Here is a 144,179-nt window from a genome sequence, read left to right on the forward strand (position 1 = left end):
TCTGGGGCCTGGAAGACAAATCTGGATTCTTCATCATCAAATAACAGGCAAAGCATAAATTAGCTTACAAAGGCGGGCATTTGTTATGGAGACAGTCTATCTGAAACTCATATTTCGAAGAGATGCAGAAGCTTTGAATGCTTTGTTTCTTCACATGCAGCAGTCATTCATTCACCCCAGAACACCACCTCCACCTTTCCTTTGCCTTGCCTTGGGTCCCAAACCATCATCCCTGCCCCGATCCTGCCTGGATCCCAGGTGTTCTATGTCAATACCTGTGTGGCCATCAAGGTTATCACTTGGTGGAGAGGTACCTGTGGGTGGTGCCCCTTGGTCTGCTGGAGATGAGGTGTGTGGGACACAGGTGTGTGTCCAGCAGCTGCAGATGGTCCTCAGGTCCTTCCCTGACAACTTCTTTTCTCCACAGCAGCAAGATGTTGGAGGTAGAAAATGCTTTCCGTAAATTTGCCTTATACGGTGACAGATCTGCCAGTGGCAACAACATGACGGGCAAAAACTTCTCCAAGATGTGCAGAGAGTGTGGGGTGATGGATGGGCAAGCCGTGACCAGCACGGACATTGATATCATATCCCACAAAGTCAAGTGAATGCTGCAGGGAGGCAGGGCGGGAGGCATGGCAGGAGGCAGGCTGGCTCTCCTGCCAGGGGCAGCCCTGAGGGCTTCTCATCCTGCTGCCACCCCGCAGCGAGGTGACTTTTGTCTTGGTCTTCCCACACCACAGGACCAAGGGTGCCTGCACCATCGCCTTCGCTGAGTTCCAGCAGGCCATGAAGGAGCTCTGCGGCAAGCGCTTCAAGGGCAAATCTCCGGAGGAAGCGCTGCAGGCTGCCTATGGCCTCATCGAGGGGAAGGGGCCCGGCAGTGTGGGTGCCTCGGTAAGTATAAGTTTCCTCACCCCCTGTGCACCTTGAGCTGCCATGGGGTCTGTTCATCCCTGATGTAGGGACGCATGATGTCCCCACACGTAGGGAAGAGCTTGTTTGCGAGCTGCCTCCTAACGCTACCTGCCTCTTGCTGGCCTCTTTTCTTGCAGAAAGCCACCAAGGTTGGTGGGGTCAAGAGGCTGACAGACACTAGTAAATACACCGGCAGCCACAAAGCGCGCTTTGATGAGAGTGGCAAAGGGAAGGGTCTTGCTGGCCGCCCGGACTGGACGGACAACAGTGGCTATGTCGGAGCCTACAAGGGAGCTGGCACGTACGACCAGACGCACTAGGACTGAAAGAGCTTAAGGAAACAAGGACTTTCCCCTATAACATGGCAGGAGAGGCAAATAAATTACCTCATGCAAACCAGCCTTCTGTGTCTGTGCACCCTAAATTTGACAGGGTGGGAATGCATGGGGCGGGCACTGGATGACTCCAAAGTGTCGTGCAGGTTCCCCATCTGACTGTGCTTTGATTGCTGTGCAGTGGGGTTGAATCCAAGCACAAGCTATCCTTCTGGGGGAGATTCTGTGGGCCAGCTAGTCCACTGCCATCACACAGCTTTGCATTTCCAATCACGCAAACAGCAGGTTAGTCTCTGAACGGTTACGCATTGCTTTTATTCTCCCCTCCCAACACGTGAGACTTTTTGTTGTGATTTTTGGGATGGGGAGCATTGTGTGCGTGTTTTTGTATAGCTATGCTGGGTTACATTTGAGTTGATGGTTTCTGGTGGGACACAGCCCAGTGCCTGGCCACACCTTGAAGAACACTCTTCCAGGGCATAGGATGAAACATGTACCACATGGTGGAGAGGGATGGGCTAACAATAACACCACTTCCCACTCTTTGCGTTCCCTTTTGCCCAGGTTAAACCCTCTCACCCACTCCTAGCACTTAGCATGGCCGCTTGTTACTGTTTCCCCAGGTTTCGGGGCACTGACAGCTGGGGAAGAATTGGTGAGCCTGAGGAAAGCAAATAAAGAGCTGTGATGTGGGGGATCGGGTGGGAAGGGAGGTCTGTGTGGAGCATAGCAGGCCCTCCATACTTGGGAGGATGGTTTGCAAGCTCTGCCTGCACCAAAATCCTTTCCCCACCTGTCTCCTTCCCCCCCTGCCTCCCAGCCCCACCGCTGTGGCTGCTGAAGAGATCTCCAGGGCTGACAAGGCCTAAAATCACACATGCATTCGTTAATTCACCCTAGCATTTTGGCAGGCTGGTAGGACTAGCACATCCCTTGTCCCTGCTGATGGATCTGTGGCTGTGCGGCCAGTTTTGGGCAGCAGAGGGATGGGAGGTGGGGTGGAGAGGGACTTCGTGTGTGTGTGACCGGCTCTCAGGGCACCGGGGCTGCCTTCCCTGCCGAGCGCTTTCAGTCTCCTGGATTTAGCATAACTGAGCTGTCAGGGATAACTGAAACAGCACCTCTGGGACAGTGTCCCCTGTCATTATGGAGAAATACTCAGCTGTGCTACTTAGCAAGTGCTGGAGCAACGCAGCCCCCTGAGCAGGGACCAGGAACACAGAAGACACTGGAGGAGGTGCAACTCTAGAGGGAGTGTGGCTGGTGGAGAACGCCACGCCAGAGCAGTGCAGTGAGAAACAAGGACCAGCAAAAGAGGACCCACAGCAGCTGATCCCAATCTCCTGTGCCGTCCATGGCCTCCTCAAAGGCACTGAAGGGATGGGAGACCGCAAGGGGTCAGGAGAGGTGTCTCGGGGAAAGCTGATGTATTTCCCTTAAGTGTTTGTTTAATTGTTCATCTTTATTTCTCCATACCAGAATTGATAATTTAAAGTTTATGTTAGTTGGCAATAAAATAAACTGTGAAATTCAGATTCCTGACTGCTTCTTTGCCCAAGACAGTAGGAACAGGATATAGTAATATGGAAAGAATAGCACAGGAGCATATGTAAAAAAAAATGGACCCTATGCCTGCTTTTTAATTTTTTGTATTACTCAGATCTTTAAAACACATAGTGAAGGTGGCTGTCCTCAGCAATGCTGTCTTGGTACATCATGTCCTGTACAACAGTTAAGCAAAGTATCTGTAAATTAAGAGATAACAGGATGTTGTACAAAAAAGAAAAGCTAAATCATTCAATAAAACTATCAGAGAACATTCTCACGTATCTCTGCTTTTGGTGGGATAGCATTCCTTATGTAAATACTGTCAGTAGGTAATTGCAACAAATATTCATATTTCAGAGCTATTATTGCTATTCCTGATGCTTTCTGTTATTAGTTCCTGAAGTAGCTCTACTCATCCTGTTGCTCTCGAGACGCTCCTGCAGAAACATGGCTGAGAGGCTGCAGGAGTGTATGACGGTGCCCCAGACCCAGACACAGCTCTTTTAAACTGTTTTCTGTGCTTTTGTGTGTAAGTCACAGTCGCCTGGTTTTTCCAGGATGAAGGGCTGGTTTATTCCTTCCCCACAACACAGCACTATGTGGGGAGTACAGCTGGTGCATATTAGTGTAATCAAAGATACCCGTTTGAGCTTCTCTCAGTATTTTCCACAGCCCCTCACCCCCAAATGCTTACTAACGCAGGATGGGTAGTAATCAGCAGGGTGCTGCTGCTGCTTGGTGGCCAAGCAGGAAGGTGTACCGGCTTCATGGGCCCCGTAGTGTTCTACCACCAAATAATGCAGTTTTTGAAGCAAAAGATGTAGGTACCAACAGTCTCACAGCTGTACCAGTGTCCAGGTTTGGTGTGCTATCCGATGTCTCCATTCCTTCTAGCTGCATTTCACACACCTTGGAACCTTTTCATTTTGGGGGAAAGGAAGACAAGGACTGCCCTCAATAACCAAGCAAACTTGGAGTATATTTCTTTGCTCAGGCCTCAGCTTCCTTGTAATTAAATGACTCAAGAAATTGCCTGCATGCAGTTCCGCAAACGAACACAGGAATGTGTTGTATTATTAGCTTCTTTTTATATATATACATATATATATATATAGCTGGCATGGAAAAAGCTGTGGGAGCTTTGGGAGCTGACTGAGAGCTTTGTACTTGTGCTTGTGTAGTGTGAGTTCTGGTTTGCATTAACTCGGGTACAATGTGACACTGGAGGGTGAATTTCTTAGACATGATTCAATCCGTGCTTCATCCTGTAATCTAACTGGTGTAGTACTCCAGCACCAACAAGAATCACTGCTCGTTCTGCCTATTCCTTATAAGTAGAAACCACAAAAAGATGAGGAATGCCGTGCTCTCTCCCCACAGCAGCTACAGCGTGGACAGATAAAAAGGCAGTCATGGCTGACTGAAGGGTTTAAAAATAGCAGCCGATTACTGCGTGCTGCTGGGGAAGCAGTAATACCAGCGGGTATAAGGTTTTAAAATAGCCACAGGCATGCATGTATGAATGACAGAGGCGGTTCCTCAGTACAAGGTATGTGGGTGGGATCCTGTTACACCACTGTCATCTGATACCAAATATTGGTGCCATTTTGTATTTGCTCCCTTAAAGAGGTCGTATCATCTAGAAAACCAGCCGCACTGGGAGAAAGACCATAGGAGCCTTCCTCTCGGCAGTGGCTGAAGTTTATTGTGCACGACTTCTCTGTGCTGTCCTTTGACTGCCTGAGGGAGCGTGAGGGCTTTGGGGGAGGGCTGTCTGCTGGTGCTCCTGTTGACATTTAAGCACGTGTTTGTGTAGTAGTCAGAAGGATGAGGCCCCTGGGAGCTGCTAGCAGAGCAATGTAGCTGTGCATGTATAAAGGGCTGAGTTTGAGGGTTTTACTGGCAACAGTGGAAATCTTGCTGAAACAAAATGACATTGATATTCCAGGTGTTTATACCCAGCTATGGCTAAGATGTGTCATTACCGTGGAAAAATAGGGAAGCATTTGCTCAAAATTATGCATGTGTTGGGAAAAGAAACATCAAACCAAGCCAAACAGTCAATTTACAACTGCAGCAAAGCAGAGTGGGAAAAATACCCCTAAAACCTGCTCCTTGGCAAGCGCTGGTGTTTTGCTGGTGCGTCTCTTCGTGTATCCGTGCTCCCCACAGCTGTTCCCTTCCACGCTGTTTCCTGCTATCTTCTAGAAACAGAACTTTAAGAATTCAAAGAACTATAGAGATAGAGCTCTAGCAATTGACTCCACCCACACCAGCAATTCTTTGCCAGCTGGTCATTGCTTCAGAATGCCGGTGGTGGGACCTGACACACCAGTCAGACAGAAATCGCTTCATAACATTGGCAAAATCTGCACACAAACCAGCACAAGATCTGAAGCCACAGCTGCGGTGGCTGTGGAGTAAGAACTGAGGCAGTAGGGCAGGGCGCTACTGAACACAAGTAGGGAAGAATGACAAGAAGCTACACGCAGGTGTGTGCATGTGTGTGTAATGCTTTTAGGGCAAAGTCTTCAAACTGTGCAAGAGACAGCTGTAAAAGGCCTCTGCTGCCCGCTCTGCAGCTCAGGCACGCAGTTGCGTTCTTGGCACTCTTGTTGCTGAAACGGGCACAACTTCGACAAAGCAGGGAGCAGAAAGAAGAGATGCTGGTGCCGGTGCAGCCACTGGCTGGTGGCTGTGCGGCGGGACACACAGGTGAGTACCCATGCAAAGTAACGCCTCCGCTGCAGGGAGGGCTGATGGCTCACGCTGTTTTCTGCAGTGTTGAATCCCTCTTTGCAAAGTTATTCCTATTTTTTTTTTTTTTTTCTGTGGGTTGTATTTCTAACAAGACAGAGGCACATGGAGCCCAGCACTCAGCTTACCGACCCGCTGTCGCGCAAGATGTGCCAGGCAGGCAGCTGTAGCTGCATCCCTGTGGCACTGTGTCACAGTTAAGCAAGGCCTGGACCTAACAGGCTCTTACCCCGACAGTTGAAGGCATTTGCAGTGGTAGACAGATGTGGGAAGTTAATGATCTAGGCATGTTTATAATGGATTGGTCATCCAGCTGCTACTTACATTCAATGTTATGAATTTTAATGGACAGCAGTGTAATGCCTTCCTCAGCTGCCTCCTCTTCTCCAGCCACCAGGAAATCTGTGCATCTCCACCGCCTCAGGGAAGCTGTGGTTATACTTGGTGCAGAGTTAATTACATTCCAAAGAACCCGGTGGGCATTCACCTCAATTCACACATATATGACAGAAAATAAAAGAATACCCATTTGGAGGTTGACGCACAGTACTAGCCTGGCTTCAGAGAGCTCTGGGTAGCTGGAGGACTGTTGCTTTCCATCGCACTACGTCCCTCTGACCATTGTTTCACAATTGTGAAGGAAGATGTGCATGCCATAGCCTTGTCTCTTTTTTCCAGCACTGTTAATCAATCTCATAGGAGACAATTTCTTTCCCTACACACTTTGCCTTTCTGATAGTTGCTGCAGGCTCCACCCTCATTCCTCCCCTCCTTTTCTAGCTGCAAACCTTTGCAGGTTACCTGGCTGCCCCAGTACAGGTGTTTGTGTCTCAGCCCCCAGCTGCTCGGAGCTACAGCAGGAGGCCATTGGCTATTGAGCCTTGCCCATCCACCCTACAACCGCCCCCCGCTACCACCAGACCCGCAAGCCACCCCGGCAGGGAGAGCCTGGGCCCAGATGCAGCTGTGCCACTGTCTCGCCTCACACCACGGCGCATAGCACCAGGACATACTGCTCTTTCTGCCTGCAATCCCCCGCTGCCAGTCTCCCTTGAAACACAAGACGACACACAGTCTCCAAAGCCTTTGCTGGTCACCCACACCCAACCTATCCACGATAGAAGTCATCCACGACCTGTCCTTGCACGGAACTTGGCTTCACAGCACAACAAATCTCCACCGTGCTGGCATCACCACCACCTGGCAGGGACCACTGCACATCGGCCCCCAACCTGGCCCATGTCCCTGACCATGACGGCTTCAGGTCTGACCACCATGGGTCTTTTTCACTGTTGGAGTAAAAGTCCCCTTTCTGCACAGTGTTTGAAGCAGGTGGAGACTGTGCCAGGCTCTTTAAGAAGATTGGGGGGGTCTTTAAGGGAAAAGGTGCATGGCCTCCCGCCCTCCAAAAACTCTCCGTGGTTTCGTAGATTTGAGCCCTAACCAAAGCTTTAATTACACTGAAAAACCCATTTAGCATGTTCTCACCTGCTCTGTCTTCTCTGAGTTACTCACACCAGCCTCACCTCCTCCACGCTGCAGTTCGCTACCCCTTAACTCTGCTGTGACAATTCCTTGTGGGGCTACACTGCCAAATGGCATTTCTGGTACGGCCCAACCTAAAAATAAAGACAACCCAGACAGCCAAAAGACAAAAGCCCCTTCCTGTCAGTTGATGGTGCAGTCCCACAAGTGGGAACGTGGATCCATCAGGCCAGATTTGCTACGGAGGAGAACAACCACAGCAGTACAGCGTCAGTCAGTCGCTGACCGATCTCCGCCGAAGAGCCGTCTGCCTTTCGCCCTTTGACGCGTGCTGTTCAGATTCACAGCCAGCCCCACCCAGCCTCCGCCTTCCTGAGGACTGGAGCTTGCGGCAAAAGCTAAACGAAAGACTGAGATCTCTCTGTTGTTATTTCAGAATACCTAGAACAGTTGCCTGCACCTTTGAGGGTGGCTCCACGTGGTACAATGTGACTTCAATCCCACACAGCTGATACCTGTAACGCAGAAATCCTTGGACAGCCAATACGCTACACTGCCTCCTGACACCTCTAACCTTCCAGATCCAGCACGGTACTGTGGAAAAGCAGTACTGTGGAAAGGCGTAGGCGTAATAACAACATGCATATCTTGGGAGATTTTCCTGCTAGTCCTGAATAGCTCCAAAAGCAGCCCAGTCTTCAGTGGTCTTGTCTGTCGTGTCAGGTACCTTTCAGTGTCAACAGGGGAATCTCAATCTTCCACAACAATCACAGTAATTCAGTAAATCTACACACTCTGCACAGCATCAGAATTTTTTAGAAAGCACTTAAATATTAAACGATTCTTGTTAAAACAAGATATTCTGTAAAACTATGTCTTTAATTTCAATTTTAAAACCTAATCCATTTATTTCACAATACTTTATATTCTCATTGTAAACTTCTATTACATAATAGTAAAGTTAAAAATAATCAAGTAACACCAGAAAGTGACATTCACTCAGAAGAAAGGGAAAGAAACATTTCTCCAGTTTTGTTGTATCAGATAACACTTTTTAAGAGAGAGAAAGAGAGAGAGAGAGATCTGCCTCAGGGAAATCGAGCACTGTCACTTGCTGGCTAGTGGAAATCTGTGCAATTTATTTATAACTAATATCCCCATGAATGTACTAATTGCACATGTAGAGCTAACCATTTCTCTGCAACAGGATTAAACCGACAAAACACCTACATATAACTATGCTTAACTTTTACACAAGCTGCTCTTGTAGAAAAATGTTTCTTAAAAACAAACCAAAAAATAAATCATCTTCAATATAAGTCAGGTTTGGTCACATTTGAAACATGGTCTGTCGCACTTAGTATCTTTCAGTAGCATGTGCTTTCTGAAGTGTCTCGCGCCAGGACTGAATTACCAGAAATCACCATGTATTTTTTGAAAAATAGACCATAAACTTAGTAAAAAGAAGAAAAAATACAGTAAGCCCTACATTTGTTTGTAGTCATCCCTTATGAAAATTATTTCACACTTTCACACTGATTGCCCACACAGTTTCTTTGCTAGAGAAAAGAATATCACTGCATCTCTAATAATACCGTGTTCACACAACAAATAAACATCTATGTTCTAACCAGCCACATGCAATAAATACATCTAACTCTAAATCTTTTTCTTTATATTCTTCTAAAATCTCTTTATCTAGTAGATGCAATGTAGGTAGACTCTTGAGACATATGTAAATGCCAGTAAAGTAGCTGCTTGTGAGGAATAAGTGACAGAAATTTTGATATCTAACATATTTAAAATGAGATTGGACAAACAAAACGTAAGAGCAAAAACAGAATCAGAAGTTGATTACATTGTTTGTTATTGCCACTGCTGCACTTGCACATTAATGGACATACATGGTGCATTACAAAAGAGTGGTAAAACCAACACCGTTTCCTGAGATGATCACAGGGATTATTAATAACAGGGCAAATACTAACATTTTGGAGCAGATCAAAGTAAACTTGATGTCCATATGCCTGTTTTAAAATATTTGAGCTAGAGGTGAAATTCAGCTTTTGAGGTGATAAGCTGTGGTGAATTATCACAAATGCTTTTCAGGAAAGGTTTGAAAAAACTAGAAGTGATGGCTGCTCAAAACACAACACAGGGAGCTTTGGCATACCCAGAGGTACACGGGAAAGGTATCTCTGGAGAAGAGTGAAACAGCAGAGAGAAAGAAAGGTGCTGCTCCGTCATCTTTCACTGTAGAGCTGTCTTTTCAGGAAAGCAGTGATGGAGCTTATGTTAAAACCCAGAATCATTGTCTTAGGTGCTGATACATTTTGTTCCAAGATGAGAGCAAGCCCCTGAGTTACCAGGTTTCACCAGGAAAAAAGGAACTCCCTGAAGAACAGCTGTGCTTCCACATGAGATGAGGAACGAGAGAAGTAGGACACATTTAAAGGAGATGGTCAGAAATTCACATCTCCCAGTTTCCCCTTGCCTACAATACTACTGGGAAGAATACAAGTTGGTTCTAAAGGGCCTTGAGGTCATCAAACACGCTGTCAGGCAAAGCGACTGACACACTTTCACAGTGAATTTCCTTCACAGTGAGAAATGTTTATGCTGTTCTTCCTTGGGGCAGGGGAAGGCTGGAACAACTCTTAATGCATTTGAGGGCTAAGAATATTAATAACAAGAATCTAAATTCCAATCCGCATTCAAATAAAAGAGAGGAAGGAGGGCTGAAAGACATTAAATAGGTTTAACACGACGGCAAAATGTAATGCCAATAAAGCTGTAAATAAAAAGAAATGGAATGTAGCAAAAGTTTAAGCGTCTGCTCTGATGTTCTTGCTGCTCGCTTTGGGGCTTCTCCACTTTCAACTCTCTATTTCGGGGCTGGGTATTATACAGAAGGCAAGAAAACACAACCCCACAGACACAGGGCTTAGCTCTGAGCTTTGCAGGGTGAAAGGGGCAGCATAAAATTCAAAGTCACTTGGTTTTGGAAACTGAACTCCTTTTCCAAGGGTACTGGCTGGAGGCAAGGAAGCTGTTGCTCTTTGCGCTGTTAGTGGGAAATGTCGTAATAGTAATTGCGCAATCTCAGCTCGACCGCAACAAATCCTGGTCGGTCATCCACACTGTGGAAAGACGACAAGTATCACTGCATAGAAGGAGAAACCTGTAAAGCTGCATGGGCCTTGTAACACTTGGGACTTTACCTCAGTGACAGCTCATTTGAAGCTGCTCACAGCTACCAAAATGATGTTATAAAATGAATACCAAGAGGCAAATGTCACTACAGAGCATCCAGTCAGTGGATTTACTGTCGTGACTGTTACTGTGTGGTTGGTGAAGGTACTACAAGAAAGAAATGCTAAATCAGCTCCATTTAATTTTCTACTTCATTTACTTCAGTAATAATCTAGACAAAGGAGTATTTACAGTACAATATCTGCCTTATAATGGGTACTACAGTCATACAGAGTGGCTTAGCACCACTGAGAGGAGCCTACTATGTATGGCTGCACTATCTTTCTTTCCTATATGTCTGCAACTTTTTGTTGATTTGGGAGAACACAACGAAACTGACAACAAGCCCTTATAATAAAACATTACACACTGAGATAGTTACACTGCGTGACTTGAGCCTTCTTTTTACATTTTTTTCTTGTGCTTTCCAATATTAAAGATATATGAGTACAAACAAACAAACAGTAACATGTTTTATGATGTGCTTATTAATCACACCAAGAATGATCCCTTTCACTCTAGAACTGTTACAGTAGTCTTCTGAGTCAAACCAAAAAGCATAAATCATTTTATGGCTCCATATTCTTTCTACAGTACCAGGTGTAATAAAATTAACCAAGAAGCACAGTATGTAAAAGTAAAGCACAACAGCTCCTTAAATGGAATCTAGAGACCTTTGCTGGACACACGTATTCTCCAGATGATGAACTGGAAGAATAAGTGATGTTTCAGTAGACTTTGGGTGCTTTACGGAGAGCTTCCTACAGCTACACATAACTTCAACAAAATCATTTAAAATCATAAATCGCAGAACATTTTAAACAAATTTTTGCAATACATGAATTAGAAAAAAATATCAGGTAGGCTTTTCTTTTTCTTCTTTATATTTCATGATTCTAAATCCTAATTTGTTATCAATCAGAAAAAATGTTTCAGACATTAGATATTATCTGAAAAGATGTTTTGCCTCGCACTAATAGGAATTCAACATGAGATCCAATCTGAGTATATTCAGAAATCAGAGAAGAGAAAAATAGCTCAAAATAATTAATTATTGAGGAATGGAATGAATAATTTGGCAATATGACTTTGAAATTTCAGTAAAGAAGAAGTCTTGGAAATGAAAATTAAACAAAATCCAATCCAAAATGAAAAAGAAATATTTGCTTAATTTCAAACTTTCTTTTCAAAATACATCAGACTGACCTTCTTGTGGAATTACCTGCTTTTTATGATAACCTATTTTTATATATAACTGTGCCAGCAAAATCAGCTGTGCAAAATCAGCTTTTTTTAGTACACTCAATAACCCAAATAATTTTCACTTGAAAGTGCAACTGACTCCTTAGTTTGGAGGTTGTTTGTAAGCTAAACATCACCTGAAACGATGTATTTTGAAATACTCCCCCTGCCTTTCCGGCTATTAACTGAGTGTATTAAAATATGTTTATGTTAAAAGAGAGAGCATTACATCACACTTACTTGTATGTCCAGCACAGTTTCATTAGATCATAGACTTCTGTTGGACAGACTTCGGGACGTTCCATTCGTTCTCCTCTTTCAATCATCTGTGCAACTTCACCACCTTTCATTCCCTGGAACAGGGTGACCAGAAGAGTCAGAGTTGTAAACCATTACAGCACACATGCTAGGACAAAACAAATAGAGGCCTAGAGTTATTTTTAGGCTATCCTTTGACTCATTTGTTGCAACAGATGGGGTGGTAAGGCCTCCTTTGGTCTGCAACAACCCTTATTAGTTATGAAAAGGTATTGGTTCAAATTTGCTCCGAACTTTTATGGAAAAAAAATTGCCAGATAGAATTACTCACCTTATACGGTTTTTGCCCATAGGAGAAAGCTTCCCACATTAAAACCCCAAAACTCCAGACATCACTTTTGCTAGAAAATTTGTAGAAATTCATGCATTCTGGAGCATACCACTTGACTGGCCATTTTCCGTGACTTTGTGCCTAAAACAAGTCATAACAGAAAGGAGAAAAAGCAGGCTAGAAACAGTGGTCAGTAGTAAACAACATCAGAATTTACATAAGCCAAGTTAACTTAGATCTGCACACCTTTGCACTAAGTACCATAACACTTCTGATGCAGTTGGCGTTACAGGGAATGGATAGCAGCTTCTTCAAAAGCATTGTAAAATTGTTCTTAACCTTCCACTTTCAAAATAAGACATTGAAATGAAATCTATGGTGAAGCAACACTTAGCTAAATGACCTGGAGTCATGTTTTCCGTGGCATTTAATTGAAAGTTGATCTTCAAAAGTTAGATTTTTCATCTAGGCTCTCCACAGAGAGTAAGAGCTACATACCCAGTTACACTGAGTCTCATTATTACTTGATTTCACAGCAACTGCCTTGTGGCAAACTGCAGTTTGATTAAATGATGCCACAACACTGTGTTATGACAACGCAAGTGTCAAGGTATCCCAGCACAGTGCTGGATCTAGTGAAAGAACCCCACTGCATTTTGTGGAGTTGTAAAGTGAGTGTGGCCTTTGATACCAATTCTCAAACCTCTGACAAGCAGCTCCAGCTAGGCTAGTGGCAGTGATTTAAGATGTTACTGCCTTTTCTGGCAGCAGTTACTATTCCCATAGGCAGGTCATCAGACAGGAATAAGTGCTTGCTCCTCCTCTGCAGCATTTCATGGTCTGGCTTATTAGTTTTAAACAGCTGATGAAAGGGAATAGGCAGAAGGAAGAAATAATTTGAACTGCAAGAGCAATATATCAGAAAAAAAGATGCAGACATGATTAGAGCCTTCGTCTCCCATGGATGTTTTTACCTCATTAGATGTGGCAGTTATTTCAGTCCCTTTAGCCATAAAGAGATCCAAGGAATTTAAAACCAAGCTAAACAAATTCTGCTTAGATTAAACGACTACTTATCAATGGTATTCTTTCAAAAACCTCCCCAAATTCAGCTCTGTTAATTAACTGTAGCCTAAATTAACTAGAACACTGTTAATTTAGGCTACAGTGTGCTAGCCTAAATTTTCCTTGGAGATGGTGAAAATCCTAAGTGTCCAAAACTTCATATCTGCAACAAGGACATTTTTCCCCTTTTATATAAGGATGTTCTCACTTGCACTATAAATTTCCACCTTCTAATGACAAGTTTACCAAAAGTAAACAAAAAGAAGTAAGCAAATAAATGAAGAGACTAGATTTTTCCTCCCTACACATTGCTTAAGGTTGATCACATATTTTGAAAGTCAGTGACCTACTATCCAGCTGTAAAATAAAAGATGATATACATTCTCGCTAATTTTCAACTTTTAAAAACAAGTGCACTTCAACTGAAAATACCCTTATTAGGTTATGCTACTACACTGCTTACCTGTCTTGTGCAAACCTTACCTTATAATAACTTTCATCAGCACTAAGAGCTTTAGAAAGTCCGAAGTCACTAATTTTGGCATAATGTTGGGTGACTAATAGCACATTCCTTGCAGCCAGATCTCTATGAACAAAGTTATTCTCCTCCAGGTATTTCATCCCCATGGAAACCTGATGTACCAGCTCTGTTATATTCTTCTCCGTGACATGTCTAAAAATCATAATTGAATTTTTAAGAGGTCAGCAGTTCATTTTCATGACTTTTCATGAAGTTCAAAAATAAATCTTTACTATGAACTTCCGCACATCATACTAGGAACCTGATCCACCTGTGTTTAGCTAAGCTTTAATTAGAACGGGCAGCATAAGAATGTCCGGAGCAAGATAATGTGTGATCATATCAATAAATGAGCAATTGAAGGACATGTGAAAATACTATCATTTATTCAAAATGCACTATTTTACCAGAAATATTTGTCAGTTCAGAGACATGTACAGATAATCGTGTCCCAGTGAAGAGTAACTACAATCATTAATCATTACATAAATAACATGAAAATTTAAAATTGCCCTTAAAGAAAGAAAAAAAAGGACCTGTATCTTGTTTCCCCTTTGGATAAATCCTGTGAAATGGAATCCAAGCTTACCTACCTATTTTTTTGCAAAAATTTGTTCAATGGTCCAAGTTCAGCCATTTCCATTACTAGCATCCAGGCTTCAGCTTCACATATGCCTATCATTCGGACAATATACGGGTTATCCAGCTGCTGCATTACATTTGCTTCTCTCAGTAATTCATCCTTTACGGCTGGATCATTACTTTCATTCTTAAGAATTTTTACAGCTACTGGCTTGGCACCCCTACAAAAAAGAATCCAGTTCTCGGATTAGTCACTTAAAAGTCTGTGTGCAAATTCACACAATCTTAATCTGATGTTTCAGTGCACATAGTACAAACTGTGACAAAAGACAGCATTGACATTCAGAGGGGAAAAAAACCAATTGACTGTAACAGGAACATCTCTGTACCAAATGCTCAGAAGACAGCTAAGCAAAAGAGAGAGAAGAACCTGAGAAAATTACAAATAATAAAAACGACTTAAGCCTGAAAAGAAATGTACTGGGCAAGATTTTCTTCCCATTCTGGAAAGAACGCCATGAAGTTTTTCCAGCAAGAAAAGCTATAAAGCACTGAGGTGTTTTGGGAGTGAGACTAGAACATGCAGCATTGCAAGGCCTCAAGGCAGTGCTCTGAAATCCTGAGAAACTAAGCCCACTCCTGCAACCTTCAGCTCATACAAATGAGTGAAAGAGTGACCAATGAGATTGACAGAGCTCAAGTGTGAGACAAGACCAGCAAATACACCAGCTGTGACCAGAGCACTTCAAATCCGCTCACACTGTACTGGAAAAAGAAACATCCCTCCTGGCTCTGAAAACCTTGGTTAAAGAAATGCCTCCCCCTTCAAGTGGTGAAAATGTATACATAATCAGCCCACGCACTTTAAACAACATACCAATAACATTTTACTACAAAAATGCATGAACAGTCAGGTGGTCCTACTTCTGCCAGTATAAACAGGGTCTGTTCCTACTGCAATTACACGATAAAAGAGGTCACAACATGTTTTGTCTTCTTGAAAATCAACATTCCACCTTCATGAAACAGGTATTTATCATATTTGTTCTACATGAAAATCTCTTTGTTATAGGTAAGCTGTCTTTGATACTCTACACTATTTCTCAAAGAGAGGTTGTGGAGATGGGAAATACTGAGTACAATGACTGCCCATACAAACTATGGAGGAAGGCAGCAGACTTCCCACTCTGCCATCCCTGACAGGAGAGAAAATAGTCATAAGGGGCACTTCCCCACTGTACAGACAAAAATAATGGCTGGGAGGTGACTATGCTGCAGGCAAGTTGGTGTCTGCAAACAGAGGAAAATAAAATGAGCATATAGAAAATGTGTGTATGAGTATATGTACAAAGAGAGAGACCAGTGAATGTTAGCCCAAATTACTTAGGTACAGTTTGTCACCGCAAATGGCACGCAAACACTACCGCTGCTCCACAAAAATAAAGGCCAGAGCATTCACGTATTAGACTCCATGAAAACAGAAGGAAACACTTACTTTTTCATTTTATAGAATCCTTTTTTTACAGTGCCAAAGTTGCCAGAGCCAAGTTCTCCTTCCTCCAAGGTCAACAATTTTCTGTCAAGAGTGACATTTTTTGGTTTCATTTCATCTGGATCCGCATATGGACTTTCATAGACCTCAGTATCCATGGGTAAAGCCTCTCTCTGATCACCTGCAGTTCAATCAGTGAAAAAATTAGACATTACGTGAGACATTTTTGCTGCCACAGCTACTGTATTGGCCCTTTCTATGTTTAGGATCATCAGTGTGTTTGACTTCTGAGTGCGTTATAAAGAAACTACATGCAGTCCAGCTACAGACACTTTAGAACACCCCAAAAGAGAGTGACCTCCACCTGGTGACATGCTCTGACTATTGAGTATCTGCGTAATGTGAAACCAGGAGGTTCCTTGACAGAAGGATGATTAACACCTGGCCCTTCTCCTTAGTACATCCCATTAGTTACCTCAGACAATTCTTCACTCAGAATGTTGCCTTCTATGTAGTTCATCCTTAGGCATCCATCTTTAATTGCATTTTACAGAAAGCCTGAGCACCAGCTTGACACCGGGGGTGCAACAGGGCACAATTCTTTTTATGAAGTGCAAGGATGCAGCTTTTAGAGTCAAGGAAGTAACAAACTTTCACTTCAATATGGAAAAAGGGATTTCTGCTAAATGACTTTTATTACAGATGGTGGCATCTGACAGTTTCAGCTACCAGGCTTGAGCTATGATAGTGGCTATACCAATACACAACACGGTGTGAAATATATGCCAGAAAAAAAGAAATGTGGGTTGAGGAGAGATCTCTGGTATAAAAAAGAAAATTGTATTAATGACATAAATGACCCTGCCTACCTTTTTCTGCTCCTGTAAGGCCTCTATTCCTTTGCAGCACGTAAGGATTAAAAAGTGATTCATCAGGTGGGTGGCCAATAGTTGACTGAAGCTGTAGCACACAAACAGAGTTTTTATGATTAGCAATGAATAGCTGAGTTAAAAGCATTTCTTTTCCCCAAGGGCTATGGCATAATCATTGCAAGAGACATATAGGTAAGAACCAGAAAGTGAGAAAAGGATCCAACAAAGTTTATTTCATTCTGGAGGTTACTGCTTGAGTAAATATGCAGGCCAAATAAAACACACACTGCTAAAGCACATAAAAGTTATCGCAAATATTTCAGAGCATTTGATCTGAGAGGATTAACTGGAATGGATCATGCACAAATCTTATTCTGCAGATACTAAATTTACATGCTCTTTTCAAATCTGCCTTGTAACACAAGTAGTCATAAGGATTTCTCTTTAATCTGTCCTTTCTCCCTCTCCAAGCTATCTCCCTCCATATCTAGGCCATAGAGAAATTCCTAGCACAAATGAAAACGAAAACCACTTCCCTGTTTTTCTTGTGGACGTTATGGAGTGACTCCACTTGGAAGAAATTGGGGTAAAAAGTAATTAATTTAATAGGCTTGTGTAATGTCATGGACAAACATCATGGACCAGATACTAGCCCAGTCTGTCTGATCTGAGGAGGGAGAAAATGACCTAAGTTTTACTGTACTCGAACATCTGGTTCAAATACAATCCTTCTGCCTTTACTTTTTGTCAGAGGAATACTATGGAGCACACAAACAACCACAGCAGAAAGACACTGTATTTCTGGAGCTCCTTGGCTGAATGATGAGTCTGGTACAATGAAGTATAGATGAGAGAAACTTATAACCTCCTCTCTTCTGTCTGTGAACTGTCTGGAAAAGGGAATTACAGAACTTATTTCTGCAGTTTTATCCCTTTCCTTTCTCAGTGTAGAAATTTTACTCCACTCAAGAGTGACCTCACTCTCCGCTGAGAGTGTTTTAAAACTAGAAATTCAAATATCAACATGAGTTTGCTCAGCTTGAATAGGAAACAAAGGTGTATCGTACTTGCAAAACACTGGATAGGGCTATTTTGCAAATACTTGAGAATATAATTTTTGTTAATAACTGAAGCTTTCAGTGGCATACGTTCCCGCCTGAAACAGGTGTGGTTTTCAAGTAAAGAGAAACGAAGCTTGGGAAATGTCCAGGAGTGAATTATTGCGTGCTACAGACATTCTATCAATTGGAAACTGCATTTTGTAGGGAAAACACCTGACCCAGGTGGTACAGACCTTTAAACCATAATGAAGTGATCTGCCCAGCTGGATGAAGCAGAAAATGTTTCACTACATAGATTTCACATCAAACCTCCTGGCCAACGCTCAGCAAGATTCTGGCCTAGTGGGATGAGCATGATGGCATCAGGGATGGTAAGGGTAACACCTCCGACTTGAATTGTTCAGTCCCGTGGAACAGTGTTGAAAGGCCGTTTGCTGTCAGGGCAAGCCACAAAAGCCCTGAGATGGTTCTGAGATAGATCAGGGACCAAAATCACCTGCCAATCTCAAGAACAAGGAGGCACATGAATGGTATAAAACAAGATCCTCAGCTCTAGTTTTGTTTTTCTAGTCTGGTACACCTTGCCAGGTCTGCAAGTTAAGAACTGTATTTCCAAGACCTGTATTACTCCATTTCACACACAGGCCATTCACTAACCCCAAAAACCCCAGTAAGATTGGAACTCAAGTGATGGGCTAGCAGTTTCAGTCTGAACACTTAGGACAGTCTTTCCCTCCACTATGTCAGGATGTATAGGGAAATGCTTACATTCAGTCAAAAATACTAATCACCTTTTGCAAAGCAAAACCAAATCAGATGTATTTATACTTACTGAGATCACAGTAATTTTAGTTTGTGCATTTTGTATATCCCGTATTGCTTCAGAACACACCAAGAATATTTCGGGTTCCTTATCTTCCTGCTAGTTACTGTGACCCATTCAGTATTACTACTAAGAATTCATTATAGTTCCACTGGATAGCTTCCTGGATGTATTCTTGCTTCCTACGCTAACTATATTTATACCTGAAAAGGAGAACATTTTACATTCCAAAACATAATTGAAATCGATTAACTTAGTGGATACAAAGCAATATGGACTGAAATTAATATCTGTTGCTAGACAGACACAAGTAAAAAGGAAGCAGGTGCAAATTGCCACATTGCATAGATTCTGTGGAAGCCTCTAGTTAACACTTCTTGGCCATACGGTCCAAAAGTAGAGTGGCGAAATAAAGCATAAAAATATGGTGACTACCTAAGAAAGGAACTGAGATGCTGAGTCTTCAGTGGCAGCTTCCAGGATACTGGAAGGAAAGTTCTGAAATACTTAGGAATGACAGAATAACAGTTTCAAAGGATACATTTTGCATACTTTACCCTTAAAGTAATCTTTCTGATAGAAATGCAAAGTGTTCAGAAAATGACATCTAGAAGAGACTGCATTGCTCTGGGACACCTTTGCTTTTTGAAAACTTTGATAGGACTTTCCATTGTCCTCTGTTCACTGTGGGGAGTGCCTCAACTGTGCACCAAAAAAAGTGTGATAGGAATATCTGAACCCAAGCCTTGAAATGTCCCACAGCACACTCCTTAAAGCCACTGAAACCTTTTCTGTTGTCACAATGAGGTAAAGTCACACAGCTGTGGCCCCAAGCTAACCAATGAAGCATGGCAGCTCTGCTTGCTTTCTTTTCACAGTCAAGTGCCAGATAGATTTTGTGCAGTTGCTGTTACATAACAATGAATACAAATTCAGCTCACAGAAGGGTACAACTTCAGCAGACCTGCCTTGTTGTTAGATGAGTAAAAAGACTGTGTACCACTTTTCCTCATCGTAACCCAAGCTTATGAGAAATGAGATACAGCCACTTTAGGAAAGGCCTTTGAAAATTATAAGCTCAAGATTACAGATCTGAATTTATTGTTTGAAGGAGCGGTGCTTTTTTGATGGCAATATAACTCTGTAAGCTGAATTATAATGATGGAAATTACCAATTCCAATGTAACACCTTGTAGAGGTCTGTTTAGTAAGCTTCACCTGATTGCTGCTGAACAACAGGGCAGTAACACTTAAGAAGTACTCAGCCAGTAGTGGATAGCCCCACAGATCTAAAAAAAACTCGAAGGGCATAAGGTCTCATGTAATTAGTAATAGTTGCAGACTAGAGAGGTAGTTAAATATCCCTGATCCTAGGTCTCAGGGTATGAACTGGCATACTTTGGTCTGGCCAAACAGAATTCATGTATATCAAATTTACACATATCAAGAATCCATTCACCAGTGCAGAACAGCTGGTAAAAATATAGCTCTGCCCATGACATAGCTGACCTCTCAAACGGGATGTATAGAGACATTTCTGCTCTTTGCAATTCAAGGACAAAATAAAAGCATCAGAAAGGATTGGATGCTCTTGTTCAGGAACTGCATTAAAAAAAAAGAAAAAGAAAAGTGCATTACTCCTGTGCTTGTGAATAAAACTCTGCAGCTGTGAATTGGAAATGGCACTGTGACACCAAATCTAACAAAGCGGGTCCTCTTTCTTGGAGAGATGCTCATGTTTAAGATAAGCGATAATGTCTTACACATCTCAGTGTTAGCTTAGTTAACCAATATATATGTATGCATGGAAAAATATTCCTCGCTGCTGCAGTTCGGTTAAACAGCTTAACAATGCCTTTTTCATTCATATTTCTGGTTGAACCGCAATTTGGTGTTTCACAGGCACATTTTCAGCTCATATTAGTAACTTGGAAATATTGTGCAGCACTCAGAAAAACTCAAACACTTTTCTTTAGTTCTGCCAGTTATGTATTCGTGGCATGTAGCACCCTACATGCCTTTGAATAGGATTTTCTAGCAGAAAGGTTGGAATTTTTTTCCTGAAGTCAAGCAAGGCTGACTAGAAATGGTGCAGGAGGTATGTATCATTGCATGTACAGTGGCCTGGGTAACAGTACAATAAAATTTCTTTTTTATTTAACTGTCATTTAAATCCAGACTCCTTTCTGCCCTACACTTTAAAAGCAGCAAGTTTAATTCTGCAGATCTTTTTCTGACAAAGGGAACTTTGTATTAATATAACCAAGGTATAGGGTAGGAGATTGCTCCTTGTATTATCACAAGCAGCAGTGAATGGGCAAAATTACCATGGATTTGCTCATCCAGTAAGAAGGAATACAAGAAAAGAGTCCACTACAGACACCTGTTAGTAATGGCACATAGAGTGTGACACCTTGTGGTATGCACACTCGTAAACTATGGGGCAGGCTGTCATTTTATGCTCTTCTACTAGAAATCTGTTGTGAGCCTGTCCTATTTTCACATCAAGATTTTTTTTTTTGTTCCACTGGGTTTTAACTTTCATTTGTTAAATTTATCAGGTACCCACAGTTAAGCTAATCTAAATGTGCCATTTTCCCCCTTATTAGTGACTGGCTATACCAGTGTGGCACTTTTATAGTAATATAGCCACATCCACAAAGAGAGCAAAGCCGGAGGCAGAGAGTTTGCACTGACTCGAAGATACTGTTCTAGTAAAAGGAATACCACTTTCTACAAATGGATAAGGCCTTAGTAGGATAACCCCTAAGCAGCTTTGATAGGATTTAGTTGATGCAATGAGAACAGGACCCACTTACTGTTTGCTTTAAAATATCAATGAAACAGCTCTAACTACTCTAAGTCTGATTTTTACAGTAAAGATTATCATTTTATAGTAAAGAATATACTTATGAAGGCAATCTGTACAGGAGTTGCGACTTCAGGTTAATAATTCTAATTTGAAAAGATGCAAACGTATATGTAGGACTATAAAGTTGTCTTATTTCGGTAAGTCAAACTGAGCAACAAAATACTGCATGACAAAGACCGGATCCTCAAGGAGCTTTGGCTAAGACATCTTAGTCGCCACTAGGTGGCACGAGTTCATTTAAATTATCACCTAAAATAGCAATTTTACACTAGTGAGTAAAGCAGCTCGAAAAATTTTGATCTGAGTGTTAGAATTATATACAAATAACCAGTTTGCAAAATTTAAAAAACCCCATAATTTCCAAGATTGAGTAAATATAACGGTGTCAATTTTCCGTTCTGTTGTCTGAAAGTTTTTGACATAAGAGAAGTAACTGCCTACTTAACCAGGTCTAAAGTAAACTCTGCATGTTGGGCTTAACAGTGGATGCTAAATCTTCGAAATGTTCAGAGCAGACCTTCTGTTTAGAGTCTAAAATTTGGCAGTATGATGAAATCTGTGAGTTTGAGTATCCAGGGTTAAGTGCACGTAAACGGTGATAAAATCATATTTCTGAAATTATTTTCTTAAATGTTTGGTCTTTCTCTGCGAACATGCTTTAGTTTGTACTCTGTGTACATTCCCCAGAAGGCAGGAATAGCTATTTGACTGCAGAAAGCAACCAGAGAGAAGCACAGATATTACCAGGTGAACAGACACCAGAGCGACCAAAGCCATGCCTAGAGAATTCAGATCCCACACTCACTTTTCTGAACAAAACCCAAAATACTTCTCTAGTCTCATGTGTGATAGTATGGCAGGTTTTTTCAGATGGCTTTAGAACATGTCCTGACCTGTATATCTATTTGTACAAGATGACAGCACATTAAAAATGAGATGTGGGTCCTGTCAGGGTTTACAGATGACAACAGCTCTTGGTACTTCAGTATAAAAGTGAACTTCAGTTATAAAAAAAGAATAATTGTTATTTACTAAGATTATCAAATACAGTATATGTCGAACACAGTCTTTCACTCTGAACAGCAGTATACCTCTAGGGCTTTCTATGCCTGCTCATTTTTGTTGAGGAGCAACAAAATAAATAAATTAATGGAAATAAATGAATAAATAAACAAAAAGAGACTCATGGATGGAACAGGGACACATATGTTATTATCAGCATGCAAACAAAGCTCATAACTACTTGCTTCACCACTACATCACTTACTGGACAGCATAATTTCCTGGCCATGCATCAGCATTTTCATTAGTAGAGGACTGGGTTCCCCTTGACTCTCGGACACCTTACCAACATTCCCATTCTGCTTGGTCTTGTGACATCTTACACTTGCCCAAATGTAATTACCGTCAATGCATAACAAGATTTGTGCACATAGGTTCTGTAAGAATATACTTTGTGGTTGTTATTAACAAATTGTTCCCTAAATGTCCTCAGTAATAGCACTGTGTAAGCAAGCCAATTTTCTGATTAGGCATGATAGTTCACAGTAGAAATATAATTTTGTTCTGGTATGAGTGGCTGTTTTTTGAAAAACATTTTATCACTTACATTTTATTTCCAGACTTGTTAAGATCTGCACTAATATTTTGGGATGTGAGAAACTACTTAAAAATAGTCCCTCAATTTTTAAACTTCTTTAAAACCATTGCTTTAGTTATAAAATTAATGGCAATTATGCAGCTGATTAGGAAAGAAGCAGAAAGCTTATAAAAATCTTCACAATCTGATTGTTAGTAGCCAAGACACATTTAGTAACAGAAAGGCAAAAGAGGGGAGGGGAAAAAAAAAAAAAAAAAGAGTGAAATTAGTCACATGTAAGTCCTTTTAACTCAGTCAAAAACCTAAAAAGACTGTATGAGGCACCTTTTTGCTGCCAGCCTTTGGAAAGGTGTACGATTTGAGTCTTGAGATAATTCCACCTCCTGCCCAAGTCTAGAAACCACAATATCAAAGAGGAACAGTAAACGTGTCAGGAAAACAGCTAAACGTATTTTACAAAACAGATGTAGTATACAAGAACAAAACACTCCCAACCTTTCTCTTGTGTGTACCTGCAAGTACACACATGATGCATCAAGACAAATGTAGTACAGAAAATCTTCGCAGTAAATTTTATTTCACCTACATTACTTTCAGACCATCTTGAATTTGCAGATACAGGTTAAGGCAGTTTTTAAATTCAAGCATATTGCTCTTTCCCCAGAAATTTTACACAGCATGCTTCTCCTGCCTCTGTTGTTGAACATCCCCCAACATATTTAGTGATGTAAATCAGCTGATAACTTTAGTGTCTTGTAGTACGACTAACGCATCAAGCGAGATTTGAAGCACACCTTGGTCTTATGACAAACAATGTGGTTATTGAAGCAAACAGCGCACAAACATATTACTTTCAAACAAAAATGAACAGGCTTTAAATTTCACATGTGCACTTACATTCTGTATAAAGATACTTTTGAAAGAAATGCAAATATGTTTTACAGTAATACATTAATTAATTAAATGTGACTAGCATTTCTAGGGGTCACTGAGAGATCATACCTGCCTAATTAGAACTGTGATGCAGTAGTTACTGATCAAGCACTTAGACTGATGCTGAGGTTGAAATAACAACCTGAGCCACATTCTTGGCCACTTTAAATAGCCTTTGAACTGACTTACAGTTAGATACTCTAAACTTTTAAATAGCCCATTTGGACTTTATTTTTTTTTTGTGAAAAGATAGCTTTTCCAATGGATAGGACTGGCATTTTTCCTAGCTTTCTTCTAAAAAAAATGTTTGATTTCACGTGAAAAAGTTATCTTTTGTTTCAAAACACCAAGGATAGCCATGCAGTCCCTATTCCTGCTGGAAGAACAGAAAATTTTTCGATGCTTGACAGTCTTCATTGTTGTGATACATAAAAATTCAGTTACTGCATATTGAAAAAGCTTACTGAATCCACTATTGTTTTTTACCTCACAAAATTCTTTCCGTATTGTCAATAAATGAATCCTGCAGCACTTCTTAGCTATGGTTTTGCAACAGATAAATTCTCTAAGAGGTTAAGGGCTTTTTTTGCACACAATGAGCATGGATCATTACACTTTTCCAAGAGTATCTCCCAGCACTTGATCAAGCATCCACCCACACCGCCTTGATGGTAATACTGCTTAACTCCAATGTTTGTATTAGACATACAAATGCATGGTAAGAGGAATACTTTAATCAGGGACAGCAACATACTAGTTTAAAGTTAGGCTGTACTCATCAGGTTTAGGTCTTTTATTACTACCTGATGAACTGTGGCTAAACAAATAAATTACTGAAAAAGTTTACGCGGAGAATTTGAGAAGTGGCCAGGAGTTGGCAGCTTCACTGTAACGTCAACGAGTGATTTTAGACTCATATCAAAAGCTCTTCTGCAGGTTTAAATACATATTGGGAGGATGTGCAGGGAGAAAAAAGTAATTTACAAAGTCACAGCAGATCGAAATCACCTTAAATCTAGTTATGGAACTTGTGGTGAAAGGCAAGAAAAGTCCTCACCCATACATGTGCTGAGAGAAGTAAGAAGGAGCAAGCCTCTGTATTCTGCATGGAGAAATTCGCTGCAATACAGACTTTCAGCAGAAAGTCCTTCCTTTTGCAGAAGAAGCATATTAGTATCACTATAAAGGAGATGTCCAGAATACAGAAAAGGGGACAAGTAACAGTTACATTACTCTAAGTTTGTTCCTGGAGCATTAGCAAGTACTACACAAGTCTCTTCCCTGATGTTGTAAATATAACTCCTCACACACCAACAATTCGTGGCTAAATTAGTTGGACAGCCTGCCTAGCATATCATCCAGCCGGTCTTTCTACAGTGGCCATACACTCTCTTAGCTTCAAAGCAACTACATATATGGGCATGTTCTTTCCTAAGGCTTTGGAATCTCACCAGTGTATTTCAGGCACTAATAAATATAAAAATAAAAAATTACTGAAAAATTGGTTTGGATGGGAAGACCAGTATTAGATTGTCCCTCAGAACAGGCCACTCCCCTCTTTTCTTCAGCTGTTAATCATGTCCTGTTCCTCTACTCTCACTCTTTGGCTTCTTCATTCTAACCAATCTTTTCTCACAGGTCATCATCACTCCTATTGCCTTTCTCTGGATTATCTCCTATCAGACAACTTTCTTCGATGCAGTGCCAAAAACCGTTGAAATTATTCCAGCTGAGACCTTACGAGGTCCTGATGTCTCCCTTTCTTCTACTAGCATGATGCTTGCTGGTCCTTGTTCCTGTTCTGATACATTACAGGCATCACATCCTTTGAAAAACTCACTGCTCCCCATCCTAAGTTTTACAGCTGACTATTAGAAGTGCACTATCTTGCACTAGTTTCTACTGAATTTCACTCTGTTTTTTCCAGGAGGTTTCTCCAAGTCACCACAATTATTTTGAGTCCCAATTCAAACATTCACAATCCCATTTCACCTATTTTGGCAATCCATTTTGTAAAATAAAAAAGATGAGGTATTTAAGAAATGTCAGAAACTCTTAAACTTAAATCTTAATTATGATGGTGTAAATAACACAAAGATAGATAGCACATCTTCTACATAAGACTTGTGATTATATTTGTTCTTTTCAGGATGCATTGTTACTTCTGCAATCTGAATTCATCGTATTTCAGGCTCTGCATACATAAAAAGCTACATCAGTGGTCTTTAGTGAGGTACTGCTTTTGCACAAAGATATTAATGTATGAGAACCTGGCCAGATCAACTGAAGACTTTTAGGTCCATAAATAGTAATATTAATTTAGAATTTTCCACTTTCTATTTTTACGTTTGTACTACAGGGAAGTAACTTAGCAGGCTTGTTTTCTAAAACTCCTAAAGAGAAGACAATTTCAGTTTTAAGAAGTTCAGAATGTCAAACATAGAGTAACTTTAAACAACATTTTAGGAGAGTATTTGCAAAGTATGCACTCAACACATCCCACTCATTTCCATCCTGATGAGTCTTAAAATGTAACTACTACTCATCTCTCCTGAAAACGTTAATGGTTGTATGTAAAACGTGCAAGTGTCCAAGTATATTTCAGTCAGCTACTTGCCAGAGAAGTACATGTTCAAGGGTGGAATTAATCTCACCTAACTATGGCCACCTAAAAGCAAGGCATATAGTCTTCACTAATCACCTAGGCCCCTTCTGAGTGGAAACACATAGGCACATACTGGTGGAAAGTCATTCCACCACTTCTAGGCTGAAGAGACATGCAGATGGGTATGTGTCTCTCTCTCGCTTCAAAATTCCTCAAAAGTGAGCCTTTGTGATTTGCTGAATGACTGGCTCTTCATTCGAGTTCATTAATGTTAGGCAAGATTAATCATACTCCGTTAGCATGACCAAGTCTTTCACTTCTAAAGCATCATGAACAACTGGGGCACAATTACTGCAATGCACTGATGAAAAGAGCAGAGGTTGGCCCATTTCATTTCATTGTACAGTCCTAAACAGCAGACTACTCAGTCAGATACATGGGGGTTTTTGTTACTACTACTTTGATAAGTTAGATACCTACAGTAAGATTTCTTGAATTTACTTTCATTTACACTTAAAATGCAAATTTTCCTATGGATAACCTAAAACCTACGTAGTATTTCTGAATTGAATGTGCTTGCTCCATCATTATAACTACATGTATAACAGATGATATACACATGGTCTCATGTGCTTAAACTTCATGGTCATCCTTCCAAATGGCATAGACCCAAACATTCAAAAAACAATGGCACTGATTTTGGTTGCATATTTTCCAATGATTTAAAAAGGCACCTAATTTTCAGAAAGGGGTAGTATGAGAATGGTTGTTCATGGACCCACAGGGATTCAGCTGAACTGAAATAAATATTTGAACAAAAGTATTTTTTTCTATAGTGTGGGACTGCATCAAGATAATGACCTAGATGATTAGGCTCTCCAGGGAGTGGTAAAAGAACTAAATTAAACTCCCTCTTCCAGATGAGATCAACTACAGCTGAATGAGATGGTGTTATGTATCACACCTCAGGTGGCTCCTCTAATCAATGGACTCTAAGAACTTAGGCAATTATAATCACAGATGGGCTTGTTCCGTCTTCATGGAGTTGATGAAGGAACTTCCCCTAATTTCACTGCACAATAAATCAAACCCTTATGCAAAGTCTGATGTTAACCGCACACAGCAAATACGAAAATAATTTGAACCTCCATTTCTGCTTCAGTCAGCAGATTCTCAAAATGGACAATGTAAACAAAGTAGTATCTCTCCTTCTAGTGTTGACAGTTACCTTAGAGCACGACCATCAATGAGGCATTTTACATACGAAAAATACTGATATTCTTATACATTATATGTATAAAAGAAGTTCACAAAATTAAATGATGAGTAGCTCATGCAAAACACTGATGAAAGCAATAACCATGCTAGAATATGTTAAGCTTATTCTTTTCAACTTACTGCTTATATCCCTAGAGAAACAAATTCACTGCTGCAACAATACCCAAGCATTAGGATTCCCAGAGCAGTATATGACTGTAAGCCTTCTCAAATGAATGCTACTGCTATACCAACACCTTCTCTTACCTTAGAAGGGGTTCCAGGAAGAGAAGGACGAGTGTTAAAAACAACATTATCTGCAAAAGAATCAAATTTAGAAGGATACTAAGCAAGGTGAGAAATGTACTGTAAGAACACAAAATTTTACACAGGGGATGATTTTTCTAGCTTTTAAATGACATTACAGTGTTTCTCCTGGCCCACCCTCTTTGCTTTTGTCTCTAACGTGCAGCAGACTCTGGTACTTGCTGCCACTAAGACCAAACTATGTGCAATGCCTAAATGATTCAAAGGCATGGACAAAGTACAGGCATATCCTCTCACTATGGCACGGGTATTGAGTCAGAACAACAGAAGAACGCCTTAGAAAGAGAACACCACTTCTGGAACAGCACGAATTAGTAGAGGATCAGGCAGCAGCATCTTTTTCCCCTTGGCAGGCAGGGCAATAGGGAGGACAGGTCCTCATTAGTATTTAACAAGACATTAAATTAAACAGGCCAACGAGTGTACTAGACCTCAGGACACCCCTCTCCACCCCTTCCTCTCCCTTCCCCCAGGTTATCAGAGAATGCCTCTCTGATACCCATTTTCAGCATCAGGTGCAGACAATCCCTTGTTCTGCCCTCCTCTCCCTAACATGGGAAGTAGCTCCTCGTCTACCAGCAACTCACCTGTTGGGTACACCTCTCACTGCGCCCAAACTGAATGCCTATAGCAGTGCTGCTGACGTGCTGGCCTCTGCTTGGAAAAAGGAGCCTTGCAGGAGTGCTGGATCAACCACCTTGTTCGTGTGTGCAGGCCTAGTAACACACACTGCCATTTTGAGCAGCAAAGCACATTTTGGATCTGACATTAATTCAGAACCAGCAATACTTGGAGTTGGTAGCCTCCCTTAATCTAGAGGATCTGCCTCCAACCCGCATGGTCTGGCAGATCTTAACTCATCTGAAAAGCTGGAAATTTAACATTTGAATTTTTTTAATCCAACTTTAATCTACTGCAATCTGCACCCACCCACGTGGCAAGTGGAAAAAATGAACACATCTTTATCATCATTAGCATGTCTCTTTATACATATCAAAATAACAGGAATAACTCACCATTTTCTGAGCCAAGTTGTGGACAGGGAATGGTAAGAACCCTTAATAATCCATCTGGTTTGTATGAATAATGCTCAACTAACTACCAGAATGAAGAGGGGGAGGAAGAGAGAAGGAGAGAAAAAGATATGAAAAGGTAAGGGAGGTATAATTAAATATGTTGTCTCTTTAAAATTTTGTGCATATGTACAATAATTGGTATGTATTACAGTAAACAAACTGGGCATAAAGCAGATCTTTACCGCACATGTTCTTACCTCATCTTTTCTTTAGCAGGGATGCATGTTTCTAAAGTAACCTTGTGGATACATCTGGAACCTGATCCAGGAACTGGATCTGTAAGAGTCAGCATTCCACGTGTGGCTCTGCTACTAACCTGTTTTGTAACTTTGAGCAAATCACTTCTTTCTATACCTCTGAGTTCCTGCCCTCTCTTTTCCAATTTATTTTTTTTCCCTGAAGATGGGTATACTGTGCAGGAATTGTCCTAATACACAATGCTTTCCTTGGACCTCAAAGCTGCTATGGGATGTAAGCAGTTAATAAACATATAGCACCAGTAGTTGTGGCCATTTGTGTTCCTGCATTGTCCTCTCCATGACATTTTCTTACATGTTTGTTACTGCTATTTTGGCTTTGGTGCATTTGAATAGAAATGAGACAGTCTGTGAGTGAGAGAGTTGCAGACATATTCAAAAAACTTGTAAGACAGCATAACTGCCTTCAAATTTCCAGTGACTCCAGGAAAGAAATATGCAGGACACTTGCAGGAAAGGCTAAGAATTAATATATGCAAGTACAGACTCATATTTTAAATTTGTGGCTCACCTTACTTGTTTTAATAGAATTTTAAGCAAGAGGACAGAAGAGATATCTGCAGGGGTTTCAATTTCCTTAGCATTTTCATTTTATGCAATCATTTCTCCAGTATTCAGTTTTACTGTTGACTATGGCATAGTCAGCTATGCATTCCTTAATTGCTTCATCTTTACCAGGGTTTAGACGTATCTTGGTGGTAACCCTCAGCAAACTGTGCTTTTTCAGCCTTGAAGGTACAGAATTTCAAAGCTAAAGAATGCAGTACGTGTACAGCATTGTAAACTGTCTACTTTTAGCTTCCTAGATTTCTGCTTATAGCTGTCATAAAGGACACTAGCAAAAGGCTACACCTAGCATAGCTATTATTGAATATGGTCACTTGCAAATGCAAATGGTCTTCCATTCTAGAGAACTTTCAGCTAACTGAATAATAATTACAGCAATTTTGAACTCAGCCAAGCTACAACATCATATATAAAAATTATTAAACTCTCTACAGTTACATAGCTTTCTACAGGAACATATATTTTCTTTATGTATAGAAACTAGATAAAGTTCGAAACCTGCCAAAACATGTTGCTGTTTAGCTAAGGACTATTGTCGCACAGTAAAGCAAAACAAGCTGCCTTAGTCAGTTACATGGAAACATGATGACAGTCACCCAAGTGATTCAAATTTAACAGACCTGCCAGAGGGTGTCAAATCTCTTTCCGTCCGGTATGGAGAGCTTTCCTGTCTTATCTCTGTCAATACGGTAATGCAGTACTTTTCCATCATTCAGCAGACACAGAGCATAGGAACCATTGCTGTCCCTTTCTCGGATACTGTAGGAGTAAGAGAGATTTTCAGGGTTACGCTTTACTAGGAATGAGCACCTGGGTTGAAGTTATTTTTAAAATCACCCTTTCCTTCAAGCTTTTGAATTAAAAACAAACCAAAATAAGAACAACAGTCGTTGATTTTCAGATAGAATTCCCTAAAGTTTCTTCCCCACCACCCCCCCAAAGGCAACAGACGACAACAGAAAATCCACCATGTGGACCTCTTTGCTAGGCAGCTACAGAACACTGTGCAGTGCACAAAGTGCTCTGTGAGCAAGGAAGCATTTTCAGGCTTGTGCACTGCAGGCCTACAAAGCCTATGGAAGTCTGAGGCCAGGAGCCAGCATATACCAGCAGCTACACTTCAACCTTGTCTACAGCTGACCTAAAATTAAAAACAACAGGTAAGTGCCTTCATTAAAGCAAGATTTCTCTGTTACATCTTTTATTCTGAAATAAAGAGATAATAGTAAGGGCAAAAGATAAAACACTAGAGGAATATAATGTGAAATTTATCAGATTTACTGGATTTTTACCATATACTAGATGATCTTTAAGGTCCCTTCTAAGCCAAACCACTCTATGATTCTGTGATTCTATGAGATACAAATAAAGTGAAAATCTTTGTGCACTGAAACAGCTTGTTGTCTGGTTGGAAAGTTAAATTAAATCGCACGTTTCTGTAATCATCAATTCTTATAATTTCTGTAAAGACATTAATGTCTTGTTGCAAATTTCACATAAAATTCACATGAAATTTCACATGGTATTGGGGTATATATCTGGTCTAAACTTCACCAGGGAAAAATCACAGAATGTAATATAGAAACATTCTCTAAAATTCATAGGTAGCCAGGATGATCTCCCTCTTCTTCCAGGAGATCTGTAAGCAACATCTGAGATGCCTGTAAAGTGCTGCAGAGTTGTTTCATGTGTACTCAAGGCTAGCTCACACTGAGACCAGCGTCTTCTGGTGACTGGACCCAGGGCAGATAGGAATTTGCTACTAGCTCCATCATAGCTGGTGTAGCACTTCTGACTTTAGAAAGTAGGCTTTTTCTTTTAGTTTGAGTTGCCCATGTTTGCTTGCTGTTGACAGTGAGACAGCAATAGAGCCAGATTAAAATTTTCTAGAATAATGATCAGCAACATTGAAACATTGCTTGTTCCAACATGCACAGAATCTGCTCACTCTCCCTAGAATTCTCGAAAAACCCTGAAAAGAAATATAGCAGGATATGCTCACTAAGGTCTTTGGAAACATCTCTGGCGCAATGCTAGTACTTGCTATCACATCTCAGAAGATTGCAGAGGCAAGCGTTAAATTCTGCTCCTCAGCTGACTCACTCGAGGCTGAACTAAAACTGCATTTTGTCTGAACTACTCATGCAACTATTTTTTCAAGCAGGGTGATTCTTGTTGCCCAAGATGTGAACAGGACACTGGCTAAAGGAAAAGGGAAGTAGGGTCAGGTTTTTTTTCTGAAACCAAAGCAACTTGCCTAGTGTCTCTAAAACAACTTGAAACACATTGTGGTTTTTCATGACATGCAGGTATTTTCTCAGCATGCTGATTTCCTGTGCTGACTGACCAGTGGAGAGCAACAGGTTCTGCTAAAATGAAGAATGACTTTTATTTTGTCTTCCGCTGACTTGTTCTTAGCAAATAAGGCTTGGAAAAATATTTTCAGAATAGAGGGCATTGTTTCTAAAATGCAAATGTATGGCATTTCATTGCATTCAGACTTCTGTTCAGAATGCAGTACAAGTAAGATTACAAAAATGCAATAGATTGTTTCCCAGTAACAAATGTCCTTCACGTTTCATGTGGGGAAATGGTGGCTCCAATGCTATTAGCTTTACTGAAACTGATTCTTATTTGCAAGAGTTGTTACTATCAGAAGAGGCACTGTAAGTATTTCTTGCGAGCACAGGCATCGACAGGAGAAGGGAGTCCTGATTTCTAAGGACCATGGTGCAGATCCAAACAGTCCTGTCAGTATCGAGTGCAGGATTTTGGCAGAGTTCAGGTTTACAAGGTTGTGGTTGCATTTCTGAGCTCTTTCTTCCTTCAACCCAACAGCTACCTAACTCTGAAGACATCTGCAGTTCGCAGTCATGGCAGCTTCTGTCAGACAGTTCTATCACTTGCACATGCAAAAAATCTCCTTTCTAACGCTTATGGTTGACCAGGGTCCAGAGGTAGCCTTGTTCTCTTCGGGTTATGATCCAGGTATTTTTTTAAACTGTAGCCAGTCAACTCCCGTACAATTTGGATCCCTACAAAACACCACAACAGGAGGTGCTGCTATATTCCAACACACGTCTGAAGAGCAGAAGTATCAACAGCATTGAAGTGACAGCCAAATGAAGTCCATAGATTTGGCAGCCAGATCCCTTACTGGTCCAAGAAGGTCTCTCACAGAAGTTACCATGACAGTCGAAACCGAAAGCTGTTACTGGATTGTCACAGGCCATGTTTCACAATTTCATTTTGGTTTTGTGGACTGTGATAATGGCTGTCTAGGTTAAGCTAAGCCTCCAGAAATTCAGCTGGGTACACAGTATCCAGTACCTTACAACTACCGTAAAAAATGGAATCAAAGAAAAAGGCTGCTCCAACTGAAAGGTCATAAACTGAAACCTCTTCAAATGGAAATCAAGGTTTTCACATCTTCTTAATGGTGCTGCCTGTACTACTCAGGGTCATCACATCAGAACTGGGGGCTCTTTTCACACACGGAACTTGTTCTCTACGAAAAGTAACAATTTTCAGAATGTTGAGAAAACAATCTGAAATTCCAAATACACTATCTGCTTTAATGTGCTCTGATATTACACACAATATTTACTGTTCTTCAATACAGACTGGTAACAAAAAACTTGATTTTTAAAAGCTGCATTTTTTTAAAAAGAATTTTGTCAAGGAAGGAAGCCAGCAGTGAAATATCACCTAGTCTTCCATTTCATGCCATTGCAGATAATTACAGATCTACAGAATAAAAACATAAAGATAATAAACACCTGTAAATAAACAATATTGTCCTTTCACCCACTGAGATTAATCAGAAATATGAACATTGAGAGCAAATTTGATTTCATAGACATATTAGAGAAGTACGAACATATCTAGTTTTTCTATGACACACATTTTAAAACAGCAGTTTTAGAAGGAACTGAGAAACTCAAATTGTTACATAATGAAACGCAACTTAGCTACTGATTTTAATTTTCACGTAACCTATGTTTGAGTATTTTTTATCATTTTGTAAATGTAACCCAAATAGCAACCAGTAAGTATGTGGAGTATCATTACACACTGTGTAAATAGCTACCCATTCTCTCCTTTGGTAAAGCCTCCATTTTTGTTTGGAAGCAAAGAGAACAACGTCCCAGTTTTTTCTGTTTCCAAGTGAAAAGCCAGACGATCCCTTTCTTTCTAAAGGAAAATAACCCTGAGGGTAAAATAAATTGCTATTACAACATGCCTCATTGACTGTGTAGCAAAAAAGAAGTCACAGCATTCTACAGGGGAGAATAATGAAGCAAATAAACTAGCAAAATGCTTGCTTTAGGAATGGTGTGAAATTATTCTCACTCCTGAAGCCAAGCGCATGCTAAAGTTTGTTCTCGGCCTTGCTTTGCCTTCTCAGCGATAACAGCTTCCTTGATGACAGAGATACTGACATTCCCCACTGCTGATCAAAATCCAGCCACTCCCTGCTTGTCTGCCGTTATGACCATCTCTCTCAACATGGCTCTTCATTATCACTTCAGATAACTGCAGCACACTGCACATGTTCCAAGTTTGAAGGCAATAATGAATGAACTTGGTGCCATCTGTAAAAGGGTCATACAAGGAAAAAGTAGATTGCAGTCTTCATTTACATCATTTCTGTTCCCCTGTTTAGTAACACATTCAAAGTTGTTTCAGGAATGTCAGCACACTACAGAATTTAGGAGCTAGCTCAGCCACACACTATTGCTACCTACAAAGGAACCCAAAACTTCATCACCTAAGAAGGCTATTGCAGTGTGCTGCACAGTGATGAAAGATCTTTGTGAGAAGGACTGCATCACTGTAGTCTATTTTGCTGGCAAAATAGACTGTGCTTTACCAAAACCCTAAAAAATAGCTTTGCTGTGTATCTGCACCTGCAACAGGGGATCTTCTCAGTACAGCTATCTCAGTCAGGGATCACATCTTTTCTTCACACCTCTGACCCACTGCACCGCTGAAGCATCTAGCTAGCCTTGAGTAGGCACAGCCCTGCTGCAGGGGTCTGCAAGCGGCACCTAACTAGGTCCTAACAGAAGATCAGTACACAGCTCTTCCAAAGAGCTGTGGGCAGCATCCGGGCTGCTGTGGAGGGGAATACAGCACCACTAGAAACATGGTTCACTGCCTGTATTTTATCAATTATCTTGGAAAATCCTTGTGATCATCTAAGCCTAGCAACTGCTTGGCATTTTGAAGAGCAGTTTCATCATTAATTGATATCCCTGAATTAAGGTCATGCTTAGTACTTTCATCTTGTCCGATGTCAACAATGTCTAATTCCATTTATGGATACAAACACAATGCTGATAGATTTACTTAGGAATACTCTACAAGGTCAGATAACTCAACTAGCTCAGTATGCACTCCAGTAGCAGAAAATTCCTAGAGGAAGACAACAAGATTAATGTAAATATAGACTGCTACATGTATTGGCAACACAAATTTTTGGTCAAGCCAAAGACAAGCAAACTCTTGCACAACTGCACTTCAAAACTTGTTATTTTGAAATGGTGTTACCAATGTTAACTATTGTGACATATAAGGGACAGTTTAGTCTCTAGATGTCATGAGAAACCATGACGAGTAGTGCTGTCCTCTTATTGCATATTGAAGACATTCTTATGATACTAAAATTATTTTTTCCTTTCCTTTTACACAACTGTTCACATTTTATGTGAACTACATATGGCTATGAACCCATATAAAAGGTTGATAGAGAACAAAGTGCTAATTATGCAATGCCTTCATTCACAATTTCCTTAAAGTTGAATTTTTAAGTTTAACAGCATTTCTGAATATTGTTTATCTCCCTTCAGCTTCAGAAATTCTGGTTCTTAATACATATGCAAGATCACATTTTTATGTAACTGAAGTGGTCACTACCGATTACAAACCAAGATGTCCCACGAGCTACCACATATTTAGCAGAGCTGTTTCCCGTGTGAAACTGCAGAGAAAACAACATTTCTTATACTGCTGGTCTGTAACTCTTAGCATATTTTAAATTTTTTTTTCACACATTTCCCACACATGCATGCACTCATATAGATAATACTAACAATATTATCAATAATATTATATATTATTAATACATATATTATTACAGTATTAATAACAGTAATAATAACATTAATTGTACTATCTAAAATCATCTAGACAGTATTCATCATCATATTCTAAGTTATGCCCCCCTACCAGGCAAATTCTAATGAAAATACATAAGATTGGTAAGAACTAGCATCCTACACAGCATACAAACTAGTGTTAATAAAGGTAAGAGGGGCCTGAGACTTAAAGTTCTCCATTTTCAGTTGCTTTTCAGGTCATTTTAGAGATATCATACTTTCCTTCTATTCAACTGCTATAGTTTTTTCTTCAAATTTTGTGGCTAGAGCTGCAATCTTTCATGAGTGTTCTTCCCAAAAGAGGTGGGCACTGCGTCGTATTTCACATCACATCATGACATTGTTTATACATTTGGCTTTGAAAACAAACTCTATAGCACCCGCAGGCATACTTATTTCATTGACTTTTCAGTCACGACAAAAATTTTGAAAAGACCTTTGAAAATTCCCTAGTAAAACACTTGTAGTTAGCTCAGAACTTTTCCAGCAGCTTGGATGAGTCCCAGTGTTAGATTTATGATGCTATTCATTACATTTTGAACTGCCATCAGTAAGCTTCTCAACTATTTCCATATTTATTATATAAGAAAAATCTAGATTTGATAATCTCGTAGTGCTACAAAGCAGAACTAAAGAAATCTAGGCATTAGATGTATTCTCACAAAGACCACTGCACTGGATTTTGTTTCAAGGTAGCTAGGTCAGACTGCTAGCAGATTTGCAGTGTAATTAAGTTTTAGAGACCCTTCTGAAAGAATATACAGAAATAGTCTAGACTTTTTATTTAAAATATTAAATATTAAATATTCTAGACTTTTTATTTTTTATTTCATTTTTTTCCATAATAAGATGATTTCTGTTGCTTGTGCAGTTGTTGAATAGCCTTGCAGTACCTCATATCCTTGAAAATGCCAGCTTCCCTCTACGTTCTCAGGCTCCACTTCCTACCTCAACAAGTGAAATTCTCTTAGACTTTGAACGTTTCTAAGTTTTACCTTTCAGTCAGCTACCAGGTTTGAGTGTCTCAACCAATGTGAGAAAAACAGTCCCTGAGCAGCTACATTCACAAGCACAAATTCACAGTCTTCAGTCCACAGATGTACAGAAGATTCTGACAAGCACTGCTGCTTGGTAATGAAAAAGTATGCGATACCCGTGCCTGAAATGTAAAACAACGCACCTCTCTAGTACTCAAGAATTTTGCTGCTACTGTTTCAGTTAGCTAACGAATGAGTGGTTTATTTCTCAACAACTGCTGAGCAAGCCCATGTTAGGCAAACCACTGCAGCAAACATCAAACATCTCTGAATTAGACAGTTCTTTTGTTATTTGTTATGAGGCTCTAGGTCTACAAATCTGAGAGCGAAAACAGCTCTGGAAGGAAAAATAACTGATTTCTGACACAAATGAACAACACATTACTTCTCTTCATGCTCTGGCTGCTGAATTATGGGGCAGATGAGAATCTCACCCTGCTTCTTCCCAGGGAGCGTAAGAGTAAATGGTAGATAAGCAGAGACTGAGCTCTGAACCTGCCAGATGGGCAGTCCATGCAAGAACAATTCGTGCATCAGAAAGTACCCTACTGATGCAGAAGTAAACAGTGTTGTCCTTAATAAGGGGGACCCAAACTCAAATTACTATCAGCTATATTTTCATATTGTTTAAGCTCCAGTGGCACTTCTCATGGTTTAAACAGAGCCTTAACGCTAGCATTTTCCTCTCTATGGGTTTATCTAACTGATATGAAAGCAGCCGCCTGAGTTCCAGCAGAACTCTACAAGATATGCACCTACTGACATAACCAGTCCCACAGGGGAAGATCTGACAGCTCCCTCCACAGGTCATGGAGCATGTCACTGCAAACAGTGCCAGAAATGCCTCCTAGGCCAACTCTAAGGAAACAGTGAAATGCTGGGGAAGTATTCCTATCTAAAGCTGTAGGAATGCTTATAAAAGATTTTAAAAAGACTAGGGTCTAAGAACAGAGACTGAAAACGCCAAGTCTGCTAAAAAATTACAGTCCCTCACTCCTAAGCCCACCCGTGTTCCTAAGAAATGTTAGCTAAGGGATACATTTCTTTGAAGAAAAATTAGCTTCCTTTTTTTTCCCCAAAGACAAGCACTTTGACCACACAGAAAGCAACGTGTGCAAGAGGTAAAGTGGAAAAGCTACAAGTTTTAATACACGATCAATGTCATGACTCAGTTGATATGACGTTGATTTGGCAAGATATTCATTACAGAAGGTAATAATTTTCTAGACAAAGTAGGTAATAATTTTCTAGAAAAAGCAGGCCATTAAAAGAAAGTCTTGTGGCTTTGTTTCAGTTTACATATCCACCTGTCCCTATGTCTAAAAAGTAGTAAAAGAAACCAGCAAAGTCACAGCACAGTGAAAAGGAGAGGTGGTATGGTAATGTTGTGCTGGTAACCTACAACAGCGACTACATTCACCAAATCAATCAAACCTCTCCTGTGCTATAGCAAGCAGCATTCACAAAAGACGAATCTGTGTAATGGGAATCTTTGGCTCCACAAATACTTGGAACTTTTTTGTTACAAATGGCAACAAAATTTGTAACAAAGTTATAGCTTTTTTTTTTTGTTACAAATGGCAACAAAAGCCATGTAATCCAGTAAAGAAGCTTCTAGATGTCCTCCCAAGAAACAGGGAGTACTAGGCTGAAAGTGAAGACGCATGGCGTGGGTGAGAATGACTGTGAAACAAAAAATTCAGGGAATGAGGGAAGGAAACAGATTTCAAGAAACAATATGTCAGAACGCTCAAAGTATTTGTAGGTGAGACCTGATGAGAATTAACTCTGCTAGAAACAAAGATTTAGAGGAGTTACCAGTTCCTGACAATTAAGATTGAAACATGGAAACATAGGAAGGTTGCATCTACATCAGCAATTAGTGTGGCACAATAACGGCAAGTCACTGAAGTGAAAGAGTTGATACTGAAGAAGCATAACCATCGCGCAACCACTCCTCAGTTTTTACCTCAGACTAGCTTTCAAAACGTCAGATAGTTGAGTGCTGAAGGAGACTAGGTAGGCGATGAACTTTCTCTCAGGAATCATATAGCCATAAGTGATACTTCCTTGGCCATGACCTCTAAGCTTTATTTTCTATCATTAAATAAATACTTCCATTTGGAAGGGGGGGGGGGGAGAAACAAAAATGGCTCAGTGGAAACATCGATTTTTTTCAAATGAGGATTTGCCAAAAGAAAATCTTTTCGGTCAGAAGATTTTGACTGGCTCTGATCCTCATGAGATGACGGCTGCTAGTCACTACCCTAAATAGCACAACTGCGCTCGGAAAACCAAAGATCGTAAAGCCAAGTGAACGCAGAAAGCAGCGGACACAAAATGGCGTTACCAAGCAAAAGCAGTTCCTTCTGCTCCTTAACTGCAAAACAAAGCACCACCACCGACCCCCGGCAAACTGACAGTTATGGATCCCAACAGCTGTTAACACAGGCCGTCTGGCTGTATTTTTACCGCTCTGGTCAGACAGCGTATCGGTCACAGGCGGCTGGACCTTGGCAGCGGGGCTGCAGGGGCTCTGTGAGGAGGAGGCCAGGTGCTGCGCCGGGCCAGCCACGACTGCTTCCAGCCAATCCCAATGGACACCCCTGCAGGCCATCACCAAGCCCCTCAGGGCAGAAAAACACCTGGTGGGTGGTGGCAGAGAGAAAAACCCAAACACAAGCCAGAAGCAGCAGCCCAAACAGCAGGGGCAGAGGAGGCAGCAGGGAGGAAGCGTGCTAGGTGCCAGAGTCCCTGCAGCCCGTGCAAGAGGCCACGGCGGAGCAGGTGTCCACACTGCAGCCCCCTGAGGAGGCGGGTGTTTCCTGAAGGATATTTCCCGTGGAAAGCCCACGCTGCATCAGGAGACAGTGTGAGAAAGATGGAGCGGCAAAGGAAAGCTGCTACGGGCTGACCGCAGTCCCTGTCCCCCACCCACCCTCCCTGTGCTGCCTGGGGGGAGAGGAGCAGGGCAAAGGAGTGGACTTGAGCCTGTGAAAATCGGGGGTGTGGATGTGCAAGCAGAAGGTGGGTTTTTATGATTTTTCCTTTGTTTGTTACTGTTCAACCCAATTTTAATTGACCATAAACTAAATAACTTTTCCCCAAGTGGAGTCTTGTTTTGCCCGTGAGGGTTAGCAGTACCTAATCTCCCTGCCTTTATCTTGACCCACGAGCTTTTTCCATCCCGTTTTCTCCCCCTGCTCGTTCTTGGTATTGAGTTTCTGTGATGCTCCCTTTAGAATCAAACCTAGTACTTGATTAAAAAACGATGACCCATGCTTGTGCTATATTTTCCCATCTTCAGCTAAGTGGAAACCCAACCTTGGAGATATTTGCTTAGTACAGGAGTGATTATGTCGCGTCTGTCATGCTGGACTGGGCTCTCTCCCTGGGAATGAGCCACCTCCTAGGGTGTACTCTCATTTGAGATTCATTCAAAGGAACTGTGTAGTAACACTGGTGTCAAACAGCAATACCATAGTAAACAGCACTCACAGAAATTTTCCATTGTTTCTTGACCCAATGAGGATACGGTGCTCTGACTCTTCCCGAGAGATCCTCCCATGGAACCATGGCATCTTCTCATGGGCTGTAGTGGCAATCAGCTTCTCCAGCTGAGGCTTTTGACTAATGATAGCTTGTTCAAGAGCATGCCCCTAGAGAGTGGTAAAAACACAGCGGGACAGTCAAACTGTCTTCTGTAATAAAAACATAGACAGGTAGACTCCCAGTATTGGATTGCTTTTGGGACATCCAAAATTTGCACGTATTTGTTGTGTGTGAAGAAAAGATCTAGCTATAAAGACATTAAAACAGAAACTAACATATGGTACTCTGAACATGACAAAGCTGGGATTCATACTTTACCTCTGAGAAACAGAAGGGAAAACAAGCAGTAAGTTAAGTCCTTAATATATCAGTATTTCATCTGAAAACTACATCATATTCTTATGCTAATGAGATATAGCTAAATACACTCAGTGTCACTCTGAGATGTCATAATATACCTCCATATAACATATCCTATTGTAGTTTATGAGAATAAACTGAACATGCCCTGCACTGTTACAGCATGTCTACATTGAAGACATCAATGCAGACTTCCCAAAAGCAGACAAGGCAGTCCAAATTTTACGGTGAAGTGTGTTAAAATTTTACGTATAAGCTAGACAATTCTAGATCCATCTACAACCTATCACTTCTAAATTTGGCTCAGAATCTGAGGGCAAAATCTCCCAGTTTCATCAGTTTTCAACTTGAATTCATCAGCTTCCTTCTAGATTGGGCTCAGACTCGTAAAAAAAAATACTGTAAGCCTCACCACTTGTAGTAAATGTAGTACAAGTTTCAGGTTTTTCCAGTTTGCGCGTTGCTCCACATATTTTACAGAGAAGAACACATAAGGTTACTTGTTAGTACCAAAAGAGACGAAAAACCTAGTGCAACTCCATGAGTTCGTAATGGTAACTCATGGCATCCTAAGGTGAAATAGTATTCCTGTTGCAGCCTCCTACACTAGTGTTTCCATGTTAAGACCGGTCTTCACAGTCATGACAAGGAAAACAGTCCAGCCTGTCTTCCTCAGCATGGAACATTCCTGCTTGACACATGCAGTGCTGAAGACGTATACGGAGTGCTCTGCAGTTAAGAAAACAGGTTCTGTTATGGACATAACCTAAATTAGCATCACAAAAACATGGACAGCTAAGAGGGGAGGATGTAAAACAAGTCACCATGTCACCATGCCTGTCTTGCACATCAATCCATAAAAACTCAGACTCAAAAGTGATCAAACAAACCATTTCTGTATTTTATTCATGACGTATTCATTTTTGGTGCATGTGGAAATCCGATGACACAGGTTCATGCAGTGGTAGATAATGCTATGCTAGCCCAAGACATCATTAAAGTCTTAAGTTTTGCAAAATTTCAGGAAAACTACAAGTATGGTCAAGTTACTGCATGTTTGGGGTGGGAGGGGAATCTCCCACTGTTCAAAACCCAGACAGCTATGAATCCATTATGAAAAAATACTACATAGCAGCAGCAACAGCTGGAGACAGACACCGCAATCTGTTTTTCTCCTAACTCAAAGGCCACTTTATCACAAAATCAGCCTGGATTTACCTGTAAATTCCAAGTTTGCTTGACATACTCTCTGATGAGGTTCTCTTTTAAATCTTCAAAAGGTCCTGTTTTAGGTTCTACACCTGGTGGTCGGCTGCAAGGTTTTCTCAGTAGACAGATAAGGCCATCCGCTTCCTCAGAGTGATAGTTAATGAGTTCAGCAGGACTGGCATGTGACTTGCCTCCTGCAATAGCATATGAGCCACTCAGCTCCCTCTCAATTGTGTAATGATGAACCTTCCTTCCATGGGCCAACGACAAGGCAAAGCCCCCCAGGTAATTCCGGCTTTGGCGGAGCAAGTACAGTCCATCACTCGCTCCTCCTTGCATCAGATACTCCTCCGCTTCTTCACGTGTAATATTGCCAAAGAAGTATGGCAAATGGTTAGCAGGGTTCGCTGTGTTGGAAGCCATGTTTTTTCTTTTCCAATTAGAAAAATCAGTATTCTATATCTGAAAAATAAACAGAGACATAAGTATCAGTTGAAAAACAGAGGATAAACCAGTAACATGGCAATTCCCAGCTGACATGTTGGTAAGATATTTTTTAAAAGATTTTGGGATGCAGATCACATTTTTGGTTACACCTTGTTAGAAGTTATCTTTCTAAATCAAATCAGAAAGTTTTCCCCATTATATAGTGATATAAAAGCTTGGGCCAAGAAACAGTACAGAAATACCTGTGCTGCTCTGTGAATATGTGGGGTGTGGGGGTGGAGGGAGGCGAGGAACACACAAGTCCAATGAAGAAGGCTCACACAGCATAGAAATCGAGACAGGACACAGTCAGGACAAACCACATGTTGTTCTGGTCTTGTCCCACCTTCCCAAAAAAGGGAGACACCAAAGCTGCAGAGTTAGTGCAGCCCTACAAAACAAAGATGTGTGCAGCATGCTATTCATTACTCCTGTGGTTTGCAACTAAAGGTTACTGGTTTAAGATCACATACTATGCTCAAGTTCATCTTTCCGGCATTTTTGTCGACAAAGTTTCCCTCTACTATCCCATTTAAATGACTCAGTTGTGAGAATTCATGTTCCTAAGCCAAATGATCTACTAATATAGAATAATAAAGCTGTTTGGGTTGGAAGGGACCTTAAAGATAATCTAGTTCTAACCCACCTGCCACAGGCAGGGACACCTTCCTGTGGAATTATTAGTAAAATTAAGGTTTTACATCTGAAAATTAAGGTTTATATATGAAAAACGTAGCAGTGTTCATCCATTGAGGAAAAGCATGAAAGCAAAAGGAGCTCTGAGGATGGGACACAGCTGCAGCAGGCATGCGAGGAATCCACTCACACAGTAACTCCCTGCAATGTACCACAGAGGACGGAACGGAGTGGAGACTCCGTGGCCCTGCTCCGTGATGATAAAGCGGGAAGAAATGGTTCTCTAGAACTGATAAGCAGCTCATCTGGCCCCCTGAGCCAACAGGTTTTCGAAACCTTGCCGAAGTGCTATCCTCTCATAAACTTTGCTCGTTGTAATATCATTTTAACACCAAAACACACCTCCATCCCAAAGGCTATCCACCTCCGAGGTGCGACCACCCCTCTTCGAGTCTGCGCTCTCAATTTTTCGCAACCTATACCTTTAAATGTGAAGTGAGAAAATTTTACACCAATCATGATAAAAGGTATGTATGACTACAGTTACTCAAACTCCACCTTAAAGGTAGAAAGGATATAAAAATAGCCAGGGAAATGGTGGATTTTCGGAGAAGAAGATAACACCGTAGATTTTCGGAGAAGAAGATCTTCGGAGGAAAAGAAGATAACACCGTGAGCACGTCAAGCGAAACTCCACCTCAGACTGCCTCCGACAACCGGGATCAGTCGACGGGCTGAGCCTTGCTTCTCCCCCCCTTGGGACACCTTGGGTGAGACTCAAACTAAGCGCTTTTCTCGGGAATAGTTACTCCCTAATGTTTATAGCCAGGCTGTGTTATTTATAACCTTTTCACATGTTTTATATTTGCACGTGCTTTCTTGCAGACAGTCACTATCACCGGCAATTCAAAAAACCTATATACCTGTTGCACAAATAAACTGCACTGTTTAAGTAGCCAGTTGTGATAGTTTCTCACTGAACGCAACCAAATGCAGCCGTGCCAGTTCATAAGCGTGACTGGACTGAAGGTGCAGACTGCTATTAGTGTATCCGGAATCGTGGTAGTTTAATATACATATTAAACATGACTGGACTGGTAGTGGTAAATTGGACATCACTCAGAATTTAAACCTAGCCACACCTAGCCTCCCACTCCGGTGAAGAGAGTTAGAACACAAGGGGGTTTATTTTCTGCCAAATTAACGTGACACTTCCACTAGACCAGGTTGCTCAAAGCCCCATCCATCCAAATATATCTTTTATTTATTAATGGCAAAAGAAAGTTGTAACTGAAGTCACAGAAGAAGGCAGTCCTTAGTAAGTCACCACCAAATACTAATTCTGCATATAATACCATCCAAAATGACAATTTCTGCTGCACCAGATGATGACAAAGACAGCTCTCCTTACACAAAGTGCATTATTTCAGTAACATAATGCAGGGCCAGAGGACTGTAATCCATAGTACAAGGTCCAGCTGGAGGCTAGTTAATAGTGTTGTAAACCACAGTCAGTACTGGGGCCAATACTGTTTAAAATCTTCATTAAGGCGGTCGACAATGGGGAGACTGCACGCTCAGCAATTTCACAGATAACACAAAATAGGGAGTAGTGGCTGAAACACCATACGGTTGTGGTGCCATTCCAAGTGACCTGGAAAGACTGAAGAAGTGGGCTGAGAGGAATTTAACGAAGTTCAACAAGGGGAAACATTCTGTGGAGCAGGCTTTCCCCCTTTGAAAGGGCATCAGCCTTCCTGGCTGGGTGGCCATCAGGGGCAGCACCTGACACTCCTGTAACATTACCAGAAAATGGCTGTGACAGCCCCTGACCTCAGCGCTTCTCAGCAGCCACAGCCTCCGTGTCTGTCCAGTTCATCCAGGGCTCCTGTGGGCACCCAGGCAAGGCCAGGCAAGGCATGCAGGCTCCAGCAGGACCTTCAGCTTGCTCTGCCAGCTTTGGCATGGAGCGCAGAATCGGGTCTGGGCACTGTGCAAAGGCAGCCCCTTCCAGCGCTCCTCTCTCCTGTGCCCAGCTATGTGGTGCTCCGGGTCCTGCAGGCACCTGTGCTGGGACCACGGGCACACCGAGAGTGCCAGGGACATCAGCAGCGGTGAAGATCCCCGAGACTTCTTCTGCCTTCCCTTTCCGCCTTGAGCAGCAGGGAGGTGCAGAGGAGAACAGGGCTTCCCCTCCTGCTCTCCATCCCTCCTTCAATCCCCCCCCAGCAGCCCATCTCCGAGGGGGAGCAGAGACAAGGGCACAGCCCAGGCTGGCCCCACACCCCTCTGCCCTGCTCCAGGGCTGCAGCTGCTGCTTTTCAGCCCACAAGGAGAGCCTTCTGGAGGCCCTTGTCTCCCTGCTCCCACAGCCTTTTGAGGCTTGCTTGCCTTTTCTGCTCCTAGCACCAGACAAGCTCCAGCATTCTGTCTGTCTCTTGGCTGGACATGTTGTCAGGCACTGAGGAAGCCATGGGTGAGAGCAGCTCTGCTGTGAGGGACAGTGGCACAAGCCAGCTGTCCCAAGCAGGGCCAGTGTCAGTCTCTTCCCATGTGTGATAGGAGGAGAAGAAATGGCATCAAGTTGTGCCAGGGGAGGTTTAGATCAGATATCAGGAAAAATTTATTCACTGAAAGGGTTACCAAGCACTGGAACAGGCTGCCCAGGGAAGTGGTTGAGTCACTATCCCTGGAGGTATTGTAGATGTGGCTGTTAAGGACGTGGTTTCACAGTGGACTTGGTGGTGTTAGGTTTACAGTTGGAATCAATGACCTCAAGGGTCTTTTCCAACCTCAGTGTTTCTTTGATTCTAGTAATCTGAAAGACATTACAAATATGGAAGCTTTGAACACTCTAGTTCCTGTTTCCTTCACTCCTGTTTACTTGTTTCCCTCAGACACCCCCGTGTCACCGTGTCATTCTTTTTCACTCCACCCTGCACCACAGATACTGCTGGTTGGGAGATGAACATACAGCATCCCACCTCTGGCAAAGTGTTGCTTTAAGGCAGGCTCCAAGTCATCAATCTCAATTTCAGGAAGGGTGGAAGAAAACAGATTTGCTGCTAGGTTTTCAGTGAGGAAAGGGCTTAAACCACATTCCACCACAATGAAAACAAAAGAACAATTGCTATAATTTCTATTCTGTGTGAATCTTCGTAGTCCTCAACACGAGAGGCAGCTGGGACATAGAGGGCACAAGCTGCCAATTAATAGTCCTGAGACTGCAGAATGTTTCCACTGGCATATCGGTACGGAGGTCTGCCTGGACACAGAACATTGGATGCATGGATGGATGAATGATACACACTGGCTCTTCACCAGCACTGAATTTTCTCCACTAATTTGGAGAAAAGGTCAAAATAATCCCATACAATTCTCACACCAGGAATGGTACTGCACTGCAGCACCTGTTGAAAACACCTCAGTAATGTTGTAGTGAAAAAAAGTCAAACAGAAAAGTGCCACTGCATTCTCCATCTGTGGGAATTTGTCTTCATGGAAGTTCATTTTCTCCCTACTTTTAATTTCAGACTTAAAAAAAAATGTTAGAACCTTCATGTATGAAAAAGATAAAGAACACCAAATGAAATAGAGACGTAACAAAACAGAAGTCAGGTAGGGTGGGAGGAGAAACTCACATTCCCTGGCTACGAAAGATCCTTATGCAATGGCTACCGAAATTAAAATTCACCTTTAATTTGATGTGTTTCAGATCAGGCTACTCCTCAGAATATTATTTAGTCTCAGACTAGTCTCAGTATTTACTATACACTCTTCAGGATGAGTTGCCCAGGCACAAGTTCTCTTTGGTGGTCTGCTTTTTGTGTAATCTGTAATGGCAAATTTTTCCACTACTGACAATTCAGCACGTTTATGAATACTAGAATATATGTTGAAAAAGCTCAGATCTGCTCATTAAGAAGTCACAGCACACATACATTACAGAAGTGTCAGGCATGCACAGCAACAGGACCAACAGCCTCCGGGTAAAATTTCTCTACTCTTTCTAAAAGGTATTTCAAACCATCCTCCAAAGGCTGAGCATGTATAGGCATGCCAAATTAAATTGAACTACTCATGTCACACACAGAAAGCAGAGAAGGTGGTACGTCAGGATATTCATTGTGGTTTAAATGTTGGCCTGGAAATTTGACTAAATGCTCAAAAAAGTAGACAGCGCTGAGCTTCATGCTGCTCTTCTGGCAGTGCTGTTGTTACCAAACTATTAGATTTGAAAATAGTTCAAGTACAACCACAAAAGGTGTAGCTACACCGTTGGGGTCACCTGTGGACAGACAACAGTAAGGTTAAAGTTGGAATCTGCCCAGTTAGAACTGAGATACAGCACATCCATGGAGGCTCCTCACTTGCACACTTCTCGTTCAGACTGTGGGACTGGAACAGGTCCTTGTTACTTCTTGCTGGAGCTTGAATTTTAGTGACCCTCAACTGTCTGACCTGCTAACACGACATGGTGTTGGCCTAGACTTTCTTACTATCCACTGGCTGCAGTTCTACACACTGTTCTTAATTTCCTTTAAAGCCCGTTAAGATACATTTTACGCTAGAAGGAAGTAACCTGTTATCCTGAACAGCTAGGTTCAACTCCACAAGTGAAAGGGTATTGGTTTTGACAAATTTAGTCTTTATAGGTTCCCTTCTAGTAGATGAGCTATGGACCTTATGTCTAGATTCAATAGTTAGCTTTGTTAACACAATTAGAGTTTGCGGATTTTAGTCAGAACTTAACTAATACGAGGCACTCTGAAATGCCACCGTTGTACATAGGTATAGCACTGATGAAACAACAAACACAAATTTAAGTGCTGCTAAAGATCTTCCTTTTAAAGGCTGTTTGCTTCTTACTGAGCAACCTAGTTATTTTCTATTTTTTTAAAAGCTGCATTTAAACATTGCAAAGGAATAAAGGATTAAAAAAAAGGGTTTAATTAAAATTCCACAAAGATATTGGCTGCTGCATAAGCCATTGAGATCAATTCTGTATAGTTATTTAAAGACACAGACCGGGTTCTGTCTTCCTCTTCATATTCTTTGACATAAAACAAACTCCATTATCCTGAAAAAGTACTGGTCCTGTTGGCAAATTTGCAAAGCACAGTGAGGGACTCAAGACCATGTCAACATAGAGGCAGAGACACTGGGCAAGTGGTTCAACCATTCTTTGCTGGTCAGTTACACTGCTTCATCAGACCCAATTTTTAGAAGCAGACACTACCTAGAAGCTTGCAAAAAAGGAAAAAAACCTATTTTTCCTTTCAATCCTCTTTTCCTTTTCATCTTTAGCTAATGAACAGCATGCAAAGCTCTTCCTGAAACAGCAAACGGCTCTGTGAACAAGGCCTGGTTTCCTGTGAATTCATGCGCTACAGCCTTCAAGCCATAAGCCAGGCTCCTCCTATTAGACTTGCACTTGCTCCATCTTCCAAAATACTCACAAACACCAACTCTAGTACCCTTAGCTTCCTCCTCGTTCATTAACTACGGGATAGCAGGGAAACACGTTGCAGCTATGCATTTAATGCTTGCAAGCTTAGAAAAATGGGCATACGTTGAGCTCATGTTTATATGCAGTGGAGGTACTGTGTTGGCTTGTTGTCCTCTGGGCACATTTATCTTATTCCCGTAAAATGATTGATCAGACTATCCATGACACCCTGTCCTCTGAGAAATTAGGCCATAAGTAAAAAGCTATCAGGGAGAGTCTGGAAGCATGGTGACTGCATGAGCCGGTTTCTTCAGAAAACCAGGAAAAAATGGTTGACGTGATCTAGCAGTCCACAGCAAATCCAGAATTCTATCAAGTACAAGAAATACAACAAAAACCAAAGTAGACTCCAACCCCCAGCAGTACAATGCCACAGATGGGCAAATAAAAACATTTTGAAGAAACAGTAGATATGATGGAGTCTTCAGTGGTAAAAAGTAGGTGCCTGTGATAGGTCAGTATTTAGAAATCTTGGATTCCATATTGCTATACTATGATCTCCATTAGCAGCGGTCATGGGCAATACACTCCACAGTCTCAGTTTGTGAAGAAACTTCAGGATCAAATCGGCTACGATATCCCAGAATTCCACAGAATGTTTGTTCAAGAAATCATCATTCATTGGTAAACTTCAGTCACAACAAAACATTAAAATATATCTCATCTTTAAGGTGCTGGATGCTTGGAGCTAAAGGCATCATAGAGAATTCTTATAATTCTGAGATGAAGACTGTGGGCAATAATGCACTTTTGGCACAACACACCCCTCTATAATGAGATTAAAGTTTTCCTAATAGAAGCTTCAACCACCACATTCAATGAAAGAGCAGTAAAATGGGCTGTTCCACGTGCAAGACTGGTTTCTATGACTTTGCTCATCATACCTACAAACTCACCTCTCAAAACAAAAGACAAAAACAAATACAAGTACAGTCACTCCAGCTCTTAAAAGCCTATCAACGCAATATATGTGCTTCTCACTTGGGACAAAGTAGGAGAGAAAAACTAACACCTTGCATATTTAGTCATGTTGCCCATTCACATCTCATCGTAAGGAGAACAACAGAAGTGCCATCTCAGGATTCCTCCCTTCATCTGGCTGCTTTAGGCATCTATCTGATGGTACCCAAGAGGACAGAAACTCTTCTTAGGCATGCTGCACGCCTATTTCCAAGACCTAGAGTACAGCCAAATGTCTGATTGTCTTAAAAATAACCAGTAAGACGCTTTTGTTCTGTGATGACCTAGAGGTACAGTGTTCACTACAAAACTGCTGTTTCATTGGCATTTGTTGAAGACTCTTTTGGAGTCTGAATTCATACAGATAAGAAAGTCCTAGATACGGAGTCAGCTCATACATAAGTGACTTAATCCTTCCACTCCCTACAAAAGTTAAACCAAAACCATACAGCCTTCCACAGAGAGCAATTATTTATGTATAAAACTAAACAGGTTACAAACACAGATAAAACTTCAAGTTCTTTCCTCAGTATTATCACTTCTCACAAAAAGGCAAGGCTACAGCCCATCAGTGACCTCCTTAATGAAAATATATGTCACATATAAAATTATCACATGTTACTCCTGTAAAATATAAATTAAAAGTTTGTAATTAAATTATGAAAAACATCAAGGCAATATTTTGGGAGGAATACTAGAAACTTCCACTGCCAATGCTTAGCATTAGTCTACTCTAGCTGGGTAAGCATCACATGGTTTCAGCTGCCGACCATTCTCACTCTGCTACTTCAAGTTTTATCTGGAATGGGACAAATTCAGCAGTCTGATTTTATGAAAATTTGCTTCCACAGAAATCTGCATTTCATAGATGAGCCAGAACAACTCTCACATCTGATTTTATTTTCTTGTAACTCTATGAGTTATTAGTCAAGATGCTGGCTAAAGGTCACGGAAAAAAATACATATTTTCCTCCCTTTTTTAAAAGAATGTTTCTACACCACACCTAATGCCTTCCTGTGACGGGTACATTTACAAATGTTGTTCCTTTTTACCAGTTTATAGTTCCTAAAATAGAGAGGGAAAAAACTCCCATTGGTTGCAATTTAGATGAAATGGCTGTGGCACTGATGTGGGACTCTCTCTTAATTCTTTAGAATGTAAAATGGAGAAGTTTAAAGCCTGAATAAATAAGAAGGCCTGCTATAAAAAGATTATAAAATATGAAGATTTCTCAGTTATCACTGAAAGAACAGCAGTAGGATCCTTATGATCGCTTAGATTTGACAAGTAATTTATTTACTAAAATTTCAGACCACAAAGGCCTGATTTACTTTTGCAAAACAGATTAATGTTAACAGATTTCAGGGAAGGTTTCTCCACCATGTCTGACACATGAAGAATATTCACTGCTTAGCAATGTCAGGAAATGTTTGGACTGATGTAGCGTCCCATGGACATGCAAGGAGCCAAATATACACACAAAACATTAGACAATCATTAAAAACTTCTCATTTATTTTGGAAGAATTTCTGAGTTTGAGATGGCTGTTCTCTTTAGCTGGGCTTTCAAATCTCGCCTTACTTTTGGGAGTGTAATACCCTTCTAGGACCAGTAATAGAGCAGAAGAAAATGTATTAGGATTCACGGTTTTCTCCTCCTCTACATTCCTCCAGGCGACAAATAACGCTGAGCTTGTGAAGTCCGCACAGTTACAAATGTGAGGCTGTAGGATGAAGATTAAGTCTCCAAAGGGCCAAACGTAAGGGTTTACCCTTGAGAGGGCTGAAGAAAGTGCAGCTGGTTACCTGAGAGGTGCACTTGAGCTTAACAGTAAGAGGGTCTAAAGTGCAACTCTCCCCATAGCCATTAAATTTGACTTTTAAGGAAGCTAAAAATGCAAGCAAATATCATGGTTATCTCACATAAAAGAAAAAAAAACCCTATGAAAATACATAGGAAAATTAGGTACCCACTTCCTCTCAGGTAGCTTCCTCAACATTGTTGCAGACAGTGGGTACTCCAGATATAATATAAGAGTTTAATATCTCATACATTTCATGCATGCAGGGAAGAGGAACATTCTTACAAAACAGAGGAGCAAAACTCAGGAAAACTCACCTAGAAAGTGTTAGAAAGAAACTGTCCTGACAATACCGCTACCCTTAGCTTGCTTCTCTTTCATCTCTTATATTTAGACAAGGATAAAGGTAGAATAATTCTTTTATTGAAAGGTTTGAACAGCAGTGAGCATAGCAGTACTGAGGTACTGATCTCTATTCTAACATAAAAAATTATAAATAGCAATAGGAGTCTTTCTATGAAGGCCAAACAGGAACGTAGAAGGACACTTAGGGACAGCTGATTGACTAGTTTACTCGTGCAACTAATGAGTAAAAGGACTGAAGTGTGGCAAAAGATCAAAAGCGATGTAGTGGTGAAACAGTGTTCCAAATAAGCTTTTTATTTGAACAGAGTTATTTTTTTCCCTTCCCTTGTTTTTAAAGTAGTACTCTGTGAGCAATGTATGAAAGCAAAGGAGTAAAGTCTAGAACAAGTATCTTCTGCATGCAGAAGACATAAGAAAGGCTCACTAGAGAGTGTAGAATGATGAAAATATGCTGACTGAAACAATCTGTTCTAACACAGGGTGATATTTCAAGCACCCAGCTTGTAACTTCAATACATCTCTGGTCATATGCAGAAAAAAATAGTATATTAGAACAATGTGAATATGCATTTTTTCCTAAAATTGTTGTTTAATTAGGATTCTTGGAATCAAGATGTGTGCCTCTGTGAACAGCACTACAGGTTTCCATTCTAAGATCCTTTTCTACATTTCCATCTTATGTAACACACCTAAAAGACGAAAGGAATTAGGCATGCGTAGAATTAGAAATATACATTTGAGGGTGACTTCATGTAGTACATTAAATATTATGGTACTTTCAGGGTCTAGTATAATCTTAATGGTATACTCCAAACTGATGTAAATTCTGACATAATTACCATCAAAGTATGCTAAATCTGTTGTTATTGCCTCACATTTAAAGCAGATATTTACATTTTTATAGTATCTTAACAAATAAAATGGATTTATACAATTGTTCTATTCTCATTCTCTCACCTTTAAAATCACCTTCCAGTCTGTCTAGGCAGCTGAATGGTGGACTTAATTTGATTCATCAGATTACTTTTAAATATCTTCTTTACCTTCCTGCATAAACATGAAGATCTAATTTCTATCCAGACCTTAGGAGAGGAATTTTTATGAGAAAATTATGCAGAAACAAAGGAAGAACACAGCAAATGTTTAAAAGTAAGTCATTAGGGAAAGAAATGAAGCAGAATACCATTTTCTCAAGTCATTCAAACAAACCAGAGTCTGATCGGGAAACTAGAGTGAACTTCCTGGCCTACTGAAAAAAAAATGAAATAATCAGTAGTACTGATGATTTTTGCAAGTTTTCTAGACAGAAACATCTCCAAGCAATGTCCCCTTCATCATACTGGGAGAGATGCATGTAGTACTGTCTCAAAGGGAAAAGTGACATACATAGGACCACCAACACGTTTCTTCCTCCACTGGTCTTCCTCTGGGACGTGCCCTGGCTGTGTGTCAATGCCGAAGGCACGATGTCTCAGCCTCCACCCGCTGTGTCTCCAAACAGCTTGCAGCCTACAGCAGCCTTTCTATCACTCATGCTCGGGCCTCCTTCTCCACATGTTTTCTCCAACTTCTCCATGAGACGTTTTCCTCATGCAATCAAATGCCCGTCTCTGGTCTCTGCATCCTTTTACTGACAATCTAAGCATCCTGCTGCACTGTTTTCTTCCCTGCACTTCAGACTCTAAAATATGCCTTCTTTCATCTCCAGAGGCTTTCCTGTCTTTCCACACACACTCCTGAGCAATGTTGATGGATATACAAAGCATATCTGCCAGGTTTTAAGCAAATTTCAATTTTACTCTTTCTTCAACGTTGGTCTCTCTCCTTGGCACTTGTATCAGACATACCTGCCTTGGGTGCCAAGTTCCATATTTTGTTTTGCAACAGTTCAGTTTCAGAAGCATTTTCTTTCTTTCAGATATTTATGATTTCTTGCAACGCTTTTAGGGTAGCTACAGTGTTCCTGCTAGGGTCTTTAAACACTGAGATATATTGCTTAACAGAACTGTAGCTTATTTAAAGTTTGTATAGCAAAAAATATGGAATGTGGTAGCTTTGGGCCCAGAACACTTTTCTGCTGGGAAGTTCGCACTCTGGATCTAACAACGCCATCAGTGACCTGTGGGATTGTCTGACCTGTGGTAAGATTTGTGTGTTCTCATAATTCTGAAAGTTAGTGGCCTTGCTAGCACCTTTCTCAACTTAAGAGCAAACAAGGTTTGCCCTTGTTCTTGTAAATCCTCAGCATTTTGGCCACATCAGAAGAAAAAACTGCCTGCTGAACAGGTGGTATTGGTGCTTCATCTACTAGGTTTAGGGAATACACCACTTATCTCCCCTCTTGTATCACAGAGTTATTAATCCAAAGAACCAAAACAAAATCCCAAGCACACCTAAAATTATTATTAGCTTAAAAAAGATATTATTTTAGAAATATTTTTCTCTGGATTTGCCTTCGAGAGTCATTTTTATCTACACTAAAAACTGTTGGATAGATGTTTTTACCTCCACAGAAACATGCCAGAAATGCCCTCATTTATTCTAAATTGCATCTGACATTCTGATCTCGTCAGATTGCTCCAGGTACTGTAGCTATTGAAATACTTCCTGAGGAAACACTACTTGACTTGGCATAACTATTACTGCCCTATTATAAGGCAAACAGATGCTTAGAAAAACACACCACAGCATTCGTATGCTATTCAGGGGTTTCCTGTACAAGCTTCTGTACTCAGGCCACAGAGGGGCATTGATCACTGAAAAACAATTCTTCACTAATGCTAAGCATCTGTTGTCTCTATTCCACAACACCCTTCTTTTGGGACTCTCCTCTCTTTGATAAACCTTTTCACATGTCATAGTTTTCTGGTTTTCTCTAAAAAGGTTTTTCTGCTTTGGTCTTTTAAAAAGCTCAGAATGCTACTGGAGGGGAGGGGGGAAAAAGACAGACATTTAGGGATTAGAATTATTCTTTTCCTGGCTGTAGAAACCCTATGTTTTTCACATATATGTAAGAAAAACAGGGGAAAAAAAGTTGGTTTTTTTTTTATTCTTTAGAAAGGGAAAAAAAACCCCATCAACAAAAAAATATTAACACTTCCTGCCTCACCATGCTCTTGCCTCTAACCCTTGCCTCTTTTTCCAGGGAACTCTTACACTGTCACAAAAGCAACCATTGCCTCTGGCTAAAAATGTCTCTTGTCAAAGCAAGCATTTCTGCCTTAAAACAGATGGAATGGTTTGTATGGAAGCCTGCTCCCTTTTGGGCAAAGTACTTCACTGTGATCGGTATCCATTAAGCCACCATACAACAAGTGGTGGATGAGCTAACGTGGGAAGGAAAGCATTCAAGATCCTCGGGGCAGACCCTTCTCTAATCTCCCATTTTCCCACTGTGACAAGGTATGAACAAACCTCTCTGGGCACAGGCAGAGCTTCACCAACACCAGCTGTGGGCTCTGCAGTGACTATGGAAGAGTACAGGGATAGCTGTTTCTTCCCAGTGCCGACGAAAAAAAGCCTAGCCCGGGGCTGCATTACTAAAGTCTTTCTCTGGGAGCCCAAAACTACCTCTAATACTTCAGGGACTACTGAGCTGAATTACATAACACAAAAAGTTCCTCTCTAATTTTGTTTCAAGTATAGTGCCTTTCCAGAAATACAGTAAATAGTAAAACTCCTCTATCTGCCACAGAGGCTACCACAGCTGCACAGAGCGAGCCACGAAATGAACTTACAAAGTTGGTCAAAACATGTGAAGAGCAAAACAAAAATATTACCAGCCCACTTGCAAGGAGAATCACTAGATGGAACTGCCTGCCCAATGGCCTGGATATTTTCAGATTGAAAGATACAGGTGCCATTAAGTAAGTGCTATTAAGGTGCCATCACCAGTTCTAGACAGAAGTCACTACTATCAAACAGAGGACGAAACAAAAGTAATACCTCCATCTTGAAAATAAAAGATGTCCCCGCAGAAACTGAACATTATTACAGCAGTTTCAAAGCTTGAAAGCCATCGAAGGACTAAAACAAAATGCCATGTTTCATTCAAAATTTGAGACAAACATCCCTCTGGTTTCACAAGTGGGCAGACTCAAAAGATACATTTGCTTTTTGGTTCAAAGAAGTATCTTTAACTTGTATTTTAGCTAGTTGTTTCATTGACACAGGATGACATTCCCAAAGCTATTATGCGGGTACAAACTCCTCTTCTTTGTGCAGCTTTGTCTGTCTCTAATTAGTTCCTGGTCTACAGACTACAAATGTAGATAATGATCTCAGTTATGAATATTAGCAATCATATATTGTTAAGTGAACAACAAACCAAGAACAATTTGATGCCATTACACCTCATTCATTTCTCTGAAATGTATTGCTCTGTCTCTAGGATCCCCAAAATCTGTTGCTGAATGGATGCCTCAATAGATTGGCTTCATTGTGAGTCAGAGTGGCAAAATTAGGCAGGTTCCTCTTTCAGACTAAGGTTATCTGTCATCTGAAACAGTCTGCAGCATCCTGCTTTATATAAAGTAGAGAAATTACTGCAGGAACAAAAATAACTTGCTTTTCATACTCCTAGAATAGGCATGTTTCTACAAAACTAATCAAGACTTTTCAACATCACTTTTTAGAGTCTATAAAAACTGTAGCACCTTACTTCAATCTTTGAAAAGCTCCTGGTAGGAGGATATAGCAGGGTTAATGTTCTGCTATAGAGGCACTGTAACTGATAATGGCTCATCTCTTGCTGGCAATTACACTCAGAAAGTGTTTACACCCACATAGGTATGGAAGAAAAGACAAGCATTTTTATTTTATTTTTTTGAAAGGAAGATGCTCACACAGCCAGACTGCCAACATTAAGGATCAGTTTCTTAAAATCTATGTAATAGTTTTCTAATTAGGAGCCACATCAAAGGAAGGCTTCTCTCCAAAAAGAGTATCCTCCATCAATGAAGCCAGCTCTTCCTGAGTAGCATTTGTGAGGACACACACATCAGAAAGGCAGACTGTAAAAAAGCTCCTCATACCAACTAGCACATCAGTGAATCAGCAGTCCTGAAAAGACTAAGTCTGCGTCCTCTCCCCATACCATCCTGTATCCTAAGAACAAGCAGCATAGCTAACGCTTACTTCACATTGCTATAAAGGTGGATCAAACAGTCTCATAGCAGGCAGGAACCCCTTTTAGCCAGCAAATGACCACTTGGATTAACTGTAACCTCACCTCTAGTGTAAAACTTTCCAGAAATGCTATGCAGAGAGAGGAACGAGCCTTCTCCTCCCCTCCGGTGGAGGAAGCCTATTTGCAGCCCCTGGACCAGCGAAATACTCTTGACAAGGCCCGTTTATCACTCGGGCAGAGAGAGGATGCACCTGGCCTCAGCGCGTTCTGGGCCAACAGGCAGTATTTCCCTAGCTCTTGCATGACAAACTGCCAGGCTAGAAAAAAAATAGCTCATAGTCAGGCTTCTTTTCTCATGTTGTGCCGTTCTCTGCACAGCATCAATGGTTACACTGCTAAATGGTCCAGTGGTAATTGCTGCTACAGATAGTTGGTACACAAGCATACCAAAAAGCTGCCTCCACTTGATGCAACGTGTCCCCTAGGAGTCAGAGGCAGCTGGATTTCACGCTAGCAACATCACTCACTCAACACACCACTGCTTCCCAGTGAACACAGCTTTGCACCCTTTGCAGTAAGCAGGCTCCAGTGGCTTTGAGTTCACTCCTCCTATACCGGATTTTTTTCCTGCACTTTTGTGCATAGGAGTACCTGTGGACTAGCTCTCTGTTACATCCACTGGATAAAGACTATCACACAGTTATTCCGCTCACCTGAGGCAGTGTGAGATGTCTTACCAACCGCGTATGGTTACTGAAGACAGAACAGTCACTTAAAGCCTCCCTCAATGCCTGCTTCAATTCTGGGGCGTCCTGCTGTGTGCACGACCAGAACTCTTCAGAGCAGCGCTCTTCCTCTTGATACTCATTTTAAGTAAGTCATCATTCTTAGAAACTTGCAAGATGGTCCACTGATTCAAAAGATAGCTTATCCCATTCTTTGATCTACAAAAACAATCCTTACTTAAATACCCTGCTTGCTTTAATAACTTTTGAGCAAAATACTGTGGAATTCACATGAATTCTTTGAAATGCAGCAGTAAAATCTAATACTTCATGTCAAAGATGACTACACTACTGCTGCTTCCTTTACTTATATTCCCCATATTTCAGATATTGGAGATTTTCACCTCTTCAAAACCTTAGTTTTGTTTTTTTTGCATAGAGTGAACTTGTTTTCTTGCCTCATGTTACCAAATTTGGGCTGAGTTTCCCAGAGTAGGAACTTCTCCATAAACAACTGCTTAGTACACTTACTAGTTTCCTTTTCTATGTTCTCTCAAAACAAAATGACAAAAAGGATTTTTCAGTTTAAGTTTTCCTGTAATGTGTTTTAAAACAGGGCGGGGAGGTGGGGGTTGGGGAGGTGGGGGGTGGGGGGGTGGGGATGGGGTGTAACTGTCTTTATAGCAGGTTTCTAACCTCAGTTTTTCAATTTGGATTAAGAAATCAACTTTTCAGGCAACCATACAAAAAAATCAAAAGTGGTTTGTAAAAAACAATAAGATATAGTTTTAAACTGAGCTCAGTTCCCATGAAATTTGTAGAGCCAATTTTGAAATCAGCACTAGAATTATTAACAGCTGAACTACACGCTCCGTGGTCAGCAGTGGCACACATTTTTAACTTTTTAGCTCTAGCATCCCATGGATGCTCTCAGTTACACTGGCTTTCGCTAAGAGAAAGTACACTGGGTTCTACATGTTCTAGAGGCTGTGGTCTGAAAAATTTTGTGGCTTTTTCCTTTTATTTTCTCACATACTTCATTACTTGAGCCAAACAGGGGGGGGGAAAAAAAAAAAGACCATCCAACAGGGTAGGGGTAGGCTGTGGCTGATGCATTTGATGATGACCCCTGGTCCTTTCACTTATTTTACTGAATCTGTTCCTTAACATAAGCATTTGTAAGTACTTTAAAAAAAAAAAAAAGCCTCTTTTTCACTTTATGATGTTAAAATATTTAGGCAATTGTATGCCCATTTCCTTGGTACATATTCTACTCTAACACTTCCTGCCTGTTTTTTGCTCTAGCTACCTCCAAACACAACTGTGATTCGTGTCAATTCCAGCTTCATCCCCAGCCTAGGAACTGCCTCATGGATTTATGTGGCTGGATTTATTCACTACACTGCCACAACTCCTATTTCTTTATGAAAGCTTTTAGGACCTCACATCTTACGTGTACCAAGCGTCAGTGCTGAAAGATTCCTTGCATTTTGAAAGGAAGATAAGTTGTGGACATACTGTTGGACAAATTGTCCATTCAGGACATCTGGTATCTCTTATCTGTTCTGAAGAACACTGTACCAGAGCAAATTAGGACATAGCTGGAGAAATGACAGGGTAGTCCTAGCTGGTCAAACCAACACATTCCAACATCAGCTAGTTACAAACTGAGTAACAGTGAAACTGCCGAAACTATCTGAATCATACTCCTGTACGCTGATTATTTAGGTTCTAATACTTGTTAATCTTCTATTAGTTGCTCTGGTACTTGGTACAAAGGGAAGGCTTGTGGTATTTTGTATATACTGAAGTCTCCTTAGAACATTATGATCCCTGCAAGTCTCAAAAATCTTTTTCCATTTTCTTTCCTTTTTACAACAACCATGTTTAAAGACGTGGCCATTTAGTCATTGTATGTACAGGGACAGGAAGTTATGACCTAATTTTAACTTTGGAATGTAAAGACAAACTACCAAATCGTATTTTATTTCTTTGAGGCAGGTGTTGTTTTGTGTCAAACATTATGAACATATATCCATTATCCTTTCCTATATAAAATCCTGGAATCGTTTCTTTTGATGCAGGAGCATACAGGCTCCTTCACACTACTTGCACTTGCAATGATGATATTTCCCCATTAGCCCGACAAGCAAAACAGAAGTCAGTGGCAAAAGGTTTTCTTCTGCTTAATTGTATGCCTCCACATTACCCCGTGTCACGAAATTCAAAGCCAGACTACACCAACTACATAACCTTGCTGTTGAAATCTTAAAGGAGGAAAATGCAACTACCAACCAAAAACTTTCTGATCAAATTATTTTTACTATGCCCAAAATGTTAATAATTATGTATTGTACTATCCTTTACTTCATACAAGAACAGGGAATGATCCTGCAAAGCCCGGGGCTTCTTTTTCTCACAAGAGTGATCAAAGAGATTAAACTAGACTGCAGAAATTGATATTTCTCTGTAAAAGTGGTGCAAATATTAATAATATTTCTCCATAAAAGCGTTTCTAGAAATGCCAGCTGAGACAAACTGAGCTACCGCCACCTCTCCCCCCCAAGATCTACTTCTTTGGAAACAGAAGTACTGTTCAATGGGATTACAGAACTGTTTCCCTGTAATAAAATGCTATTTTTTTTCCTAAATTAAGAAGCTGATCCAACAAATTCTTGCAGATGAGAGGTTTTCATTTTTATGACTGAACCCTTACTACTCACACTTACAAATGCTTGCAAGACCATCTTCAGCTTTTAAACAGGCACCTTTAATGGTACGAGTACTCTTGCGTCAGTGGAGTAACTCACTTCAGCACGTGTTTACCTTTAAGTAAAAAAGAAGTCATTTTCAATTGCTCATTGGAACGATCTCTCTGTAACTGTTATTCACATTCAAGAGAAGTGTTGTATTCCTTGTAGTTATGATATAGACATGTTCTCCCTTTCAACTGTGTTATTCTGGAGCTAAACACACGCAACTGAAAGGAGATTATGGCATGGCCTGTCTAATGTGCACGCAGCAGATCTCAAGGTATTGATCCAAAAGTCTACAAAGCTGCAAAGACACTGCCTAGTATCTTCACCAGATTCAGCTGCAAATACAATTTCTTACAGTCACGATATTCACATCAGCAACGACAAGACATTCATTGCTTTCTCCTAAATACTGCACATTGGAAAAGTATTACAAAGGAAAAAAGAAGTGTAATTTGCAAAATATTAATTATGATTGTGAGACAATGACCTCTGAACAAAACATACACTTCAGAAATGACTTCTCCCACTTCCAAAGCCTCTGACATAACACATGCAAACGAAGGGATGGGAGACTAAGGAAATGCCCCTAAGTAATTTTTTTTTTTGGTCATCTGTACCTCAAAGGTGCCTAAGTCCAGCTTGCAATTTTGCAATCAGTCTTCTAAACTGTTATTTTGTGCTCAACATAGCCCACTAGCTGCTTCTAAAAATAAATTTCAGTTTTTGTCTTCCTGCGAATTCAGATCAAATTCTGCTTTGGTATCAGAATCACAACACCATGCAAATGGGTGAGCTGCACCGCCCACCTTTGCTTTGACAGAGTGTTTAATATTTTTTAACAGAAAAAAAACCAGAACAGTTCAGTCGTATTCCTCTTGGGATTTTGCGGGTGTTGCAAGTGATTGTGAAAGGCAAAGCAATTATTTACTCTCCTCTATTTCAGCTGTTTTTGAGCATCCTTACTGACTCCAAACCCTTTAGTTCAAATTATTTTGTCTCCACCACACTCTAATTTTTCCCCCTCACAGGATAACTGTCAGAACATAAAGAACATTCAGACTTCCTTATTTGTCTGTTTATCGCTCAATGCTCAACAGAGGGATTAAAAAAAAAAAAGAGAAGTCACAGTTCCTCTAAGTGGACTGCCTAAATGTAGTCTACGTTGCTACAGTTTATGGCCTCCAAGCCGTAAATATACACAGCTTTGCATGCTGATACTAGCTCTGTACCGGATGGCTGTGCCTGCGGATTAGGCTGCAGATTCAACCCGCGTGCTCAAGGGATCTAAGCTTCTGTGGGTAAAAAGAGCATGAAAGAAGCCTCACAGAAAAGAACAATGAAAAAAAAAAAAAGAGCACTTAATTCCCTTAAAAGGAATAATTTTGTTTTAAAATGAAGTAGTTCACAACGTGTCGCGTAATTTGGCCAGACTGGGACTCCACTTGCCGCTTTTCTACTGGAGTCAGCGTCACCTAACAAAAGTATTGCTGGTACTTGACAAAAATGACATAACTTCAAACTAAGGTCACCAACAACAACACCAAGTTTATGCGGTACAGTGCTAGAAAATTGAATAATGCTGGCAGAACGCACGAAACAAAGAGCAATGACTCTGGCATCAGGCTCGTAACATTCAACTTCTTTCAGCACTTCTAGTAATACACTACAGTTGTTTTCTTGGAAACAAAATAGGGAAGTTTGATCAGAAAGAGGTACAGTTTTAAAGAGATTTTGTCAGGCATCATATCTTTGGCCTATTGCGCGCCATCCAGCCAGAAGCCCTACTTCTGTGTGCTCTTTGCTGTGGGCAAAGCCTACCTGCACAGCAACGTGCCAAGACATAACGAAATCTGATTTTTCCCGTCGAAGTTCTAGACCTAAGTCCCTCTGGCGTTTCCCTGCAGAAACACCGCACCGCAGCGGGAGGCTTCCCGCCCGCTCCCAAGCCGGTGCCGCTCCCCCGCGGGCCGCCCGCCCGCCGCCCCTCACGACGCTCCCGCTCCCCGGAGACCCTTCACCCCTCCCGCCATCGCCAGTGACCCAGCGGGGCCGGCCGGTTGGTGGGGCTGCCGGTCCCCCCGCACGCCCCGACGCCCGTGGACCCCGCAGCCGCCCGCCTCACCCGGCCCAGGCCCCGGCCTCGCAGCGCTGGCGGGGAAGGGGCGGTGGCGCCGGGCGAACCGCTGGCGGGGTCCCGGCGCTGGCGGCCCAGCGCCGCTACTCACCGCTCCCCGCGGGTCCCTCGGCCCCGCGCCGCCGCCGCCGCCTCCTCCCGCCGCCCGCTGCCGTGCTGCGCCGGGGCCGCGTCGGGGGACGGCCGGGAGCGGGGCTGCGCCCGCGCTCAGCGCCGCGGGTGCCGCCGCTTCCTCGTTTCCTCTCGCAGCCGCGGCCACTTCCTCAACGGGGGCTCGGCGCGCGCTCCCTCCCCCTCAGCGGGCGCGGCCGCCGTGCCCCCGGACCCCTCTTTCGGGCGGCGGCCCCGGCGGGAGGGTGTCGTGCCCGGCCCCGGCGGGGGGCGGCAGGGCAGGGCCCCGCGGGGCAGGGCGCGGAGCGCCGCAAGGCTCCCGGCCCCGACGGCGTCGCCTCTACCAGGGTGGAGGCAGCGTCCGCCTCCCGCGGACCCCGCGGCGTGGGGCTGCTCGGGGCGCCCGTCGCGGCGGTCCCCTCGGCGCCGCGCGGCGTGGCTGTCCGAGGGCCGCCCCGGTCCCTACCCCGCGATCCGGGTCCCGGCGGCAGCGGCGCGGCCTCCCGGGCGGCTGGCCGGCCTGGCGAGGGGGACGTGCACGCCGCTCGGCACCGCGCTGCGGACGGGGGGTCGAAGCGCAGCGAGCGTGGGCTGCTCTGGGGGAGGAGTACGCGGGCTTCTGGTGCGCGCTTCTGGGGAACGCTGAGGCTCTGTGTCCTTCGGCACCCGGCGTGTGCTTTGGCGAGAGAATGACTTGGAGGGTTTCCTGTCGGAGCAACGCGAGGGCCTGCCGTAGCATGAGATCTCCCCTCCCCGTTACATCTCACTCAACCCCCCCACCGTGTCTCGATCAAAAATACTTTTGTAGCGGCTCCAGGTGTGGAGGAGCGTGCTCAGACACAGAGCTGAAGGAAAGCCCCTCTAATTCCCTCTGTGACAGGCAATTAATCAAAAGGTGGCGGCTGCCCTCTTGCCAGGGACGGCTGAGGGGCGAGCGGCTCCTGCTCTGGGGTCATACGGGGCTGACAAGCAGGTCTCCATCGGCTGTGACTGCACTGTGTGACACGGCATCGTGTCCCGTGATGGGCAGTGCTAGTGGGAGGTAAAGTCCGCTTCCTTCTTCCCCATAATAAATCGGTGCTGGCACTGTTGTAGGATACATGCGTTGTTTTCAACAGCGAAATGCTGGCTCTCTTTCCTCATTGTAAAAGATACTTATAAAAAAAAAATTTCTATATATCCGTTATAGTTAATAGAGCCATCAGAGTACGAAACTCTCATATTTCATACCGGTCAGAAAGATCTCGGGTTTCTGGTCCATTTCAGTGAGACCTTTTGTAATTGCTGTAGGGGCGTTGTGTTTCTTATTGGCACTGCCTACGTGTTAGAAAAAGGAGAAGTTAGAAAACCTGATTCTTGGACGTGTTTTGATGGCACAGTTCTCTTCCTATCAACTCGCACTTGTGAACAGAGGATGACCTGTAGGAAATAGGTTTTTGAAAATTGTTATTGGACTATGAATTGGTTTTTAAGGTGAAGTCTCAGCTTAAATTGGTGGAAAAATCATTGACACTGCATGGCTTTAAACTATACATGAGGAATTGTACTGGACCCAGTGGACGTGGAATTAACTTTCTTCACAGCAGCCAATATGGTGCTGCATCTTGGATTTTGGCTAAAATGATACTGACAACACATGAATGATTTGGCTGTTCCTGGACACTGCTTGCACAATGTTGAGGCTTTCTCTGTTTCCCACTCTGGCCCTGTCCCCAGCATGTAAGCCAGAGGTGGACAACAATTTGCAAAGGGTCAGAGCTGTGACAGCACCGCGCAACAGACCGAAGGGAAATCCCTTACCTTAGTCAGCAACCAAAACTGGGGGTAGGTGAAGAAGGATGGAGGGGTGAGGGTGTCTTCCAAGGGGGCCACTGTTCAGAGACTTGCTGGGCATCACAGTGCTTGTGGAAGGTGGTGAGTAACCCTCTACACATCACTTGGTTTTTTTGGATTTTTCTTCCTTTCTGTCACCCGTTAGTGTCTTTATCTTGGCACATGATGTTCCTTGCTTTTGATATTCCTGTTCTGGCTGGGCTGGGGGAATTGAGAAATTTGCTGCATGGATCTTTGGTTGCTGGCCTGGGTCAGCACATAACAGCGGTGGAGGTGAAATCCAGTAAGGGCTGTTAATATTTTTTGATGCTGTTCACAGTTTCCTGTTCCTTTCATTCCATAGAATCATAGAATCATAGGTTGGAAAAGACCTCTAAGATCATCAAGTCCAACCATCAACCCAACACCACCATGCCTACTAAACCATATCCTGAAGTGCCACATCTACACATTTTTGAACACCTCCAGGGATGGTGACTCAACCACCTCGCTGGTCAGCCTGTTCCAATGCCTGACCACTCATTCAGTAAAAATTTTTTTTCTAATATCTAATCTAAACCTCCCCTGACACAACTTGAGGCCATTGCTTCCTGTCCTATCGCTAGTAAGTAGCGAGAAGAGACCAACCTCTGCCTCACTACAACCTCCTTTCAGGTAGCTGTAGAGAGCAATAAGGTCCCCCCCTTCATGGGAGATTTAACAGAAATAATTGTGTTACAGAGTTCTGCTATACTGATTTTTAGTAAGGGACTCACAACAGTGGAATACTTTATTTAACGTGTTATGTGCAATGTTAGGTATTATCATGTCTTAACATATAAGTTATCATTCTGAAGATATTCTGTGATGTGTGGCTGACTGCAGGAGGCCAGTAATCAGCAAAGTGAAATAATTCCTCTTTTTGTCTGGCAAAATTTGATCAGACTACATCTGGAAAGATTCAGTAAATTTATGGAATCTCCTACCCAATGTGAATGCATACAGTAGAAACCCATTGTTTTTACACAGCCTCCCACTAGTTGTGCCATATAATAACAACAGTAATTAACTTTGTAATCCTCCATGTTTTTGGGGAGCATCTGAGAGAGTTTCAATGCTTTTGTTGTTGCAATACGATTCGAAAGACCTCTGCTTTCAGGAGGCATGACAGTTCACTTAAGGACAGGGTACATCTGTTGTGTTGGGAGGCTTTACAACTACATGACCATGTGCCATGCCAATCAATGGTAGTAGAAGAGGAGAGAGGTGGAGCCTGGGTGAAATGCTGTGTATCTTTCTGGTAAAACTTCAACCCTGAAATTGGACTTAACTTTTACCGTAGACAAAGTCTAGAATTCTCTTGATATAAAAAAGCTGAATAATTTCTCACATACTGTGACACGGATATAGTCATCAGCTGCTCTGGTGGTTCCGTGTGTGAGCTGCCATGTTTCTGCATAGTGAAAGCAATTTGGATGACTCCTTGACCCTCACAGGACCTAGCACATGGAAGGAAACAGGGGGGTATTGCTGTCAGTAATGATGAAATTTACACCACTTGTTTGTTTCAAATCTATTTTTTATCCTATCGTGAATCATGGTACAGCTGGTTAAATAATTTAAGAGAATATTCCAGAATCTAGTTTCTTTACTATACTGACTCTAGGATCAATGTAATTTATAAAAAGTAATTATGCAATTGAGCCTCTCCAAACTTCAGAAATCTGGAGTGACGAAGTGCCTGTTCAGTTGCCTTCCCACTATCTGTCTTCATTGTTACAGGGAACAGATGGATAGCAGAAAATACAATTAGGTATATTGAACTAGTCCTTTCTTCAGGTAAGCTACCCTGCTGAAGCATTATTATTTATTTCATTGTCCAGAGGGAATTTTTAGATTGGTTTGTGTCTTACAGGTATAGTGGAATTTGCAGATGTACTTTTACAAACATAGTTTGCACTGGTGGAATTCTGCTCCAGCGCAAAGGGTAGTACTCTGGCTTACTCTCAAGGTAATTACAGGCAGAAACTGAGCGTTTTTTAAAATGCCATCCACGTTTCTAGAGTAGGGAAGGCTGCAAGCTAAGCTGATGCTTTGTTGTCTGATTGAATGTTAAATTCTCTAAAATACATAGCAACAAAATATACCACACCACAGACAATCTCATTTGAGGTTCTAATTCTTGATACTTGACCGTACCTACACCTAAAGGTCAAGGGTCTCTATGATAGAAGCAGTTATTGTTAGTAACATGGGACTCTACATTCTTTACAAAGAATGCAGAAATGACTCATTTTTGCATAAAAAATATAAAATTTCTGCACAGTTCATTGAATTCAGTAATGATTTGAACAAAAATACGTGCTATTTGGGAGTTATTTATTATCTGCTTTATTTTAATTTTGATGGAATGAGTGATTCAGTGTTAGCACAACAGCGGTAAAAAATGTTTAGACAAAATCAGAAGCCAATAGCCTCAAAGCAGTGTTGTGACATGAAAACAAAAGAAATCAGCTGGATCAGGAGCTTAAAAAAATAAGGACCATAATCTCACATCCTTTGGCCTCTTTTTGTTATCCAAGGAGTAGCAAAGACCCCTATTTTACAGAAGAACCAGGCCTGAAGATATTTCATGTGTTGTAAATATCAGCTATTTGTGTTTCCATAAGGACTTCACTTATAGCTGAGTTTAAGTGGAAAACAGGAGCGGCAATCTCTAGGGAAGACTGAGTACAATTACACAGAAATAACCTGGAAGAGATGTGTAGCAAATTAGTTGACCAACCTGCTCGTTGTAAGAGTCTATACCTTGTGACTATTCTGGTTATATACTAATTTACTGCTTTGACTAGAAATGTCAGCAGAATCACAGAATCACAGAATGTTAGGTGTTGGAAGGGACCTCTGTGGGTCATCTAGTCCAACACCCCTGCCGAAGCAGGGTCAGCTACAGCAGGCTGCACAGGACCTTGTCCAGGCAGGTCTTGAATATCTCTAGAGAAGGAGACTCCACAACCTCCCTGGGCAGCCTGTTCCAGTGCTCCGTCACCCTCAGAGGGAAGAAGTTCTTCCTCATGTTCAGACGGAACTTCCTGTGCTTCAGTTTGTGCCCATTGCCCCTTGTCCTGCTGCTGGGCACCACCGAAAAGAGTCTGGCCCCATCCTCCTGACACCCACCCTTCAGATATTTATAAACATTTATAAGATTCCCTCTCAGCCTTCTCTTCTTCAGGCTGAACAAGCCCAGCTCCCTCAGCCTCTCCTCGTAGGAGAGATGCTCCAGTCCTCTCACCATCCTCGTAGCCCTCTGCTGGACACTCTCCAGCAGCTCCTCAACTTTCTTGAACTGGGGAGCCCAGAACTGGACACAGTACTCCAGATGGGGCCTCACTAGGGCGGTGTAGAGGGGAAGGAGAACCTCCCTCGACCTGCTGGCCACACTCCTCCTAATGCACCCCAGGATCCCGTTAGCTTTCTTGGCAGCCAGGGAACACTGCTGGCTCATGGTTAACCTGTCGTCCACCAGGACACCCAGGTCCCTCTCCACAGAGCTGCACTCCAGCAGGTCCACCCCAAGCCTGTACTGATGCATGGGGTTGTTCCTCCTCAGGTGAAGGACCGTGCATTTGCCTTTGTGGAACCTCATCAGGTTCCTATCTGCCCAGCTTTCCAGCAGCAATATTCTTTGTTATATGAAAAGTAATAACTAGAAAATTAAAGACCATTAAGGTATTTTCTTTATGAGCTCACCCTAAATGTAATGATATTTGCATTATAGAATAGAATCATCATGGTTGGAAAAGGCCTCTAAGATCAAGTCCAATCGTCAGCCCAAGACCACGACGCCCGCTAAACCATGTCCCAAAGTGCCACATCTACATGTTTTTTGAACACCTCCAGGGAGGTGTTTTGAACACTTGACCAGGTCCCCGGGCAGCCTCTTCCAATGCTTTACAACTCTTTCAGTAAAGAATTTTTTCCTAATATCCAATCTAAACCTCCCCTGAAGAAACTTCAGCCCATTTCCTCTCTTATTGCTAGTTATTTGGGAGACGAGACCAGCATTACTTTATGTCCATATGACTATAACAATTTAAATACCATAATTTTGCACACAATAGCCACATTTCTCAGCTTTCCCCTCTGTTCTTACCTTAAAACAAAAAATGGATCACACTCATTATGTATGTCTGTTATAAAACCCTTGATAGATTTGCCAGTGTTTAAGAGTTGTCTCAGGATGTATTCATTAGCCATGAAAGATCGTGATGTGAGGAGGTATGACATCTACATTTTTCAATTTTAGTGGGACAATGCAGGCAAAGATTGTAGATTAGCTGAGACAAGATATCTTCTGAATTTACATGACCGTACAGACTACCTAGTTACGTGAAAGTGAAGATGTAGGCTTGGGCCAGTGTGGTCTTTATGACTTCGTGTACCACATGCCCATGCCTAGTTCTCAGTTCTAGCTTTTGTTTTTGTTGCAATGCTGTGTCTCTTTAAACTGGTATTAAAGAATGGTGCATTGTTTGAGAACAATGGCTGAAAGAAGCAAAAGAATATAAAATATCAAGTTATGATAGGACAAAAAGCAGGACTTTACTTAAATTGTTCTTTAAAACAATTGTGTAATTGTAACACAGAAAACAACCAAGGCAGTGGGTAACAAGGGGCTGATAATCAGATTTTTAAGAAGTCTTGAGCAAAACCCTTAAGATTAATTTATTAACAAAAGATAGAGTAAACTCTGCTTTGGATGAGAACCAGCATTAAGGGAAAAAAAAAATACATAATTACCTTTGAACTGTCAGAAGACTGAATAACTATTTGGGAAGATTCTGTGTCAGCACCATTTCCAGAAGCATTTCAGTCTGAAAAATGCTGGATCTGTAGCCCTCTGAGAACCATCTTGGACTGTCTCAATCAGCAAACAAGAACAGTGTTGGAAGCCAGTGGGTTAGAGCTGAGCATTGTGTTGGCACAAAGTCATACCATCTACAGAAGCCTTTTTTTAATTACTGGTTGTATGCTAACATGGAAAGCACATTTTCCAGTGCTGTTCCATTTGGGATTGCCTCTGTTTGGGGGCTCAGTTAATGGATGTGGTAATCCACCTTTCCACCTCTTGTATATTGTAATGATTAGTGCCTAGACAGAGATTTATGGGCGGCCATTTTAGGAATAGAAGAGCGGAGCACTACTGGGTGGAAACACATTGTTAAGGGGGACTGCACTGGGCGAGACATGGGGTATTATTAGCTATCATTTCTCCTGGTCATAAGCTTTAGTATTTAAGCATGTAAAATACCATTCTAAGACTACTATGTATTCATGCAGATAATAAAAGCAGCCACGCTTATACTGGACATCAGTGAATACAGACCAATGGACAAACACTGCAGAAGAGTGTGTAGAAATGGAAATAAACAAAATGTTCCCAGTGTAAGCCTACTAGTGGTACACAAAACTCCTAATTTTTTATTTTCAACTGGAACAGTATTGGAATTAGTATAACCTGTAAATAGTACAAAGTACTTAAATAGTATTATTTACCTATTTATATGCATACCTAGAAGTAATGTGAAGATAATTCAGTATAAGCCAAGCTTATGGGACTTTTCTACAGTATTTCTCCCAAATTACATGCTCCAGAGAGACTTTTGTTAGTTGGGTGTCTCATGTCATGTTTTTGTTTATGAGCCGTTCTCTAATCTCAAGGATTAGGGAGCAGACATGAGAGTGAGAGAGAGAGAGAGACTTAAAAGTAAGCTTGGATCCAGCTGCATTTTCTTTCTGTCTGTAACATTTGTCAGCTGTTTCCTACAGAGCCAGTCGCTGTCCTTGCACTGCGGTCTAGGACCTCCTCTTTGCTTAGATGCAGTGCTGGTGCAGTCTACATCTGTGTATTTATGCTTAATCTAGTAAACCCATCTAGAAACCGAATTAGCTGTCATCCGCAGTGCTCAGAGCTAATAATCTAAGCCGGACCCACATTGCTTCCTGAGGAAGCAGAGTGTTCCCAGTAGCAAGAAGTACTCCTCTTTGTGAAAACAGGTTGTAGAGACATCCAGTCTGTCTCTTCATGAAGCCAGTTTATAATTGTCACAGATTCTGACTGATGCACGAAAAGAAGATGTACTATTTCTGTATTAGTGCTAGGCTTGGAAGAGGTGTGATGCGTTTCCTCATCACTGCACCTGAACTAACGAGTCCTGTCAGACCTGAGCTGACCTTGCATCCCGGTCATAGATATTCTTCCAACCAAAAGGCATGGGCACCTCTAACTCAGGATTCACTGTGAAAGGGTCAGGCTATAAAATACTACAAAAAGCTTTTTATAATGCAAATTATTAACTGTCTGTTCTCATGACATACTTGCTTGCCTTTACAGTCAGAATAAACACTTCGTTAACATCAGAGTCTTCATGTATAATTTAGTTGTAGTTTGTTTCCTGTTGCAAGACAGCTGAGACTATCATGCTGGAGCAATATATATGAGATGTTGTAACCCAAGGAATATTGTAAAGTTTCATGAATAGCACTTTTCAGTTGTCCATCATATTTTGTTTTCTGAGACTTGATTCATCGCTGACTTAACTCTTCTGCAGCCTGTCTCGGAATAAGAACTACACTAAAGTTAAAAAAAAAATAAAAATCTGAGCTGTTCCAAAGGCTTTGAACACTGCTGTCTTTTCTGTGGCAGAACTGATTTGGGAATCCCTCCTTCATTGGTTTGAAAGCATATTAACATGCCTTCCAGTCTATAGGAGGAGCAGAAGTATGGCTGTTCAAATGAATATACCATTTATACTGGTACACATTTCCTAATTTTGGACACACAGTAGGATTTTACTGGAAAGAAACTGTCCTTCTAACAGCTCTGAAAATGCATGTCATCAAGAAGACATATTTTCTGCTAAAAAGCAGAAGGATTTCACAATCAGAGTTTACTAACCCTGAAATTTTATGCTGGTTTTCTTCTTTTTCTTTAATCCATACTATAAGAAAGATGCAAAATAAACCCGAAATTTGATAGTGTCTAATAACATGTTTTTCTCTGTATGTGTACATATATACACACACATGCATATTTTAAATTTCTTTAAAAGAATCTTTAATATCTATCTTGAGCTAAATCAGTTGGAACTCAAATATGTCTTTAAAAACACACTCGCCTTTAGAATTATGCAAAGCCAAAAGGAAGAATTAATTCAGCATATTAATGGGGTTTCTTCACTCTGTGACACTACAGATAAGGTCCAGCTGGTCTGTGCAAGAATGGAAGCAGCACGTGGCCATAAAAAACCTTCAGAGCTCTAAGGAACAACCCAGGGGCAATATCCTCTTTAATTTAAAATGAGACTCTAGAAGGCAGAACAGTTTTAAGCTGTTTAGAATGAACTGTGAATATGAGACAGCTGAAAGACTGCTTTTATCTTCCCATCAGAATACAAACTTGGGAAAAACTGTCTCAACAAAGTTTCTGTCAAAGGTGATGCAAGTGCACATATAAAAACATGTGCAACTTTCTGAGAACTGAAACTGCTGGGGGTCTCATAGCTTTGAAACAGAAAGCAGAAGTTAACTTGATTTTAATCTTATTTACATTGATTTTATACAACAATGACTTCTCTATGTCTAGTAGACATCTTGATTAATGCTGTCAAAATTATTCTTTATGCCTATAGCATATACTGTTTCTAGCCATGTTCATAGTGAAACAAAGCTCTTAAGCTGCACTGAGAAACTGAATGAACAGGTTTTGTATAAAAAAGGAACATGTATCTAGATTATTTTTAAAACATAGATGTGATGCTTGAGTCAAAAGAAAAAACACATAGTTGAAGAATAGCACTGGGGGGTCTTAGTCAGACACTGTACTGCAGGCAGCCCTCAGTGGGGGTGGAAGTACGAGCACTGAAGTATGTCCAGCAACCTTGACCATACATGAATAATGCCCTTTCAGACTGTCACAACCGCAGCACTTTAATAGCAGGAGAGTGGTGAAGAACTAAGCCAAGCTATATGCTAATTGTCGAAAGCTTGTGCTTTTGTAGCTAGCCTCTTCTTTATTTTTTAGTTTCTAAATGTGTGATAAAATATTAAAATCAAATCAAAGAGTTTGAAATTTAGAGTTGTTTAAAAAGACCAGGTTTCTTCAGCCTCTCCTGTGTAGCAAGATGGGGCGTTTTTGATGGGGTGTTGAGCAGAAAACACTTTTCTGTATTTAGCATTTTTCAAGCTCATATCTTGAGGGACCATGTGTGAATGTTGCACTTATTATCTTCATGTTATAAAGGGAGAAACCAAACCTTGAGCCTGGAGACAGCTATGTAACAGAAAAAGTGTGAACGCAGATGCATTCAACAGACTTGCGGTGGCTCCAGATACACGAGTAACACTCAGATCTGGGCTGGGGCGTTGGAGTCTCACTGAGACACCTGGAGAGCTGATGCTTGGTCCCTGGTCCCTAGTCTGATTCATCCCTTGCAAGTCACACAGCAGTGTCAAGCCCAGTTTGCCGAAGCAAAGTCTGTATCTGACTTCTAAATGATGTGGTTGCAAGAGTGAAAGACATGGACCATGGAAACCAGAAATCACTGAATGATACCAGGTTTTCACAAAAACACTATAAACAGATACCATTGACCTAAATTGTATTCAATTGTTCTTCTATATTGCAGTTTCTCAAAGAAATTATAGGCAGCTCTATGGTGGTTGCTCTTTTTTTCAGTCTCACCAGCCAGACAAGAAAAGTCTCATAAAGAGATGCTGATGGCTGAAGGAGATTGTGATTGCAAGATTACAGGTTAGAGAAATATCTGTGCTGTACTTGGACTCTATTTTAAAGGGCAGTATTTCCATTGCATTTGTGAGATGTACTGCATTCTCATTAGGGATTGTACCTTTATTCAGACCTCACTTCCAGGCCTTTTGAAATACAGCTAGAAGAACATTTTGGATAGTTTTTCTCTCACTTTTTAAAAAAATACAGCTTTATTTTGTCTTAATGAATTATTCTTCAGTCTACATAAAAAAATACAGCTTTATTTTGTCTTAATGAATTATTCTTCAGTCTACATTGGCTGCAGCAGCTACAGCCAAATGGTTGTTGCTTTCCTGACTTAATTTGTGCACCTTTTAAAGCTTGAAAAATGGATCCATAGCAAGCTGAGAGAGGTGTTCCTCGCTGGCCCGTGGAGCTAAGGACCCACACAGGTTGCTGAGACTACTAGTTGGATATTTCAGGAGCATACCAGGCAACTGATCAGTAGATGCAAAGGGACATCAGAATTCAGGACATCCCAAAAAAGCCTCTAGATTTCGTCATAAAGTGTGTTAAAAGAAACAGCAGACTATTGTGGTGATTTTCATTACATGGAATCAGCATTTTTTATGACGGATTTCAGTCGACTTTGATGCTAACCCTGTGTTAATATTTTTGAAGCTGCAAGTGCCTTAGTTTACAATACATGTATAGTTGTAATTGTCTTTTTCTCAGTTTCCATTAACTTGTCTTGGCTCATTCGTATTTATATGCTTAGAAATCTGTGAGGAGTGCTGTTCTGAACATCCTGGTAGTTCATCTAAATTGCTATAAGGCAGTGGTAGAGTCCATGTCTCTAGGGATAGCTCATTTACTTTTTATGACTTCCTACATCCACACAGGCACATGCGGACATTTGGAGTTCCCAGCATCATCCTCTTGCTTCTGCTATCTCTCTGTAGAGCCACAATATATGTAGTCTTCATTTGTCACGTTTGTAACTCTTTCCAGTAGAGTAGATGTCAATGAAAAGACCGCATGGGTTCTTGAACAACTGTGCACTATGTTAATATGTGCTGCAAGTGTTACTACTTTTGAACTTCTGTCTCCTGAGTAGCACCATGTGCTGCATTAAACCAGCTAAGGAAAAGAATTTGTTCTGTATTGAACAGAGTAAAATACAGAAAAATGTTAAGACAGCGCATCAAATTTATATTTTATTGTAACAAATCAATAAACATCTCATTCTGAAGCTCTGCAAAACGTCATAATGTGAGTGCACAAAATAAGCTTCTGATTTTTTTTTTCTATTTATTATTATTATTTATATAACACTATAGAGGTGTATGACATTTCAGGGATTTATAAGGCAAATCCCCAGCCGTATGGGTGTAAAACCAAACGTGACAAATAATAATGATGGACTGTGTCGGTAGGAACAAGGTGAAAATAAAAACTAAAAAGACAAAAGGCAAGAGACCTTACCTAAGGAATCAGTATACAAGAAAATGTATTTGGTATGCATTGACACACGTATAAAAATAATGCAATAAAAGACCATTGAGATCACAAAGTTAAATAATCAGATTTAAGAAATGTTTGAATTTAAGGTCATGTGCAGAGTTTGAAGTCATCCTGCTTGACTATACCTGTCTTCTGAAATTACATGGCCCATAAGCCATCTTTTCCAGGAGCCTTGACTCATGACATAGGCAGGTTAGACTTGCTCTGGCAGTGAATCAGGTTGGGTAGAGATGAATTCCGCTGATGGGATTCCTGTGCTATTTCTGCTGGACTGGACATTATTTGAGGGACTAGAGTTTGCCTATGAAAGGAGTACAATACCTTATATACACGTGGATGTTTAAAGGACAGAGGTTCTGCATGGAGCCTCCTCTGTGGATACTCTCCGCTAAAGCTGAGAGTGCCTTTTTCTGACAGTACAGCTTACTGTACTTTCAGAGGGGAAGGCCCTTCCTTCCACTTCCCTGTCCTCCTCCCTCCCCGTGCTGGGAGAGCGGCTGTGAGAGCCTGCACAGGGAGGCTGGGAGGACAGCTGGTGCCCTGACAGCCTGGATTATAGCTTACTGCACTGCACATTTGGATTGTAGACGGGCATTAAGAGAAAATGAAATATCGACGAGTCATTTATTAAATGACTGCTGACCCCCCTATGAACAGAATGCAGCAGGGGTCCTGTGGAAAATTAGTTTGTGTTTGTACAGTTAGTGATTGTGTACTGTACAGCAGTCCCACAGTGGAGTAGATTATGGTTACATACATGGCTTCAGTCCTGACTTGTAAATTTTTTGAGCCTAACTTTGCAACTCTTATACAGAACTTAGCCAGACTAAGATGAGAAAACAAGTATCTTTCCCACAAAATATCCCATGACATATATCACATCCTTGTTATACTGTACAGAGGTAGTAGAATTCATCACTGAAAGGCTTAAAATTTTTTTGAACATAGGCAAAAATATATATTTATTCTAGCATTTTGAGGGATAAGACAAGCTGTTTCTGATACAGTTTCAGATGTGATACACAGATCGAGTACTGTGTTCAGTTTTGGGCCCCTCACTACAAGAAGGACACTGAATTGCTGGAGCATGTCCAGAGAAGGGCAAGGAGGCTGGTGAAGGCTCTAGAGAACAAGTCTAATGACAAGCGGCTGAGGAAACTGAGGCTGTTTGGTCTGGAGAAGAGGAGGCTGAAGGGAGACCTTATCGCTCTCTACAACTACCTGAAAGGAATTTGTAGTGAGGCAGGTGTTGGTCTCTTCTCCCAAGTAACTAGCAATAGGACAAGAGGCAATGTCCTGAAGTTGCACCAGGGGAGGTTTAGAACAGACATTATGAAAAATTTCTTTACTGAAAGAGTGATCAGACATTGGAACAGGCTGCCCAGGGAAGTGGTTGAGTCACCATCCCTGGAGGTGTTCAAAAATGTGTAGATGTGGCACTTTGGGACATGGTTTAGCAGGCATGGTGGTGTTGGGGTGACAGTTGGACTTGATGATATTAAAGGTCTTTTCCAACCTACAATTCTATGATTCTGTGATTCTATGATTCAATTTTACACAGACAATGGAGAGTACAAAAAATCACTCTTAGAGGTCATGGTCTAACGAAGTTACAAGCAACTGACATCAGGGCCTTCTGGAAAGGTCATTAAGTTCAGCTCTGTATAGTGCTACAACTCCATCTGCAGCACTTGCCTTGTTCTGTTTTTTGTTTATATTCCTGCTTCACAAAGGCTAAAAATATTCAGGGATTATTCCAGGACTAGAAAGTGAGAAAGAGGAAAAGCCAAATAAGGGTTTAATGTGGTTTTCTTTTATTCAAATGTTCTTTCCTGTTTTAGAGATGTTCTTGAAAGCTCTCCTTGTCAATTTAAGGGTCTACAAGAAAGCCTGTGAACGATGTGATCAGCTGAACTGTTTCATCCCAGGACCTTAAAGTGTAGAGAGGCGGTGTATGTGTCAGGTAAATAAGAATAACATGAAATGGATGGCTGATGACTGGTGGTTTATAGAGAAGTCTTCATCTACTTGAAAAAAATGAAATATCTGCATAATGAAAATCATTACCTCCACAAAGGTATTTAACTCATAGCCCAGTTGGTAGTCTCTGGTAAAGAAAACCAAGAACAATGGGCACTGGGATCTACGTACACTGGACACTAAAAGCAATTGAGTTGAGTTTTACCTGAGGCACAGTATTTGAATGGTGTTACCAAGCTGAAATTATGGCTGTTCTATAAATCAGTTGAACAGTATCTTCCTCTTGGACTGCTAGTCCGGTGCTGTGATTACTGCCATGTCATTCCACTCTTTCTCTCCTTTTGATTTACTTTCTTAATGGATGACAGTGCTAGGTTGCCTAATAGGGAGTTAGCTGTAGAATGACAAAAATAGTGGATTAATTGTATCATGGGGTCTAAAACTACTTTTTGCATCCACACGTTAGTTAATCTGAGATGGCTGTATTTAATAGTCATGTAAATACTTGTTAACTTAGAAAAAGCAAGCATCAATGCAGAAAAGTCAGCTGCTGTGATGAAGAGGACTCCCCGAATGTCGTTCTGACCTCACCATAAGTGTTAGTCACAGTAACAGGCAATAACAGCAAACTGCCTTCTCACTGCATCATACATTCATTGACTAAGCTCTGGTGTGAGGAAAAGATTGCCCTGAAAATGCCATTGAGGCAGAAACCTGTATGACACAGTAGTGCAGTTCATTGCAGTATATCTCTGTCTGCCGCTGTCTTGTCTTTAAAAGTGGCAGCTAAGATAAAGAAGTAGGTTGCACAAAAAAAGAACATAAAAAGCCATGGGATCGTCCAAACTTTCTTAACAGCAGTGGAACAACTTCTACGGTCCTTACCTCATACTCTCAGAGAGGTGTGATTGAGTACATAGTTACACAGAGCTGCAGGCTTTTACTCAAACGACAAAGTAGAACATGGCATTGTCATTTTTCTGCACAGAACATTTATCCAGTTACACCTGAATACAAAGTGTGCTTAATAATATTGTGGGTGAAATGAAACTGGGAGGCATTTCAGGTTGGAAAACTGTTTCAGAATTCAAAATGGAAAACAAATGGAGAAACACTCAGGAAAATGAACCCAAAATTAAACAGGAATAAATACAAGGAACTACATGTAGGAAGGAATATCAATGGCACAAATGAGAGAGAAGAGCCAGGTGGAGATTACAGTTGTTCTGAAAGTGATTGAGAGGTTACATTTTATAATAAGCTCTATGTGAATTAACAATATCATGATGCTACAAAACCCCCCAACCATTGCACTGGAATTTGTGAGGAGGGGAACAGCCAGTGAGGCATGTGAAATCCTCCTTCTGCTCTAGGCAGCATTACTAAAGCTGTGGCTGGAGTGCTGTTTTCAGTTGTGGACATTTCCAGAAACACGGAGGGAAACTGCCTAGAGCAGAGAGATTCAGATATAGTCCGGTCCACAGAACTGGTGAGAGGTCCAGGAGCCATGCCCTGCGGGACTTTGACACAAAGAAGAGAAGACTGAACAGAAGGCATGATGGTTGACATTTATGTAAAAAAAGGGCTATGGAAAAATAAAAGAAATAATCTGTTCTCTCTGTCTCTGAAAAGCAGCTAGGACAAGAAATAATTTGCTTAAGCAGCGACCAAAGATATCCAGGGTAGAAATGAGGAAAATTTTTCTAATAAGGAGCTCAGTGAGTAACTGGAATAAATAGTGTGGGCATGTTGTGTAGCCACTGTTTCTGAAAGTCTTCAGAAACAAGTCTCTGACATGTACCTCATATATCCCTGTGTTGGGAAAGAAGCCTGGCACGGAGGTCCTCTCACTATTCCTTCCAGGTCTATTTTTCTACAAGTCAGCGCAAGGGAATGTATTAAATTTTACTCCTACAGTGAATTTGAGACTAACACAGATGCTTGCTAGTTTGCTTCGTGTTTCCAGCAGGTGGCTTGTGGCACTGTGGGAACTGCTAGCCCTGGCCATATGCAAATGTTCACAATCCTTCGTTGTTTACTGGTTGCACATGGAGTAAGATTTTGACCTTCCTGGATTGAGAAGTCCAAGTCAAAATCTTGTTTCACTAAAAAAAGTATAATCTAGAAAATGCTCTCAATATGACGTTTTGGTAACTGTTATTCAGGAAGTCATAAATTGCATAAAATAAGCTGGAAAGATCTCTACCACTGTACAATGGTAATGTCACCTTTTGCAGATTTCTTCTACTACCACCATATCTTCCAGCATTAGTTGTTCTGATGTCCTTAGCTGAATCTCTGTAAAGAAAGGAGATTTGAACTATGAAGCTATACTTGTACAACTTCTCAACAGTTAGCTATATTCTGACATTATTCGTAGCATCACCTAGTTCTTTCAGTTTGCCTTCATTTATTTGTTATGATGTTTCAAGTGAAAAGAGGTTAAAGGCCAACACCACAGGTAATGGACTTTGATGGTCAATTTTCATTGAAAGGTACTACACTACGATATTTTTAAAACTATAGAGAAATAGGAGGTGGCACAAGGGCCTTACCAATGAGTTGAAAGTAATTCTGGGAGAATCCACAGGTAAATTCACTGAGAAGGATTTCAAGTGTAATAATGTACTGTGTGGCTCTGGCTCTAGGACTCAGACTGTGTCTCATGCGTTTGCCTTCCTCAGCAAGCTAGCCCAGCCTTTGCTGGTTGCTCTCACAGCCAGAATTTTCAACTCTGTGATCAGTGTGATATCACTGATGCATTTTGCATCAGTTTCTTCCCAATTACTCAGTCCAGTAGTCCAAAACCAACAGTTTATGCATGGCTTGTTTGGCCAACATGGATTTAGATGTGAATTCTACCCAAAGTTTCATTAATATGTTCAAGAGACTATATGAACCAGCTTACTTTCGAAAGGAATGACAGGATTACTTTGTTACCTAACAACATTCACTTCTCAGTCATTCTGGAGACACTGGCAGTGCCTGATGAGACAAAAAGTAGAATGCTTTAGACACTTGCCCATTGACAGTCATATTGAAAACACCCGCTCATTTCGCACAGACCACTGGTAAGTCAGTAGAAGATAACAATCTGATGCTGAACGAGGCTGAAGGTTGCACGGTGATGCTCTGGTGACCCATTTGTTATGAATTCATGAGGCATTTAGTTTCCCCAAATTTCACCCACATCTCACATGTTTGCTTTGTCTGTTGTGTGCAAGAGTGAATTCCATTGCCTGCAAAGAGCCTAAATTGAGATAATGCATGACTCAATCTTTTGAAGTAAAATGCCTGAGAGAAAAGATGAATCTCTAGGGCCACAATTCCGGGTGACAGAATGAGTGTGTCATGCTTGGAGGTATAGCCTACTTGAGGAAAATAGTTTGTGATTAGTTAGGATGCAAATTCACACTATACAGTTCATAGTCTGCATGAAGACTCTATGTTAATCCCCAACACACAGAAAGGGTGAGAGTCATCCCATCTAATTTCAGACATCTTTCATCATCTAAATGATATGTATATTTAGTATAGGTCAGTCATCTAGAATCTGACAAGGAAGAAAGGCAGCGCTGAAAGATGATTAATTGTGTAGCAAGGTGAAGTGTCTCATGTAAGTGGAACAACTGATCTTCTGGGTATCTCTTTCTCTCTTTAGACCATGGAGACAGTTTAGGCTAGATATCTGACTTCTGAAAGGCTGGATTTCTGTGAACGGGATGCCACCTGAGATCTCTAATTCCTTCTTCATTGCAGCTGGCTGAATGAAAGCCTAACAGAAGGTTTACATGCTGCATGATCTCAGTTATAGGGTTAGCAATTTATACCCATAGATCACACTGTTGGAAGAATAACACACTAAAGTTATGGGACATACATTTTGACATGTGGGTTGGTGTTTCATAGGTTTCTAAAGTCATGTGATAACTTACTGAGATTTTTAGATATGAATGGTTAAGGAAAGAGACAAAAATAGAGAAACAAAAGATGCAAAACCTTATTCTTGCTCTTGGAATAACATACTGCAGAAAAATATTTGCTGTGATAAGATATATGAAGTTACTCTCAACTCAGAAATTGTATTTTCACAGAACCAAGAGTTTTCTCCTTCATTATTTTAGAGGAGGACTGTGATTAAGGTGACCAAATTGTAGCTTACTTGAATTACTGAGCTCCACAGATGCTGTAATTTCTTTCAGTGAAGTGTGGGAACATTCACCAGTAATTAAATAAATATGCGTGTTCCGTTGACTACATGTATTCTTATAAATGACTAGGGACATTTATGTATTAGTTAAAGTTAAAGTTAAGGATTATCACACTGTCAATATATCTATAAAGTAAGCATAGATATTAAATATTGTACAATATATTTCCCTTAATATTGGTATAGTTGTGAAGACAAGCATGCAACCTCATATTTAAAAAAGAAACATATTAATCTCTTCAATGCCCAAACTAGCTTGTCTTGTCTGAAAACAGAAGATTGACTTCTGCTTTGGGCTACGTTTTTTGCAATTCAAATGAGATGGAAATGGAATTGTATGTAAAGTCACATGGGTTTTACAGAGTTTATTTTGACACCACATCTGCTGTCTTGATGTCTTAGCTGGGAGGTGTGTTGACAACAAATGCAGGTTCAGAAGATTTTGAAAATATCAGCATGACAAGCCTCTATTCTGTCTTCTTTTTATTATCTGTTTTTTGACATGAATAGGGAGATCAGTCAAGAATGCTGTCTTCCAAAGTATTTGGAGAGAAAGAGTATCAGTATATTTTAACACCCTGTTAATTAGAACAAGTCATAATGAGTTAAAAACTCTATGGTTGAACATCAGTAACTGAACTACCACTGACCTCGAAAGACAGAAGGATTGATAAAGAGAAAATAGAGGTACATCGGTGGCAAGCAAATGCTGTGGATTTAGAGCTAGCTTTAGTCAAAACATCTTCGCAGAGATGCCTTAACTGAGTGTGCTGGTTTCTGCTGGGATAGAGCTAATTTTTTTCATAGTAGCTGATATGGAGCTATGGTTTGGATATGGGCTGGCAGCAGCATTGATAACACAGGGATGTTTTAGTTACTGCTGAGCAGTGCTTACACAGAGTCAAGTAAGGTTGGCAGGGGGGCCGCGGCTTGAGGACTGGCTGGGCATTGGTAGGTTGGTGGTGACCAATTACTTTCATTTGTGTCACTTGTCTTTATTGGGTTTTATATCTCTCTCTTTCTTATTTTCCTTCTCATTGAAATATATTATTATCTTTATTACTATTTTCACTAATATTTTATTTTATTTCAATTTTTAAACTGTTTTTATCTCAACCCATGAGTTTTCTCACTTTTATCCTTCCAATTTCCTTCCCCCATCTCACTGTGAGGGGTAGTGAGCAAGCGGCTGTGTGGTGCTTCATTGCCAGCTGGGGTTAAACCGTGACACTGAGTATTGCTGTGATTTACAGAGGAAGATTCCTATTCAGACTATCATCACACACAGCATGGCAGCCAAGGCCCTTTTAAATAATCCACAGAGTGACAGGTAAGTGGTAAGTTCACAAGCAGCGTTGTAAAGTGCTCCTGTAAGATTTCAGTGAGTTCATGGCAAATACTTGCATGTATTATCCATAGAGGAGAACTGGGTAAAGCGTCAGAACATCCTTGATTCTCAGTTCCCAAATATGTCCTTACTTGCAGTTTCACCTCCTGATTTACAGCCTCTGTTGTGATTCTCACTTTTGCATGTTTGTTTTTATTCAGTTCATCCGTCTACTGTTACGTCCCACAGCTCCTCCTGAGGTCATTACTCTTGTTTTGGGAACCACTGCTTTTGATGCAATGGATAGCTACCATTTCACACTTTTTAGAAATTAATATAACATCCAAACTGGCACCTAGAAGGCAGCTTTTACAGATACAAGACAGTTGTGTTCCTTAGAGCTTGTACTAGTCCACTGCTACCTGTACTCCATAAATTATTGATCTCCTCTGTGAGCATAAAGCATGCCCTGCTGTGTCCATTAGGACACAGCCTTTTAAGTCAGAACCCTTCCGGGAGTTATGGTAATGGCTGCTATTTTGAAAAAGAACTTAAGCAAGGACTAAAAATTCACCAGTTCTAGGGGTTATTTCTTTTTTCAGCTGCCCTGATAGATACTTCCACAATCAGATGTCTGCAACACTTTCATACATACTGTAGCATTTTATAATGCTGTCATCACTGAAGTACCACTTAGTGGGCTTCATGGAGCCTCCATCTTTCCTCACTGTTGACATGTGGAAACAAACTCCACAACTCACGGAGAGTTATAAAGCAGGTATGTTTATTATGGTGCTGGGTGCAAGGGGGATCGCTCCTTCTAACTTGCACACGAAGTCATAAAGCATGCACCTATTTATTACAAAGCTTATCTAAGTAGGCTGGACTATTGTAAATATTTCCAGGAATTCATTATCATACTCCACCCCTCTTTGGCGCTTGCACAGTGTCGTCTGGTGGTCATCTGTGGGGGTCTTCTGGATGAAGGCTCGTAGTCTTCCTCGCTGTGTGCTTTCACCTTTGGCTCAAAAATTCCTGAGTTGTCTGTGTTGGCTGAGTCCCAAACCACAGAACCAGTTTCAGCTAGAGAGTTGCTTCTTGCAGACAACAAAGTTCTGGTTATCAGTCCTTGTTTCTCTTTGTTTGTCTCCAAGTAGTCCTTGTTAGCTCCATTTGAGCCACAACAGTCCATGTTAGCAAGATTACAAAGAACAGAACTAAACTAAATAACAGTGTTTAACTCTTACCTTAACATAGCTGCAAAGCTATATAACAAAATTAAACTAAAGCTATAGCAAAATCGAACTAAACGTCATTTTCCCACATCACTGTCAGTGGGAAGGCACCTGCCTAAAGTAATTTTGTCTGGTTCCTTCGTATATTCTGTTTTGAGGGTGAGAATAAACTAGTATTCAAGCAGGGGACATCATACCAAGATTTCTGTGGAAAAACTTAGATATACGACTTTCAGTATTTTCATCCAGTTGCAGCATATTTTATTAACATGTTATCATTATTGCTCTAAAGTATGACCACAGCAAGTACTGTGCATTTACTTAAACCATGACTTACCACTCTAGGTTGGTCAAAAGGTAAATTAATTGGCTATCAAGAGCTGTATTCAGAGATTCATAATGTAGGGCATAATGTCTGGAAAACTGTATAAGAGTAATTCTTCTAAAACAAACAACACTTCCTAGAACATCATATTTCAATACTGAGCAAAACTTAGCAGGATAGGCCCTTATTAAGCTTTAGCAGGAATAAGTTATCATATTGAATATCAGTAAGAAAGTTCCCACTCACCTTGAAAGGCAAGGGAGTCCATCAAAAGCCCTCTTTTCCTTTTTCTCCTCCACATGTCTGCACTTTTCTGAGCAGCATCACAGAGGCAGATTTTTCCTCTGTGCCCTGTGTATCTCCTTGATGTCATTTAAGTTATGTCAAATCTTTGATTTTCAGGTTAGTTACACAACTCGTTACCACATTTGACATCTTGCAGGAAAAGCATTTCCTTTGATGCTCCAGTGGAATTCTCAGACATCTCAGTAAAGTTCTGTTTGCCTACATGTGTGGTGGAATGAGTGTTAGGTACCAGATTATTTGGTCCCTTTCTCCATTATGCCAGATCACACGTCAGGTTCACAGGGCTACTGCAGTCAGCTCCATTGAGTGATGTTGGAGCTCGGTTCCTCACATAGTGCTAGATAAATACAGTATTAAAAGAGAGGACAGTAGTTTGCAATCTCACTGTAAGCAAGCCTCAACAGAGAAAACTGGCAGTGCTCCACATCTCACTGCCTTCAGATTGTTCCTGATGCTGTAGAGCTCAACAGCATTTTAAAACATCTCTATTCCTTGCTCTTCCCAGTTATGAGACTTCTGACATTTTGTTCTCAGCTCTTTTGCGTTTGGCTCTGTTACTCAGTACACACAGCATGGAAAGGTCACCTTGACCTGGCTAAGTATGTGTCTAGGGATTCCTTGATAGCACTGTCTCCTACCCTGACAAAATCTTGGTTCCTGGTGTAAAGTGGTGTAGTGTGTAGGGTTCTGTTAAATGTCCCATTGCGACAGTATTTGGTTGATACGAGTAAGTCTTGTTGTATACACAGCTGCAAAAATAATGTTTGGTAAACCAGGCTGCTAAGTAATCTATAAAAATTTAATTACCCACATTAACCTGCAGTTGATGTGTCAGCACAATGATTTTGGATGCGGTTCCTGCTTGTTTTTTAGGTGCTCTTCTTCAGCTACATAACCAAGAATGCGAAGCTTTTCTTACCCTTGTTTTTAGGTATATGGTATGGGATATAGTCTGATGTGAGTGCTAACACATAGGAGAAAATGAGGGTTTCCAACAACCTGGATGATAATCCCTAAAAGTTGTGCACCACAGTGGAGAACTACAATTTCACATTAAACACATCTGAAGGGAAACATTTTGTTTCAGTTTTACAAATTGACACACTTCTTTCCCTGCAAAAATAAAAAAGGCATTTTTTTGCACAATTATTTGCCCATTCTAGATAGAATTTTTTATTTCATGCTCTCTATTTATTGTGTTATATAATTTATGTTCCACATCTGGTCTATAATACACTTTTTGTAAGGTCTGTAGAAGAAGCTGTGCTTTATATTTTTCCTTGGACACTTTGGAGTAATTTTCATTTTTTCTAGCCACTTCTGTAGAATCTTTAGACTCTTAATTTTGCATCTGTTTCTACTGACTTCATCAAAATTATCTAAGACGTATTTGTATATAGATGCTTATGTATGATCACACGATCTACTTTTTAGTTACATTTTCATTTGCCGGATGGAACATATCTTTGGAGATTTTGTTTTGTTCACATCAGAAAGGAAATTCATGTTCCACATGAAGAGGAAATTTTTTTGAGAGAATGATCTACCGACCAGAGACTCAGTCACAAAAGACATTGTTGTAAACAAGTGATCTATTATGATGATGAACTTCCATATATTAAGAGTAAAAATTGTAAGTTATGTTTCTTCCAACATAAGTGGAGGGAAAATACTGTTAGGTGCTTGTAGAGTGCAAGCGTGTGGTGTGTGATGGCTGTGTGTGCTGTGTGTGCTGTGTATGATAAATAGGTTGTCCAGGTGTAATGGTGATGGAAACCACGCAAAAACTAGAAGGAATGTCCTGATTGTTATATTCCATAGCCGGAATTCGGGGGGTTCTCTGGCAAAAAAAACCCATAAGGTAAAGTAGAAAGAGGCATGAAAAGAAGATGCTAAGGCAAATTTATTATGACATTTTCTTTCTCACAGTTCAGTAGGTCAGGTAGAGGGGCAAAGGCAGACCTTATGATTTTGTTTATGCGTTAGTATACCACTTAAGGGAAAAAAAGCTTTGGCTAAGAATAGTCTTGTGTCATATGACTGTTGTAGAAAAACCTTCTATATTGCCACTTTACAGTTTTATGCTGGGTCCTTACCTTTGCATGGAATATGTACTTTAAATGCAGCTCTGCACACTAGGATAGCTGCTACAGTGAAAGATTCTGTTTTGAAAGCAATAATCAAGATAGGGATGAAAACACTAAGTCTTTTCAACCTAAGAAACAGTCAAGCAGGGAAGATTCAGTAGAGGTCTATAAAAGATTAATTTGCACAGAGTGATTGGGTAAGGGCGTCAATTAAAGCTGAGAGGGCAGGTTCAAAACAGAGGCCTAGTTCTTCACTCAGTATCTAGTTGAGCTGTGGGAGGCCTTGCTACATGTTGCTGTAGACTTCAAAGAATTGGTACTAGATTAAGAGTCAAATGACCATGCTTATGAAAGAGAAATCCTCTGAAGAGTTTTCCATACAAAGATCTTTCTATTCGAAGATACTGTGTCTGGATCAGGAGGTCCCTCAGATTCAAGCAGTTGACAGCCAGGAAAATATTCATCAGGTGTGCCCTTTTCGTAGAGTCTTCCCTGAATATTTGCTGTTGGTTGGAAACAGGATTTTGAGCTAGCTGTTGTGTGGTCTTATATATTCTTGTTTTTCAAAAATATAAACTGCCATCTAAAATATTATTTTTAGTAACAGAAGGAAGCATAATAGTCCCTGAATAATTTTCTGCTAGGAGCAGAACTTGTGAATGAATAAAAGAGCTTTTGAGTGAGTACATATAGCCTTAGACTCTCAAAAAACAGAGCACAAATATTGCTTTTACATACATACAAACAAGTTTTTCTTAAAGAAAGGGTTAGACGTAGTCAGGTACATCTTTAGATATAACTGGCTAGCTCAGTTAAGCTGGTCTGGCACAGACATGTGTGCTACCTTGAGTAAGATGGGAGCATGAAACATTATGTGCAGATGGTCTCATGGGTGGCCTAATTGAAAATATAAGTACAAAGTTTAGGAGGCCTCTTCAAACTCTATAAGGGATGGAAACAATGAATAAATGACGGTCATTGCCACTGATATTAAGAAGACACCTTGCTTTCTTAGACACACATAAAACATTCTTAGAAGCCGAGTTAGGTTAAAAGCTCTTTGCTTCTTGCTTTCAGAGGTCTTTATTTGCAACAATACACACAAAGAGCATTTACATTTAAAAAAAAATATTCATAAACCATTTTTCAGCAAATTAATTGCCTATGCAACATGCTTACTGTGATAGAAGTTGTGATATAGCATCCTGTCAATAATTTGCATTTATAATTTTCCTTCGTAAACCATGTATTCTCTCAAGCCTTCCAAGCATTGACATTTTAGTTTTAGGACTTTACCTTTTGACCATCCTACTGATCACCATAATTTCCTTTAGTGCCCTGAGATTTGCTAAGTACCTCACAAAACATCAGTTAGTAGAAGTCTTACAAAATATACAGCATAATGTAACAAAAGCATAAAAAGACAATATGCATGAGGTATGAAAGGAGACTAATGTAAGAGAAAACTGTTATGGCACTCCTGGTAAAAAGTGCCTGGAAATTGCATAGAGGGAATGGGGATTTTTTTCACCTTTTGAGGTGTTTGGATTTTTTACTGAAGGCCTATTTCATATTGCTGTCACTGTAGAAGGGGATGCAAAGAATGAAAGAGATAGGAGCTTGCCTCTGCAGTGTTCCTTGCACACAGACTGTCATGGAAAGGCAATAATGTTAACAGGAAAAGCTAATTCTGCATCACGGAGGGCATAGGAACAGGAGGAACATTTCAGAAGAAAGCATGTCAGCCAAGAGTAAGACTTGAACAAGGCTCTGGGAGTCCCTCTCTGTGTTGTTTCTGTGCACAGTTCCTTTCCAGTGGGGACTCATGCCAGACAGTTTAAGAAAGAGGAGAGATGGGAGAATATCATGTAATGTTTTTAAAATGATGTTAGCCTTTGAGGTAGTAAAGTGGGGTGTGAAAACATAATGATCACCAGATTTTGTATGATAGAGTATGCTCACACACAATGTGAAAACTTGAGTTCCTGACTCTTTACAGGTCATAAATTAAAATGTATTTGCTTGTTTCTTCCTAGGATATTTTTTTTTCTATTTTGGCTTATGATTTTGTTTTGCCTTTTTGTGAGTTTTGTCCACATTGCGTACTCCTCTAGCAATGCACTACCATGGATTTTCAGCTCAGGAATCTCAGACTGTGAATAGGGTAGATGTCGCGTGTAGCTTTAAGTAGTTATGGTAGGGGTAGGTTGGGACTTTTTGTACATCCGTTTACAGCCTTTGGCTGAAATCAGTATTTTTAGTATCTCGTTTTTATGAACCCCAAAGTCTCATGTGATATCTACAAGACAGAAGAAAATGCTCATCTGAGTTATAATACAAAAATAAAACATAAAATATAAAAGATTTACATTAAGGCAGTCTATTAATAAACTTTGTTATCATTTTAGCAGTTGCTTAGACTTTTTGCCCTGCCAACATTCGCTGGAGATTTGTGATATATCTCTTGTTTATTGTTTTTTTCACTCACTATAGTTTGACTGTGGAGCCATTATATTGTATCATCCCTTGATGCTCATAATTTCATTTGAGTCTGGATGTTATAGAACAAACAACTATTTATCTGTTTTTTCTACACTTTCAGTTTAATATCTCTATTTTCTCCTTTTCTACTCTACCAATAGCGTCCAAGCTGTATTCACATACCACTTGTGGTCTGTTAGGCTGTTGGAAGTAGTCTTCAGCTGGTCCCCAGAACAGATTAAACTGCAAAAACTATGGAGTAGTTTTTTACAGCATGCTGGGACAGCAGTGCAGAAGAAATTTTGCACCTTAACATCGGTACATAGCAACATAGCGCTACGTGCTCGGAAACAACAGCACTGCAAGCTGTCATTAAATAACGCATTGTAAAGAACTAAAATGTTATATTGGATTCTTACCTGCACTGTGTTGCTGTTTTGAATCTTCTTTATTCTTTTACTTTTATATGTACACAGGCCCATATGCATTGTCTGTACTGCTGAGGATCTATTATTTGCCACCATGAAGCTAATTTTTAATCCATTTGACACCCATGTCACACTCCTGCTTCTCAAATAAACCAAAACAATTGCTTTCAAGCTGTGGAGGAAATGACTCATCAGAGCTTTGATTATTACTGATTTGCTAAAAAACATGGGCATGAAAGAGCTCAAGATTATTCGAGATGAATGAACGAGGGATGTCTTTCACATTTCTAAGTTATGAAGTAATAGACAAATTACTGGTGTTTATCACTGATAGCAATTTAGAGACATTATTAAACCATCAGCCTGACACAATTACTGCATACAAATCTTATCTTGTCAATGTCAGTCTAAATGGACAAGCAAGATTGCGATGCTGAGCCTTATGCAATTTCCTAATGAAGGGAAATCATGTCTGTCTTGCTTAGCTGCACGATTATTTCATAACCACAGAGTAGCTGATGGCTGCTGGAGACATGTATCTTGCTGACACTCACAGCCCTAAAGATCCCCTTTGTAATTACATGGAGAAGCAAAGAAGCATGAAGTAGTCATCCTGCAAAACCCCGATATAACATCATTCTTGGCACTGCGTCCCTGTGCTGGAGTATTCTCCTATAGTTGTATAACAATTCATATGTTACAGCTGTCTGCTTGTCAGCATGATTTCCCCTTCTGATCACAGACTCAGAGTGGGGTTGTGATGCAAACTAGCTTTTATAGTTTGGAAATTTTTTTGTTGAACTGGCAGAAAGGAGGAACCAAGCACTGGGGAGAGCCTCTGCCGACTCTGCTGCCCCAGGCCTTTGGCTGCCTGTACTCAAGGCCAGCCCCAGTACTGTGTGCCCTTGCATCATGCTCCTGGGAAAGAGCTGTGTGAGAAACAGCTGGGAGATGTCTCAGTACAGGCTCCCTGCCTTACCTGGGAGCCACAGCGGAGCTCAGGACTGTACCACAGCTGTGACCGTGACCATGACAGTGACCATGCCCGGCCACCCACCCTCCTGGTCCTGGCTGGCAGACCTGATGTCTCAGCTTGGCCTTGGACCTGCCTTGACCCAGTGACTTGCCCAGCCATCACCAGTCTCCCAGCTGACCCTGGTTACTGTCACCAGCCCTGCTCTGCTCTCCCAGGGAGGCAACTGCCTGTCCTGACCCCGTCACCCAGCTACTGGCCACCCCTGCCTGTGCGGAGCAGCTGCCCCTCACTGCTCCATGACACTAAGCTGCCATTGTCAACGAGAATTGCGTGTGCAAAATAGTGCATATCAAGTAGTAATTTTATTAATAGAGTTACATGAAGCCTGAGGAGCCCAAGAATATTTTCAGTAATTGCAGTTGCAGGTGTGTAAAAGATATGGTTTCTCAGAATTTTCACAGTTAATTGGAGAGAAATGAACTTTACTCTGGGGCTAATACACTTTAAGAGTACTTTAACTGTTACGTTCGCAAACCTGAGAATTTGCGTGCAGTAACCTCCGCAGATGAGGTAAAAGCTGAAAAACACAATTTAAGCTCCTGAGTCCCATCTCACTTTTCAGGGCTGACAGAAGGAGAATAACCCTAAATGTTTTCTGCCAAAATGTGTAAATATCACTGAAAGGCACAAAAATACATTTACGGACTTACTATTTTTTTGTATAACTTTAAATAGAAAGAGCCATATGTTGGGGAGTTTTGGCACACAAGTAGTAGCTGTTTCATATTAAAATCTCCCATGCAAAACAACAAGTTGAATGTGTCACCGTCAGTAACAATATGATTAATTCTGAAATTCCATTGTTCTCCAAAGGCTTCTGATATTCAGTACTTATGTTTGGCATAAGGTTGCTGGTCCCCTGTACCATCTAATCTTAAAAATACATCTATTTTCTGATGTATCCTAAATATCTCCAGGGTAGTTTGTCTGGGGGGGGGGTTTATTTTTTTCTTGTTTTGGTTTTATTTGCTGACCACATTTCCAAACCTTCAGGAAATGTTAGCTTATGCGTGTTTCAGTTCCTAAAATTGTTCATGTGTGATTAGTTTTCAGAAGCACATGGTTGGCAGCAGCCCACTGGTTTCAAAATCAGTTACATCAGTCGTGTTGCACTGCTTGAAGTAGAAAAAGACTGCATTTTTTTACTTTGTCACCATTCTCTCAGAGGATAAATGAACCTCAAAATCTCTGCTAATTACATTTTCTGGATAAATTTTAAAAATTGCATTAAACATCCTTTGAAAATGTTGGATTTGTTATTGGTTGGCCTGTGGAAATAGAATATACAAATGCACAGTACACAAATCAGAGCAAGCACTGTGATGTGGTCAGTAATCAGCACAGATTCAGTGATCATTGTAGGTGAGATTTTAAAAAAAATCAGGCAGCAGCATGTGCTTAATGAATGAGAAAGGCATGGGGAAATTTGGCCAGATCCTTTAATTTAAATGTCTCTGTTTGCCCTGAATTTTGAAGTGGAGATGAAGAATTTACAAAGTAACTGTGAAGACAAAGAAGCTGGGGTTTTTTGTACAGTATTTTGAGCATAGTATGTTCTATTTGCTACCTGAACATACTGTGGTACCGTACATTGGAAACAATGGCTAATTATCTGACAGATATGTTAATTTCTGCTATGGGTACTGTTACCTAAATGAAATATCTTGTTTTTTCCAAGCTTTCAGTGTGTATATATATACATAATATATTGATTTATGTATTTATTTATGTATAGGTACGGACAGAGAAGTATAAACACAGAGAGCAAGACATACATAATTTTAAAATGCAGTCTAATTAAAACCACTAAACTGCACAGCTATGGGGAAATTATTGTCACTGGATTTGAGCTGTCTAATCATTACAATACATGAATGCGAAAAATAAGTCTGTTCTGAAAAATAATGAAATCAGTGGAATGTACAGTACAATTCCCCTTGGTGACATGCTATGGTCATCTAAAACTCTGTAATTCACACAATTGCAGAAGTAACTCTAGCTAGAGAAAAACAGATGCCCACTATTTTAGCCCACATGCTTCACTGCAGAGTAACTGAGCAGGGTAGTTTTTATACTGTTTTTCATAATTTATCATCTATTAAAACTATGGTCATCTCAGTTTTTCTGCACTTCTTGTACAGTCAGAGGCAGAATGCCCTTTACCACAGCATTGGAGTCAAAGGGATTATTTTAACTTTCTTCCTGTACTTTTTGTCCTCCAAAGGGCTACAGACAATAGTTTTTATTTACTATTTCTGTTTCATCTTGTGATTGACCTTCATGACATGCTCTTCTGTTTGGTACATTAGGTTGATCTTTCTGGGACCTGGACCCTGAAACTGTACCATGTTTGAAGCAATTTAGTCTGTTCAGCAGCCCCCTTTCCTTTTACTATTATGCAGAAATCTGGTTGCATTTGATAGCGTCCTGACTACAAACTTCTGTCTGTATATGCTTAAAATCCTTACACATGGAAACAAAGTGGAGGAAGGATTTTCTTCTAAAAGACAATTTTTATGAACAACATGGAAATATTTTATAATTAAGCTGTGTCCACCAAATCCAGTAATACACTTGATGAATAATTACAGAAAACTCGTTTGTGTTATTCTGCCAAAAAAAAGAGCTATGAAATGGTTGCAGGTATACCTTGCTCCACTCTGAGACACTTTGTTAGGTGAAAAGGCAATGTAAAGACATCTGTAATGAACATAGCACTCTAATAAGTTACAGAACTAATTCATTTGCTTGGTTTTACTTCATCCTGGTTTGCAAGGCAGAATTGTGACAGTAGGGCAAAAGGCGAAGGGATCACTGGGAGACCAAATGCATACAGCATTAGCTTAAACTAACCATTTTTTGAAAAAGATGCAAAAGAAAAAGCAAAAAAAAAACTCTACCCCCAAACCAAAACTACTGCATTAATGTAGGGAATACCCCTTAATGACAAGAAATAAATCAGAGAAATGACAGTCTTTCTTGTTCTAAACAATGCATCACATTTCAGAAGCTGAGTTTTAGGGCAGTTGTTTTGGCATTAGAAAGTAGTGTGTGCCATAAATTATCTGTGATCTTTTGTATCACTAACTTCTTTTCCCTGTTTCTGCTCTGCATTATCCAAGAAAATGCAGAAAAATTTAATTTAAATTTCTAGTGTTGCTTAAAGTGTAATCTAATCCTGGCTTGAGCCACATCTATTGGACTGCAGTTGTCACACAGGCTGTACTTAAAAAGACTAGAAAAAACCCCATATATTCTGGATAATTATTTTTAACTCAAAGAAGAATATAAACTGCACCAAAAATGGATGTATCACACTATTTCTTATTCCATAACAGACAAATTTTCTGGAAGCTGACATAGTGTCGTGGATTTGACCAGGTAGATACCAATCCTGAGTTCAAATGAATGAGAAATAAATCTAAATTTTGAGCCCAGGAAAGAGATAAAAAAGTCCTTTGCATATACGTGGTTTTCACTGGATGGAAGCGATTATCCTCATTACTAGACAAAATGGAAGATGGAAATGGCATAATAACTAGATATGGAATATTTTGAAAAAAAACCACAAAAACCACTGGAGTCAGAGCCGTATCTCAGCCTTGGTCCACCTCTTCTGTGACCATGTGTTGGGAGATGAAGGCCGTTGCACCATCTTAGTCTCTCACAGACCTGGTGATAAAATCATCGCAGTGATGGTTAAAGGCTGAGCAGCAAAGACCCCGGTGTCCTATATGAAGCCTCAGAGATCCAGCACATGCATCATAAAGGGCCTAAAGCTGGAAAACTGGGTGCATAAATGCTCCAGCCATGCCTGGTGCTCGGGAGGGTTGGTTAGAAATGAGGGGTAACATCAGCAAGCGTAATGCTGACACTGCCTGTTCTGAGGTCAGCCACCACTTAGCAGTGGTTTTGTGTGACTTGAGAATCTACATGGGCTCCAAGCACAGTCATTTTGCTCCTGTGCCTCCTGCAGAACCACAGCCTGCTGCTGCGGGGTGCTTTCCCTGGCACCAGCCTGATGCCGACAAACACCGTGAAATGTATTCTCTCCATTTTTGAATCCCATGTTGCAAAGAATTTGACCCAAGCCAGACAGCCTTGCCCTTCCAAACACCAGGCAAATGGGACCTCTTCTCATGTGTTAGACCTACACATGACAGACCTATCATGATATAGCTTATGCTTGAGCTTTGTACTGAGGTTATCCAGCTGTGTCAAACAGAAATGTGCTGAAAGCAGGGTCTGCAGAATCAGGTGCTGTATAGCTTTGTAGACATGAAAGGAGGTGTTTGTGAGGTGAGGTTCAATCTGCACCTAAATGCCAAGAAAATCTGAGCCAGAGCAGAGCACGAGTGCACACGGACTTCTGTCCAGTTTCAGTTTCCTAGCTTTGTTTCTGGCTAATCAGAAAGTTCTTACCGCAGATCAATGCAGTTTAATTTATACAACAATTAAATGCAGAACAAAAGGAGAAAAAATACTGACAAAATCAGAGCATGTTAGCATACCACAAATCCTGGTGATAGTCTGGTGGTCTGCTGTCTAGAAATAGCATCTTGGGGAAAGATTGAAGTAACTGTTCCTTTAAGTGTTTTCTGTATCTATCTCGTTTAGCCCACCTCATGAATACATTTTTAAGCATCTCTCAATTATTTTAATTAGTACACTTTTATTTTGTCATTTCTATGGGCAACTCAAACTTCTTTTCTCAAACTTTCACAAATATTCACCAGTATATTGCTGTAGTACACTAATGCTCTGACTTTGCACAGTACTGGAATTTCTACTAAACTAGCAGACATTTTAAGGTCATCAAGACGCAGTGGAGAAATGTTTATAATAATCCTTCCTTGGAGAATTATAACCAAAGTGAATATCTTTCCACATATAATTTAGCAATTAAAAAAAATTCTTCCCCCAGGCTTATTCTGTTTCAGGGCACGACATTTTCAAATAGATTTTTTTTCACGACTGCAGCAGCAGAGGACACACTAGGTTGCTATTACTGGCTGTTCAGGCACTGAAGAACTGCAAAAAATGGAACAGAAAGCGAATTTTCACTCTTTGAACTCCTGAGAAGGTGTAATCTAAAATATGTGAAAACCCTCCTCCACAGCTTTCACCGGGATCTGATAAGAGGGCAATCTATTCTGGTGACTGGAGCCTCTTGCACTACAGCTTTCTGTACTGAATTTCTAGACAGGCTGATGAACTTCAAGAGACTGTCTGAAAAAAAGACACTGGAAATCTCACAGAGAAACTTCCTCTTTCTGATTCCTGAGATAAGTGCCTGGATACTCTATTTCTGGAAATTCCTTTAACAGAAAAGTTAAAGTAACTTGTGTTCAACCATCTTGTTCAGTGAAACCTGTCTAAAAGATTCAGGTAACCAGCAAAGAGAGGCAGCCTTGACCATCACGTTGAAGGCAGCTCTCCTGGAGGGAACAGGGCTTCAGTCCATTGCTGGGATGAGCTTTTCCCTGTTGTGAAAAGAAGTATGTCATTTTTGCATATCATTAGGGATAGTGCAGGCCATTCATAGTGTAACATTCGTATCCTGAAAGCAGATCAACGGAATGGGACAGAAATCCTTCAATATGCTGAGCTTGTGCTACTCCTGTACTGAGAGTATGAGAGGTTTGGTGAATTTAGTTGTAGAAGCTGTGTCTTAAGTCCTTGTCTTCAGCTGTTGAAGACGGCTGTGAAGAGCTCCGGCAACTTGCGGTGAAGCTTATTTCCTTTGTAGTGGAATGATGGTCGCTACAGAACTCATCAGAACATTAGATCATGTAAAGGCTTCACTTCACAGAAGTACTGACTAACGCAGGACTTTTGGGAACTGTACGTCAAACGTACAGTTTGACCAGGCTTATGCTTGCTGATAATGTCAGGGGAATGGTGTGGAGTGCACAGACCTATCGAAAAGTGAGCAATGAAGGCAAGCGTAATGAGCACAGGGTAGCCTACCACTAGTAATGTGAGGCCATGACACGAACACAGAGACTATCTTGGTAAAACATACTGGATAGTTAAAGACTGGAATGTAATTTGCCACTTGTTTTGATCAGTGGAAACTGTTTGTTTGGTTAATGTAACCTCTCATTTTTATCACTTTATAAAATGACAGATAAAAAATGTATCTTTGCACTGGCCCAGGAGACGCGTATTTATGCTGGTGCTTTTTTGGGGTTGCTGCCTCATCAGAGTGAGGATGGAAGTCCTGAGCCTTGCTGACAAGAAGTCAGTCGTGCACTCCTGAACTGAGATGTAGATCTTACTGTGTGGAATAAGAGCAATGCCAGACCCTCCTGGTGATTGGCCCTGTGACAAGGCCTCCACATCTGACACTACCGGGCTAATATTTATTTAAAAAAAAACCCAGTCATCTAAGATTACTGAAATCATTAGGAATGGAGAACTCTGACAATATTAGGAAGGGAGAACTCTGACAATATCCAGATAATCCTTTGTCAATACAAACTTCATGAGGGACTCAACTGTTGTACTTTGGGTTATTTTGTAGTGAGTGAAGATCAGAAGGTCATGCTGATGTTTCACAAAGTAATAATATTACATCCAAAACCAACAGGAAAAGAAGCTGGGATACTGCATTTAGTCAAATTCCTGAAACAAAACAGGCAGGTAGATGTAAAATTTTGGGTTACTTGAATTAACAAATTACACACCTATATGGTCTGCCATAATGAGCCTCCAGCCTTGAACTGGACTTTGCAGATCCACCTGGGATCTTCTGGTAATGGGAAGCATTGGTTTCTGCCCAGAGGAAGTGCCATGGTTGTTGTGTTCATTGGTAATACTTGCAAAGTTCATTAAAATCAAGGTCTTTCTAAAGAAGCATATGTATCTCAACACAGAGGCCTCTCGAAATGAAATGCAAGCTATTGAAAGGATCAGACAGCTTTTTTCTTGCTTAGGGATAGGTGAAGGATTTCAATGAAATCTTTCAGACTAATGCTCTCCCTCTTGCATTCTCTGCTAGCTCTCTCCCCTAGGGAGAATCCTTCGTGGTTAACAGGCATGGATTAACAAACCAGCTTTAAGCAAATCTTTTCTGTCCGTTATGTATCCATCCAAAACTTGATTCAATAAACTGTTACCCTATTTCCAGTTTGTATATATCAACATAGTTCTTCCTGAAACTATATTGAGAATATTTTATAAAATGAAAAGTTTAATGTCCACACAGCGATGAATTAGAATGACCAAGTTGATCTGTGAACTGTCAGCAAATTTAGCAGGGAGAGGACATTTGCTAGATTTAGTGAGATTGTGTTATTCACAGAATGATGAAGTGGTAGCAGTTAATGCAAGTGTATTCTCTCTGTCTTTTCCAGCACAATTGATTTCGGCAGAATATACCTGCACTCATCCCTGTTCCAGGACTGCAGCAGCGTTACAGAATGGAAAGGGCTCATTTATTTAGAACCCACTTACACAGAAAGGCCTCAATACTCTGCAAACTGGCACATCTTGAAGTCTAATTTCAATGAAGCTAGGCTTTCACCCGCCGAGTATTTGGCTTAAGGTTGCTCGCTTCTGAAAAGAAAAATCTCCCTTAGAAAAGGCAACAGCAACAGCAGCCTTCTCTGATCTAGCCCTGGGATATTTTGTAAAACTGGCAAGAGATTAGGCACATGTGTTTTGCTACCCTACGTAAAAATATTCTATATATAAAATCTCAGTTTATTCTGAGAAATCCTATTTGTTCAGTAGGTTCTATTGCAGAAAGAAATGTCTGCTACCCAAGCTCTGTCGTCAACTGAAGTCTGCAAAGCCACAGTGTAAAAACAATGGGAATCTGACCCCACAAGAATTATTATTATTGCTGTGTCATAGCAGTTGAATAGTTAGGTGAGCTTTTCAGGAAAATTATGTTCTTGAGTGCACCATTTATATATGTGAATGACTCCCTCAGCATGAATATGGTAGTGTTAGTGATTTCATTGCTGCACAGCAAGGAAAGGTCTTTAAAGTCATACCTCTGCCAGTGCAAACATTTAATACTTTGGCTGCTGTATATGCTGTGGGCTCTTTGGACGTGTCTACATGCAGCGTACATCTGTGCAGCACAGGATCCAGGTACTAGCAGAGGTCCTAAATGTACAGTCATCATGTGACTGAAGGCATCACACTGCACTTTTCAGTAGTGCCAATTACTTTGAGAGAACTGCTGAGCCAAGGTGGTTGTGCTGCTTTCGATTTTGGAGCTAGCTTATCTGGCACAGGCTGAGGTATCTCTGCACAGGCCACACTGTGTTCTTTAGACATACTCTGAATGACCCAGAGCCTGTAAACAAAAGTCATACAACTTCTTGCATCCAATTCTACCACCTTTCCTCAAGAGAAATGTTTGGGGGACTCCAGTTTTGATTTAGCAGGTGCCTAGCTGGTTGTCTGCACAAAGAACTTCATGATCACAGTTACAGACCAGATCTTCTGAGGCCTGTAGAGCTCCAAATAAAGCCATGCTGTTGCATATTAATAACCTATGGTACAATAACAGTGACAAAGAAAAGGGTAGAATTACCTTGCATAAACTGTATCTTTTTAAAAGTTTTTCTTCATTTTTTAGGTATTAATTTTCTTAAACAAACTTGATTATGTTGTTCTGAACATGTTCTCAGTTAGCATTCCTTATTTCTTTTAGGGAAAGCAAACACTATATATTCCTTTTATGTTGTGCAGTATAATAGCACACAGCCCACACAGTGGGTAATTTAAATGAACAGCAGGCCTTCAAATTACTCTGAAAGGGCTGTTATATTTCAAGCAAGGAACATTTGTATTACAGTCACATTCCTGACATCCCACAGGATGCATACACTTTTTTTCTTCTTTCTTGATCTCAGGCCAACAGGCAACCAGCTGGGAAAAGTGGGCATCTCTGAGATACCCATGAAGAGTTTATGAATACAGGTACCTCACCTTTTTGATGCTGGAGTATTTTGTACTAAGGGAAAACTGTATTTTGTACTCAGGAATTGTAGCATGAATTTCATGTGGGAAGCCTCAGCACATACAATCTGTGATCCACAGTTTCATTCAGAGCAGACAGCTACTGATGGCATTACCCAGCCCAGAGAGCAGGAATTTATGTAACAGGGCTTCCCAAAAGTATTAATGCAGCAGTGAAGGCAGGTGGCAGCTCAATATTTGCTGTTTGTGTTTGACCTTTTATCATGCTTTGGACCTTGATACAGCCTTGAATGCTTCCCTCTTGCTTTGGAATGAGCCTGGCTATTTCCTGTAGCTATCCTAAGACTCCAGCTGATGGTAGTCCTACCCCACATCTTTAATCTATGTTTGTTTTCTCATGTCATTAGCTTCCTCCTTCCTCATCCTCACTTTCTTTCCATTTCAAGGCTACAGAAGCTGTAGTTTATTATAATGAACTGTAATTCATTAATGGTGCTTTCCCAACCATGGAAATTCCTCATCAAAAAGCTGCCACCCAAATAAAGTGAGCTAAAAGACTAGGATTTTTGCAGTGTTCAGATAACAGTTTTGCAAGATCTCTAACTCCGAAAAAGATAAAAAAGCACATCTGGGGATTCATAAGAATGCACACATTTTAATGCTGCTAAACACAAGGGAGTGTAGATGTCTATACATCAAAATGGGAACTTTGTGTTGATCTTTCCATGTGACTCAGGTTGTGTCTTCATTGCCCACTGATGTGCGGCATACAGATATCCAAGCGCGCTACCCATAACCTGCTGTAATTCTGAAGCCACCTGGCCAAACGGATCACAATTCCATGCAAGTAAATTTGCCCTTGGCCATGCAGCCGCGATAAGACTGCTTCTAACCCCTTGACTAGAAGTGAACCTGTATCATCAGAATCCAGTGAAAACTGGTGAAACGTACGCCTGTGAATGATCCAAGTACTGTTAAATACCCTAATCCATGAAGCCACAGCCACCTTCTCATAGTGAACATAACGAACTAGCAGGAGGGGCTAGTGACTAGAAAGATCCGCTAAGACTCAGCAGAGTCTGTTCTTAGCCCTGTTACTGGTAGGGTAGATGACCTCATATTTGTGAATTCACCCCTCCAGACCTCAGCTCTGCTCACTGAAGTACAGTGATAGCTGTCTGCCCTTGGATTATGATCTGACATGTACATGGAAAAGGTTTAATACTCCTCTTCTTATTCATGTTTAAGGGTGAAAGAAGAACATGCGAATTCTGCCTATGATCTATTAAAACCTGAGCTGTGTTCTAGAAACTGAAGGTCTATAGGTTCAGTTACTTGGAATAGTGTTCAGAAGGATGAATAATTTCTGTCTTCCTCCAAATGAGAAGAATTTCTGCCAAGAAATTTTGCTTACTCAAAGCTGTCCTTTGGAAGATTGTACCCGATACCTTGGCTAACACTGTTTCCAAAGTAGCTTTGAATTTTGTAAAGCCCACTAAACAACCTTCATTTTTGATTCTCTAAGGCAATTAATAACTAATAAAGAAAAATAAATAAGGATTTTATTTATTTGTTTACCTGAGTAAGCTATTTAATATTATAATTCAGACAAAAGAAATTACGTGTAGCATGTTGTTCTTTTCCATTGTGGCAATTCCATTTTTTTTGTGACTAATGAGTTTAATTCAAGATTGTGTGCTTTTAAGGATATGCAGAGTCACTGGAAAGAGAAGCTGCCCTTGTAAGGAGAATAAATATGTCTGACCTACAGGCTTCTGCAGTGAGTCCACAGTGACAAGATGAGCATGAAGCAAGGACAATCGGTGAGAAGGATCAGGAGTCGTTGATGCCATGACTTTTTATACAGCTCTGCAGATACAAATAAGTGTACAGATGCCAGCAAAGGCCTTAAAAATGTAAAGTCACTCAGCAGAGAGCTATGTAGCAAGAATCATAGTGAGAACTGAGAAGTCACCAAAAAGTAGACAGCTGACAGAAATATTCCCATTGTTTATGTGACACCCCAGTGAAAATTTGGTGATGTGGTGACAAGGGCGAATCTGATAGTGATATTATCAATGGACTTTCTTATTCCCATTATTTACTCAGTTTTTGTATCTGAAAACAAATACATCCTTTTTGCCTGACTTTGGCTGGTTGATGCAGGATACCTTAGAGAGAGGGAGGCAGATCCCTGCAACACAAGGAGGCACTAGGCTGCTGCCACTGCTGGTATAAGCCTTCCTGATCAATGCTGGGAAGAGGATGTGTGGAAAGGGTGGTCTGCTCAGCTTTTATTCTGACAAGCAGTGTCAGCTAAGCAAGCTGCCCTACAGAAATGGAGGAGAACACAACCCCATTTCTGTGTAAGGCTGTCAGAGCTGCCGTCCTAGCCTCCATTTACCTTACCCTGGGGAGATTTTAGCAGACTCAGCCAGCCTTTCTGGAACGCAGGCAGGTGGCTGTGGCATTAAGTGCTCCTCCTTTAACCTTGACAGGTAAAGATGAATTTCAGTGTCAATCAGGTAAAAGGCAGTGTTTCTCCCAGCTGAGAGGGAGAAACCTGTTAAATCCTCAGCTATTCTTGGCAAGGTGATGGAACACTTCTTGTTAAAACATTGCCAGAGACACATAAGAGCTCTGTAATGACAGAAATGCTGAGAAAAGGGTTGAATCAATGAAGTAAAGGGCTGACGCAGTGGGACAGGGAGAGTGAAGCAGATCAGTTTATTGCTGTATTACATGACAAAGAAAAAGAAATAGACATATTCTTAAACTTGTTTCACACCAAATGTCTTATTCAAGACGTAGATTCTGCTTGATATTGGTACCAAAAGGTTCGTACACTGTGTCAAACACCGCTGTACTATTTAATATTTCATGACAAGGTTGGAGAGCCAACCAGTTGGTGGCCAGGCACTTAAAGACCATAAGGCTCAAGTTAGCAGATACCATTGGCAGATACATGGCTCTACTACCCACTGTGAACATCAACAAGAAAGAGGTGAATAACAACAGTGCACACCTCTGCATATAACAGCAATGTGGAAAGGACTCTTGCCATGCTGTCTGCTTCAAATTGAGTTCATAGAAGTGAAGGGTAACAACAGAATTAGCCCAGAGTCAAGAGAAGAGCATAACAAAGTCCTGCTGATGCTCTGTGTATACTGCAGGATCCAGAGAACTGTTAACAGTGTGTGAATTTTGTGCACCTACACTATAGGACTTCTAAGCCAAACACCATGCTTGTCCTTGGACATTTCTGCGAAGGCATGAGATTAAACCACTGATACTAGAAAGAGTTTAAAATTCGTAGAATTCATGTCTAATTAGTAATTGTCTATTGTTTACTGTGTTGGTGCCCTGATTCTATTCTTTGTATGGAAAAAAATTCAATAGCAGTTGGGAGCAGCAATCTAGCAAATGATAGAGAGCTCTTTTGCCTCGCTCATGTCGGATTATTGTTGCAGTTGAGGGACTGCCCTCTTCAAGGGGCTACTGGGAGGAATCCCGTGGGCCAGGGCTCTCAAAGGCAGGGGGGTCCAAGAGTGCTGGTCGCTCTTTAAACAACACTTCTTCCATGCACGGGAGCAATGCATCCCCCTGAGAAAGAAATCTAGCAAAGGAGGCAGGAGACCTGCATGGTTAAACAAGGAGCTTCTAGCAGAGATCAGGCAGAAGAGAAAGGTCCATGGAATGTGGAAAAAGGGGCAGGCCACTTGGGAAGAGTACAGAAACGTGGTGAGAGCATGCAGGGATGCGACGAGGAAGGCCAAGGCCCACCTGGAATTCAAGCTGACAAGGGATGTCAAAAACAACAAGAACGGCTTCTTCAACTACATCAGCAGCAAAAGGAAGGCTAGGGACAATGTGGGGCCGCTGCTGAATGAGGCGGGTGTCCTGGTGACGGAGGATGCGGAGAAGGCAGAGCTACTGAATGCCTTCTTTGCTTCAGTCTTCAGTGCTCAGACTGGCCCTCAGGAATCCCAGGCCCCGGAGGTAAGAGAAGAAGCCTACAAAGAGGACGACTTTCCCTTGGTCGAGGAGGACTGTGTGAGGGATCGCTTAAGCGATCTGGACGCCCACAAATCCATGGGCCCCGATGGAATACACCCACGAGTGCTGAGAGAGCTGGCGGATGTCATTGCTGAGCCACTCTCCATCAACTTTGAGAGGTCCTGGAGGACAGGAGAGGTGCCCGAGGACTGGAGAAAGGCCAGTGTCACTCCAATCTTCAAAAAGGGCAAGAAGGAGGACCCAGGGAACTACAGACCGGTCAGCCTCACCTCCATCCCGGGAAAGGTGATGGAGCAGCTTATCCTGGAGGCCATCATCAAGCAAGTGGAAGAAAAGAAGGTTATCAGGAGTAGTCAGCATGGATTCACCAAGGGGAAATCATGCCTGACCAAGCTGATAGCTTTCTATGATGACATGACTGGCTGGGTAGACGAAGGGAGAGCCGTGGATGTTGTCTACCTTGACTTCAGCAAGGCTTTCAACACAGTCTCCCATGATATCCTCCTAGGGAAGCTGAGGAAGTGTGGGCTGGATGAGTGGTCGGTGAAGTGGATAGAGAACTGGCTGAATGGCAGAACTCAGAGGGTTGTCATCAGCGGCGCTGAGTCTAGTTGGAGGCTGGTAACAAGTGGTGTCCCCCAGGGGTCAGTACTGGGCCCAGTCTTGGTTAACTTCTTCATCAACGACCTGGATGAAGAGTTAGAATGTACCCTCAGCAAGTTTGCTGATGACACCAAACTGGGAGGTGTGGTAGATACACTGGAAGGCTGTGCTGCCATTCAGCGTGACCTGGATAGGCTGGAAAGTTGGGCAGAGAGGAACCTGATGAGGTTCAACAAAGGCAAATGCAGGGTCCTGCACCTGGGGAGGAACAACCCCATGCACCAGTACAGGCTCGGGGTAGACCTGCTGGAGAGCAGCTGTGCGGAGAGGGACCTGGGTGTCCTGGTGGACGACAGGTTAACCATGAGCCAGCAGTGAGCCCTGGCTGCCAAGAAAGCCAATGGGATCCTGGGGTGCATCAAGAAGAGTGTGGCCAGCAGGTCGAGGGAGGTTCTCCTTCCCCTCTACACTGCCCTGGTGAGGCCTCATCTGGAGTACTGTGTCCAGTTCTGGGCTCCTCAGTTCAAGAAAGATGAAGAGCTACTGGAGAGAGTCCAGCGGAGGGCTACAAGGGTGATGAGGGGACTGGAACATCTGCCCTACGAGGAGAGGCTGAGGGAGCTGGGCTTGTTCAGCCTGAAGACGAGAAGGCTGCGAGGGGACCTAATATATACTTACAAATATCTGAAGGGTGGGTGTCAGGAGGATGGGGCCAAGCTCTTTTCAGTGATGCCCAGTGACAGGACAAGGGGCAACGGGCACAAACTGAAGCACAGGAAGTTCCGTCTGAACATGAGGAAGAACTTCTTCCCTCTGAGGGTGACGGAGCACTGGAACAGGCTGCCCAGGGAGGTTGTGGAGTCTCCTTCTCTGGAGATATTCAAGACCCGCCTGGACAAGGTCCTGTGCAGCCTGCTGTAGGTGACCCTGCTTCGGCAGGAGGGTTGGACTAGATGACCCACAGAGGTCCCTTCCAACCCCTACTATTCTGTGATTCTGTGATTCTGTGATTAGAGTACCAATTAGATTTGTGATGTCAAGAGAAACAATGATGAAAGTTTCCATTTCAAATAGGCAATAGAAAGGTCTGAAGAGAAAATTGGGAATTGTCACTTCATAGATAAAACTAATGTCATTTGAAAAGAGTGTAATACTGTCTATAACTAAAAAGGCAAGACCTTTCTTGAAATGTTTGATGTAATTCAAATGTTTGGTACAGAATACTTACAGCTAACACTTCAACCGGTTAGCCTTAAACACAGAAAGTAATAGCAATTTTCAGACGCTATTGTTTATCAACAAATGAGCAGTTCATGAATGGATATGTTATGTGATATTGAAAATGCAAAAGTAATATGATGACTGTATGGAATCATAGAATCATAGAATATTTTGGGTTGAAAAAGACCCTTAAGATCACCGAGTCCAACCATTAACCTAACATGGCGAAGTCCACCACTAAACGATGTCCCTAAGCTCCCTATCTGTATGTTTTTTAAATACCTCCAAGAATGGTGCCTCAACCACTTCCCTGGGCAGCCTGTTCCAACACTTTACAACTCTTGCAGTGAAGATATTTTTCCTAATATCTAATCTAAACCTCTCCTGGCACAATCTGAGGCCATTTCCTCTTGTCCTATTGCTTGTTACTTGGGAAAAGAGACCTACAGCCACCTTGCTACAAGCTATTTTCAGGTCATTGTAGAGAGCAATAAGGTCTCCCCTCTGCCTCCTCTTCTCCAGACTAAACAGCCCCAGTTCCCTCAGCCGCTCCTCACAGGACTTGATCTCCAGATCATTCTCCAGCTTCGTTGCCCTTCTCTGAACACGCTCCAGCACCTCAATGTCCTGCTTGTACTGAGGGGCCCGAAACCGAACACGTTATTTGAGGTGCAGCCTCACCAGTTCTGAGTACAAGGGGATGATCTCTGTCCTACTCCTGCTGGCCACTCTATTCCTGATACCATCCAGGAAGCTGTTGGCCTGCTTGGCCAGCTGGGCACACTGCTGGTTCATGTTCTGCCAGCTGTCAACCGGCGCTGCCAGGTCCTTTTCTACTGGGCAGATTTTACAGCCACTCCTCCCCAAGCCTGGGGTTGTTGTGACCCAAGTGCAGGACCTGGCACTTTGCCTTGTCAAATCCCATACAGTTGGCCTCAGCCCATTGATCCAGCCTGTCCACATATTCTGTAATAAATGACATGAATAATAAGAGATGATAATTTGAATATTTCTGTATACATGTTACATACATTTACTGTGCTGTAAAATTAATGACATTAATATATTAATGGTAAATAATGGTATTTTCTTATAAAGTGTGACTTAGTTTCCATGTGGTAATGGTAAAAAAAGGATTTTTTCAGATGGTACTGAGTAAAGCAGCTATAATTCTTTCACTAATCTCTCAGTCTTTGTGAGCGCTGTAATGATTTACACCAAAGAGTTGCTGTAAAACTTGAATGGGGCTGTCCTCCTTTTAAGGGCTGCGAGATAAATGGTTGAATTAAAAAATGAAGGACTGGAAAGTTATCATGGGTTTTTTCCTTTTTTAAATTTTATATTCAGGTGGAATGCAAGTAGATCACATAATGTTTGAATCTTTAAGGCATTATGCTCATATGGATTGAAGTCTTTGACTACCTACAATATCATTTGTCCTCCTGCAAGCTGTAATTCAATTTGTAATAGCTGGGCCATCTTTGCTGATTTGTCCCATGTAAACGTTGAAGAAAAGAGTAACCCCAGTTCTGAACTTCTGCTTCTCCTTTGTTTTCTCTGGTGGGTAAATGCTACAAAAACATTTATGCATGGTTATATATTGGTACCCATGAATAGCAGAGTTAAGATCAATGAATGACTCTTCTGGTTAATGTTGTCACTCATCTACAGTTATGAAGTCATAAATTTCTTAACCTTCCTTCTTCACAAAGGTTTCCTGCAGTATGCCTGGATGACTGTGGGTCAAACACAGTGTGAGTTTTACTGTGAATATTGATCAGCAAGTGGGAAGACTATATATATATATATATACCAATTCATATCTAGCATATTGTGTGAAGGGTGCTTACACAAATTAGTGAAGACAGAAATACTCTGTTTTGCTATAAAGAGTTCTTGGTGGTTTAGAAATTTCACAGAGTCTTCTTAATACCTTTAAATATTGTTTACGGATTTGTAACACAGCCTAGTCGCTTCTTCTGTATTTACAGTTCTCTGCAATTTATTGATGTCAGATCTCTATTTTGTGCAGGCATGTGTTTGTGCATCTTTTAGTGAGGTGTTCTTTTTTGGTTATTATAAATGTTATCAGTATATTTTTTTAAATGACTTTGTTAAATACTGAGCAGTGCTACACTCTCTTCCCATTTCACAGAAAATCAGGTTAAATGCAGTTAGCTACAAATTTTCAGTGACAATAATACTCTCCGCTGTGTAGATGTTAGAGAATGGAGTCAATAGCTTACCAACTCTTTCAGTCACCTTGGTCGTATCTGACATCCCAGAAGCTAGTGAGGGTTAAGCCCTATGATGCTTTCCCTGTCAATCTACAGCAAACCCCTGTTTGCTCTGAAGTGTTCAGAATCCAGCCCTGGAGTTATGACACTCTTGCAGACAGTAAAGCAGGAATGACTTCTTGCGCCATTCCTTTCCTCAGGAACCAGGTAAAAATTTGGAAACTTTTGGTTTAGGGTAATGCGGCCAATAACGGAAATTGCAGCTCAAGAGGGTGTCTAAAGGGAACTGCATTCATCATATTGCAGGTTTGAGTGAGAAAGCCTGGGCTGAAATCCACTGAAATCTAATGGAGAAGAAAATTGTACTCTGTGGGATCTGACAATATTTTCTCCAAACTACTGATTCCATCTCCAGTCTATAGGAGTGAGATATCTTGCAATTTTGCTGGAGTAGCTGCTTTCTTTTACTGCAAGCTAAGAGCTAGGCAGGTTTTACTACAACAGTAATTCAAGTTTTTTTATTTGTTTCCAACTTTTGCGTGTGACACAATGTTATCATGCGAAGTGATGAACTAAAAAACCACATTTAGCAATTCCAGTATTGCATCTACCTACCCACAGGGCCCTAGAATACTGCAGTGTAAGATGACCCTCTCCAGATGAATCACAGTTTGAGCTTTCTCCACAACATTTCACAGAGCAACTCTGACTGTCAGATGAGGATTTACCGTTAAAAAATGTTAGATAAGGATCCATCTTTCTAACCCCAATTGAATCAAGAGGTGGTCTGGAGTCACTTCAACATAAGTGAGCACCTTAATTGGACCCAGGAAGAATTTGGCCCCATCATCTCATGGCATTGGTGTAGACCACCAACAGTCTAATCCACTACATATGAGTTTTAATCACATTTGCTTTATAGATAAGATGTAATTCTACCAGAGATAGTCACATGCTCCAGTGCATTGTAAATGGGCTATGATACACTTTTGCCAAATTGTGAAAGTACATAATGGGATATGAAAGTAAATAATTGGATTATCATATTTTCAAAATTATATGCAGTAGTGACTTCTTAGTTATCGAGGTTTTTTGAGCTTTCCACATTCAAAGCACAGTGCAGGCACTAAAAAGACCATTAAAATTTTATGCTTCGTTTGTAAAATGGTGGAAATTTCCTAAGATTCAAATGCAGTGCACAAACACAAAATATAGCCTTTGTGATAACCTGTCCTGTAGCTACAGTGGTATACTGTATATATATACATATATATATATGTATATATACTGGTGTACACCAGTACAGGCTTGGGGTGGAGCTGCTGGAGAGCAGCTCTGCGGAGAGGGACCTGGGTGTCCTGGTGGACGACAGGTTAACTATGAGCCAGCAGTGTGCCCTGGCTGCCAAGAAGGCCAATGGGATCCTGGGGTGCATCAAGAAGAGTGTGGCCAGCAGGACAAGGGAGGTTCTCCTTCCCCTCTACACTACCCTGGTGAGGCCTCATCTGGAGTACTGTGTCCAGTTCTGGGCTCCCCAGTTCAAGAAGGATGAAGAGCTACTGGAGAGAGTCCAGCGGAGGGCTACAAGGATGGTGAGGGGACTGGAGCATCTCCACTACGAGGAGAGGTTGAGGGAACTGGGCTTGTTCAGCCTGAAGAAGAGAAGGCTGCGAGGGGACCTTATAAATGCCTACAAATATCTGAAGGGTGGGTGTCAGGAGGATGGGGCCAAGCTCTTTTCAGTGGTGCCCAGTGACAGGACAAGGGGTAATGGGCACAAACTGAGGCACAGGAAGTTCCGTCTGAACATGAGGAGGAACTTCTTCTCTCTGAGGGTGACGGAGCACTGGAACAGGCTGCCCAGGGAGGTTGTGGAGTCTCCTTCTCTGGAGATATTCAAGACCCGACTGGACAAGGTCCTGTGCAGCCTGCTGTAGGTGACCCTGCTTCGGCGGGGGGGTTGGACTAGATGACCCACAGAGGTCCCTTCCAACCCCTACTATTCTGTGATTCTGTGATTCTGTGATCATATTCACAGAATAGGAATTTAATTACTGCACTAAGTACAAGGCATTAACAGATCCACTGCTGACCATCAGTTGTCCTGGAAAAACACTTAATAATATTTTTTTCTTAAGATTAATTAATTTTTATTGGACCAAAACTCCAGGAAATCTTTCTGGAAAAAATAGTATGGTAAGATCTTTTGTAATGTCCTACATACTGCTGATGAAGACAACTCAGCTCATTTTTGAACACAGCTCAGAAATACAGTATGGGAAGATAACAAACTATTACTGCAGATTTATGGTAACTATTAGCCATTTTTAAGGATAGTTGTAGGGAAGAACTAGGTTTCTTTAAGACATTGCATAGCTAAGACAGTAGCTTTCCAAGTACGCAAGAGACAAAGGACGTATTTTAGCCAGGGCGTTGTTTAGTGAAAGCGTTCCAGAGAAACAGAGTTTAACAGGAGGAAAACCATCCCAGAAAGGACAAAACTGAGCTTAGTCCTTGCTCTCTGCTGGCTGCTCTTTGTCAAGATTTTGTTCTAACTTGTGGAGAGAAAATCTTTACAAGTGGGCAGCTGTAAAGTTGCTTAAACATCTTAAACTTTTACAGGGAAACTGAAGACTTTCTCATTTTTCCATGCTGTACATGTCCACGGATTGCATTTTGACTCAGAAGCTATACTTTCAGTGCACACGCAAGTTTGTGCTAAATGTGCATTCAGGCTTTAGGCAACTCATATTTTTCTAAGGAGTCTCTTGCTCCTTAAACACCCTCTATAGCTCGGGATGCAGCACAGAAACCTAACAGTCACATGGATTGCCTAAGATGTATTTTTGTGAGGGAAGCTTCTAACAGAAATGGTCTCGTGGGCTTTTATGCCCTTGCCCTTTGCACCTTCCCTTCCACCCAGCAACATGAGGCATTCTGGTACGTATTTTGGAGTTGCAGAGCAGAGGTCCTTGTTGCCTCTGGGAGAAGGGCAATTCTTCGCTGTGAACAGCCCCTGTCCACTCTGCCCCACGTTAACATCAGCATTCAGAGCGATGCAAACTCCCTGAATTTTATGGCAGGAAAACCTTTACCTTGCTTCGCCACTGCTGGCCTGCGTGTGACTGACTTGGGTTTCGGTCTGCGGGATCTGCTGCTAGGACCACACAGGAATAATCCATATTTATGATGAGGTGAGGCATGCCTGGGATTTCGGAAGTCTGCCCTCACCAGAACAACCCCACTGAAAGCAGCAGTGTTGCAAAACCAGCGCTGAGGGTAGGAACTGCCATGTTAGTTTTCAGCAGCAACAGTAAGGGAAATCCCATAGACGTATCCTTTCCAGTGTATTATATTGTGGTGATCCAGTGCGGTGATCCAGTACTGTGCCTCTGCTCAGAAAAATCACATGGTGGTTTCAGTGGAAGAGAGTCCAGGTGGAAGCTGCAGAACTGGACCTTGTTTCTGTTGGTTCAGGTACATATCTGCGACCTGTAAATGAAAGATCAGTTCTCTGAACACATAAGGAAAGAATTACAACAGGCTATACTGATACTTGTAATTGAATTTTGAAAAAGTATGTTCTTAAAAGTTTGAACATCCATCCTGTTGGAAAAGGGCTCAGGAACTAACATCTCCCAGACGCGTAACGTAAACTGAATGAATGAAAGTTGTGGCAAATCATAACTCTAAAGCTCGTCAGCTCCTCCTACTATTTTAATGACCATTAAAAGGCACATCTGAGATAAGGACACACTCATTAAGGACTGAGATCTGTTACCTTTAAAAATTACCAGGGTGTCACACTGTAACTACAGAAGCACTTTGTAGACTCCTTGACTAAGTAGGGCTGGATTCTGCACTTGTGCTGCAGTGGGGCAGTGTGAGGAAACAGCACAGGCTGAATCCCTGTGTAATATTACAAACTTCATAGATTAAGCTTTGCTGTGTTGCAGCCATTATAATAGCTTGACTTTTTGGTTTCAGGATATGAATTAACCAGTTCTCCAAGCACATGGGATTAAGTTATTGCCAAGAAGTGGTGACAAAACTGAAGACAGATCTTTGCTGCCAGGCTCCAGGAGCAGGCCTGTGGCCGTGAGAGGCACATGGTTTGGTCCAGTGCTTGCTGCCCAGGAGCCTGTGGAAACAGGTGTCAGGACTAGTCTACTAGTCTGTACCAGAACCGCACACGGGTGCAAATTACTTCCTCGGGGAATATTGGCCAGGTCATCGTGTATCCTAATACATTTATACTTTCACAAGAGGTACACATAGAGGAGAAACCTTTTCATTTCTGTGTCCAGTAAAAGCGTTAGCACCATGAATGAATCTTTCACAAAAATCAAAGCTGTCCTTTGCTGAGAGTGGCATTTAAGAAATCATACCGGCTGTTGGGAGCTAGCTGCTCGACCCGTGCTTCTCTTCGTAGTCACAGCAAACCTAAAAATTGAACACTTTCCATGTTGCTGTGCCGGGGTGCTGGGGTGCTGGGTGCCGGCTGTCCTCTGCAGGGCCCCAGAGACCTTTTATGTCACAACTCAATCCAGCTGTGCGTTGCAATTTAGAGAAACTGTGGTGCTACATACCCTTGCTGCTGGGTGATGGACGTAGCATCTCCCTGTACCTTCCCTGCAGATTCACAGAGAGACCCTGTATTTAGACTTCCCTTCTGCAGCGGGAGTTCAAACATCTCCAGTCAAACCCAGTTCTACTCTGGAAACAAAAACCCTTTCTGAGTATTTCTAGAAGTTGCTTTAAAAATGGATAGCTGAAGGAGATATTAGATAATGCCTTTGGAACTTTCCACCAAAAAAATCACCAACAAAGATGGAAAAAACAGTGTACTTTCTTAACATATGTTTGCCTGTAAAACTCAAAAATCTTATTTTACAGTGCTGTCAGGAAATAAAAAAGTCTTGTCTGTTTCAGTTGAGTGAAATTTCGAGGAGCTGTGTTGGGCAAAAGCTATTTTTATTGCCTGCTTTTCGTACTTCGTATCCACTGTATTTTTGCGAGTAAGTATTAGACCTAAGGGATGAATTTCTCAACTAGTGTAAATCAGCACAGCTCCATTAATTTGAATAGGGCTATGCTAGTCTGTGCCCGCTGGGGATTAGACTAACCAAAGGCTTAGTAAGCTTTTTAAAGTTAAAGGAACAGGCTTGTTCCGTGTTTAGGCGCTGAGAGAAAAAGGGAGAATTACGGGCACGGGTTGATGTAAACTACAGCTATAAATGACGAACTACAGAATATTCGGGGGCTTAAAGACTAATTGCAGAAAATCTACTAGATTTGTTGAGAAAGCCAGAAAATTACAGCCTGTATACACACAGACATACACATGTATTCCACGATTATTCAGTAGGTGGCAGTTAAAAGCCTGGGTGAGCTCCGCCGTCGCCATTTAAGCGGCACCACCAGCAGAGGCTGGAGCCAGTGCGCCCGTAAAAGCAGAAAGAAAGAGAGGGGCTGCGACCGAGCCGAGGCAGGCGTCACCCAGGGCGCAGGGGCTGGGGAGCAGGCGGGAGCGGAGCCCGCAGCCTCCCGCAGCCTCCGGGCGCACGGCGGGCAGCGGCCGGCGCAGGGGACGGAGCCGCAGCCGCAGCCCCCTCCCGCGATACGGGGGCTCCTTCCTGGTGGAGGGAACCCGGGGCAGAGGGGGGTGAACAGCTGGGCCGATGGCAGGGAGGAACTGAAGAGCGTTTGGAGCGTTCGGTTCCCACACAGGTAAATTTTTTTTTTTTCCCTCCCCCGTTGTTTTTCTGCATCACCTCGTACAACAAACGTAGTTTTGCGTTGAGATTAGAGGTCTTCATTTCCTTTGGCCAAAATCCACAGTCCTCACTCAGGCAAAATTTCCACTGAAGTCAATGGAGTTTTGCGTGAGTTGCGACTGCGAGATTTGATCTAAGCGTGTATCTCGTGTAGAGAACATGCTGTAAGCTGGGGCTGATGAGGAAGCCAAAGGATGGTCATATGCATAATGATCAGTTAAAGGACATAATTTATCTGTGTGCTGGGATGCTAGTAATGGCTTCATAACCCTTTTTTTTAAACTGTCTTTCATTAAAACTCTATGTGTTGATTTTTGCCTTAGATTGTACTGCTGCCGCTGCAGTGGTCTAAGGAGAGATAAGTTGTTTTTTTTTAAAACGAAAGCTACATTTTAACTTACGTGATGAAAAAATACAAAAATGTTGAGTCTGAAGAAGGTACTAGCAGGTGTTGCTTTCTTTGAAACAAATGCGACTTTGCAGAATTCCACTGACAGGCAGGGTATATTTTATTTATTCAGTGGATTGTGCCTCTCTCAATTGCATGAAAGGAAATAAATTGTGAAAGGCCATTCTTAAGTATCTGTGAGTGACTGAATACAGATTTCATAATACTTCCTCTCTTGCTATCTTCCCTATGAAATGTGGGATGCTCTGTATGCTGCAGCACTCAGTCACAGCTGGGTGAGCCCAGAACGGAGCAACGAGATTTGATGTATTTTATTTTTAAATCATTTTCTGAATGTCTTCTTTTCATGAGTACCTAGTCACACATGGATACCTATACGCCTGTTTATAAATGCACACACGTATAGGCATGCAATGTGTGCATCCCCATACCTTTCCGTGTGAACAAAGCTGTTGGCACTGATTGCTCTTATATCTCTGCCAGCGTTTACAGTCTACTGTATCTGGAATGTTTGCAGGTCTCACAATTTTAATTCTGGGTCAGATGGCTACCTTGGCTTCCCCTGCCTCCCCCTCCCCTTTTACTTTTCTGACTGATGAACTTCACTCTTGTCCAGGAGCTGCTCCCCCCTCCCCCAGGGTCCAGCTGTGCTTACTAAATGCAGTAGTGCCCAATTCCTGCAGAATGGCATCCATGCCATCATTCAGGGGCTATGAAATGTGGTGTCCCTTCAGATATCATGCTCTCTCTCACGCTGCACACCACATTTCTGAGGCTCTTGCATGGAGAACTGTTCAAACATGAAACAGGTTCAAATACGCAGCTGCAAATCAATGGTCCCATGGAACTAGGGGAGTGATCGCAATGTACAGCTATTTATCTTCATGCTTGGGAAGAGAGAAGTGAGTATAGATGGGCTGTGAATACACTTAGGCTGGAAGGTTTCAAACCATTAGAGCAGGAAGCTTCTGAAATTACTTTCTTGCTGAAATAACAAAGAAAAAGCTCTAAATGCTTTTCATTTGGAACTTGACGGAAGGGATTATGTGAAATGGCAAAGAACTGGATTTGATAATTGAGAAAGTCTCTTTCAGCACTAAATACCATTCTTAGTTTTCACTGGAAGTTGCCTGCACTATAAAGTCTCCTTGCAAATGCGTCAAGGTCTGTGGAAACACAGTTTTCCATACATCTCACATGAGAGCCAAATGAAAGCGTATTTGTCTTCTAGGTTGTGCTGCACTGCTGTTTACACCAGCAGACACGTAAGTCCTGATGGTCATCAGGCTGAATAATACCCTCTTCTCAGAGTGCAGAGCAGAGCTCTTTAAAGATGTTTGGAGTCCAGAGGCACAGCTTCTTCTGGCCAAGTGATCAAGATGGTGTTACACTGGCACTGCAGTTGCTGTAGCACCAGCAAAACCAGTGGATAACGTATAAACTGATAGTGCTGTTCCTGAAGTTGTCAGTAGAGCTGTTTCTAGTTTCCTTTGAGGATCAGCTGGTAACTTTCTTTTGTGCTAAACAATACAGTGGCCCATGTAAAGATCCCACCATCATGTGTGAAAAAGAAAAGACTCACACTTTCATTGTGACAGAGTATGCGCTATTACCTCAAACTTAGCTTATTTTAAAAAACTGCAATAAACAATAGTCTGGTTCAAAGATGTTCCTACAGAACGACCATATACCCTTTTCCTTTACTTATTTCTCTTTATAACCTGATCCTTTTCTTCCTTTTTTACTGTGTTCATTTACATACTACGCTGGATTGCTTTCAGTTTGCAGTGTACCTCAGGAACTACTCTATCATATGTAGTATGCTGTATTTGAATGTTCCAGCTTCTGCACTGCGTGTGAGTTTCACGCCATATGTACACTTAAACTGAAACGGTATTCACTGTAGGAGATTTGGTTTGGTATGTAGGGCTGATTCCAGATGTTTGTTATTTTCATATTAATACTTTGTATTACTAGGCCTAGTTGAGCAATTATCAGTATTACTCAGAGGAAGAAAAAGGGCAGTTTTGTTAAACAGGAATACATAATTTTAGCAATATTATTATCCCTTTTAAATGAAAAATTTCCTTAAACCTACCAGGAACAAAAAATTCTTGGGATTTTTTTTCCGTTTGTTATTACTTACCTTCCATGGAAATAAAGATTTCTGAGTATTAGTGAACAGATACTTTCACTGCGTTCTTATTATTGCAGTAAAGTTAAAATGCACATTAAATTATCTTACTGCTGGAAAGGCAAAGGAAAAGATACACCAAGTGACAATGTAACTGTACATATGAATTGAAAAAGAACATACTTTATTTTGCCTTTTTGAGAAAACAATTATTAATTTATTTTCAGCCACAAAATGTTGGTTACAGTATAATTCTTGAAATGAGCATCAAAGGAAGACAAGAGCAAAGTGTCCAAAAAGTTGTGTCAAGTCTGTGACAAATGCACTTTTTCACTCACGCTGAGGTCAGGAACACCTGCCCTAGAGGAGATAATTTTGAACTGAATGATAGATTTCTGTATCTGAGAAGAAAATCAGTCTCTGACTGTGCGGGGCTGCAGTATGCAATGGCAGCAAAATGCAATCACCCTCACCCTGGCTGCAGGTAATGGTATTGGCTTTAGCTGAGTCTGAATAAGTGTCAGGGAAGTTATGACAGCCTTATAGCATGCTCATTTAAAACATGTATGTAGTAAAACAGCTGTATGAAAACAGCAAATCGATTGCTGGACTGCAGATATTTCCTTCCCAAAATGTCCAGTAGTTCTGACTTAAAACTAATGTGAAGCTAAGAAAAGCGGACTTACCCTCTTTTATTTATTTTCATTTATATTTATTTATGTTTATTTATTTTCATTTATTTTTATTTGGTTTTGTATTCTTCCCTGAAAATCCAGACTGACAGGTTTTATCTGTTCTGAAAAAGTTAGTAGTTTAAATAATCAAATGTTAACTGCCATCAAAAGATAAAATACTGCTGCAAACCCAGCTAAAAACGATTACAGTTTTCCCAATTTGTTCACTCAAACACAAAAATGCTAGCATGTCTTACTGAGAGAGCATTTTTATTTTTCTGTCTTTAGGATATAGTTTTTATATTTTTGTCTACTGCTACAAGGAAAAGAAACATGAAATGAGAATAAACTACTCTAAAAGCTAAACCTACCTATCTTACTTCAGAATAGAAAGTACTGAAAGCTGGGGCAGTGATGAAGATTAGTATGAAATGTCTTTTCTCTTTGAAAATATTTTAAAAATTTCAGTAACAAAAGTATTCAGTTTGTGAATGACCTGAGAAGCAGTTTTGCAAACTTAAGGAAAATACACTTTAAATTAAAAAGAAAATAAATAAATTTTTGCCCCCAAACCAGGTTTTTGTGAGTTGCACATCATAGACAGCAGATAGGTTCTTCAGAACATTTAGAAACTCCTATCAGAAAGCTGTCATTCCTATATCATACCCCACAGTTATACTTTAATTGCTGTTTTTCAACACTTTCTGACTTGCTGAAGATTTTTGGTGGAAGCACAGGCTTCTTACTAGTGCATGGAAGCATACCAACAATGGGATTGCATTACTTAATTACTTGTCAGTGATCCTTCTGGGTCCTGAAACCTGCTGTGTTAACTTATTCACAAGCTATTTCCCAACAAACCAGTTGCAAAAAGTATTCTGTTGACTGGTAGGGTTTTTGGAGGGCTTGCCATGCACAGCTAGGACAGCAAGACAGATACCGATATTCTCAGTTTAAGCCACGTTATTTTGAATGGGGTATTATTTGGGCTGTGGAAGAGTATCAGAAGTGTTCCAGTGGTCAGGATAGCAGTCAAGCTATGCTTTCCAGCCCAGCAAGGAAAATTAATGATAGGAGTTATATTCATAAGAATAAATCAGAAGCACTTAACCTTTAATAATTCTGTGCAAGTAGTCTCAAATTAACATTAAGGAATTGAGGACTAGAGTGGAAAGGCAAAAGGGCCACTGGTGTTTGTGCAGTTTCCTCTGCTGAATGGAAATCAGTCTTCCACAGATGCATGGTTCTTTTGTGTAAATACACACATTTATATGGAACTAGCTTGTTGCCTATGCTGGAATTTTTATCACGAATCTCACAATATATGGAATTTAACATCCAAAACATCTAGAGTCAAATTATTATTTGTGAAATTTTCCTGCTTAGTTTGATTTTTTTTTTTTGATGTTTTGTATGCATATAACTTCCTCCATTCAGGAAAACTTAAAAGCCACACCTTTTTCCATAAGATGCAGAATAAAAGTCATGTATTTTGGCTAGGGGACATCTGGAGAAGCAGATGATGACTACAGCCTGTAAAGTCATAATTAACTGCTAAAAAGAGTATTCTGCTATTAAAAACCAGAGAGACTGAAAGGTCTAACCGAGTCCCCGATCCTGAATTTATATGAGTGACACATTCCAGTTGGTAACCCTACTAGAACTATTGCTCTACCCAAAGGCGTAATGTCCTACATGTTGAAAGGTGAACACACAACACTGTAAGTTGATCTTTCCATCTTTACTCAGGTAAATTAAATTTGTTGAAAATTGAGCAAAAACTACAGTGTTTGCTCTGTTAAACTGGGGAGAAAACTCAAAAAAATCAGTCCTTTAGGGAGTTGAATACAATGCTGTTATCTTGATGTTTTTATTTCTGTGTGTGAATTCACGAATACCTGCCTACATGGACATAAAATCTTCTGAGACTTTTCTTACTGAGTTTTGACTGTAAGCACCTAAAAGATTAAGATACTAGTTTACCAAAATGTGTGACTAGATAAACAAATATTAGTGTAGCTCCATTGAAGTCAACGAAATGTCTAATGTGCTTAAAGCATAGCTGGAATTTAAAGAGGAACTGATTCATTAATTTCTCCTTTTTTAATTTTAAGATTAGGCAGTCCACTAAATAGGAGGTGGCAGCCAGTGGGACAACTGTCCACCCTGGGTAAACTTAGGATATTTTTGCTGTTTCTGCATGAAAGGAATGTCTTTTCATGTGGTAAGTACATTCAATGATGCTGAATCTTATTTTATGGTAATGGTTCATTAGTACATACCCGTTACTCAAGGGTTAGTTCTGAAAGCTCTTGGGCAACAACAGAGCAAATCGTTTAAGCATACTCCTAATTGTAAAGCTCTTTGTTGGATCAGGTCCAGCACCTTCTGCATTTTCTGCAAATGAATCCTCAGCAGAGAAGGGAATCAACGGACCCTTCTGCATCATTTGTTCTCCCATCATCAGTCCTGCCGCCTTCTTCAACAAGCAATGCCACTTTCAATAAACCTAGTTTCAGAAACCCATGCTACGTATTGCCCCTGTAGAAAACTCATCTAATTCTCTCGCTTTTCTTTTTCCAGTTGTTTCTTGCCTAGTGAAACAGTTTCTGCCACAATGTCTGCTGGACATATTTTAGCCCAAGATCTAGTCAAGATTTTCTTACAGTGACAGCTATGTGTTTAGGTGTTTTTGTTTTACCAAGGAATCCATTTGGTGTGATGATTTGTAGGGCTTCAAACAATTTTGAAAAGACATTGTTTTGAATTTTCAACATCTGTGTGAAGAAAATATGATTTGCTAAAGCAGAGCACAGCATCGGTGACCACAGAACAGCATAAGGGCTGAATGTTCTGAGGACAATATTCTACTTCTGTAAATACAGAACAAAACTGTGACAAATTACTCTGAAAGATTCTTATCCTTTCTATTACTCTTCTGTGCTAGGCCAGCAGTGCGAAAGGAATCTGCAAAACTTCTCAGAGAACTTCTCTGAAAAAACTTTTTAAAATTGATGTCCTGGCTTAATATCTAGGCTGTATCTCTAGTGTAGCATGGACATTTGTAACATAGTGAAGAATCTCTCCCAAAATACAAGACACACTTTAGCCAGCATTGACAAAATGGATAAATTTTTATTTTTCTTCCCTTTTTATTTGTTAGATATTTAAAAGCAAACACTAAGATCACCTAGGCCACACTCCCCCAAAGCACACACTTTGTTTGCTGATATTCTGGTCATGCAGGGCAGTTCTAGCTTTCTCCTCTGCCTCAGTCCCATCCAGTTTTGTACAGACTCAGCCACTACTTTCATTTCAGTTAGAAAATTCTAAATGGTTAATTTTATATGCAAATTCAAATATTGTAGAGAGTATAGCTCTAAATCAGAAACTATTTCAATTGCAAGAAATTGAGTTTGTTGTTTGCATTTGTGCTTCCTATGAGTATGATGAATAAGAAGAACGTCTGATTTTGTCTATTATTTCAGAAGATCAAGGAAGTATTACAGCAAGAACAGGGCATCAGAGAAAAACACAGGTTTATGACATGCAACCTTATTTATTTTTTGTTTCCAGAGAAGATGCCATTTTCCCTGTTACTTAGTCTGGTCTGCTTCCTTCTGGCTGATGATATAAAGTTAGCATTGCTTTTCTCTCAAACTATAACTGAGAAAACACTCTCTGTCATTTTCTGCCGTGACCTATTATGCCATCCAGTTTTGTATTGACTCTGAAAATAAATTGGGAACTCCAGAAGCCTCTGTTCATTCAGATCTTTTTTTTGGCCACACTGAGTAACTTCTACAGGGATCTCAATTAAACTCAGGTTAAAAAAAACAGATCAGAAGAATGTACACGATTTAAGCACTTTCTTAAGGGCTTTGTTGAACTGAGACCTACAGTTCGTGCGAACAGTGCCCATCTTCCTTTTCACAGTAACAGCACTTTATATGACACTAACTCACCTGTTTTTCAGTAAACCAGTATGTTTGTGCTTGGCAATTCAGTGCTGGAAATTTTCAAGTAGATTTAATCTTCACTGATCATGCAGTATTGCCGTTATTTTGAAACACCATTCTTCACCATCCTCCAGTGTTAATTGAAATCAATGTTAACATTGGGCAAGATTCAGTGCCCAATTGCATAAACTTTGGTCTTGGAGGGAGTCCTAGTATGAGCTTTTAGACTAATGCAAAAACAAAGCTATTACTATGAAACAAAAGCAAAACTGGTGCTGGAGTCCAAGAAGCTTCTGGAAGCAACCAATTTAACTAATAGCATTTCAGCAGCAGCAGCATAATCACATTTCCTAAAGGAATGAGATGCTTTTCAGACAGTTACCATTACATGGAACAGCTGTGGGCAAAGAATTCTTTTTAGCAATAAAACAAGATACTTAGTTAAAACTGCACTGGAGACAGTGAGAAAACCCAGAGGACTCTTAGGTCAAATGGCTTAATGATCTCTAGCACTGCATAAATACCTTGAGCAAAATACAGTCAATCACTGTCTTCAAATCCCACTTCACACTATTATGTGAAAGACTCTTTTGCATTTCAAGACTTCTTGTTTTTTTTGTAGGGAGAAAGTGTGATCCAAAACACATGACACACCTCCCTATATTTCTGGCTTTTAAAGAAATCTTAAAAGCTGTTACAATTATGAATAAATAATATTTAGCCCAATATTTGTTGTCCAACAATCTCTGGATAGTATCTGCTAACAAAAGTATCAGAAACTTGAATTCAAGTGCAAGGAAGTCACCAGTATATAAACATCTTGAAAACAAGGTGTGATGTCAGAATAACTTACCAAGCTGAAATTTTGATACGGCACAGCAAATTCAGGAAACAGTTTTAGTCTAAATGCATCAAATAGTTCTAACTACCCTCATTAGCACTGTCAATCCATGCATAACTACTCATGCTGATGTGACTTGGCCAGTCATCCTCCTATTTTATAAACATGCAAAGCAAAAAGAGGAGGTATTTTGAATGAATACTTATCTCTGGCCAAGGCTTTCTCAAATATCAATGACACAGGCATTAATAGTATGAAAATATTCTTCTCTGTTGACAAAGATGGCAAAAACAACACATGCATAATGCCACAGCTGACATAAATCAGAAGTGTTACAGCATTTAATCAGTGAAGAAGTCATGATTTATACCAGCTGATCATCAAGAAGCAGAATTTCAAGGAATGTTTTGTACAGTATCAGAATAAAAAAAGCGCTTTCCACGTGGACTAGAACCTCATGTTGTGAGAAAATCTGTTTTAACTGTTACCATTTTGTCTTCAAACATGTCCAACTTTCCATTGATTTGAAAACACCAAAGCAAACAAAGAAAAAGAAAAAAAAATGAGTGAAAAGGTGAGTCTTGCAGTAAAACATGAAAACACCGAAGTAGGAAAATCACCTTTCTTTCAGTCCACATTCATTTGCAGATATGGTGAAAACAGTACTTGAGAAATGCCTGTTCATATACACAACAAGTGAAAACTCCTTGGGGAGCTCGCTTTCCCTCTTTGACATAAATAGTGTGTACCTTTTCCAATTCTGGTGTCGTGAAACGGCCTTTAACCTTACAACCATGCTGAAATCCATCGAATCTGTAAGTACATTTTGTATTATTCTTCACCTTGCACCTCAAAATCAGTGACTGACATGACATTATTTTACCTGAGGAAAAAGAGCTTTCAGGAAATGAATAAGCAGCATCTGACAATTGCTGTGTTACATATCAGACTGATATCTCAGTAGGACATCATAAAACCTCAAGAGCTGGATCAGTAGACGCAATCAAAGCCTCTGACTCCAGACAGCAAAGGTCGTATCAGATAGTTTTATAAAACAAATACTACCTTAAAAGATACGATCTAGCCAAACAATATCAAAGACATTTGCAACCTGTGACATTTCATGGAAGTTTAACAATGCAAACATGATGAAAATCTTTTGCAACAAATCCAAAACTGGAAAGACAGGAGAGTGAGCAATTTTTTCTACACCTACATTCAAGTGCAAACTGGAAGGTCTCACCAGCTGTGAGATTCTAATCTGCTGTTACACTAAGGTGAGTATTCAAATAGATTAACCTCCAGAAGTTACATTTCATCCTCCCTATACTTTATGCCCGTTACAGCATGTGCTATTTGTGGCTTAAATACAAACACGAGGCAAGCCATAAATAGAACTGATGGAAAAGTTAGACCATAAAAAACAATTAAAGGTAGGAGATAACTGTGGAGATCCAGTGGCTACGTACAGGATCAAAGATTTAGTAAATGCTAACGCACCCACGTGTAATTAGTCACCCAAAGAATGTTAAGAGTTTGAACCATCAAGTGCTTAATCTGCAATACGACATACTTTGTTTAACATTTAAAATGCATGTTTTTGTTATAGCTATATAACAAAATAACTGATTTTATATCAAAGTGACTCAGTCCTTCAACCGCATCTTCCTGTTAGAACAGTCCTTCAGTTCTTTTACCTGGCATGTCAGAAACAGACAGGGAAAGAATGCAGAGCAGTGTAAAGGTCTGTAGTTGAGTCTGAACTGGAGGCAGCCTTTTGTCCTGGTGAACAGCCCGTCCAGCTCACTCACAGCAGCTGAGCTAGAGTGGCTAGAGCCTTGTGCTGGCTGAGCATCTGCAGAAAACAGAGCTACGTCAGCAGAGGTGTGTGGACACTCACTGACTTGCTCAGCTTTGCAACCAAACAATTAAAAAATTATGGGTATGGATGTATGTTGTGAAAAGTGCTTTGCCTTTTTAAGTGAGGATAATTTTGTTGAACTGGCACCACAGAGGATAATAGTAATTTTTCACTGATGTAGTTTGTGAAAGTAGCACAGGCAATGAATGAGGCTTTTATACATGCAAATTCCAGAATGTCAGTTCTAAAGTTTAAAAAGCCACTGCTGTTTTCTATGAACAGATCATGAAACAGACAGGTACTCAAAATATGAATCAGAGAGGCTATTGTACACCTGAAATTCAGACTTCTTTAAAGTTACTTTTTCCATACCCATGTTGGCCAGTATATTGAAAGCTGATGAAACAATGTGATGCTTCATTTCATCCTGTTGTATGTTTTAGTTAATGTGTTTTCAGACAAAGAAAAATTAATATGCTAATAGGGAATTATAAAAAGCATTAACAAACACACGGTTTGGAAGGCACAGGGAAGGCACAGTTTGGGGGCACTGAGCAGCAGCCCCTCAAAACCCGTGAAGAAGACAGAGTCAAACTCTTCACAGCAATGGACAGTGGGAGGAAGAGAAACAGCAGGCAGGAATTGAAACACAAGTAGTTCAGAGTAGATAGAAGGGGATAAAATCACTCTGAGGGTAATTTAGCAGTGGAGCACATTGCTCAGAGAGGCTGTGGGAAATATTGGAGGTTTTCAAACCCAGACAGAACAAGAGGACCTTCACAGCTGACCCTACTGTAACCAGCAGGCTGGACCAGAGACCTCCTCGGATCCCTCCCAGCCTGATTGTCCTTTGATTCTATGGTCATTTCTAAAGACAGCCTGCGAAATCTCCCTAAGCAATAGGTGTGCTCTTCTCACCACTGTAAAGTTTTCCTGTTGTCTTATGAGAATCTCTTCTACAGAAAAAGCCCATTAATTCCAGTTTTTTTCTCTATGGATGCACACTTTCCCTCTTTGAAACAGCTTACTATGTATTTGAAGACTCTTACCAGGCCATTTTAGGTTCCCTTAGAAGCTTTTTGGATGTTTAATACTTCACACCATTAAGTGCGACATTTCAATTTCTTCTAACTTTTGAGCAACCATAGGTACCAGTTTTCCTGGAGATTCCTGAGTATGCTTAAAGCACGAAGTTTAATATAGCAGAAGTACACTCAGCTAGCATTTAAAATTTTATTTCTCTATTCCTTGTTTCACTGATTTTCGTAGTAAAAATTTTCATAGTGCATTTTTCCTCATCATCCCATGGTTCCTAGGCTATGTGTTACCTGATCGTGCAACGCTGAAGCTGTTTCTGAGCTGAAATAGCCGTGTCTTTCTCTCTTGCCTTTTTGCTTACGAAAATTATTAAACTACAGTTCTTATGGTAGCTCATTCTGTACAGTCACCCATGACTCTAAGCTCTGCGGCTGTTCTGAATTTGCATGTTTGCAGCTCTTAGGTACAGATTTATTCTCAGTGGACTAGCTTCTTGTTAGCTTCCGCTGTTCTCATTTCTTGCTACCTACTTTGGGGTGTGGTTTTTCTGTTTTCTCAACAGCATGAGCTGCTTGCCCATTTTGCTTGTTCCTCAGAGGAGTTCCCTCTTATAGAAAAATGTACACCACTTTTCTGAGACTACTTTTCTCTCCGTTCCTTGAATTCTGCTGTCAGAGAGAAACAATTTTGCTTCAGTGCCTCAGGATGAACACTTATTTTTCAAGCTTTCCTATATAAAACAGGTCTCTGAGAGTGACAGTGACTGCAGCACAGGAGAGATGGAAGGGGCGAAGCTGCCTTCTGCCTGAAGCCAGGCTGGGTAGACAGAGCTGTGACAGCTCTCCACTTTGCCTCAGGATCAGCATCCTCAGTTGCACTGGTTATTCTGCCTACGGTGTGGCAGATGAGGAAGTATGACTCCTTCATCCAACACACTGTGTAAAGACAGATGTTTCCAGCTTACTCGGACATTAGAATTACGACGGAATGTGATGTTCTGGACAAGAAGGAGAACAAAATCAGGGTATGCTTGAACAGCAAAGTGAAGGCGTTGGTACAGTGTGGGTAGCCATAGCTTTAATCAAACTGGCACCGGCAGCAATGGCATCAAAGATGCAGAAGCACAGAATTCGGTGTGGACTGGAAAGGGGGAGAAGGTCATAGGAGCTCCACTCACATCCTTACGTCTACAGCGTCACTCCTATTCTCCCCGTGCTAGACAGGTAAAGGGTAACTTAAAATCCTGTCCCAGAATGCAATCACTCCTTCTGCTGCAGTGAAGAAACAGCTTGAAGGCTTTTCTTATTCATTAGGAAATCCCTTTGGGCTGTTCTGGATTAACTGCTAACCAGAAACATTGCAACAGGCAAATTCAATCACCTAGCACCATTAGAGCACTTAGATAAGGTTCCCTATTAAATCAACCCGGTTTCCTAAGAACAGATATAGGTGGAGCAAATTTTGCGGTTCGTTCTACATGTACTTTTTATATATGTAGCTTTGGTCTCAAAAGTAACAATACCCTAGACTCTCTTCAGCTTCTAGGGTTCAAGTTTTAATGTTTATTTGCTTAAATCTCACTAAATATAGAAAGAGGCTTGTACATGCTGTGTACCTGATGAGCTGCTACTGATGGAAGAATAAATTCACATTTATTTCAATGAATTCTAAAACAGTTACAGCTTGCAACCCTGTGAAAGCTTTTCCATTTCTGTTACCTAATAATGATGGCGGTATCTGTGGTCCTACTGTTTACAGACTGCAACTGTACACTTACAGTGTAAGTGAACTGACATCAGGGATCACAGAGTTCTGTGACCTTTGATATGTGTGCCAACCTTGACAGTATAAGCCACTCATAAAAGTTGTGAAGACGCCTGCATAACCTTTCTGACAAGTGTAGCATGTCTCCAGCCAAATATAATCTGCTGTGAAATAAAGATTAGAATGAAAAGGCAGACTGAACACAACCAATCTCGGTTTACCAAAATGTACTCTTGGACCTGACATCCAAGTGGAAAACCACACTGAAGTGGGACACACATTCCCAAAGACTTAGAAACAAAGCATACTTGATGCTGTTACTGAAGAAGCTACAAATACATCTTAGATGTCATTCAGGAGCGTTGTCCAGTTGTAGAGGAAATAAATTCCCTAAATACTGAGGAGATGGCATGTTTAGAGTAATTGACTGTATACTGGTGTGTTTCAACAATGATTTGAGGACACTTGTTTTAGAGACAGAAGAGTAATTTATTTTCTGCAATTTATTTGGGCCTGAGCCTTCTTGAAATACCGTTTCCCAGACGCAGCTTTTTATTTCTGGGGAGATTAGTCCAGTAGAAAACATACTGAAACTCACAATGTTAATTTAAAAGAAGTCACAAAGTGATGGTCTTTTGTTACCAGTCCAGGCTGGATTGCAAGTCCTAAATTAGCTGCTGAAATAAAGAATTCTGTAACTCACTACACGTCCTCTTAAATTATTACAACTAGTAAGCCATTCCTTACATCACATTCGTCTTATTGGGAACGATATCACAAAGTGCAGCCTCCAAGGTACCTGTATTAATGTCTGTCTTGTTTTTTTTGTAATTTTCTTTCCTAGATTTTTCCCTCTAGCAGAGCAACAGACACACCGAGAAACATGCCTGAGCAAAGCAACGATTACAGGGTTGTTGTGTTTGGAGCCGGAGGAGTGGGCAAAAGTTCTTTGGTCTTGAGATTTGTGAAGGGCACTTTCAGGGAAAGCTATATCCCTACCATTGAAGACACCTATCGGCAGGTGATCAGCTGTGACAAGAGCATATGCACTTTGCAGATAACCGATACTACAGGGAGCCATCAATTTCCAGCCATGCAACGTCTTTCTATTTCTAAAGGACATGCCTTCATTTTGGTTTACTCTATCACCAGCCGGCAGTCCTTGGAGGAACTCAAACCAATCTATGAACAAATATGTCAGATTAAAGGAGACGTAGAAAGCATTCCAATAATGCTGGTGGGGAACAAAAACGATGAGAACCAAAACCGAGAGGTGGACAGCAGTGAAGGAGAAGCCATGGCTAAGAAGTGGAAATGTGCCTTCATGGAGACCTCTGCCAAGCTGAATCACAACGTGAAAGAGTTATTCCAAGAACTGCTAAACCTAGAGAAACGCAGGACTGTGAGTTTACAAATTGATGGCAAAAAAAGCAAGCAGCAGAAAAGGAAAGAGAAGCTGAAAGGCAAATGTGTGGTGATGTGAAATTGTACTGTCAGAAGTCGTTCATGCAGTCTCACCTGTCTGACAATACCCATATAAAACCTACAGGCAGCAAGCAACCATGCAAGACCCTATTTATTAGTATCTGTTTTAAAACAAATATCTGAAATTTGAAAAAATGAGTTACTGTTGTTACTATGAAAAAAGCCAACGATTAAAACATCATGTACTCTGGCTATCAGCGAAAAAATCGGGAAGTAAAAGAAAGATGGGCCAAGGTATCCAACTTTGTAATTTACTGAAGAAATTTCATCCTAACCATAATGTGAAAGATTTGGAAAATCAGCTTCATATTATTTATGTTTGCATACAACTGCCAGAGGATGCAATGTGTAATGTTAGAATAAAAACAAAGAAATGGCCGTGAAGAAACCTAGAATGTGTAAATGCATGCTGGGTGGTGTTATCACGTCCTTTAAGAATGCTGTGGACAAACAATTCTGTGCAATTTCCATTGCTGACTGGTGGTGCAGTGTGCATAAGGTAGTCTCGGAACTGCCAAATGAAAGAACTATTTCACACTAGAAGGAAGTGTGGGGGTGGCACGGTTAAAAGGAACAGATATCCTCTCTACCCCCCAGCATGAGATTTCTGTCTAGCACGATGAGGTACTTGAACTGAGGGATGAGGAAAAGCCAGCCCCTCTGGAAGAGATGGAGATTGTCTCCTTTTCTGGACCTAGCGCTTGAAGAATGACCTGTGCTTCTGGCCTCAGTATGTTTCAGAAGAGCAGATGTTTGCCTGCAGAGAATGTCAGACTGTATAAAAAAGGTGTACATATGTTAACAGAACGCTTCCACAGGGAAGACTGGCTGGGGAGTCGCCTATAAAATCCTCTATGGGAAAGGCTCAGTTCAAATGCTGCTGTTGGTTAAGTGAACACATGGTGTGATTAGTGAATGAACAGATAGTCTATTGAACTGGTGGTTCAGTTGGAGAGGGGTCAGTCTATTATAGAAAGTTTTTATTCAAATTACCAGATTAGTGGAGTGAAACTTCTTTGCATTGCTATATTCCAATTAGAATGGTTTTGCATTCATGCACTACTAGGTCTATTGCCTTTATATAACCTGAAGGGGTTTATATTCACCATTTAAACTCATGATTTGAACTGCTGTGATTATTTATAGAACCAAATCCTATATATGGAGTTAGGGCCCACATGAGTGTCTTGGACATTTGCTGGGACAAATACTACAGGATTTGGCATAATAAGAGTTGCAGTCATTACTGTGTTACAATGCAATAAAAAGCTCAGAACAGAAAAAATCTGTTTTAAACCACTCTGTCAGGGGAAACTGCTCTTCTCAAAAACTGTAGAAGGGGAAAAAGTGTACAAAATGGGAGCTTTTCTGGATCCCTCTCCAAAGCTTTTTAAAAAAGTAACATGAATGAGTGAAGTATGTATCCTACTGATAACTAAGACCATCTAAGATGAAAGAAGTACATACATTTTTTAAAGGACACATCAAAATTGTATAAGCTACAATTTGCACCTTAGGAACTGCTCTGAAGTAATAAAAACAAACCACCATATTTTTAGTAAATGTTTATGTCAAAATCATAATGTAGGAAATAGCAGTCAAGTGTAAGTAATATTAGTATGCATGCTGTTGCATTATAAATATCTTCTAGGAGCTCTTCAAATGCAGTATTTGCATCAAATATTGTTATCTTATTCCTCTCGTAGTTATTGCCTGCTTACCTTCCACCTTTCAGAAAAAAGTGCAGATATTTCACGGGCAGAGTGATAATACACATTTCTTTGAGCAAGAATTGCTATTAGCACTGTCTAGAAAGGAGCACAAGTTTTGTCGTTCACTCTGAAGAAATTCTGGCACTGTTAAAATCACGCGTAGAACTCCTACTGATTTCAAAGAAGACAATTTTGTGTGTTTACTTCATAGCATTACAACAGAAAATTTGAGAGAGCATGAAAAATAGCTAACACTCTTCCTTAACAATAAATTCCTAGCTCTCACACGATCCTTTTTCTGCATAAATCTCAAAGCACTTTACAAGATGGACAGCATCATTATCTTAGCTTCTCAGGTGGTGAAACCGAGCCACGAAGAGAGGAAGCAACTGCACACAGGTTACCCAGAAGGCTAGCAGCAGACAAAAGCAAATCTCCTCAGTCCCAGTCCAGTACTCGCTCTGTGTTTGGTCAGACTGTCTCTTCACATTCGTAAATAGTTTCTAAAACAGGTAAAGAATCCTGATATGGCTTATATAACTCAGTGCATCTTTTTCTTGTCAGTCAATAGATCAAACAGTATTTCTGGTTCAGGGATGCAAAACATTTAAAAGCACTACATTTAGTAAGACTTTTATAAATGTTTACACATCTAGTCTGTTTGTAAGCAAATGTCTGACAATATTTATCCTCACAGCACTGGATTCCACTAACGAGACTGGAAAATCAAAAGAACGATCACACTTAAGGAGTAACGGGTCACATACAGAGGTCAGCAGTACAGAGGTCTCCCGCTGATGCTAACACACTGGTCCCAAAGGTCATCACGCATGGCACATGCCTAAGGAGCCAGTGTGGAATAATGACAGGAACTCAGAGAACAAAAAGGTCATATAAAGACAAAGATCCCTTTAACATTATTACTTTAACTGGAGGAATTATTTACATGGTAAAGCATCTTGCGGATGTAGGATACAGGGGATCTGAATTACTCAAAATGTTAAGACTGCAAGGACATTATGGGCTGAAATTTGGCCCTGGACTTTTTTTGAATGTGCCTTGTAGCAAAAAAAGAGCAATTGTTTGGTGAAGGTGGAAATAAAACAAGTAGGCTTGAGGACCATTTCCTTTAATTCCCAGTTGATTCCTCACCTGCTACAGAAGCCATGGACTTGCGTATATCAAAGCAAGGCCAGTACAGAAGCAATATTACTCATGGACCACAGATTCGAAAGGGAACACATTTTATACCCTTGCATTGTCATCCTAGTTTGTACTACTAGATTTCTTACATACTTCTGAGCTGGTTTAAAACATTTGTTTTGCTATTACTTATACAATTATATTTTTTTTTTAATACAGGGAAAAAACTGTAAGGTAAATAAAATATACAGCTTTATTACACTTTGTGTTTTATTTGGGAATGTGATATCAGTATAATAAACTCTTTAAAATGTACAGAGAAAATAGGACATATTTAACACATGTAAGATCTGCAGTGAATTTTAGTACCCAGAAAACATGATCTAGACAAAATGACTCTTTACAACGCATGACTTTTATATGTCTATATGAAATATTAAGATATATAGTTATCATGAAAATGTGTTGTTTGCAATTTCATTAGCAAATGTTTTATTCAAAAGCCCTGGATATAAAGTCGTTTGTGCCTACAGGTTTCTATGTTTCTGGTGATGTTCCAAATATACAAAATAAAGTTTTAAATGGAAATACAAGTTTGGAAGAGGCCTTGTTGTACCTGCACTGTGTTTGTTTCATAAGTGTATGAAGTATGTATCTTTTATAAGTTGTAAAGGCAATTCTCTAAATGAAAAAAGATTCTTACGTTTTAGGCAGTGTCCTAAAGTCTTCAGCTGTACAAATCAGACTCCTGAAAAGTCCTGAGAGAACTGCAGAATGCTATCTTGACTAACATTTACCTTTGTTTTATTTTACTGTGGCAAACTGCTACACTTTCAAAGCAATCTACCTTCATAAATCAAAGATTATCAGTGGATGTTTCTTTTGACCATCAAAAAGCAAAATAGTTCTTGAAGTTAGCCTAGTTTTATTATTTGTTTAAAAATAATGACAGATAAAACTTGGTCCTTGTGCAAAATTAAAACTTAGTACATGGATCCTGCTGTTCCTCCTTATTTCTACTGAATTCCTGATGTTTTTGCAAAATTTCCTAGTACTGGATATTGTATTACCACCTGTTGCAAAAAAAGCCAAATATAATACTTTAACACTTCTTGGAATTCAGAAGATGTGTAACAGTTGTTCAGGTAAACACCAATTTCTGTATGCAAGCAATAATTAATACTCAGCATAGGGAGGGATCAACAAACAAGCTTGAATACTAAGGCACATTAGTAGGAATTTGAACCAGTGATGAAATATTGAATATTGAATATAAATTTCATATCATTGTGAAATAATTGGACATGGCAGTCCACAAAGCTTTTTATTTTTAGTAAAAGACACACCAGAACACCTAATAATTCCTGTTACTGGTTTTTTTTTCTTCTAATACACCATCATTTACTATGCTTGGTCCTGATTCTGACACAGCCTGCTGTGGAACAGTGGAGGTACCAAGTGAGTGTCCTGGGGTTTACACAGTACAGTCGGTAATTGTTTTATAGACGTTTGCTGTATCATATTCCACAGAAACACCATCAATATTACAAAATTTGCCTGCCTCTAAATTTTTTGTCATTGGCTGGTACTCGTGCTTCCCACTGGAAAATGCTTTCATTGTTAACACATACGCTCAATTCAAATTTGTGAATATATACTTGTCACGTTTAGTTCACTGACATTTTAACTGGCATTTTAACTGGCATGTCCCACCCACCTTCTATGTACATTTTCTAATTAATCCAGAAGCTGATTTCATGCAGTCGATGGTGTTTAAAGTCCAACTCCACTAAAACTGCCAAGAAGGGGAGAGCAGAGCTTGAACACCTTTGAACATAACTACCTGGGTGGTCATTGTGAAGGATAGAGACTGTTCTCTAACCAGAAGAATAAGGCATCTAGAGAAAGCACTGAGTCTGTTCTGTTTCGTATAGTTTACCTTGGTCAAATACTACTTTTTATAATGAGTCATAGTGTATTTATTGAAAATCATAATGGAACTGAAGCAAAAAGCAGCATTCATTGTTCAGTCAGATGTATTTATTCCTCATTCAGATGCCAAGAAATGGCCCACAATGGATACTACAAGTGCACCTCTATCCTGATGCTCTGAAAGCAGTGGATGATGGTGTCTGACACATGGAAACTGCCATTGTATTTGTATTCATTTCAGTAGAAAAAGCAGGAAGTAAAGAAGCAGAAGAGGTGTTTTTCCATAAAAGATGTATGGCAAATATTTTTTTTTCCTTGTATAAGAGGAGTAGGATCATTTTTCATTAACTTCAAGAGAGACATCGGGAGAGCACTCAGGTGCCAGTCACTCTAACATATATCTGCTTTACAGCAGCTTTTGGTCGGTGCTGTTGCAAAGATCCTTTGCCTCTGGTATTTCCCTTCCTTATTTGGTTCATTTCCTACTGCTGGTTTTCTTAGTCCTTAAAAACAGTCTCTTGGCCTATTTACTAATCTATTCAAGGTTAGGCACTCTTAAAAATCACAATACAACGGCACTGTATGCTTAGGCATATGAATTTAATTCCTGATTTTACCTGTGGGCCACCTGTCCCCTGCTCAGTTGGATCATTGTAATAAAGAGGTAAGACACATACAATTTTGGGGTGGGTAGGGGGGTGTGGGGGGTGGGAAATGGCAAGGTCAGAAGATTTTACATGAATTTCTCAGGAATTTCTGAGATCAGCAAGGACTCCTAAATGCATTTTCAAAACAAGAATCAATGTTCAGTGGTCCTGCTGATCTGTACTAATGAACACTGCTGTTACGGACATCACATCAGTAGGTTACACAAGGAGAGCTGGTGCTGCTCACTCTGTGATCTAGTCAAATCTGTAACTCCTCATGAAAGCAACTCTACACTGGATGGCTAGTTTATGTGCCTGTGTAGGAAAACACACTCTCTAGCCCCAGGTTTTTAGCTCTGTGTTCTTTCTTCTTTAGTCCAGGGGGGTCTCAGTTCTACAAAAATAGAAACTTCTGGCGGGTGTTCAATAACACCATCCAAGCCTTCCTCAGGTTAAGCAGATAGGCACCTGTGGAAAGCATCTGCAAAAAGCAGCAAGGTGACTAAGCAATTACCTCAGCTGAGAAACGGGCAGCAGGGAGGAGGAGGGTGAGAGCCGTCCTCTGTCCCACTGCACGGGAAGAGGCAGGAGTTCTCCACAATGAGAGATGACCTCTACAGCCATGACCGCCCTGCAGCATGAACACCAGGTCCTTTCCTTCCACAGACCTCACACTGATCAAGGCTTGCCTTTTACAATGAAAATAAAAACTGACTGGAACAACAAAGTCTAATATAGCAGCAAGGGAGAGCAAGGTAGTTTTATAGAAGCATGTCTGTAAGTGTCCAGATAGTAATCTTTTTATATGTGGCTCCGTGTGAAGAGCATGTTCACACACCAATGAATGGTGAAGGACTGTGTTAGAAGAAAGATGCAGGATTATGGACAGTGACTTGTCTGGGGATACTGAATATGGAGGGAAGATGATTATGTACAATTTCAGTGGTAATGTTTAGGAAGGATGAAATAAAGGAGGAAAAAAAAGCCAGCTGCATATACTTGGAATTATCCTAATGACAAAATCCATTGGGTCACAGAACAATTACTTAGAGCAAGTAGCAGTCAATATGAACATTATAAAAACAGGTTGGGATAAAAGAAACAGTGTTAAATTCTGCTCTCCCTTTTTGCTGCCAAAACCAGATTTGTCCATGGTTGCTGTCCTGTCTCTTTTCAAAGGTAAAGAATTTAAGGTTGGCCTCATTCTGAAAGTCTGAGCAACACCTGATCTTTGCACGATCTTTTGCTTACCTAGTGGCCAAAGTTGAATGCCATTTTAGAAAAGCCACCAAGTAATCCCACTATGGTAGAGGACCATTTTAACTGATTAATCACTTACTAACAAACACGCCAAATCTATTTGACAAGTCTAGTAATCCGAGGTATACAGTAACTCTCTTAAACCATTCCCATGCAAAAAATAATTTTAAAAAATCCTGTCAGTTACGTAACAGCATGTAAAATATGCCCAGACTGCAGAACTGGAAAATACCATCAAAGCCAGATGGATGCAAACACAAAATTTTATTCCTGGGAGGGGGGAAAAGAATCAGCAATACCTCTGTTTGGCTGCATTCACCACCTCTCCTCTCCCCGGGAAGAGAAGCCAGCCAGGCTGCCTTCGCAGCAGCCAAAGCACTTCCTTGTCTGCTGGAAATGGTTTATAGAGTAGAGAAAAAAAAAGAGCAACTTCTGGCCATTTTTTTTCTCGCCTCCTGTAGAATTAAGTGCTGCTATGTGGGTAGCCTTGTCCCAGGAAGTGGGGAAGAGCAGACCCCGGGGCCAGCACTGCTCCAAGACACGCAACTGGGCTTGAGATTCCCTCTTGTGCGGTAAGCAGGAATGGGGACAGGCAGCAAGGATGATCAGTTCTGCCCTGGCAGACACTGCCCGTGCTGTGATGGTCACAGCAGAGGTGGTGACACTGAAAGCCTCTGATCAACACTTGTGGCTCAGCTAAAAATTTGTGGAAATACAGTTTAGCAAGTACCACAACAGATGCGGGTGCAAATGCCTTGCACAGTAGTGTAGCACCTACTGAAACAAATGAAAACATATCTGCCAATAGTTAACAGGTAGAAAATATGTGTTTACTTAAAATATTTCCTGAACACAAAAGGCACTGCTAGTAGTCACTGATCAAACAAGTGCATCCACAGCCTCACGGTTTCTCCCAGTGATGCCTCTAGTACAGACCAGGTCAAAATCTGTAATGCTGATGACGTGGGATAGGTATATACGGAATGTTAGTCTAGGGGTGTAAGTAAGTGAGATTTGTATGTTGTGGGCTAGTATGGTGATGGGAGGAGATTCAGATAGGATGTGACTCGAAAGTAATACACTTTAGCTTTATTGTATGGCCTCTGTTGGCGTTTTTTTTTTAGCTACAGTTCTGCATCTCTAGAAGTTACCATAGACTGAACAATGTTGGGTCATTTAAGCCACACAACACTGCTTTAAAATTCTTATGGAAGTTAAATTATTTAATTAAAAAAATCAATGTTGCACTGCAGTCAAGAAAGTGTATTATTCTGTATGATATAGATACATAAGATAATGTATTTTAAATGCAAGCTAGTAGTTACAGCAGTACTTTATTGTGATTTCTTTAGCTTGTCATTTGTGTTTCTGTAGAAACTTGAAATCGGTGCTCTTCTACTTGATTTTTTGATGCGAGTTAGTTTAGGATAAGAAACTTTCATATTAGGACTACTTTCAGCAAGAGATTTTTAAAGTGCATTCAATGGCAATTAGAATTTGAAGTTCAGCAGAAAAATTTAAGAGTCATTTGTAGAGACAGTATTAGTCATCTGTTCCCCACACAAATATGTTTTATAATTTGAAATGTCACTAAAATGAGTATTTCAGAACACAAACCAGAAGCTTGAATAGGAACAGCTTTAGCTTCTTGTATTTTAACTTTCAAATACATGGAAGTACGTGCAAGTTCAAGTTTTTCTGAATGTCAGAGATCAAAATAATCCTCAGTTTAGTACTCAATAAATTTGTCCCCATGTTTTCCAGCCTGTTTTCAAGAATGTTGTATTTGATGTGGTAACAGTGGACTTGGTGTGGTAACAAACAGTAGGTTTTTGGAACCTGTGTGTTATATTGCTGATTTTTTTCAATATGGGGAACTAGCAAGCCAAAAGAACCTGTAAGCAAGTTATAAAAGAGGACTTTTAGGAAGTGTTTTCCTTTTTCTAATTCAAACTTTGTTTGATCTGTAGCAAAATCAGTAATACCCCTATGTCCAAATTTCTTATGCATAAAACTGGAACAACTTTTTTGTTCTCGAAGATGCAGGAAACTTACGGAACACATAAAGTGAAAATTTCATTTCTCTGTGTTCTTGTAATACTGTTTTATGAAACTGCTGCCAATTTTTCAAAACCTATAACCTCTCCTAAAATTCCAGCAGAGGGTGACAATCTCCTCCCGATGGACACATCAGAATTTACCCCTTTGGTTCTCTGTTCTCATTTCAACACACTCCAGAGTCAAAATAAAATAACTATCCCTCTAACTTCATTTGCTAAGCAGCTCAGCTGTTGATAATGATTGTAACTCCACCACAGTGATGATACCACTGCAGAAAGACCCACAGGAGTTACGTGGGGAAGTGTGGAAGGATTGTACTCCTAGTCCTCTGCATTGGCTTGAGAAGAAATCCACAGTACCTCCTCAGTTCCTCTGAATTTGGTTGCTTGCAGGTCACATATGCCAGGCTGCAGCACACACCCCTACAGAAGCACAGGCAGTCAGCTGGCAGCTCACACAGAGAGTGCCAGGCATGCACCAGAGCTGGCACGAAGGGCGTTCCCAGCCCAGACAGCTGGTGCCTCTGGCCACAGTTTTCTCCCTAACATCCATCACACACTATCACCCTACTGCTGTTTCGGAGGCTGTAGGCAACTTCCCTTTCACAGGCCTAAGGTAACAGGATTCATCACTGTGGCTACCAGTGTAAACAGTGCCCTAGAGATTAGAAAAATAATTTTTAGCGGTGGAAAGAAAGTTTTGTTTAGCCTCTAAGGTATGACATTATTTATGTATTCTTTGCAGGAGTTTTTAAAAGAAAATGTCTCTGTTGGTTGGTTTTGTCTTTGAAATTTATAGAGGAAAGGCCAAGTTAGATTAAAGCTTTCTTGAGCATTCATTTCAAGACAGCTTTCCCTTGAAAGAAATTTGGAGTTCTCATCTCAGTCTCGAAAGGAACAATGACTTGGTACATAAAACAAGTGACTCCTGCTTTCAGTTACATGATCATCCTTGCTTACTAGCGGCAAGACTAAAGTGACAAAAGGTCTTAATTGCATCACGGTGTGAGAAAGGGACCAAGCAATTGAAGAGTAAAGTTACCTGTGGGGATGATGGTATGTCTGTTGATTTTGCCGTTAATGCCCCATCTGTGGGAAAACTGACGATATTCCCATTAGCCGCTTTGAATTGTAAAGAATAGATGTTCAATCCCTGAGAGAATTTAGGGGGAAAACAGAACAAAGTAAGTTCAACAGTCTCTGGCTTAGATTTGCTTACGGACCAGACAAGTGCACTGAATGACCAGTTGCTCATTTGGTCTCTGATCAAGACTGGCTATTTTGAAATAAATAAATAAGTAGATCCTGCTTCATTTCTCCTATCCTATGACTTCGGCCAGGATTAAAAATAGAAATCCCCCAAATTAGTGGGAATAGCTCATCTTGTCTGATTTTTGGAATATCATGTTTCCATGTAGCAAAAGTAGAATTTCCAGATCTACTGGGAAAGCTTTCAGTGGTTTTTGATACAACCAGACAACTTTCAAAGAGGGACAATGAATGAACCTGAATGGGTGATCTCTGACTAGAACAGTGACCAATGGCCTTCGATGAAAATTGTCTTCTGAACTTCTTCCCTTTATTTTCTTCTTTATGAATAGTTAAAGGATAAGATATAAGAAATTTCTGCAGATATACAGATATCTTGTTTAAGATGTGTGCAGCATAATGCTTTTTTGTGACTTTTTACATGAGCAGACTGACAAAATTTATGCTATCTAACACACAAGGAAAATCTCACACAAAGACTTGGTTAGGGGTTACAAAGCAGCAAACAGTCAGATGTAATTCAGGTTTGCTGTCTCAGTCTAGGGCTTTCTCTCCAGTGGAGAGAGAGATGGCTTGAAGACCACATCAATATGTAATTATTTTCTCGTTAAAAAAGCAAAGGTGTAGTGTAAATCTGGAGAGATTGCTGGTAAAGTATTATTTGTTCCCTGTTTATGCTGCTCAGATTTCCAAGGAATATTCTTTTTTCTGACACTAATTCTCATAAATTACTTTTTAATTATTTATCTTAACGGACATTTACTTGTATAAGAAAGAAGTTAGGTTGGCAGACTGAGTGGAAGGAAAGCGTCACTATTCGTTCTTCCCAAGTCGTCTGACCAAACAAAGGGAGTGTCTGAAACCTGTTGCTGCCTGCTTGGATTAGATGAACACCAAAAGGAATGTACAATTCATGGCTCCGGAGCCAAAATGCTTGCAGTTATTCTAGTTCCCCTTGGGTTAAAAGCAATAAGTGCATGCATATGAAATACCACCATGAGGCAGGGTTTTGCTTAGAGAACATATTTGAGTACTTTAAGAAACGCCAGCAAAAGAATGGCAAAATGCACCATGTGATGAATAGCTTTACATAGGCAGGAAAGACACCAACGTGCAGAGATTAACAATACAGGAATTCACAAATGAATCGGAGACTCAGACAGAGGAGGTGCACCTGTTCTTGCTCAAATCAGTGACTCTTCCGGATTTGCACAGGTTAAACTAGAAAAAAATCTGACCTAGGAAGTAACACTGGTGGAAATGTATTCAATTCTAAGAGAAATTGTTCATATTTGATGGAATTTTGGGGAAAAGATTTAAACGATTTGTGAATTTGTGGAATGTGAATTAAAGCAGAGAGTTGTCTTCTGAACATGACATTTAAAAATAAACCTGGAACGGAGAGCTTGGGTGAAGAGACTGGGTTGGAAATGTGGGGAACTTTACCTATAAATCATCTGGATTTGAAGGCTGGAGGTACACGATGTCTTCTGGTTATGAATAGTGTGTATGGAATGATTTGAGGATGCCAGCCGAGTTCAAACAGCAAACAGATGTCCACATTTCAAGAGCCATGTTATTTTCATTGGCTTTTTGATTAGGATGAATTCTCTTAACCAATTAACTCCGTTTTTGAAAATCCTGGAAAGTTATATCCTACCTAAAAGCACATACTGCCTGTACAGGAGTAGCAATTTTTTGTATATTAATCTCTCTTTCTCTGATATACATATTCATTCATTTTCTGTTTAATAATAATTAAAAAACCTCTAATCAGAGATTTCTCTGACGTTTGTACATATGGGATGAAAAATAAAGGTTGAATCAGTGGAAAAATGTAGAATAAAATTGGAGCTTATATTTTGCTAAAACTTTCCTCTTTGCAACCAACTATTTTATTTCAAAATCAGAAAATACATTTAAGATTTATCACATAAACTGAGATATGTTGACCAATGGTACTCTTTCCATATGTTAGAATTTTGTAATTGGTATGCATGCATTTTTTGTTTTGTCTTTAATAAAGCTGTATTAATAATTTATAAATGCAAGAACATCTTTAAACAGATAGTACACTAAAACAAGACTCCTTTTCAGTCACTTTCAGTGATAGTAGACCCTCTCAGTTAATGATTGAGGTGGGAAAGTAAGGAGAAAATTGATTCTAAAAACTTAAAATATTATAGTATGATTGCCTACAGCAAATGTGGGAGACCTTGGGAATCCAATGGCTAGCTGAGAAAAGAATACAGCAAGACACTTCAGGCCAGCAAGTCTTGTAAAGGGTTGGTAGCAAATTGTCTTTCTTTTTGTAAAGCAGGGAGTAGAGAAAATTACAGCAAAGGGAGTATTACCGTCTGTAATTACTGCCAATCAACAGGGAAGAAATGATGGAGAGCAATATAGCAGAAGACAGTGACAATGAAAGTGATTGTGAAAGAAGGAAGATTAGCAAAATAGAGACAATGCATTCCTAGGAAGAAGAAGTCAAAAAAAAAGACTTAAATCACCTAGTAAATCCTCAAAAAAACCCCCTATTTCCAGGTTCGGGTCCAGATTAAGAAATGCGCAGACCATTTGAAGAGATCCGGAGAAGAACAATGGGAGTAACAGGACAAGTAGAAAGCCTGATCTGTGCTGAAGAGATGAAAAAATGGTTTAGGCTAGTACAGAAGAGCCATAATAGACTTCAACTATGCTAATAAGTGAAGAAGAGAAGAATAAACTCTGCTGCTCATGCGCTTCTACGAATTTTTGCAGTAGTCTGAGCAGGGCAGCACCCAAAGAGAGACTGAGTGCAGAGTCAGACTGAGACATCGGTATCCTTTTACCCTCACCATAGGTGATGGGTGGGGAAAAACACTCACTGAGAAGAGACAGATGTGTATTAATGACATTGCTGGGATGGCCCTCAGACACATCCTGGAAGTCTGATTTTCTGTTGCATCTGTGATCCCTCACAGTCACTGAGGACAGCTTGTAGTCATCCTGGCACAGATACAAACCAATACCACTCCTCTAATGCATTGTTTTACAACAGGTGTACTGTTACACTAGTCCTACTGCTAGCAGGAAAAATGGTGGCGATGAAATGCATACAGTGTGGTAGCACACGATATACGCAGTAGTTGCGTCAGGATGCAGTAGTAGGTGTATGAAGCAGCAGAAGACACCACCAGGAGGATTACTGGACTTTAAAACAGTGTGATGTAGTGACTGGAAAGCACATTAACTCCAGGTGTTGCAGTTAGTGGTTACGTTTTAGAATATATTTCTGGGGATACATATAATTCTAGTTAAAGGTTGTCACCTTTAGTTGCTGCATATGCTATTTTGATTAATTATGAAGAGGAGTGTCATTATAAATACTGAGCTTAAGAAAGGCACTGGGTATTTTATCTTCTTTTGCTCTTTCAAAATGTTCAGCTGAAGGCCCAGGGGCATTCTCTCCCAGTAGAATTTAGACTTTGCTAAAGATAAAATAGTGAAAGACAGAAAGGCAGCTCTGAGGTGTTGGGGTCGATGTAGCTTGAGAGTTAGCATGACTAGGCCGCTTAAGCAAAACAGCATAACTGAACAGGCTGCTGGAAAAGACAGCTAAGAATCACCATTGAGAAAGTTCTGATAGTGCACATCGTGTGGGTTAGCAAAAACAAGGTGTGTTCAAGGACATGCAGGCAGTCTGTTGCTATTAGCGTTAGTGCATAGTTACCAATCATAAGGGAATGTAGGGAGCGTGAACAGCCCGTGATTTATGTCTGTAGCCTATCCGAATAAGCGTAATCGCGTATACAGATATGGAAAATGTATATAACCACACGAGTGGGAGAATAAAGAATCCAACTGTGCGTCGTATCAATGCGTGTGAGAGTCGTTCCTGTCCTTTCACGGATGCTGAAACTTGGCACAAAGGATGGTGTTTTTAGTGCTCTTTTTTCTCTAAAACAGTTTTCATGTAGTTTTTGCGCTTTTCTATTCTCCTCAATTAAAGAGAAGACTGTTTTTTCCTGGGAGATCCTCATAACAGCTCTTTATTGTTTTTCATCTTCCGTCACCCATTCCTATGCCTAAGCATTCTGGGAAAAGATAATACAGACAAGGTTGCTTTCTTTAGGCGTGATAGTTTCTCTGTTGCTATCATTGTATATATGGCAGAAAAAACTCACCATCTAGCATTTTGTCACGAGTTTTTGTGTTTTACCAAGTAGGATGAACACTCTAAATATTACTTCTTTTACTTCTTCTATTAAAAATACGTGATCCAACAAGAAAAACTGCAACCTAATGTAATCTATCTCTCTTATCGTATCACTTTTTATCTAAAAGTTGACATAAAAAGATTCCAGAGAGTCAAAACGTTAACGTTTGGACACTATAATATTGGGGTTTGTTTGTTCTTTCCTGTGAGCACTACTTAAAAAAAAGACCAGCCTGTTATAAATATTAGGATATATACTTGAAATTTCACATCAGACTGAACAAGGACTTTTTCACAGAATCACGGAATGGTAGGGGTTGGAAGGGACCTCTGTGAGTCATCTAGTCCAACACCCCTGCCAAAGCAGGGTCACCTACAGGCAGGCTGTAGAAGACCTTGTCCAGGTCGGTCGTGAATATCTCCAGAGAAGGAGATTCCACAACCTCCCTGGGCAGCTTGTTCCATGCTCCGTCACCCTCAGAGGGAATAAATTCTTCCTCATGTTCAGACAAAACTTCCTGTGCTTCAGTTTCTGCCCATTGCCCCTTATCCTGTCACTGGGCACTACTGAAAAGAGCTTGGCCCCATCCTCCTGACACCCGCCCTTCAGATAAGTATATATTAGGTCCCCTCGCAGCCTTCTCTTCTTCAGGCTGAACAAGCGCAGCTCCCTCAGCCTTTCCTCATAGGAGAGATGTTCCCGTCCCCTCACCATCCTCGTAGCCCTCCGCTGGACTCTCTCCAGTAGCTCTTCATCTTTCTTGAACTGGGGAGCCCAGAACTGGACACAGTACTCCAGATGAGGCTTCACCAGGGCAGTGTAGAGGGGAAGGAGAACCTCCCTCGTCCTGCTGGCCACACTCTTCTTGATGCACCCCAGGATCCCATTGGCTTTCTTGGCAGCCAGGGCACACTGCTGGGTCATGGTTAATCTGTCGTCCACCAGGACGCCCAGGTCCTCCTCTGCAGAGCTGCACTCCAGCAGGTCCACCCCAAGCCTGTACTGATGCATGGGGTTGTTCCTCCCCAGGTGCAGGACCCTGCATTTGCCTTTGTTGAACCTCATCAGGTTCCTCTCTGCCCAGCTCTCCAGCCTATCCAGGTCACGCTGAATGGCAGCACAGCCTTCTGGTGTATCTACCACACCTCCCAGTTTGGTGTCATCAGCAAACTTGCTGAGGGTACATTTTTCTAGCATTTAGGCATAGTTACTCTGACATAGGAGAAAAATCCCCACGTGGCAACAGAGGTTACCATGTTGACAGCATTGTGGGCAGGAAGAATCATGTTTCACTGGATTTTTTATCCTTCAGTTCATCATCTGCACAGAGAAGCTTGTCTGGCATAGGATTACTTTTTGGGATTTTGTTGTTATATTTTGTATTTCCAGATATGAGGAAAAATAGACTGGGTTTAGTCATTTTATGAAACACAAATGTGTTTGCCAGCAAAAATGATGGCAGATTTCTCTGATGAGAAATCTGAAGCATGGTCAAATAAGAATCTTAGTGCTCTATAAATTACTTCAGTGCCATATGGACAATATGATTACTATGGCAAGCAATCTCAAAGGGAGATTAATCATGATAGAACCATTGAAAAAAAACTCAGCCCAGAAAAAACAACAGATTACCCTACCTAGAGCATGCATCATGCATCAGGGTGGTGGCTTAGATTTTTCTTGAAGCATTTTTTGTTTATAATTTGCTTCCTTACCATCTTTAAAACATTCTGGGTAGAGGAACTATGCCTACAGGGAAGATCCCAATGCAATTTGAAGACTTTTATCTTTTTTTTGTTTTTAATTTTGATTTATTTCTGTTGACTGTAAAAATAAAGATATAACTGGCTTGTTTCACACCTGGTTTTTTTTTTTCCCTTTAAATAAAAATTCTTGGTGAACTTGAAAAGTGCAAATCTTTAATGCAATGCAGTGGGTTCAGCAATATACATGCCCTCCATTCTTGAATTAGCATGTGCATTCAAACGCATAATCTAATACTTTCAGATATGTAGCACTCCGCTGAAGACTATACTCAACAGTGCAGCACATAGTAATGGATATTAAAGATTGTCATTTTTATAAACAACTTTCTTTTTTTTTCTTTAGAGAAAGTGATAAAAGCTAAAGTACATAAATTCATTATCTGTTCCTATGAAATTTTCTTTTCTGTGGCCTATATTTAGTTACATTGAGCTATTAAATATAATTATCTATCATCTTTGAAAGTCAGTTTGCCATGAAAAAGTAGGGTTTCTATTAGAATGACAGTTTTTTGGGTACAGATTTAAATGCCCTGTCTAAGACTTTAGAAGAAAGCAAGACCTGTACAATGATTCCCTTAACATACATGAAACATGGGCAACCTGCTATGTATTTTACATGAGATACTATTGGTACCTAAAAAGGCAGAAGAATATTTATGTCAAGGTTTTGTTTCATTTCTGTGTGATTTGTTTTTGGAGGAGTTATAGTTGTTTTCTAACATCCACAGTGTTCTTCTGCC

At 40.8% G+C, this 144,179-nt stretch overlaps 3 protein-coding genes across 5 annotated transcripts; 2 read left to right on the top strand and 1 right to left on the bottom strand.

Moving 5' to 3' along the window:
• Positions 1 to 434: 434 nt before the first annotated feature.
• Positions 435 to 1,256, top strand: LOC104331385 (tubulin polymerization-promoting protein family member 2). The gene is made up of 3 exons (XM_009936684.2): positions 435 to 604; positions 744 to 897; positions 1,056 to 1,256. Exons 1-3 carry the CDS (start codon positions 435 to 437, stop codon positions 1,236 to 1,238), a joined length of 507 nt encoding a protein of 168 aa, XP_009934986.1. The 3' UTR covers positions 1,239 to 1,256.
• A 6,694-nt stretch (positions 1,257 to 7,950) lies between these two features.
• Positions 7,951 to 63,580, bottom strand: SYK (spleen associated tyrosine kinase). Of its 3 annotated transcripts, none has more exons than XM_075411549.1 (14): positions 63,437 to 63,580; positions 42,364 to 42,816; positions 40,732 to 40,892; positions 30,656 to 30,794; positions 29,152 to 29,233; positions 28,076 to 28,125; positions 23,338 to 23,406; positions 16,655 to 16,745; positions 15,789 to 15,966; positions 14,305 to 14,514; positions 13,675 to 13,864; positions 12,127 to 12,267; positions 11,778 to 11,890; positions 7,951 to 10,183 (listed from the first exon to the last, which is right to left on the bottom strand). In XM_075411549.1, exons 2-14 carry the CDS (start codon positions 42,775 to 42,777, stop codon positions 10,111 to 10,113), a joined length of 1,911 nt encoding a protein of 636 aa, XP_075267664.1. In that variant the 5' UTR covers positions 42,778 to 42,816; positions 63,437 to 63,580; the 3' UTR covers positions 7,951 to 10,110. The 3 variants fall into 3 exon arrangements, with proteins under 3 accessions (XP_075267664.1, XP_075267663.1, XP_075267665.1); XM_075411548.1 differs by lacking the exon at positions 63,437 to 63,580 and adding an exon at positions 62,951 to 63,036; XM_075411550.1 differs by lacking the exons at positions 23,338 to 23,406; positions 63,437 to 63,580 and adding an exon at positions 62,951 to 63,036.
• Positions 63,581 to 112,928: 49,348 nt separating this feature from the next.
• On the top strand, positions 112,929 to 131,160 carry DIRAS2 (DIRAS family GTPase 2). Its single transcript, XM_075411606.1, has 2 exons — positions 112,929 to 113,239; positions 126,811 to 131,160. Exon 2 carries the CDS (start codon positions 126,850 to 126,852, stop codon positions 127,447 to 127,449), a length of 600 nt encoding a protein of 199 aa, XP_075267721.1. The 5' UTR covers positions 112,929 to 113,239; positions 126,811 to 126,849; the 3' UTR covers positions 127,450 to 131,160.
• The last annotated feature ends 13,019 nt before the right edge of the window (positions 131,161 to 144,179 follow it).

The sequence above is a fragment of the Opisthocomus hoazin genome, chromosome Z, assembly GCF_030867145.1.
Source record: "Opisthocomus hoazin isolate bOpiHoa1 chromosome Z, bOpiHoa1.hap1, whole genome shotgun sequence".
In the NCBI taxonomy this organism is placed as follows: Eukaryota; Metazoa; Chordata; class Aves; order Opisthocomiformes; family Opisthocomidae; genus Opisthocomus; species Opisthocomus hoazin.

What these genes read in the sequence shown, in the direction of transcription:
- DIRAS2 (XM_075411606.1), top strand. Translation starts at nt 126,850, where the DNA reads ATGCCTGAGCAAAGCAACGATTACAGGGTTGTTGTGTTTGGAGCCGGA.
- LOC104331385 (XM_009936684.2), top strand. Translation starts at nt 435, where the DNA reads ATGTTGGAGGTAGAAAATGCTTTCCGTAAATTTGCCTTATACGGTGAC. An exon ending in ATCATATCCCACAAAGTCAA is followed by an intron (nt 605 to 743) that starts GTGAATGCTGCA and finishes CCCACACCACAG; the next exon opens with GACCAAGGGTGCCTGCACCA. An exon ending in CCGGCAGTGTGGGTGCCTCG is followed by an intron (nt 898 to 1,055) that starts GTAAGTATAAGT and finishes CTTTTCTTGCAG; the next exon opens with AAAGCCACCAAGGTTGGTGG.
- SYK (XM_075411549.1), bottom strand. Translation starts at nt 42,777, where the DNA reads ATGGCTTCCAACACAGCGAACCCTGCTAACCATTTGCCATACTTCTTT. An exon ending in CAAAGGCTGGCAGCAAAAAG is followed by an intron (nt 16,746 to 23,337) that starts GTGCCTCATACA and finishes TGTGTGCTACAG; the next exon opens with CTTCAGTCAACTATTGGCCA. An exon ending in AAATTTTTGCAAAAAAATAG is followed by an intron (nt 13,865 to 14,304) that starts GTAGGTAAGCTT and finishes TATGATTTTTAG; the next exon opens with ACATGTCACGGAGAAGAATA.